Source organism: Hippoglossus hippoglossus, chromosome 15 (assembly GCF_009819705.1).
Source record: "Hippoglossus hippoglossus isolate fHipHip1 chromosome 15, fHipHip1.pri, whole genome shotgun sequence".
NCBI lineage: Eukaryota > Metazoa > Chordata > Actinopteri > Pleuronectiformes > Pleuronectidae > Hippoglossus > Hippoglossus hippoglossus.
Genome location: NC_047165.1, coordinates 23613589 through 23757767, shown reverse-complemented (window position 1 = coordinate 23757767; position 144179 = coordinate 23613589). Strand labels below are relative to the sequence as shown.

Here is a 144179-nt window from a genome sequence, read left to right as displayed (position 1 = left end):
TTCTCACCGGGTAAATGTCGATGATTTCATACGGTTTGATTCAGATCAGTGAACATTGTCTCCATCACCATGTGAGCGCAGCAGCCTCCACATTCACTGAACAGTTTCTAAACAGAAACCTCATGAAGTAGTTCTCTGTAAAACCTGATCTCAGCTGTAGGTGTCCACTGCTCGTACAAGGGGATGAGCACAGCTTGTGTGTGCAGGAGAACATCTCATCACTAACCTCAGCTCTAGCTGTGCTGCTACTCATAGAAATAGATAGAAGTATAGAGTTGGATCAAAATGCAGTGTATTTTTACTATTGTACTTAGAAATACTGCATATTTGTGTGATCACAATCTGCTTACATGTGTCATCATTCCACTTCATCTTATGTGAGTTACTTAACATGTTTATTGCTTAACATAAACATCTGTGGCTTTGCATTGTACTCTGATACTCTTAATACACATCATTTGTATACGTTAATCATGAGCTATCTCTTTTTCTCATTATTGGCTGTAGAGTTTTAATCATGGGTTTGTTAAGTCAAATAACTGTGAGGTGACAAAGCTGCAGACCTGTTCCTCAAAGAGGAACAAAATATATAATAAATTTAGCAAGAAAGGAACACATATCTGTCCAGGGAACGGAGGGGTAAGACTGGACTGCATATAGATGGCAAACCTCACACAGAAAAAGAAATCTACATCTTAAATCCAGACTTCTTTCCATGATCAGGTCTTTGTCAGACTCTGTCAGTCTCTTTGTAGCCCATGATCAGTTTAATTTTAGAAGCAGGTCCACATGTACTGAATATGCATTGTACAATGATAGACGGTAATAATAAACGATTCAAGTCAGGTTTTATCAGATGTTTGATATTTTTTAAACAGGGGAAGATGCTGGAAGATTATCCATCAAACTATATTTTCCACTCGCTGCATTCACTCAATTTAAAGTAAATCTAACAGTCGCTGGATAAGATATAATTCCAGATCCAAATGGCAGTTGCTTGCTCTCAGGAATGGTCTTAATGTTATATGTTATTAACAATGAGCTTTGTATCTTAGTATGTTGCTGTTTCTTTCACAGGTTCTGTGTTACTCAGAGCTGCAGCTGAAGATGGGAATCTCTGGTCTACTACAGTTCATCAAAGATGCATCTGAGCCCATCAGTGTGAAAAAATACAGAGGCCAGACAGTGGCTGTGGACACGTACTGCTGGCTGCACAAAGGAGCGTTTTCATGTGCTGAGAAGCTGGCTAAAGGAGAACCCACTGACCAGTGAGCATTTTCATTATTTTACATGAGTGAATGTTTTCTCAAGCATCAGTATTTACCCTGCAATCTACCTGTAACAAGGTAACTGATATTTGCAATTTCATTTTCCCCAAACCTAGATATGTGTGGTACTGCATGAAATTTGTGGACATGTTGTTGACCTTTGGTGTCAAACCAGTGCTGGTGTTTGATGGACGCAATCTGCCTTCCAAACAAGGAGTGGACAAGGCTCGCAGAGAGTGAGTATTTACCTCGGCTGTGGATGAGTGTGAGGATGCAGAACCCTCTGGACATGTGACCTAACAAATATTTGTCTTTTTTTGTTTTTACACTTTAGTTTAAATGTGTGAACTTGAGCAAATTGTCTCGTTGCTCAGCTGCTCTGTAGAAAGTGTGTACTGGAGTCCCCCCCAAATTAAACTTTGTTGGCCCACATCTTCAGTTTCAGTTTTGAAATGTTTATCAGATAAATCAATTGAATATAGATACAATAAGATAGATCATTTGAAGACTAATCTAAGAAATAACTGACAGATTAATCAAAAATGACTTATTTGCTGCTTTAGATCAGATATCGGCAAATGCTCGGCCAACATTTTGAAAAGGAGATGTGTCAGATAGGAATTAGGTCTTCACTAAAACAGGAATAAACTCAATGGAGAATGCTGCACCGACAACAAATGTGCATCTACATTATCATGTGTTTCTGAGAAATACTCTGGTCCTACACCAAACACAATAATCCAGTGTTTCTCATACCTGGTAACAAACTGGCTGAGACAATGCTTGGTTTGTTTGAAAGACTGCATTTCAAAATAGCAACAGAACCACAGTGTTTGTGTAAAGTTGCTGAGAGGAATGTACATACTTGCAGACAGGTGAGACCAAACACCCTCCCACAAACGTGTTGAAACATCAAGAATCCAAAGGCGTCCAAAAGTCCATGACAAGAAACCTGATTTGTATTTGTCACTTTCCTAATTTTCTCTTTGCAGCAACTTATAAGCGAGACCACAACATTAAACCTTCATCTGCGTCTGAAGATACCTTCAACAAAACAATAATCTTACAGTAATTTACCCAGACAGCTGTCTTTTTGTAGGTTTGCATCATTGTCCAGAATCAGACTTCAGCTTTAGGTTTTTTACAATGTGAGAGTGTTTCATATAGTAATCCTCTTTCATTCATGTACCTTTCAGGCGCAGACAAGCTAACCTTCAAAAGGGCAGACAGCTCCTCCGTGAAGGTAAATTGTCCGAGGCCAGGGACTGTTTTACCCGCTGCGTTAACATCACACCAGCCATGGCTCATAATCTTATTAAGGTGAGCCTTAACGCTATTGATGCTATCTTCACAAATGCACTATGGTGATTTGAGAGGGGGAAATATTCTTAAAACAATCATCAGTAAATTAAATCTCTCAGAAGACAGGACAAATGTTGTGACAGTAACAGGAGGTGTTCCTCGATATGCATCATGCACATGTGCAGGAGGTTGAGACCTAGTACTGAAAAAGCCATGTGTGACCTGGGCAACATCGGAATCCTGATGCACGAGCCTGACACCCAGCCGACGTCCCTTACAGAATCTACCGTACTGGATTCAAAAGTGACGTGAACAATGTTAGAGAGCCAGTATTCACAGGACCCCGTTACATTTGTTACTCTCATTCTGTTTCATTCTTCCTGACCAGCAGACTGTGTGTAATACCCGGATGAGCCATCAGCCATGGGCCTGTTCAGCATGTGTGCCAAGCTAATGAAGGGACTCTGAGTGCAGCCTGGAGGGTGAAGAGTTCTAGTGTGTTAACTCAGGATATTTCTCAGACCCCTATAACTTTTAGAAACTGTCAACTTATACGAGCTGCACTCAGAAGTATGGTCAAACATAGCCTTTTCTGTATCACACAATTTAACAGAAAGTGGAGAATAACAAATCTGACATATGAAGCATCTGGATGCAGCACAGGTGTAATTCCCGGCAGACTCAATTAAACTACCACAATGCCTCCTACACTATGCTCCTCCTCAAGCGATGAAAGGTTGCTGATATGTCAATATCTAGTATCCACACAAGGGGCTCTCTGATTGGTCTAAAAGCAATAGCATGCAGTGCATCAATATAGACATTACTCAGAAAACACACACATCTTCCAGTACTAGGATGAACTTGTCTCGGCTCTCTACCGTTCCCTTGAGATATCTGCAGGTCCAGATGACTTCCTTCTCCTTGCAGGGCACAGTTATATAAATATATCAGGATGTTTTTGGTTATATCAGTAATGTCTACTGTATTGATTACACCAAGTTTGCACACTTAATGATGCCTTAACCTATTTGCATTTAAAACCATGTAACATGATTTCCTTCAACAGTCAGTCAGTCAGTCTGGTTTTAAATGCAAATAAGTTAAGGCATCATCAAATTAGCAAAAGATGAGTTTGAATGTGCTTACAAGACATTATAACATTCTAAATGTGATAACAAGCTGTCATTTATCTTCATGAACCCCAGAGATATGTGTGTTTCCAGGCACAGTGTTTGTTTCTCTTATTTCATTTCAGGCTTTATGGTTTTGTGCCATAATGTTGCTTGTTGTTATAACAGGATTTTCTGTGTGTGACTTTTTTCCCCCCACCAGGTTGCAAGGGCAAGAGGGGTGGACTGTGTGGTGGCTCCATATGAAGCTGATGCTCAGTTAGCTTACCTCACTAAATCCGGTTTTGCCCAGGCTGTCATCACTGAAGACTCTGACCTGCTGGCATTCGGCTGTAAAAAGGTATGAAGAGCTACCAGGGACTGCATTCCCATACACAGTAGTGTATATATGGACAAGGCACATTTTTTTCTTCATGCTCCAAATTTAAGAACATTCAATTGAACATAAAACAATGGACATTACATTGAAGTGTCACATTTATTTTGGGTAGGTTGACATTTATATGAAAGAACAGTGTATGAGATATATCCCTTTAACTCACAATGTTGTTTACATTTATATGAAAGAACAGTGCATGAGATATATCCCTTTTAACTCACAATACCAACTTGCAGTGGTTCAACAGTAACTGGTCATTTGGTGGCTAAATATCTCTTGGGCAGGTGTTTGTTTTTTCAATGTTAATTTATTCTCAAAGTTCACAATGGCTCAGAGTCAAAATTATGGAAAAAGGAAAATGAGAAAAACGTAATGGCTCATGACACAAAGCCACCACCTCATCTGGGTGCTGGTTCTGTAATGCCCTAGGAATGTATGGCTGCCAATGGAGTTGACGCACTGGTACATTCATTCATTCATGATTGAATGCAAGAAGATTTCATGCAAATTGCAGATATACAGGAGTATTTTTTGTGTTCAGATTCGGTCAAATGCATCATAAGTTGTTACTTGGTGAAGAGCAGACTAAAGGCACAGAGAACCCACAACAAATAAGAGCAGAAGGTGGCTGCTGTGAACCTGTGAGAGAGAATCACCAGAGAAGATACAAAGAGTCTTTGGGTCAAAGATTTCACACTGTCACTCTCAGTACATTTCATTTTTTTAGCTGACGCTTTTATCCAAAGCGACTTACAATAAGTGCATTCAACCATGAGGGTACAAACCCAGAACAACAAGAATCAAGAAAGTACAATTTCTTCAAAAAAGCAGAACTACAGTAAAGGAGTTTACACTAAATATTACGTATGATGATGTTGTTTTACTTCGTACCCACTTAATTTTAAACCGCTAAAATTTGGGCACTGTACATTTGGTGTAGAACTACTAAATCAAAGCTGTAATTTGGTACTTTAATATAGTTTCCATTATTTTATTTAAAATTGAATGTGCTAAAGCTCAAAGCCTGAGGGAGAGAGGATGTGAAACTGTAGAGGAGCCCTGATGTTTTTGTAGTGAAGGGTGAGGTTACTGGCTGTTTATTCAAACAAAGCCAAATGGGTGGAGAAAGGCACTAGTGCTTACTTTGTGTACTATATTAAGAACAACGATTTGATTGGTTTCTCATGCGAAGAGAAACGGTGAATCATATTATGGACGGTTGTGCAGTGTCTGTTTTACAGCAACTAAAAGTTCAACAAAAACAGACATTACCCAAACAAAAATCAATTACCCCACTCATCAGTCGTCTTTCACAATCATTTAGGTGATTCTAAAAATGGACAAGCAGGGCAACGGTCTGGAGATAGACCAAAGTAACCTGGGCCGATGTCGCAGCTTGGGGAACGTTTTCACAGAGGAGAAGTTTCGGTACATGTGCATCCTCTCTGGCTGCGACTATCTGGCCTCCCTGCATGGCATTGGCCTGGGCAAAGCCTGCAAGCTGCTACGGCTGGCCCAAGACCCAGATATCCTAAAGGTAAGACCAGTTGAAGTGGATAAAGCTTTTGGCAATGTAACCCCTGTTTGAACTTGGGACTCCACAGCTGCTTCTGAAGACAGAGCTGTATGTTCAGGTCATCAGACTCAAACCAAGACAAAGATGTCTGCTGTCTTACCAATCAGCTGACTGAAAAATGTGACATCACCATTTTTAGAGGGTCTGACAGTTTTCAAGTGAGATGCATGAAAGAAGATGCCATATTCTGTGCCCACAAATGCGACAGTTATCAACATATGTTACATTGGATTATATTAAATGATATCCACAGAATCCAAATGAATTAGGTAAGTACAAAAGATTGGTTACATTTTTACCAATGAGAAAATACTATAACTAATAATGATAAAAGTGATTACAGATTAAGGAATGATATTCACAATTGAATACAAAATAACTTTTAGACAAGTGGTATTACACATCATAAAGGATATCATTTTATTCTTGGATTGTAAAAATATATATTGTATGTATGCATTTACACATATTTTCTTTATCAGGTGATCAGAAAGATGGGCCAGTACCTGAAATCTAATCTAGTGGTTCCTGAGGATTACATCGAGGGGTTCATCAGAGCCAACAACACCTTCCTTCACCAGCTCGTCTTCGATCCCATCAAGAGGAAGGTTGTACCTCTCAACCCATACCCTGAGCATATTGACCCAGACACGCTCAGCTACGCTGGAACGTATCCTGGATCGAATTACACCTGAGTCACATCTCTGTATTTGCTTTCAAAATAGATACTGTTAAGTTCAATCTACCACTGTTGTGCCCTTGACAATGTTGAATCCAGAAACGTAGGAGATGAGAAAGGCTTGCAAATGGCCTTAGGAAACGTGGACATCCACACAATGGCGAGGATAGATGACTTCAACCCAGACAAACCCACTTCACAGGTATCACATCATGATCAGTTAAATAAGACCTGATTATCAAAATGAAGAGTTGCATTTAATTTATAACAACTTCTCTAATGTTTTGTCAGAAGCCTAAACGCCATAGTCGGCACTGGAAGGAATCACCAGCTCCCACTGGGCCTAGTATCTGGAGTGTAGGCTTCAAGCCAACCTCTGCTGCCCCGCCCTGTTCTGCTGAGTCTCCAGACAGGACTTCCTCCACCAGGGGGAAGGAGAGAGTCATCGGCTTACAAGGTCTGAGGCTGCCCTGCAGAGAGCTGCAGGTGAAGAGACCAAGAGAAGGTGAGCTGGTAACTCTGTTTTCACTGCAACATGCCATTTGTTGCAATATACCTTCTTAGTAGAGCTACAGCTCGAAATCCATTTAGCTTGACAATCATTGTTGAAACCCAATCATTTGTATCTACACATAAAAAGTCGAAAATATGGTTTCTATGTACCTAGTTTGCTTTGTTTTTAGAGAATTGATTCACCCAACTCAGCAGGTATAGACTAGCAGTATAGAGCCTATTATGACAGAGAAAATAAATTAGTATTAGTAGTATAACTGATTTTAATATCAGGATTGTACTTTTTTCCCCCCCTTAGACTCTGGAGTATCAGACCAGGACGTGCTGCAGCAGTACTCCTCCTCCAGTCAGAAACGATCCAAGACAGACCAACAGCCTGACAAGCCCAAATTAACAAGTCAGTCAAGACCACGCAACCGCTTCGCCACGCTGCTGCAGAGGAGGAACCAGGAAGCTGAGGAGGATGGCCAGGCCACATGCAGCAGGTGAAATCATATGGCCTTAACCACATCTAATCATCTCTTTTCTTGAGACAAAAGTTTGCAACAGAGAAAGTTAGTGTAAACAACACAAACAGTTTAACTATACAGCTGTGTGCATAAACACTGCAGTGATATGTGGCCTCTAAATACATTTGAATCTACGTGGTTGTAAAACAGGTACAACTATTACTCCTTTTTCTCGCAGCACTTTAAATTCCGGCAGAGTGCAGTTATTTAATAATATTAAAAGAAAGTTAAAATATATATAGGTGCTTCAAAATGCTGCTTTGGGGTGACTTCACACTACTTTTGTAACTTTTGCCATCACCTGTAGCCAGAGATGCAGCCCGGCAGTATTGTGTGATTAGTTCCAGCATTTAATTCCCCATGAAAGCACAAGTTACTGTTTTTACATTTCTTTGTGTACAGATTAAACAAACGAGATTGTTAATTATACGATAGAGATGTGTAATTTTACAGATTTAGAAGTGGTGTTTATTTGGAGCCGTGTTTATTTTTGTAATGCTGATTTCCAGCCGGTATCTCACCTGTTGATGGTTTTACATACCTCTGTCATTTTTAGGGATTTTCATACTTTTGTGTGGACTGTAATTTCCTGTTTCATTTTGACTTGATTCCTTTAAGCAAGTAGCTGTACATGTGATTACAATACATGCTGCTACAATAAGAACTGTATATTTTTTTTCATAGTCACACAGCTTTAGCGTGCATTAAGTCTAACACTGAATATTATCATGATGTTGCGTTTATTCCCACACGCAGATTCTTCAGCAGTTCCAGCTCCACAGTCAGTCTCAGCACCAGGGAGTCTGCTCAGGAGGATTTACCTCATGGTGTGGAGCCCACAGCTGTAACTCCCACTGAGGACAAGTCCTCTCCCAGCGACCAGACCAATGACAGCGATGGTCCCGATGTTCCATCTGTGGAGACCCCGAGCCCACCTCCATCACCAGGCACTACACCCCCCAGTCCAGCCAGTCAAGGCCTCAGGCTGTTTAACTGGTCGGGCAGCTCCTCTTCCATGGAAAAATCAAAAAGCCCTAAGTCCACCTCGGGCCTGGCTGCCCTTCAGCAATTTCAGTTTAAGAGGGAGAGTTTTTCCTCCTCTCCAAAGACCCACAATCCCTGTAAAGACACGTCATCCTTGTGTCCGTCCTCCACTGACGGAAACTCAGAGGACAACCCCCCAGACTCCCCTCCGTCCCAGGACAGTGCCTACTTCTCCCAGTCTCAGCCTTACCACACACCCTGCCATAAAGAGGAAGTCCCCACCCACAGCCTCCCCTCCTTCGACCAGAATGATGCCACATCTGTATGTTCATACAAATCTCCATTATACTTATAAACCTAAATATATCCCAGCCTTCACAAATACATTATCATCATCATAGATTGATGAGTGGGTGTGCAGAAAACTATTTTGGCAGCTTTGTATTGTGTTCTTACGTGTGTTTTTCACGTGCTTCCTCAGGAAATGAATCTGCACAGAGATTCAGAGGTCGAGCAGAGTCCAACATACTCAAATAAGAAGTCTGGCATTCTGGGGTCAAAGGTGGGTTTGAGCATCCAGCATCCACTTTTGGTTCTATCTTAGTTTTAAGTCTTGTGTATTTAGAAATAATATAATAATTATGATACATTTCCAGACAAATGTGTAACTGTGAATAATGAAATGATGACATTTCATATCCATAAGGTCAAAGGCCAACTTCACTGTGACATAATGTTCTGCAATAACACTGATCCTGCTGTTATTTAACAGCATAAGTCTTGATGACCACTCAATTCACTTGACAGTACAGTTTATTCAACCACTCACACACATTCATACAGTGCATATATGTGACCTATGACCCACTCTATCACCTGAGCCACAGCCGCCCTTAACTCCCTAACAGAGGAGGGTTCCTATTTCCTGCAACTTTATCATAACTTACAAGCTGCTGAAAATCAGGTGTTCACAAGTGTGAAATCAACACCAGTTATAAATGGTCAATTCATTCTCAATCGTTCAGATTTAACATGATTTAATAAGTGATATCTAGTTGTAAATTTACACATAAATATCTATTAAATTTACATCAACATGAGTGCAGATGACATCAGTTTTCTGCATGTAAAAGCTTTAATAACACCAAACTTATGAGAAACGTGAACCACAAACTCGGTGTAATAAGAAGTACATAAAATGACAGAAACTATCTTATCTAATATTTATTTAATGTGTACTTTGAGTTGTTACTTTGCTCCTTGTCCCATCCACTAACATGAGGGAGGCAGGGTTTATGACCGATACTACAGCCAGCCACCAGTGGGAGATCCAGAGGATTTTGCTTAACTTTTGGTATCAATCAATCAGATATATATTTGTATAGCCCATATTCACAAATCACCATTTGTATCATAGGGCTTAACAAGGTCTGTCCTTAACCCTCAACAAGAGTAAGGAAAAACTAACAAAAAAACTATTAAAAGGGGGAAAAAGAACATAGAAAGCTCAGAGAGAGCCACATGTGAGGATCCCTCTCCCAGGACGGACAGAAGTGCAATAGATGCTGTAATTTTTTTAAGTCAATGATGTGTATACTGTCCAACGGTAGTGATCAGAGAGCTTTTAGAGATCGATAACATAATCCAAACAAATGTCTCTTTATCTGAAGCACCTACAAGACACAGCAGATTATTAAATTCACGATTTAAAAGTAATAACATTTAAGACATTTCTGTTACAGTTCAGTTCAACACAGTTTTTTTTCTTTGTGTTTAATCTTGTCTTTATGCCTGTAGATTTCAGGTCTGTCAAAACTGAAGTCCATCAACCACAGTCAAGCAGTGAAAGTGCCAACGTTGGGCCCAGCCAGGGCCAGTGGGCTGAGGAAGAAGTCTGTGGGATCTGGGAAGAAAGTCTCCTCCGCCAATAATGAGAACAGCCCTGGAGTCCAGGCCACCATCAGCAGCCTGTGGAAGAACTTCAGCTTCAAAAAGTAAATGAGGGATACTCAATTACTTTGTAGCTCATCAGAATATTTGGGGTCAGTAATTAGTTCAGTTTACAAGACCATATCCAACAGTATTGGCTCTTTGCTCATCACAGTAGATTGTTTAAAACACATTGCCATTGAGGGAAAGAGTAAGTGTTTTGAGGCATGGACTCAGACATGTTATGTAAACTAACTGGCATTGTTGAATCATGGCTGTTAAGCCAGAATGTTTTATCAGTAGTTAGTTTATATAGTTCCTAATGGAAGAGCTCTGAGACCATGCTGCTTTGTTTTACAGAGATACCCAGAAGCTGACTTCCTGTATGGAGGGAAAGCCAAAGCCCATGTCTCCAGTCAAAGACAACGTGCTGACCAGCTCGTCTCACACAGACATCGGCTTAATCACCAGCTTCTGAAAGATGCTTCGAATGTTTCACACAACTCTGTGTGGGAGTGACGTTTTTAAACATACCATGTATGTCAATTCTATTCTCACCAACTTGTATTTCTTAATGTAGTTTTAAATAAAGCAACTCTCTTATGATCAAAGTGTATCCTTGGTTAAGTTTTGAGTAAACTCTATATTGAAATTACTATATTATACTCAAGAGTGTTTGCGTAACGTCTTTCAGGAACTGTGTGTTTTGCTTCAGCACAGCAGTCAAAGAATGTGTCATGTAGTAAGGTGGCTCTAAGAATGCACACTTGAGTTTTTACTGAAAACGTCCTACCTGCATGCAAGCCAAAGAATGTGTCATGTAGTAAGGTGGCTCTAAGAATGCACACTTGAGTTTTTACTGAAAACGTCCTACCTGCATGCAAGCCAAAGAATGTGGCGAGAAGACTGCTGGCTTGTTATGTCTTCGAAAGCGTGTTGAGTATCTGCACTTGTCAGACTGAGCCGGGACTTTTCTGTTGACTGTTAAGAATTGTATGAGCTCTGTTAAATAATAATAATAATGATGATGGTGTCAAAGGCTCTTACGTGCATCTATAGTTGTGTCACTTGACAGAATAAAACCCCTGATAAGGTTGGTTCTTGTAATCCTGCTTGCACTTTTCATTTCTGACAAAGTGCAACTACTTCTGAGGAGGATATAATGGCTCTAAAACCAAACTGACGAGGGAATGGCTCATTTATACGTTCTGTGTCTATAGATGATCAGATTTACATGTACCACCCAGTTTATTCAGGAAATCCTGAATTGAAACGTCCCCCGGGCTGATTAAGGGTAACAATTCTACCCCCCCATTAATTGTCCCTACAGTCTCGCCTTGAGGCATCCTGACCCCAAGTAATTCACTTTTAATTGACAATTTTACAGATTTGTTTTATAATTTATAAGACATGTTACAGTTACCAGTTCAAACTTGAAAGCAGTTGTGTACACACACATATACTTTATAAACTATATATGTATAAAGTTTTCCAAAACACAAGACGGTTCAGTTCACCTAATCCCAAAGTGGATTTGCTGACACCTGTTGATGCATCACTTTACTGATGTCTACACAGGCTGCCCTCCACAAAAAGGGATTCTTATTGTATCACCATGGTCAATGAAGACTTGGACCTAGGTTTCTTACATCTGGTGACATTCCTGTTTTATACTCATTATTCATACAGTATATGATGAAATATAAATTCTACCCACAACATATTATTGTAACTTCAGTACATTTGTAATATTACATGTATGTCCTCTAGGACATTTTTAGTTCAAGATTTTCTCTGTGCCCACAGCTATTTTTATATATACATATGACTTATATAAAATGAAAAACAGACTTACATTGAAGAAAACACTCGTATTCAACTTCCCTTGTTCATTTTAGATTAGCCAGATCTAGCTTCTGGCCCCTGCACATAGGAAGCAGAGCAGTGGTGTTTGTATGAAGCAAAGTGACGCACACGTTCTATTCTTGTCCTGATTAGTATTATCACTTTACTTTTAGTGACTAAAACCTTTCCAGTGTATAGTCGGGGCCCCTCGTCACAGTTCAAGTTGGAGTTAAGTTGGGAGTTATTAGCAGCTCAATTAAAGGACGATTCCCCTCCAGCGGGGAACCACTGGACCCAAGTCCTAAATAAAGTAGTCAAAAGTAGCTCCACCTTGAGCAGCTACAACAATAAAATGCTGTAACAGTATGTCTGATAATACTTTTGTACTTACTCAATCAGTATATAAGTCAGTAAGTGGTGTGAATAGTTCTTCCATGACTGAGGCGGGAGACATTCCCATCTCTATGAGCTTTATCTGTCATAGTTGTCATAGTCTACCTCCTGTGTTGTCACAGGAGGTGAGTGTGTATGAAGGGAAGTTTATTACTTTGATCATTGCTCAATGTTGCTGTGGGCCAGAATACCAGAGCTAATCCAGATACCAGGCATACTTCAGTCGCTTTTCAACCAGCCTGACTTATTGTTGCTCAGGGGCCAGTGGAATCAATGACTGCTTTAGCCTTGACTCAAGTGTGTCCTAGTTACAGGACAGCTAAAGAGACAACAACAGCTTATTTGATGTAATTGTCTGTATCCCACTTATTTGAACTCTTTTTTTGAAGTGTGATCTTGTATATCTTGTTGTTTATTTTTGCCTTTTCCCAATCTTGTGAAAAGAAATTGTGTAACAAAGGGAAATGGGACAAATTAAAAAAAATGAGGAGCAAAGGGACATTTAACACGGTTAATGAAACTATACGAAGCTGCTGGACCAGTTGAAAAGAGATTTTGAATACTTGAAGACTCAACTGTTAGTTTTGGCAGAATGCTACCAGCTGGGCTCCACCTTGTTCTGCTGCAATTAAAGCAGGAGTTGCCCAATATGGGAATGAGAAGTCATCAAACCACAGGAGTAAGGTGCATCACTCAGGTCACATGTATCCCAATCACCAAACCACAGTTAAGAGTTTGTGTTATTTACAGGTGTTTAGATATTATGCAGGATCCCTCATGTGCATGGTGACATGGCTACTTTCCAAGTATTCATTTCATAACACAGGGTTAGTTAGGTAATATTACCTGTACAAGCTTGTGCAGATGTTGATGTAGCATTATCCTGCTTTGGTGGAATGCTCATGGAAGTAAACCTGCAGAATGTTTGGAATGTCTGTGGTACTGGATACCAGCAGAGAAGATGTAATTGTTTCACTCATCACCTGTACCTATAGGTTATAACGTTATTTACCTACAATGAATACATGTGGATGTGTGGTTGACGCTTTCAAGAGTAAGAAATGAAATATGTGCTCTGCACAACACAGTGCCAGGAATGCAGTCTCACAGCATTCCCCTCTGAACACATGACACGAGCAGGTCCCTGTGAAAGATGCTTTTTTGTTAAAACAAATCTAAATCAATTAAACACAGTGAAGGTCATTATATTTCACCTCGTGGCTCAACAATACAAGGGGCTGCACATACAGTCATTGGGACTGAATTGTTTGAAAATCGATACGACTTGGCTCAGGGAGCACAGAACTATTCGATTAGAGGCAGGACACTCGCAAAGGAAACTGCTTCTCTGATGAGTTTAAAGTGAAGCAAACAAAGTGTCACAGTCAATCAAATTGTATTAATATAGCCCAAATTTACAAATCACAATTTGCCTCATGGGGCTTAACAGGTGCAACATCCTCCTCCCTTAACCCTCAACAAGAGTCAGGACAAACTACCCAACAAACCCTTTTGAAAAAGGGGTGACAACCCCCCAGAAACCTTAGAGAGCCTCATGTGAGGAATCCCTCTGCCAGGACGGACAGAAGATCAATGTCACAGGTGTGAGTGAGTGTAACATTCAAGATGAGTAGATGAGTGCATACCACAGCTTCTTCAAACCCATAGTTAATGCATTTCACATACAGTATATTGTCAGTATTAGCACTATGTCAGGGACCGATACCATGGAAACCTGTTGCTATGACAGCTTGATCACGTTCACAGGTTTGTAATGGGAGGCTATAATAAAAAAATTCAGGCCTGTCTCAACACATTCCTTTCACATATGATCACGTTTAGCTGTGTATGAAACATTTATCTGTGTAGACACCACACGTGCTCTCTTGAACACTCGACAGCGTCCAGCACCTGTTGTCTTCTGTGTACGTGGTAAGCTTACGTGTTAGTCTGGAGCTTTAGTGTCGACACAGTGTTGGACCAGAGTTGGCTCATTAAACTAACAATGGTTTAAAGAGTGTAACTGTGAAGCCTATTTCCTTTCCTTCAGCTGACCATGGGTGATTAATCAGTACAAGTTTAAAATAAAACATATACTTATGTTGGGCCATGGTTTTGTGTGAAACCACACTTCGGCCTACATGTGCCATCAAAGCCGGAAGCAGCATGTCCCTCCAGGACTCCGTCTCCCAGGGGCCATTAAAAACCAGAGCAAGGAACTCAATGTCCCAGAGGGCATCAACTTCACACAGAGGGGTGGAACCCCCCCCCAGGGACACAGGTTTCAACTCCCATTGGTCACTCTGGACCCCATGACCTGTGAGGTCACCGGGCCAATATAAGCTAAGTTCTCCAGCTTCTCGCGCTCGATCTCTCTCTTTCTAAACTCCCTCAACGGAGAGAAGGCTGTCGAGCCTCTCCTGCCTCTTCCTACGATCCTTCCACAGGAGGGAAGGCTGTGGAGCCTCTTCTCCAGCTCACATCTTCTCTTCCCATCCAACTCTTCGAGAGGAGCACAAAGGTGCAGCTTCCAGCTCATCTCAGCAAGGAAACCTCCTCGCCCTCCAAGCTCTACCAACGTCCTAGCAGCGATGCGATGTCCTGCAGGAAAACTTCAGCCAGCAACTGAGCTATACCGCTCAACCGAAACCAGCAAGACGACACAAAACTGCGAACTGCACAGCAACTTCCTTTTTCCCCTTTCCACGGACTGGTAACACAACTGGGCTTAATAATTATACTAGGCTAAGCAAGACTGTTTATTCGATTCTGTGTGAGGTTTATAAGTTTGATTTGTGGTGTTGTGATATTTTGGGTACAAGTTATTGAGAAAGTAATGTTAGTCTGTTATGCTCTTCACAGTCTTTCGTTGCATCCAATCTAGTAACTTCCTCTAACTTGGCACACACACAGACACACGCATAACTCTTCACCTCATTATCTCTACAGGTCGTAAACATTCCAATAGGTGGGGGACGGGTGTTATCTCTTTGGCCAGCCACCATCTTGAAAGCACGCTGACTCACACAGACACACACACATGTATACACACATACCTATCTTTGTTTAGCAATTAGACCGTTAGTAATTTGTGTTTTTATACTTTATTATATTCATAATAAATGTTTTTCTTTCACAAATGTTTTTTTATTAATGTTGCATAAGTGAATTTCGCCAACCTCTACACTGTCAAGAACCCCATATCTTTCAACTTAGCTAACTATCTATATGGTAATTTTGGTTATAGTTATTAATTTAATTGTTAATCAGAGTTCCAAAATTTGTAGTTAGAACCTTAATCTATGAGACTTAATCAATAAATTGGCTATCTTTTCCCTTCCTTTGAAGGGTGGTGCCCCGAGGTAACTTTAATCAATTAAAGCTATTATTTAATATTAATAATAAAATATTAATATCTAATATTTTATTTTGATAACCAAATTTATTGAATGCCGAAAGGCACACCATTTTATGGTATCACGTTTGATGCATTATGGCACAACACTTAAGAATACATGACATCATTTGACCATGATAGTTCAAACACGTAGCATTCTTTCCATCTTCTAATGATGTCTTGTGAGGATGGAACAGTTCTTACCACCTATTAACCACATCCTCAGACAGAGCGGGGGAGGGGAGGCACTAACTTATTGTATCTTTACCCACTGTTATGTTTGTGATGGAGTGTATGCACAAGCTCTACTACTTTATAGTGTACTACTTTTACTTCATATCGTGTAAATTGAAAAATGTTACATATTAAATACAATTTAAAGATTTGTGTTACTGTTTTTAAAATTTAGAAATCATTGAATCAAATTAGTTGAAGGAAACAAGCGATTTCCATAATCTGGAAACGGTGGTGACCACGACATCCGGCATCCATATCTGCCAGTGTCACCAAGCAGTTGAAGAACTGATTGAGGATATTAAAGAAATAACTTTAACATTTACCAGCCTGGTAAACACCACTGTTACACCGGGACCAGTCTATAACTGTATTTTATTTTATCAATTTTTTTTTAAATTTAACAATGTATGACAAGAAACAAGACATTGACAGGAAGACAAGAACAGTGAGTACAGACCAGTTAACAGATTGGGATGACAAAGCAGATAGCAGTGTGTGTGTGTGTGTGTGTGTGTGTGTGTGTGGTTTTCTATATTAAAAAGGACAATAATAATAACAATAATAATAGTGGACCTATTCAATTACAAATATAATATAATATAATATAATAATGTTGGTATAGTATTTGACCTATTTTTGTTTATTTAATTATTTCTGTTTGTTTGCTTTGTGTTATTTTGCCCTTGGCCATAGCTGTATTTACTGTTGCTATAACTCCATATGCATGAGCTTCACATACAGCTGATGTTGTGTAGTAAGTTTACATGAATATAAATATGTGACATCGTCAAGATCATATTTCTGGAGGCAAACCTAACCCATCTAATTATACAAAAACCCCAGAAGAATATGTCTCAGATCGTGCACCTCTTCTTTGAATTGATTGAGCCCTTATGCAGCAGAGCCGTCTACGCCTGAACCTTAGGATCCAATGCCCACGTGGAGAACTGAGGGTCCTGAGAGCCCTGCTACACTTGATCTCAACTAGACATTTACACGTGCATGTTGCCGACCCCTGAACGAGGCCCAGTGACGATACTGAGAGAAGAACAGTCCCTGGCTCCACAACCTACGATCACAGTGTGAAGCGGCTGTTCAGGAAGTTGCAAATGGATGGAGAGAGATTACCCATAATCCAACATCAGGGGAGGCAGGTACTTGTCCAATCACCAAGCACCTCTAACGGAGCATAAAACCAATTTATGTAGCTGGGTTGGCAAATGTGTGTTTCTTAACATTTTACTATGTTTGACCCCGCAACACAATACAGACGTTACACAGCTGTATGTTGTTGTTCCAAGAAGAAGTTATTCTGTTCAAAACAAAAAGAATGAAACAAAATTAATCTTTAATGAATTCTATGAATATGAACCATATTTAGTTTTACTTTCTGGAATGCTCAAAGGTGTCATTTTGTTGTCCTAAAACTAATATTTTCAAACAGGCAGGTTTACAAGGGCCACTGCACTCGTCTACTTTAATGAATAATAATTAGCAATCGTTGCAGTTACACTTTAATGGAGTAATTATGAACTAATATCTTGGCGATGGCTGGGACCTGCTGAAGAATCGGGCCCGGCACTAAACTGATGGATGCCCTACACTATGAGGAGTCAAGCTTTTTTATCAGCTATTTGAAACTGATGGCTCAGGTTAAACAGGATGTCTCTGCTGCAGAGGACAAAAAGATTTGACTCCCCCTCCCCCCTCTGCTGTTCTGTATAACAGCTTCCAGTAATTTTCTAAGAAGGAAATTGGTCGCAATAGCTTCTACTGTCATCTGCACTTTCCAACCTCTCCTCCCTATATATCCACGTTTGTTGCCTGTCCCGCTGCAGCCATGTCTGAACTGGTAGCTACTGGTCTTTTCTGTCGAGCTGGTGACATTTACAGCTGCTCTGGGAAAAAGTGTTTGATAGGGAAGATAAAGTCAACAATGAATACAAGATATCTATGCACATAACTAGAACTGCCACCTCGCACTCGTTTGCCTCCACCGATCAGTCAAGTTGCAGGACAATCTGTGTTGAATAAGGGCTGAACAGTGGGAAGCTGTGGCTCAGGGGGAGAGCGGTCGTCCTCGGGCAAGTTACTGAACCCCAAATTGCCCGTTCTCATAGAGAAAGTGCTGCAACTAGATGCACTGCAAAGTGCTTTGAGTGGTCATCAAGACTGAAAAAGCAGACTATAAATGCAGACAGTATTACAGTGAGGCTGACCTTTGACCTTTGTGAGGCAAATTGTCATCACATCGTCATTTTATCCAACCAGACATTTGACTTGTGGTCAAAAACACGAGGTCACAGTGAGCTTTGACCACCAAACTCTAATCTGTTCATCCTCTGAGAAGTGCACGTTGTGGAAAATATGGAAATATCCTCCAAGTGTTCCTGAGACATCATATTCATGGGACTGACGGAGGCCACAGCAACATTACTTTTGAAAAGAGCATTTTCATTATGTATGTGTCTTGATGAAACAAAGCATTGATTCTGGGTTAGCCCCTGGCTCTCTGTGTGCGTTGCAGTGACGCTGAAACATCTTGCAAGTGTCTTCCGGGTGAATGACACCGTGTAAGATGCAACAAGTCTTTCTGCTCGCTGGTTTCCGAACGAGCTGCTAGCGACCTAAACATGAGGTATGTAACCCTTGGCACACTTCAGGGGCGGAATGAATGAGCTTGTGTCAGTTTCAGTGTTAACTTGTAGCGCTGCAGTAAGTTCACTTTCCTCCACATGCTCCACATGCCTTTCCCCACTGCGGCTACCACTGCTACGCAATAACCGGAATGACAATGTCTGTGCACTCACCCATCAACAACAGAGACAAGTGCACATGTCGGCACTGCAAGTGTACAGCTAACGAGAGGCTGTCGGGCTGAAGCAAAGAATTTTACTTTGCCTTTGCTGTGAGGAGGCTGCTGCTCAATAGCTGGACAAAGAAATCAAACCTCTGCTGCAGAACCCACCACCTACCAGTTAGTGTGACTCATGCAAACAACGGTTGTGCTGTTGTACCAGTGTGTGTTTGTGTGTATGTCTGTGTTTGTGTGTGCATCTTTGTTCCACAGAACTCGATGCTCTTCCACAGGTATTCATTAAAAGGAGCAAGTTTAGACCTGAAGTGGAGACAGTGAATGAAACATGAATCGAGGAGCCTTTTTTTTTTCTTTCTTCACCTCTCTCTCTCTCTCTCGCTCTCTGATTCTAGAAGAAGCAGCCCTCGGCTAAGAGACATGTATGAACAAAATCAGCTGCAACCTCTCACTCACAGTGTGAACACCTGGTTGATATCAAGGTACTGTTGCCTTCTGGTCATTCACAGGGACGCCACACACACACAGAGCCACGCAGATGGTCTGTGTGGGGTGTCTTCAGCAGTCGAAAGACAGACTCACAGCCCCTCCTACTTCATCAGCTATCATCATGCATTTATTTACACTAACAGGCTGCACTCTCAGCTGCTTTCAGGCAGACATTCTGCATTGGGGCTGTATGTGAGAACGCAAATGTCCGAGTGAGAGGCTCCAGACTTTCTTTGGAGTTTCTCCAGCCAGCCCCCTTGTAAAAACCCCGGAGAATATCGGAGTGAGAGCACAGCAGGAGATCCTCTGCAGGATTCACCGTGAGCCAGTGGAGGTGTTGATAATGTTTCAACAGAAGCCAAATTGAAAAGACAAAAAAAATATATAAATATATATCTTTGGATAAAAAGTGGAGGCACAAATGTAGAAGACACAGAGGACGGTGTTAGGAGAGTTTTGGGTGGTCAGGGCCGACACTAGTGTCGATGTGCTGTAGACAAAAACACGTGATCTCCGCAGCAGAGTTGATATGTTATGTCCTGTCTCTGCCGGTTGCTCCACCCCTCACCTGAATCCAGATTTCTGTGTTGTTGTGAACGCGTCTGAGCGGAGAATCTCGTTGTTCAGCCACTTCACTGACAAGTTCATGTCTGAGAGCGGCTTCAGTGCCTTCATATTGGGATTGGTGAACAGTACTCCTGTGGGCGGTTTAGTGAAATCACATACAGACATCCCTTTGAAAATATAATTAATTCAGAAATGAAAGGAAACGTCCAGCTGTTTTAAGGGTTACATTTCCCTCTACTGATTCCTCCCTTTATTTCTCACCCTTCTGTCACTCTAATTTTAAACACTTCGGCTAGTTTAGTAATGAGAGATCTTTGTGATCAAATGAAATTAAAAATTGAAACTAATATACAATAGGGTCTAAAAATCTGATGGGAAAGTGGTCTCCTACTAATGGTTAAAGTGTGGGTGGGGTTTAATAAACAACTAATATAGCACGTCTTTGCTCCCCCCCCCCCCCCCCCCCCCCCCCAGGCGACTTGAGGAGCCGTTTTTAACCAACTGTCATTTATGTATCACCTCCAATACAACCACTCAGACCAAGCCAGTCTCATTTCAAGGCCAGACAACTGGGAAGCCTCTCCCTACATTGACTGAAGTGCACTCCCTCCCTGTTCCTTCACACTCATGGCTCTGCCTGTGGCCTCCCAGCTACGTCTCCACATCCTGTTCAAAGCCCTGGTAAAAGTGAAGGGAGGATTTAGACGCTTTACTTCATATAAAAGGTGGACTAACCTAAGTGCAAAATCTTACAGATGACAACTAATTCATTATTTTTGAGGAGGTGAAAAAAAATACTTAAAATTCAATGATTTAAAATTCAGTCTTGTGCTGCCCTCAGTGTATAGGCTAAGTGCTGGTACTGTCAACTACATTGGGTTCAGTTTTGGGGTCAGTGTTTTGACAATCTTTGCCAGACTCAACTTTCACCATTTAATTTCTACTGTACGCTTGAGACACGTTTGAGATGTGAAGGGTGCACTGGACACCACCCTGGTGTCACAACAAAGATCGGATGTCAAAATTGCTTGAATTGGTGTCTGTGGCTGCCTGGGTTCTGAAGAAGGGTGTGGGAATGCAACAGATGCATAGGGACCATATTCTGGTGCGATGCCCCTGGGTGTGGCCGCAATTTTGGCAAATTAAAAGGAAAAAGACAAATGTATAGTTGGGTTATCAAAAAAAAACATGCAGGCAAAAAATGTGACATAATCACACCTTGCGAGTCCTCTGGGAGCTTCCTCAGAGGTTTCCCATCCGGAGCAGTACAGTGTATGTCACAGATCCCTTCCCTACGTACATCCTCACAATCTGCATGCTGAGCTGTGGTGTTCAGCATGCGATGGTACATTCCTCCCACCTGTACTACAGCCATCTGCCTGGGGCACTGGGAGGACAGAAACTGAAACCCACAAATAGCTGAAATTCATTTCCGTATCAAAGGTCATGTGGACATATGCATACAAATAGGAGTCTCACAGAGTTCGGACTGTGCTGCGGGGGTGGGAGCAGGCTAGAGGATGGGGGTTGGTCTGGGGTGCAGGTTGCACTTTGTCAGCTTCAGACGAGATTCAGCAGCTTTACCTCCGAATTTATAATCATCTTTTTGTCAGATGATTTTATCCAAAGCAACTTACAACTGAAGGACTTACTACAGGTGTGAACGCATTTAGATCGGATAGCAATCCAATCACACCTGACAACATTCGGAGGTGGTCTGGGCCACATGTGTCCACATTCTTTGAGCAGTGGGAATGTGAATGCGTCCTGGGTCACATATGAAGGACCGTCAGCTGACATCCTCTGACCTGCAACAGTTTCAGTATGAACTGAACCTAGTTTTTCTCTTATCTGTCCCCATACACCGATTTGTCTATTGCCATCGGCAAAATATCAACACTGACCACGACATCTTGACTGATACTTTTCTTAAATTGGTGAAATCTTTCTTCACTGCAGCTGCACAAGATTCATTCAGTGCCTCCGGACTGTTCTCTCTCTCTCTCACGCCGACACACAAACAGGGACATCGGCCACATCTTTGAACTCAGGCTGTGACGAAACAACATATGGTTCTTGTGGAGTAATGAGTTCTGAATGACTGGTTGTTCACTGGTTGCATTCAGTTTTTACAGAATACAACTTCACGATAACTGTAGTAACTAAATGAGAGAAAGTGTCAGCTTCATGGTCTTTCTATTTGAGGTAGAAACTGTGATGAAGAACTATTAAGGCAGTTATACAGTGCTGTTTCCTAATAGTCTGTGACTCACTCCTCTTCTCCTAATTAACAGTACTTAGGTCTAGTTCATTCTCGAGCTATTGTCTTGCACTGGCAACACCCATCTAAATCTCTCCCATATACAACCATCGCATTGTATTAATTTGACGGATGGGTTGGGTAGTGAGTCATTGGTTGGTATGCTACTTGGTAAGGACAATGTTCAAACGAAAATACCCTCCAAAAAAATACTGAAATGCCTGATAACTGAAGGCAAAAATCCAGTTCACAAACAAATTATAGCCTTGAAATGTACTACAGGGTTAAACCAACACGTCTTCCGTATTTATTGCATTACTGGCATATTGGAATCCATTTCATATTTTATCCCCCATATATATTCCTGTGTATGTGAAAATGAAACAGTGACCACACAACACAGACATCACACATTGTAATCAGTAAGAATGAGAGTGCAGAAGTATCAAGTTGTGGCTGGTGGAGCTCTGTATAACAACAGGTTGTACGTTTTATTCTTTACTTCATCTTAACCTGTAAAACAACGTGTAAGTGCAACTGCCAGATGAATGTAGCTGGAATAGAAAGTCTCAAAATACTACAGTACTAGTGGTAGATGTGCTTAGTTTCCACCACTGCAAATGTAAATATAATAATAATAAGTAATTGATAATGCATCAAGGTGTCCATTATACAGTAGCTCTTATACCACAGCTACGTCCCAAATTCAAGAAGAGAGCCAGTGTTTAAACCTTCATCCATTTCCAAGTGTTGGGAACTCAGACTTCATCACTGACCCTGGAACGAGTCGTGTTGTTCAACCTTTAGACTTGGCTTCTGCTTCTAGGCAGTTAACTGTCTGTTTCTCGTGCAGGGTGAATTTGGGTAATCTGGGACATTGTGTAATCTGGGAAATCAAAAGTATGGACATCATCTGACTGAAATCACATGACTTCATTGGGATGATGTCACAGAAAGGGGCGAGGCAAATGTGAATCAGAAGCCCGCTCCTCTGGAATTGCATGCCAAGATCACGGGCATAGGTCTCTGACCAGATGTGAAGGATATAAACCTGTGATAAATTAGACAATCTGCCTAATTGTTATCAAATTATGTTTCTGGTGTATTCAAGCAACAAAATGTGCAATAAGTCGTTGAAAATGAGTTTGTCCCACTTTATCAAACATGATTGATCATTTGGGACAGCATACTTTGGGTAATCTGGGATAGTCATTTAAGTTCTCTAAATGGGGAAATATGCATTAATGGACTTCCTGAAGTAAAACAATGATAAACTAAAGAGAGGTAGCATGATGTCTGGAGTCGTCAGACAGGAGTTAAGGTTAAATACAGTCTGTCCCTGTCTGTTTAAACTGATGTCTGGTTAGTTAACCTGCTAATAATCCGTTTGCTCTCTAGGACAGAGATGATCCAGAAAGAGTCTGTCCTGTGGTCTGCAGCCACTGGTTTCATGAAACATGTGGAGAAGACTCATCGATGATGATGATGGTCTCTCACCTGTACGGACTGTTTGTTTCCTGAGTAGCCCCAATAGAATTACTGAATGAATAAACATTTATTGTTATTTTTGCTTGCTGTTGATTGAATTTTAATAGATTTTTTTTTTAATGTGATGTACCTTTGTTTTAAATACATTTTATGGTTTCTTTATTTAGGCTAGGGTTCTTTATTAAATAAATATGACATTTACATGTTAATATAACTTTATGAATAATATACATTTTGTTGTTCATTTTCTTATACATTTTTTCATAATGCTTTTTTAAAAAAAAGGTTCTATTGAGCTTGACATGCATAAAGCAAGGTGATTCAGGCTTTTTTTTTTAATACAAGTGTCCCAGATTACAAAGTGACCTGTCCCAGATGATCAAACTCACAAAGAACTAAAAGCTGTGCTGGGTCTCCTCTGAGTATGTTATCTCCATTCTTTCTTCTGGTGCAGTTGCAAAACTTCTTAAGGATTACAGAAAGTTATAATATGTTGATCCAATATGTAAAACAGATATCGGAAAGGTCATAGAAGTCAAAATTGCAAAAATATTTCCCAGATTCCCTGAATTCAGAAAGAAAGAAGGTATGAGTTTGTTCCCAAAAATGTTGAACTACAGATGTTATGAATCCTTAATTTAAAAAAATGTTTGCCCAAAATTGCAGTCATACTGACACATCACATAACCCCTACCTTGAATGAGCCAATCGCCTGCTTTATAACAAACAGGAAACAGGAAACCAACTGTGTTGTTGCATTTATGCAAGTGACACCTTGGGCATGTGTAGTAAAAGTATAACCTCTACGTTTAAAACCTCGACTTGGGGCAAAGTCACCAAAAGGGACATTTAGCAGATATGACTGTCTATTCTATACATGCCGTTTCTATTTGCCACTGACCTTTGGAAGTGCAGTTGTGTTCCATTCATATAGACAGGAGCCTGGTCTCATTAGTCTAAAATAAAAACCAAGATGGCTGCTGAGCATTGAGACTTGCTTATAAGGACCTTAAAAAACAGTTTGGCTTTAACTTATGTCTAGTTTGTTTTCACTGGTGAGCACCTGCTTTGCTATTGGTAACTGCAGCTTGCTTGTATTAAAGTGTTGGTTTATCACTCGATTAGAAACTAGAGTCTGAGTTAGATATGAAAGTGACACTACAATGTGCTGTTGGTTGGTCCTCTATCTATAACCTGCACTGCTTAGAAAGAGAAAGGGAGCATCTGTGGAATTAGACAGGCACTATTCTCCTGTACAGATATAATGTAATATACAATATATACAGAATATATAGTGGCATATACACTGATGTGTGAGGATGGTCAAAAATTCCGCAACAATATTTATTTTTGAGAAACACCAATTTCTTTGCAGGACGGAGACTTGGTTTTCACACCTCTGTTTGTTAAAGTGTGACACTGACTACATTTTCATATGGTCTTGAACGCTACCCTCCTGACAGCCGTTGATTGACACCTGTGGTATGAAAATGTCGGGGTAGAGACACAGAGCCTTTTCACGTCAGCTTTTATTGCTGTTATCTAAGTGTGGTGTTGACTGATTTGCAAAGTCTGTACACAACAATAACAGTGAAAGCTATAAAAGCAGTCCGGAAGCACTACACATTGATTGGAATCATGTGCTCATATGAATAAAAACTAGTGAGACCAGGAATGTAGAAAACACACATCAAGAAATCACTTCCAGGAATTTATAAATGTCTTAAATAGGCAAACCAAGCAAAAACTATTGTAATCCAGCAACGGTGACAAAATGACTCGAAGTTTGTGTTCTGTGGCCTGTCATATGAAGACGATGTACAAAATGTGTGTGCAAGTGAAGTGTATTTGTGTGCGACAGTGTTGCTACGTATTTGTTTCTTTGTAAACCTGGTTAGTCCTGTTAAGAAGGAGTGGTGTGGATCTCGCTGCTATGTCTCTCTCTCCTGTGCTTTCTAGTCAGGTTTCGGCTGCTCTGCTCTGTGACACATTTCGAAGTCAAGGTGTGTGCATGTGTGGTGTGTGTGTGTGTGTGTGTGTGTGTGTGTGTGTGTGTGTGTGTGTGTGTGTGTGTGTGTGTGTGTGTGTGTGTGTGTGTGTGTGTGTATGTGGGAGTGTGTGTTCTGAGGCGGTTCTGAGGTGGCCTAACCTGTTCTCCTGGCTGGCTGGAAGCTTATAGGCATTTAACAGGCAGATCCATCTCATCCTACCTGACAGAGCAGAAGTGATTCACTGAGGAGGAGACATCTCTCCCTGGGCTTTCCTTGCAGGCGTCTTTGGCAGCACCACACGGTGAGACCATCAAAATTGATGTCTATGGCCTCTTGTTGCTTGATATGAGATAACTAATAACATCCTGTATTGTGTTAAATGTAATTGAGCATAGAAAAGAATATAGTACTAAGCAGATTAAGATTTTAACTCCTTGTTCTTCAGTTATATTGAATTGTAAGGAGAAGATTTGATTTGAATATGAAGCTTCAAATTAAACCTTTTCCCAGTTCTGGTGATGGAATATGCACAGACAGCTTTTTCAACAGCTGTTTGAAACTTTGGGTGCATATTCTTGACATTCACTGGAATTAGATCATCCCATAATATATTCTGCTTTTATTTACAAGTCAAGGTTTTTACAATGCATTTTGAATACGTCACGACCCAGCTGCATGACCCAGACATATGTGACAAGTGATGCTTCAAAATAAAATAATTAAACTGTAGATAAAAATATATATCGTTTCTAATTTAACATACGCTAATTGCTAGTGAATAGTGCCGCCTGTGCGACATACTGCTTTCCTAACTGGGCCATGCCCAAACAGTCATCAGACTCACACCCTGCTGTTTTGCTCAGTGGTTGGTATCCGTATTGATGTTGACACCCTGTTTAAAAGGACACACCTATTAACTGCAAAGCTCTAATCATTTTTTGGGGAAATCGCTTGTGACTTCACTGCCTTTCCTATTTTCCTGGACTCAATGCTAGTTTCTGGTTTGCTGTCGCACGCACAGAGCCTAAAGCCACCACGCAGTTATGTCATATGTCATTATTTCTATCTCTTATTTCTTTGAGAATCAAGGATGCATGTGCAAGAACAGTGACATCAGCTACTCTTAACAGTGTTGATAGCTTTCACTTTATATATTCTTTAAAAATGTATTACACACACATTTCTTTCCATGTGGCGTCTCATTGCATTCTCATTGTTTGCTTTGTTGTTCATCCACTTGAAGACATAATTACTTTTAGGAGTCTGTTCAGGACTGTTGCCTTAACACAGATGAGGTGTGGACTGATTCACATTAGGTTTGTTTTGTAGCATCAGGACACAGTTTGATTCTTAGTGGAAGAAGACATCCTTTATTCATTTCTTTCTCCTGCTGTTTTTCACAACCCAGCACTGAGCAGCTTAAAGTCTGCTCTGTCTTAGTCTTTATGCGACTATGTTACAAGTGGAATACATTAGCATTTACATGTGAAGATGTTGGGGTGTGGCTGCAGGCTGGGCTGCGTGGGTTTTCAGAATGCACCCAATCTGACTGGTTTGGATGCCTACATTCCCCTGAACAAACCTAGCAGAAGTTTTAGATTCCTGAAGTGTGAGATAATATGTGTGTGGGCGTCGTTGTTTCTCTGTCAGCTAGGGTCAGAAAATCAGGGAGCAGGTGAGCACAGACAGTGATGTGCAGACAGAGTAATGAGTGACAGCTACACAGTGTTGGTTTGAAGGATTCCTAGAATCTATATAAAAGAAAGGTCATGCTCTTTTCAAGAATTGACTTTTGACAGTCCTGTTGTATTGCCATCTTCTCCTCTGCCCAGGTCATATCTCGTATTCTACGTTATGTTATCATCTGGGATGAAATATCAGGAATAGCCAGACTTTAGGTGCAGTAACTTATTTGGCATTACAGGTTACATTAGACATCAAAACAACCGGAAGAGTCACGTACATAGTAAAGGGTTTTTTGGGCAGTGGTTCAATACTTAATAACACCACAGACTAAATCAGGACCTGTCAACATTCACCACAGTCATATCCACTTTGGACATTTTTAAAATTCATAACATACCGTGCTTTATTGGAATGAAGATCATGCTGCTGGCAGTATTCGTGTTGAGGACGTAGGCAGGTCTTCATCTTGCTCGAGGTACAGCACATTGTATTGTCATGTCTCTGATCAAACTTACATTAACATAATCCTAAACCAATGTTACTTTTCTCTGGTGTTTACAGGAAGCCTTGCAGTCGTTGTGAGTTTCCATGGTTTCTTGTACTTCAATATAAATTCCATGATATGTGGATATAAACACCCACAAAATGATGGTGAGTAAGGCAAAGAAATAGTTCAGAAATATACTGTGCATTTATGTGATAAGAACTTTCATAGTGGATTCTTGATTCTAATGGGCAATAGATGAACCATAATTTATGAAAATATGGGTGATCACAAAACTCATGTTGTAAATGTGTGAAAATGTTTCTGACCTGTCTTATTTTGTGTATAACCACTTTTAATTACAGAGCGGGGACAGCAAGAGTACTAGTTTTTTAGAAAACCTGGTCCTAGATGACTCAGACAAAGGAGTCATCGTTACAGGAATCAGAGATGAATCAATCGCTACAAAGAGTGGCCTGAAAGCAGGTAAGACACAACCCGGTGATTCTTTTACAGCAGTTTTAAGACAGTTCAACCAGCAGCTGCAGATAAAGGATTTGAGGAAAAGACATTGATTTGCTGGAATGATTTTGGTGAATTGTTTCTGTATGTTGCAGGGGATGAGATTGTTGCAGCCACTATCCACCTGGACCACCTCAACAAAGACGAAGTGCTTGCCATCCTGAAGGTCTTGGAGCCGTATGATAACAACATGAAGGTTCTGACAAAGAAGGAGCTGAGTGCAACTGCTGGGCTTGGCTCCTTGGGATTCGGTCTCAAGGACTCTGCAAAGGTAGATGTCACTGTTATGGCAAAAATTATATGTAATCAGTTGATTCCCCCAAAGTTTGGTCTTGTTTGGCAACATTTTGGATGCCAACCCACTGCAAATTGGTGAATTGGACTGCATTGCAGTGCTCATAGCAGTCAGAAAACTTAGATCTGTAATGTTTTGTTTAAGCAGCAGAACATAGTTAGAGTTTGGAGTAAATATATATATATATATATCTTTAACTCCCTGTTGGAGATTACAGGCGGTTGCTGGGGTGGTGGAGGGGCTGTATTCACAGGCAGCAGAGGCATTGACAAGCAATGCGAGAGATGGGAAATCTTACAGTTTGAAGCGACCACCAAATTGGGACGAGTGTGTATTATGAAGGGTTGTGTAGAGTGAAGAATGTCACATAATTAGAGCAGCGCCGCTCAGGTTGGCTGCCTGAACTAGCTGATAAGCGTCACTCCAATTGTCGTTCTGATAACGTTTTTTATGTCTAACATTGGGCATATGGTTTCCAGTAAGATTATCGCTAAATTACACAGGACTGTCTTAAAATATCTTTTTTGTTATGTTAAAGTGTGTATATTAACCTGCTTTGCTTATCACTTCCTTCCCAACAGATTGCCAACCTAAACAAGGATCTGTCATTGGATGCATCTGCTAAGGCACCAGTTCTTTCCCTTGATGGCCTGAGGGGAAAGCTAAATGCTTCACAAGGGTTGGGGGGGGGATTAAGGGGTCCCACTCTGAATGGAGACCTTCCCAGTCTCAGTCTAAATAAGCCTTCAGCTGATGCTGGCACCAAGTTCACAATGCCCTCTCTAGGACTGACTGGACCAGATGTAAATGGAGATCTAGATGGCACCCTCAAAGCACCCAATGTCAGTGTCTCGACTCCCAATGTTGATGTTACGAAACCACAGATCAAGACAGGCAACTTAAAATACAATTCCCCAAAATTCTCAATGCCCCATTTCGATCTACCTCAGCTCAGTCCACCACATGCAAATGTGGGTGCGTCTGGAGACATAGATGTACCTGCCTTTGGAACACCAGACCCAAAGTTAAATCTTAAAAGTCCAAATATGGATCTGAATGGGCCAAAATTGAATCTGAATGGACCAGATGTAAATTTAGGAAAAACTGACATTGAGCCACCCTCAGGCAATATTAAATGGCCCCATCTAAAATGGAAAGGTGCCAAGGTCAAAGGGCCAGATGGTGACTTAAATGCTGACTTGTCTGCACCTGGTGTCAGCCTCTCCACACCAAAGTTTGATGGGGATCTAGAAGCACCAGATGTTGATATTAACTTACCCAAAGCTGGGATCGAAGCCCCTGGGGTAGGTGCTCAGATCCCAAATATTGACATTGATGCCCCATCTGGTAAAATCAACTGGCCTCACAAGAAGTGGAAGAAACCAAATTTTCATGGCTCAAAGGGTGATCTGGACCTAGATGCAGACCTGAACACACCAGATGTTGATCTCTCTCTTCCAAAAGTGGGAGGTGGGATAAATACCCCAGATGTTGACCTTAATTTGACAAAGGCAGACTTTGAAGTCCCTAATTTAGATGCAGATGTATCTAGTGGTAAAATCAACTGGCCTCATCGGAAATGGAAGAAACCCAAAGTTCAAGGCCCAAAAGCAGACTTAGACATAGATGCCGACCTAAACACACCTGATGTACGACTCTCATCTCCAAACATTACTCTACCAAATGCTGAGCTGAATGCCCCAGACATTAATGCCCCAGATGTTGACTTTGATGCTCCATCAGGGAAAATCAACTGGCCTCATTTGAAGTGGAAAAAACCCAAACTTCATGCCCCCAAAGCTGACATGGACCTTAATGCAGGTCTGAACACCCCAGATGTCGGTCTGTCAGTTCCAAATTTTGAGAGTGACATAAGTACACCAGATATTGATCTGAATTTACCCAAAGCAGATGTCGACATTGACCAACCCTCTGGCAAAGTCAAGTTCCCAACACTCAAAAAGCCCAAGTTCATGCTTTCTGGACCAAAGGTGAAATCACCAGATGTCGACATTCATGCTGATACACCTGGCCTCAATCTGGATCCTGATATTGATTTGAATTTACCCAATGTTAAAGCACCAGACACAAACATTGAAGGTCCATCTGGGAAGATCAAGTGGCCAACTCTTAAGAAACCCAAATTTGGCACACTAAAGGGTCCAAAGGCTGACCTTAACGCAGATTTGAGTGCACCAGATGTTCATCTTTCTGCACCAAACATTGAGGGTGGGCTAGATACTCCAGATCTAGATTTTAGCCTGCCTAATGCTGATGTCAAAGGTCTGGATGTGGATCTTAATGGTCAAGATCTCGACACACCTGATGGAAAACTGAAGTTTCCAACATTTAAACTGCCAAAATTTAAAGGGCTAAATGCCAAGGGTCCCGAATTGGATACTGATTTAAAAGCACCGGTCATTGAAGCACACGATCTCTCTTTGTCTGCACCAAAAATTGAAGGGGGTATTGATGCACTAGATTGTGACATTAGTTTACCAAAAGCTGATCTCAAAGGTCCTGATGTAGACCTTCAAGCTCCAGAGTTTGGTGCCTCAGCTGGAAAACTCAAGATACCAAAATTAAAATTTCCAAATTTTGGCTTATCTGGGCCAAGGGTTAAAGGACCTAACATTGATGTTGATGCTGACCTCAGAAGTCCAGATCTGGATGTGTCTCTTCCTGATGTAGATGCTGAGCTACCTAAAGCAGATCTAACAGACCCAGACTTCAATCTTGAAGCCCCCAAAATCAAAGGTGGCATTGCTGCCCCAGATTGGAACCTGAAAGCACCAGATGTAGACGTTAAAACACCAGATGTTGACATTGATGCTCCTGGAAAATTTAAAATGCCTTCATTCAACCTGCCAAAATGGAGTATCGGAGGACCAAAGGCTCAGTTGCCTGATGCAGAGCTAACGACTCCAGGTGTCTCTGTTCCTGATGTAGATGTTAATTTGCCAGCAGCTGATGTCAACGCACCAAAGTGGAAACTTTCTGCCCCCACATTTAAAGGAGATCTGGATGCTGATCTTAAGACAGATTTACCAGATTTAAAGCTTTCTACCCCGAACATTAATGCAAAGGGAGACCTTGGTTTGCCCAAAGCTGGACCAAGTCTAGGTCTCCAGGCACCTGATCTCAACTTGAAAGTACCAGATCTCAGCCTTTCTTCACCAAACATTGATGGAAATTTCTCAGCACCAAACATAAACACCAAGTTACCAAAAGCGCAACTGGAAGCACCTGATGTGGATATCAACCTACCCGAAGCGAACCTCAATGGGCCTGATGCACAGTTCAATAAGCCAGCTTTTAATTCTAATTTGGGTGACTTTAAATTGCCTTTCAAGATTCCAAAATTTGGCCTTTCAAAATCTGAAGTAGAAGTTCCCAGTTTTCATCCTTCAGCTGAGGCTGGGATAGATGCACCCAAGGTGAACATAGGCAACATTACAGCGGATGCCAACATGTCTGCTCCAAAGTTAGACACAAGCCTTGACACCGAAACTGATGGGTCAAGTGATGAGATGGAGATTCCTGCATTCCGATCCCACAGACTACCAAGACACAGCATTGACGGCAGTGAATCCATTGATACCTTTGGCTTATCAAAACCTGTCACAGAGGATAAGGATTATGTTGTCAGCAAAGGGATCCGCTTGCCAATATTAAATACAAAACCTGCAGGGGGAGAGAAGATTGACATTATGGAGAGATTGAAGATGGCAATGCAAAAACCCTCAACTAATGTCACACCAACTGAAGTGAAAACGGATATTGATCTGAAGCTTGCCGCCCCAAGTCTTAATGCCAGTGCATCTACAGAAGCAGGGGATTCCTCCTTGGTGAGAGGAGGTACCTTTAAAGTAGAAAAGCTAGAGTCTGCACTGGGCGGAGTGGCCCCTGAAATTTTGAAATCAGATGAAAATGACAAAATGTCATTGAGCCTCTCCAATATGCTCGGCCTTAATGTCAAGAATTAGGCTGACTAATTCCTGCTGCATTAACCTGATACATAAAGCTTCAATTTGGTAACATTGTAAATACATACAAATAAATAACTTTAACTCACTCTTACCACAGTTTTCACCAGATAAAGCCGGCTGCAGTATCTCTCTTGTGTAACAAATGCCCGGTTGCCAAAGGATTGAGCTTGTTTTTATAAACTATGTGTATATTCCTGTTATTTATATGAGCTTTGTTTTCTAAACATTTTTGATTTGGAAATATGTTACTTATTATTATTCAATATCTCCCTCAGCATTGCATGTGATCACATTTAGTTGTTAAGGTTTTTGATAATTGCATTACTTAACCATAACATTTTAAAAGCTTAGTCAATTGTGTGAGTGAAAGTAATTGTTGATTTTTTTGTTCATTAAATAACTCAAAATATTCATTATGCTTGTGAGCCTTTCCTAATATACAAAAGGAAAATAATGAAACTGATGCCTTGTTGGTTTGTATCTGAAGTAAATAGATGTATGAAAATGAATAAGGAGCTTTACAACACTTCATTGTAAATATCTGTAATTTCCCAATACATTCCTAAACATGTCCTTCGACAAAATATGGAATAATTAGGAAATCTTGTTGAATAAAAGCTCAATTCAAAGCCAAGCAGGTATCCTTTTCTTCACTTGACATAACGGGAATTCTACCATTCCGCCTATAATTGTTGTGATGCCTTGGGCAGTTGAACATGTGTACTAAGTGAACACTCACTGTTGTCGCTATAATTCTAGAATTGAAGTTTCTCTAAGACCTTCCTGGGAATTATTAAGTGAAGCTGATAACAAAAGATTAAAGTTTTATCAGATTCCATCTGAAAAAGATGTCTGTGTATATGAAAAGTATTTCACAGAAATGTTCCTTTAAGTTTGATGTTGCAGCTTAATTTGTTTTTAAAGATGATAAAGGCATTCACAGAATTTTGACATTTATTTCATAGTGAAAGAACAAGTACAATACAGACATTTTATTTCTTCAAAATAAAAAAGAGCAATAAAAGTTCGAACTGTAGTTTTTGTTTTATCAAATTCAACAAAAATTATATTTTTTGTAGATTATTTTCAAGATTCTGAGATCTATGAAAGAAATATTACACTTCCTGATCTATCATATGTTCTCCATCCCACTGGAGACAATAATAGCACAACAGTAAATGAGACAAAACCAGAGCAGTTATTAGTCGTGGTTGTGAAGAACATCCTGCTGACACGGGGTGTAGGTTGTATGGGTGTATCACAAAATATTCCATAAAAAATAAATACTCTGCCATTGTTTTGAGCTTTGTTTGTTATACACACAGATGCACATTAAAAAGACTAAGGGCCCGATGTTACCCATACAAGGGCCACCAGCACAGGGCAGTAAGTCTTGGGCACACAAACTCTGCAGACGTCCCTCTCTAAGTGCACCTGCAATGTAGGTTCAGCAGCGCAGAGTAAAAGGGCTGCTTGAAGTGAAGTACACTGCAAATCAGAAGATTTGGTGTTTAATAAAAACAGCTCTTGGCCAGTCACAATGTGAACAGGCAACAGCTACAATCTGCAGTGGCAGTTGGTTTGGATTTTAATCTATACAATGATGATATAAATAAATAATAAACGATGAAACTGATTCTATCGGACATTGTTTCATTGGGCTACAATGATTTTGAAAGTGAGTCTGAATCTGTGATACAAACGTACAGCAGCCTGTTGCCCCTCATTATTTTACAAATGTAACAAAAATCCTTTTTCATTTCCCAATTAACATTAAATCCCCAAAGTTTGTTTCAATATTTTTACTATCTAAGGTAAGGGCTGGAATTTGTTTTACACAATACATGCATGTGTCATATGATTCTTTTGGTCCAATCTTTTGGTCTGTCTGCTTTACTGCCTCATTAGACAGCTGAAATTCACCATGGATATCAGTACAAAGCGTGACGACACTATTCACTAGTGGAAACATGTCAGTCGGACAGACAGGCTGTGCAAGCCGTGCAACTTGAGGTCAGGTGCTATACTTTCTACTGAGATTTTCAGTTTCCAGTTGAGGATCCAAGTTTCCACTTTTTTCTTTCGACCACAAGCCAAATTGACAAAAAATGGGGAAACATGTATCAAAGCTGGTGAAGAAGAAATTCCTAAATACAACCCTGACAGAAGAAAAAACAGAGACAGCACAAATAAACAGAGTCAAACTGGTTAATGAGTCTGTTGCCACCGTGACGGCCAGTCCTTCTCTATCCAGCTCTGCAGCAGTCGCAGTACATCATTGCGCTGGTAGATGCGGCAAAGTTCAGTGAGCTCAGTGACTGTTTTCTGGTTGTAGCGCAGCAGGAACTCCTGGGTGGGGCTGTGGGACAAGGAGCCCTGGGTCCGGTGCTCCAGTAGGGTCAGTTCATCGTAGCTCATTCCCCAGCGACTGGCAAAGTTTTTCCAGTTTTTGATGGTGCAGTGGTTTGGATCCAGTTTGAGCCGCAGCAAGTCCAGGAGGTCTTTGTCATTCATGAGGTCACTGATCTTGGGAGGAGGTGCTGGGCAGCAGCACTTTTCACAGTGGCTGTTTAGCAACTGCAGTTCTTTGGGGTAGTCTGAGCTCAGATGGACAAAGACGGGGGAGTCAGCGTAAGACATTTTTTAATCACCAACGACAGTATACAAAATATAAATTTAAAAGGGGGTAAATATGAATGGAGTTCATTTCACCATTCATTCATTCATTCAGTTACTTAGACTATCTAAGGCCACATTACATGTCCCTGTGGACTAATGGTCAATGGAACAACTTCCCCCTTTCCTGTCTGTGTCCACTGCAGGAGCTGTCACATCAATAACACTATGTTCCTGTTGCTGTGACACAATAATTTCTTCAAAATAAATCTTGTGTTGCCTTAACAAGGCCAATATTTGGGGGAAATATTTCACCTAAACAATCCAGAAGCTATGTGCCCTTCATGCAGTGTAAGAATTGATTTACCTGGTGAAGTAGATGTTGGGCAAGAGCATTCTTCAACATCTTCAACTGGCTGCAACACAGAAAAAAAACGCAAAACAGTTACCCCTCTTAGCTACATCACATCCATTGTACTGCAAATGTTCTTTCAACCACCCAAACTCAAGTACAAACATGCCTGAAATATGAAAAAAACACAGTCCCCAGCCTCACGTTTCACAGTAAAAATAAGTATTTCCAACATCAGCAAATTACATGTCATTTTAACCAATGATACACGATATATATCATGTTACAGCAAATTTTCTGGAAAATGAATTTGAAATGTAAATCAATTTCAAAATAGACACAGAACAACACTTTGTTATTAGATAACAAGCCAACAAGTTTGTTTTTAGAGATAACTGAACGATAAACACAAAGTTCAGCTGACTATGATGATAGTTTTGGGTATTTGGCCATAAAGCAAAGCGCTGACCAAAATTTGTATTGAATTTGACAATGCCACTTTTATTCATTAATTATTAGTTATTTATGATCCTAGTTAGTAAACAAATGATATGACGATATTATAAGGGGGCTCTGAGCACGCATTCCTCTGCCAAGGCTAATGCTATATTTCACCATGTCACAGCACTGTTTCCCATTAATTATCTAGACTGTATTCTAATTTGTCTAAGACTAATGTCTAATGAACCAAATTTGTTTTAGACTTTTCATAATAACAGAGATCTCTAACTTGGGGTGTTTGCTCTGTTGCTGCATTGTATTATTTGTTACTTATCAGCAAGTTGCCTGCAATGTAGCTCATCTTTCACTCTTTGGTCTTTTTACCTGTTACTTGGAATCTGTCATGCACATGCAAGTGCAGCCCCACTGCAAACATAGATTGAATTAGTTCTGTGGGAAATACCGCAGAGAAAGTGAATCAGAATTCCTGGATGCCCTATTTATTCAGATCTGCTCCAAAATGTAATGTGTTCTCTCCCGACCCATACCTCCCACCAAGTTCAGTCCGTCAGTCCTGCTAACTGACAAACATCTGTCATTGTCAACAAACGACACGGCCCATTCAGTCATTATTAGGGATGCACCGATATGGAAATTCTTGGCCGATACCGATATTTAAAACAACAATCTAGCCGATAGCCGATACCGATACCGATATTTGTTTATTACTTGCATGTGGCCTTCTTGGTGTGTAACGCCGGGTTTACACCGGGCGCTGAAGCGCTGCCCCGCGCCGCGCAGCGTTATTCTCAAGCGCGCAGCCGCCTGGCTGTTCACACCGGACCCGCATTTCTCCGCGCCGGTCAGCCCGCGGTTCTCCGCTTGTTGTTGTATGTAACCCGTTCAATGTCGGGTGTCGGGGGTAAATGACGTATTCTCCAAGCAAGCCTTTAGCCCCCCCCTCTCTCTCTTTTTATCTATATGACTGCTTGTGTGGCTGTAGTGGATGGGCAGAGGGGGACATTTAATTATGTGATTGGGAAAATTGGGAAAATTAAAACTCCAGGACAACAGAAGGGGAATACAAAGTATGGGATGCATATTTGATCATTTATATCATATCAAATATGTAATTTATATCGTTTAAAATCATTTTTCAGTCTGTTTCCTGGCGCGATACGCTCGCTCGCACGCCGAAACCATCGGTGAAGGGCGCTGGCGCGGCGCATCGCAGCCCATGTGAACAGCACAAAGGTTTAACAGGGGGGTGGATGGGAGGCGCCTGGCTTTCCTTGGCGCTGCGCTTCAGCGCCCGGTGTAAACCCGGCGTCAGTGTACCATAATCTGGATGCCAGATTGGCAGGCTGCAGAAAACATACCAATGAATATCGGCCAATGTTATCGGTGAAAGTCAAGTTTATTACCGATACGCCGATAGCAGTAAACGAGGCGAATATCGGCCGCTACCGATATACGGCCGATACATCGGTGCACCACTAGTCATTATCCATATTAACTAAGCAAAACGTGTGACTGCTTATGACACAACTTGTATACACAGACAGTATTTTGGGGTAAAAAACGGTGGCGAGCGAACAAACGATATGAATCATAAGCTTCATAATAAAATCAGAGTGAAAACAGGATGGGACATGAAAATGCTAAAGGATCTTCAGCCTTGAGCGGACAGGATTTGTGTCTTTACAACTTGCCATATGCACAATTAATCATGTGATCACATGGATTCAACTCAATCTGTGGGTAGAATCATGATTCAGACCATGAATCATGATTCTACCCAAAACGATTGTAATAGGATCATTAGGCCAGATCACCCTCCCCTCTCCTACACACTGGTGCATTCTGAGGACAGTGTGTTCAATCCATTCAGGAGTTTGTCAAACCTTTTACTACAAACTACAAAGTGAACCTCATAGTGACACTAGAGGGAAATCATAGAGTTCATCCTCTGTGGACCATAAATGTCTTTAATAAATGGTATGGCAAACCAGCTCATAGCTGTTGACATATTAGAGACATTTGTTCACTGGGACAGCTCTTCCTTTCAGTTCTCCAGCCGAATCAATGGTTGTTGCAGTTGTGCTGAACAAGCAGTTGTCATGATTGCGTTGTTGTCTTGGTCAGCACTTTCAGTTATGTTGATGATTCCCAGCCTCCGTTGCTACAGAGCGCTGGTCGCCTGTTTATTTCAAAGTGTATTAATATTGAACGTATCTTGTGTATAAATCACATGCCCAGTGTGAAGCCGACAGGATGAATGGCTCTCAAGATACGTGAACCACATTCAGACAGTCAGAGATTTTTTGAGTTATTAGATAGATAAATTCATTTATATGTTTAAATAAAACTAGGACGAGATTTTTTTTAAATCTTCCACTTTGCTGTAAAAATGTAGCTACTCCTCCATGTTCTGACTTAGTGCTGAACTAGCAGCTCCTAAATGTTATATCAAACTGGTGGTGGTGGTGGACCATGATCGAGGGGGCAGCGGATGGTGGACTATGATTACAACAAGACTGCTTGATATACAATATGTCTACTCAGATACTACCATTACTGACAATAATTCCTCAATCCATTTACCTTCCATTATGCTACAAACTGTTTATTCTAATCAATGTTGTAAATATTCGTATTTGTCTGATGTTCTCCTTTACACGTGACATCTATTGCACTTCTGTCCGTCCTGGGAGAGGGAGCCCTCACATGTGGCTCTCTCTGAGGTTTCTACCTTCTTTTTTAACAGACTCTTGTTGAGGGTTAAGGACAGAGGATGTCACACCTTGTTAAAGCCCTATGAGACAAACTGTGATTTGTGAATACGGCCTATACAAATAAAATGTGTTAAATTAAAGACTTGATTTGATAGATGTTAAAGGTCAATCTGCTGGATAAATTCATTGCTGCCCGTCCTACTGATAATGACCAGGCTTGATAAGTTCTCTTTCCCTACATGTGTGAAGCACAATCCAGATTTATGCTAATGTGACAGTAGTTGGCTGCAGTGACATTATATTGTACATACCCTGAACCTCAGCTGTGCCTTTCTCTGGTTTGTTTTTCAGTAGTTTGCCTGTGGCAGGTGCAGTCTCCTCTTATGCGTCTCACACTGTGTGATGTTGTTTTGCTGCTGCATGTGAAACGTGTCTCAGCAAAAACTGCTTTAAATACAGAAGATCAAGACCAGACAGATAATCCAGTAAGTCGCCCTGCAGGGATGTATACATTCTACTGGTGGTGATGACCCAGACTGCCATCTTCCTCCTCAGTTCCAAACCCTTTATTCTTCTACAGTGTTGTCTTTTAGAACGCTGCATCACGTTTACACACTTTCTACCCCTGCGTGCCTGCTCTGTTATTAGCAACGCTCACAGCTGTGCCTTCCAGTTCAGTGGGATGGGACCACATCCTGTACGCTCACTGCTCAAATTAGAAAGCACTCAGAGTGTGTACCTCTGCCAAGGTAGATTATAATTCTGTACATTTGCCAGTTTTCATAATAGAAAATGCTGAGGAGTTTGAATCTGCATCTAGGCCCAAATCAAGCATCAAGACACTCAACACTGATGGTGAGTGTTTGATTGTTTGATGCTGGAGAGTTCGGTCCATAAACATTTTCATTTTCAAATGATTGTTTAAATTCATGATGTTGCTGCTTCATCTCTGGATAAAAGGCCATAAATGTTTGATTGATTTCTTTTTTTGACCATGGCAGTTTATGAAAAACAGGCCAAGACTGGCAACTAATTATATGTGGAGGATAAAAGGTCAATTCAATTTAACATGAAAGATTTGGACCAATTTTTCCCTTTCCCTGACTGTTCCACACCAGAACAAACATGAGAACAGCAATGCAACCTGAGCCGTAAAAAAATGTGGAAAATAGTAACAGCACAAGAAGGAAATAAACAATAAATATAAAAAACATTTATTGGTTCCTCCGTGATTCTTCAGAAAGACATTTATTTCTATCCAGAATGTCACTCAGCGCATACCTCCACCAAGGTCCAATAGTCCCCTTAAACTGCATCAAGTCACACCACCTGGCACACACTCATAGATATCATTCTCCTGAATATGTCCGATTTGTTTCATCAAGACCCATGACTCTCTGGGAAATCTGTACAAATGTCAAAAACCACCTGTGCAACATGTTGCAATGTTAAAGTGAGACAATTCCTGGGTCTGTCCCTTTGTCCAGGTCTGCGTTAGAATGTTATGGGTTCTTTGCCCATGTTCAATCCATCGTCTTAAGCAAAACTACCTCGAACCTTTATTGCCAAGACCTTTTTCAAGAAACTAAAAAGGTTCCTGCAGACTATTGTTCACCTGCATTTCAAACACAGTGATTAAATGAGCCTGAATGACATATGAACAACCGGCCGCTACAAAACTATACAACAACGATGATGCTTTATGAATCAATCAACACTAAACACTAAACGTGGAGATCTAAATCGACTTGAAAAGTTGAAGTTAAAGCTGTGGGCTGTGACGGTGGAAATAAGTGAGGGGTCCCCTTTCTACACTGTAGTCACTTTACAACAACACTTTAAGAGCCATTGCCGATTTATAAAATATACATATTGGCTGACATATTTTCTCTCTCTCCCTCTCCTGGCTGTCAGTGCTTTATTCCAGTGTTTTCAATTTGGATCTTTGTTCCTTACTTGACGTCCTCTCAGATCATATTCTTCAAGTATATTTAAAAACTAGCAATCATTTTGCCATCCTGATTGTCCATCCTGTACATTTCTGAACGCACATTCATTCCACGTCTGTCTTGGAAAAGGGAACCCTCCTCAGTTGCTCTTCCTAAAGTTTCTTCAATTTCTTCCATTTGTCTCAATTCAAGGGTCTAAAGACAGAGTGGTTTGTGCTGTAGGAGTATAAGGCCTTCTAAGGCAAATTTGAAATATTGGGATATAGAAAAAATTATCTTGATTCTTATTCTTATCTTGACTGTTTTTTTTTATTGTCAATAATTTTGGTATAACGTACAGATTCCAGTGAGCAGTGACAGAGGTGACTGTCAGACTGGTTTGGAGGTGTATACCAGTCCAGACACAGCTGTGTGGCTGTTGGGGGAAGGTCTACATGGTGCTCACATCCTGCAGGTGACACTCTTGATTTGTCCTGTACACCAACCATGCACAGTATGACGTGCAGTGAAATACTTTTCTAAGACTCTCGTTGTCATAAAGACAAGATAAAAACAAATTGACTATTTTAGAGAGAAAATATGCAGTAGTATGAGGAAGGAAGACATGAATACAAATATATATAAAGTGCAGGCTTGCGCTGTTTATGTGCAAACATCAGCTGTGCAACATCCAACTGAGGTAGTTGTGGTGTTCAGCAGGTGATAAATATGATAGAAAGAAGATGAGAGAGAAGGAAATCAGCGGGCACCAGCTGGCAAGTGAGAAAGTGTGGAAAGACTTGAATCTGAAACTAACCTTTATTTGGTGCTTATGTGTAAATCTTCAGTGATGATGACTACAACAGGCTAATGTTTCAAACAAGGGTAGTGCATGGACAGAGGTGGTAATACTGACCTGTCTTATTCTGTCTGAGGAGGGACCCAGGTATCCAGAGGGCATTGAGCTCAGGTGCAGTGTCACAGCATCTGCTGAGACATATTATTGTGTCATTGTACTTTGATTTAAAAAGAAACTGCAGATACACATTTATCACTGTAAATAGTCGGGCCTTATGACAATGTACCGTTTGCCTGTTGTTTGGATATAATCGAGCTAAAATCCAAGCTGCATGGAAGGGGGTCCCTGGGATATGTTTCTGTGCAGCTTTCTTGTGGGTTGTATGTTTATATTAGTTTTCCTCTCTGTTTGAATCAACCAATCATCTTGCTTGATGTGCAGTTCATGTCGGCTCCTCCATGAGCGTCTGCCGCCTACAGGCCACCCACAATACCCTTCTCCGTGTCATCAATCTACTTATCAGTCTGTACTTTTATTTTTAATTTCGATTTTAGTCATTTTATCCGACTCATTTCATCTGGTTGCAAAACTTCCATCTTTAGTTCATTTTGCTTCCATTCAGCCAGTTTTTTAGTTTGCCGTGAGGCTATAGTCAATAAAACAACACTTCCTTCACAAATGTTTCACAGTAAAAGCCTTTGGAGAATCACAAAACCCCCTCCTGATGCCTGTGCTACAAAACAGGATTTGTCATTATCGAGGTAACTTCTTGTCTAACTCTGGTTTTTCAGTCCTACAAAGCTGCTTCACTTCTTACCGGATGAGACTTCTTTTCAGGATCCTGTTGATCGATGACTCTGGTTTTCCAGTAATGTGACTGATACGTAGTTTAGTCGTTGACAGATTTTGATCTCTCATCTCTCCTGCATAAGCTACCGGGGTGATTTACTCTGGTAAGAACTGATTCAACCTTGTAGGGCTGTAAACGCTGAGTTAAACCTGTTGTCAGACTGTCAAGATTGTCAGACTTTGGGCACAGAACCAGGTGATGAGTGGTGTCTGGTGTTTAGCAGGGTTCAGTTTTTGTCAGAAGTCGGACCAAGAGTTCCTTGGACTTCATGGATTGACTTTGTGGTGTAAAGGTGTGTGCCGCTCTAAACTGTGTCCAGTCTATTCAGTTTGCTGCAGGTGGACATCTTGAGAAAAGTTAAAGGAAACAAGAGGCTCGTGACCACAGAGTGAAGCGTCACAGTAAATGATCTGAATGCTCCGGTGAACGAAAGATTCTTGCAAAAAGGAAAACTACTGAAGCTACTGTAGGTTGGTTGATTGGTTGATTGATTATTGATCCACGCTGGCCACTATACCATTATTATTAATATTATGTAATATTTGAAAAAGGATAGAAAGAGTTGGAGGTTCACATGTGTTTTGTAAAATTGTATATGGATTACCATGAGGATCTGTCACTTGAACTGGATAATTGGCCTCCAATGACTGTGGGAAAGACAAGGGCAGACATGATAACATTAGAAAGTCAAATGAATAAAAGTAAAAAGAGAAACTTGAGAAAGAAAAGCTTGTCTTCTCTGTGAGCCTTCTTTGTGGGAGCTTTACATTCGGTCTGTTCCTGAGACTGAGTGTGTAATCGTGGAGGAAAATGACTCCCTTGTGTGCATAGACAGGGAGCAGCCTGCTGCAACTTGTCCCTCAATAAGCCCCCAGGCTCTAGGAATCACAGCACAGTGTGTTCAGTTATGCTACATTTCTTAGCAGATTACTGCTGAGACTCTTTCTAAAGACAAACAATGAGAAATCAACACTCAGCGAACAGGGTAGAAAGGTCAAGATAATGAGAAGAAGACAACATGCGACTGGACGTAAGAATAAATGAAAAGTGCTCACAAATTCCGCCACGAAGCAGGTGGTGTCCGTGTCCTCCACAGGTTCAGAGCTGCTTCTGTCTGTTACAGACAAAAAGGAAGAGGCTTTAGTGCGCTGAGCAAGTCGTCACCTCTACTCATTTCATCCACTTCCCACTTTCACAGAAATTTACTGAAGGGATAAACAGAAAAGCCACATCCTCCAGACAGCGTGCACTTACTGGTGAGTATGACGTATCTGAACTGTGTATTCCACGGGATACCTTTAAAGGTCAAGCCTGCTTATATGTATTTTATGCTTCAGCGGTTGCCATGGTAATCAATGTCCAAATAGTCCACAAAATAAGGGAAATTAATCCAACATTATTCAATAATAATAAAGACAAGGAAATTCAATCTTAGTGACAGTTGTGTGTGCTGGTCATCTTGTGTGCTGGTCATGTCACATCACGTTAATATAAAATCACAAATTTGCAGTATGACCCCCAAAAGACAAGTGGCTGATAAGCCTGAGGAAATAGACATGTCACAAATCTATGACGAGCTTTGACAAATAACCTGAGAACTGTAAGTAATGGCTAAGAGGTATTGCAACTGCTACTGATATTAGCATGGCCTGCAAGTTTAACTTGGAAGTCCCAATTTTTGTTCACAGATATAAACAGTTGTCGGATAAGTCAAAAACAAAAACTTGACATTTTTATAGAAGAAACTAAAATCCTTAAACCCTTTGTTTTAGTCAACAAATGCAGATGCACCATGGCAAACAGGCAAACATTATCAAACAATCCTTATCAAACTATCAGCTGCGTTTCCCTGGTTAGAGATGACTCATGTTCTACCCAAGTGCACCTGAATCCACCTTTATCACCTAAACAGTTAAAGGTCAAAATGTGAAGGTTATCATTATCATTATAAAGCATATCTTTTTTCAGAGTTTCCAGAGACGCCTACATCAGCACCTGACGTGACTGAGACACTGAACTGTGTCTCTCTCTCGAACATGCACACACGCACAAACACAAAAACACACAAACACACAAACACACAAACAAACACAAACACAAACACAAACACACACACACACACACACACACACACACACACAAACACACACACAAACACATAAACAAACACAAACACAAACACATAAACAAACACAAACACACACAAACACACAAACAAACACAAACACAAACACACACACACACACACACACACACACACACACACACACACACACACACACACACGCACAAACACACAAACACACAAACACAAACACACACACACACACACACAAACACATAAACAAACACAAACACATTAACAAACACAAACACACACAAACACATAAACAAACACAAACACACACACACACTTTAAAAAAAAAAAGAGGTGACAGACAGTGATGATCCATTTGAGAAGAAATGAATGGTAAACCCCCTTTACCACAGCTTCTGGAAACCAGCCCACACAACACTAATAGGAAATGTTGACATGTTGCACTTTGACCCCTTTTTGTGTTCGGTTATTTTCTTTCAAGAAACCAAGTAGTTATTCAGTGTTTGAGCATAGAATCAATAATTCACGTGTAAAAAAGCCACGCTGAACATCTTGCAAGCCTGCCAACAACTTCCAATGTTTGTTTAATCCTGCTAAAGCTTTCATTTAAACCAACAACATTTTGTCTGTCTGTCTGTCTGTCTGTCTGTCTGTCTGTCTGTCTGTCTGTCTGTATCTGGAACACCTGTGTCATGAACCATTGATCTTATCTGCTTCACACTTGCCATGTCTATTGTAAATGAGCCGAGAAAGAGCAGTGCTGATTTTGGTGAGATTTGGACACGGGATACCTTCAATATTATTAATATTTTGAAAAGTCAGTGGGGGCTGGGCAGTGTGCCTTCAGTCTGTGGACCGGGTGGAACATGTTTTCTTCTCCCAGCAAACAGTTGGGGTCAAATTGCATGTCCATATCTCTGAATATTTATATTTCACCATATTAGACTGAGAAATAGACACTCACGGGGACAGATCTCCGTTTTTTCCAGAGGAGGTGCATGTGTGAACCAAAATGTCAGAGTGAGACGCTCAACAGTTTCCACAGACTTAATCCACCTGGCCTTCTAGTACAATGTCTAGAAATCCAGAAGTCAATGTGTGAACACAGCAGGGGAGCCCCTGCTGGATAAAAAGCGAGTGAGTGGGGGGATTGATGAAGCTTCTAACAAATATCTCCTGGGGAAAAATGTTATGATTAATTACTTGGTCATTGCAGTTGTATTAAACATCAAACATTTTTGAAAATATTCATACTGTAGCATCCTAGAGCTCAAGGTAATGTTTGGAAATCTTTTGCTTTGTCTGAACAGTGTATTTTGTGCAGTGAAAAGCAGCCAGACTAAAGCTTGCAAATCTACGACCACATCTCAAAAATGTCGAGGCAAGTAGGCATGCTTGGGTTACCTCTATCATACTATTGAAATGAATGCAAAGTAAAGGCTGGCCTGGAAGGTAGAAATCTACCTGAAAAACCTACAGTTTTGTATAATATAGATAAGTTTCTAATCACAGTTAATCTGCTCAAACACGAAAAACTACCAGTACATAAGTTCACAATGCAACCCTGGGTGGTATTCCCCTTTAAATACGGTGCATTAAGTATTTGGACTAACAGCCAGTCACCCAATTATGAAGCGTAAGTCGAACCCCAGATCAGTTGAGCATTGTTTCTCCCTCTCTGGGAATGCAGGGACATGTAACTGCATGCTCTGGATAAAGTTCAAGAGATGAAATGTAAACCACATCATAATACACTGCTTAGGGCCATAATTCCATGCAGGTGAACCCAGCTTTTCTCCATTTTGACCACCCATGAAAAGATAAAGCACAGTTTCTCAGCAGCCTGTTTAGCAGCGTGTTTGCTTTGTCATGGGTTTGTTTCTACACATGAATGGAGGTGAATGGCATGTCAATACCTGACTCAGGCCACAATGAAGTCTAGACTGAGAGCAGCCACATACACACACCTTTAACAATATCTCTACTACACGTGTATCAAATGTGTGTCTTTCACAGCGTGCGTGCGTATTCACGAGCTGCACAGGATTCATCTGATGTATTAATGCTTATACTGCCTCTTTATTGACACATCACCCAATTAGATCACATGCTTCTCCCTGATCAAAGTCACATAAAGCCATTGTGTTTATTTGAACAGTTTATTGAATCGTAAGATCTCAGATTGTCTTAAGTACTGAATACCAGTGAAACTTGTTCTTAAAGATCTCCCATGCTTTCTTTCTAAGAGCTAGATAAGAAGTGTGATACCAATCTTATCTCTGTGTGTAACGTTTGGAGCAGCAGGCTCGATGCGGTGAGCCTCGCATTGAGACTGGAAGCACAGCTAGCCAAAATATGCTCAACAACAACACATCTAAAGCATCTTTATTAATACAGTGCAGTTGGTTTGTTCAACCTTTACTTGAACCAAAATATAACACAATGGTTTGTGGTTTTAGTGACAGCTAAATGCTGGAAGTATTTCTTGGCAAACAGGAGCTAGGTGCAGTAACTAGGTTGAAGTTTCCAAACCTGTGTTCCTGGCAACCTTTGCTATTGGTGAATATGGTCACGCTGGTGCATTGCAGGTCAGTGTGTGTGTGTGTGTGTGTGTGTGTGTGTTTGTGTGTGTACGTGTGTCTACATGTGTGTTTTGTTTGATATGGCGTGGGCGTACTGTGTATGTGTGAAACCGTACTACTCCTTGAGTGGCATCACACCCTTAAAATATATGGGTGGTTCAAAATGAAGACAATTCATTTATTTGTCCGTAAAGACGTGTGTCACTGTTACACCTGCCCTTGGCCCTGAAAGGCCCAGCCCACATCTAACCCTAACCCTAACCCTAACCCCCTAACCCTAACCCTAACCCATCTGCAGAAGTAACTGTCCCCCCACCTGTCTCTGGTAAGATCAGTGGTGGAAGACGTCATCAAATCCTTTGCTAAAGTTCAAGTACCAACACAATACTTTAAAAGCACTCCACTAAAAGTCCTAAAAATCTGACTTAAGTACAAGTGGAGGTTTTAGCAGTGAGATGTAATTAAAGTACTAAAGTAAAAGTACAGTGATTGATGACTGGTTTATCTTTAACGGTGTGTTGTATTTAAAAAAACATGGTATCCACTGTGTAAAATGTTTGCCTTAAAAGTAAATAGTAACTAAAGCAGGCAAATAAATACATAAAGAGTTGAAAGTACAATATTTCCCTCTCATGTAGCGGGGTGGAAATATTAAGTAGCATTACATGGAAATACCCAAAGCTCAAGTATCAGATCTTAAATGCCACAAATGAAATTCCACTTCCTTCCACTGTATTGGGATGGAGACAGAAATGTGAACGAACAATTTCTCAAAACCAGTTCTTTTATTTGCGTGTCATTTGAGTGAACAGATGCGCCTGCAGAAACATGAGGTCTTCACCAAACACATCTCTACCATTATCTTCTCAATTTTTTGACACTGACCTGTGACTGACACAGTTGCAAACTGATATGTGAAAACGTCAGTGTGTGTTATGACTAATATCCATATCCGTGGTCTCATGCAGTTCTGACATTGCTAATCTTTGGTACAGAAGAAAAACGTATATAAATGATTACAATCCACCACAAGGACAGAGTCTGTCTGGCTGCATTCAGCTTGTCATGCTTTCTGAAAAAAAACATTGGCAAGTTACAGCTGAAGCATTTTGACCGTTGTTATTCACCAACTGAAGGAAACCTTCACATCCTGCCTTAGCTTACAGACTTACTCAAGATCTGCCATAAATTACAGTTTAGTGATGGTAAAGGGAACTACACTGTATTCTTGGATCACATAGGATTGCAGACAAACAGCCATTAACCTACAGTGTGACTAAACACATGTTCATTATCCTGTGTCAAACACTGTGTGTGTGAAAGTGGTTCAGGCAGGAAACACAAAGCTGGTTCCACCTAAATGCAAAGGAAATGAAAGGCAACAGAAGGGTGATGCGCAACCTGCACACTCGCTATATACACATCACAATCAGTCAAATTGTCACAATGATGTCATTTTTTTTCACATGAAGACAAACAACTGGTTACACTAAAGCCGTTCTCAGACATGACCTCCAGAGGATGTGCGGAGAAATGGCTCTGGACTTTCTACAGAGGTTTCCTTTCACACATGTACAGCGCAGTCGGAGATTCTCCATTTAGAAGCATTCACAACAACACAGCAATCTCAGTGGCGTTCAGGTGAGAGGTGGTGCAGCAGGCAGAGGAGGTAGCATATTCATTCTGCTGTGATCATGTGTTTTTGTTTGTAGTATATTCTTTTCCTTTTTGCGTGTGTCGCATGCAAGAAACGTCACCAACACGACCACTCCCTCAATGTGAATGCTGTGGGGGATCTCCTGCTGTTTTCTCACATCGGCCCCTGGAACTGTCCGGAGACTCTCACTTGGACATTTGCGTTCACACATGCAGCCCCTGTTGAGTGCTGAGGATCTCTGGAGTTTAATGCATGTCTGAAAGCAGCTTAAATCAGTTGCATTTTTTGCCCCTAATCTTACTGGTTGCAAAAGTCAATGCATCAGTACACTACATGACATCATTTTCTGACTTCCTTGTGATGTCATGATGATATCATTCCTTCCAAATTCTTATTAATAGTTTTTTGGATCTATTTAAGTCCTCCCGACCTTTGACGAATCAGCTCCATAACGCTCCAAAAGGGAAAGATATACGCTCTCAAGTAATGGTCCCAGCAAGTTTGGTGAAATCGGTCCATGTTTTGTTGAGCTATTTTGTTCATAGTTGTACAGGGGGGGGGGGACACATGTTGGTCTCTCTTTCTCCTCCTCCTCTACACTGACTCTCACTTTGTATCTATATCTTTTTTTATAACTTTCCCCCCCAAGATACCTTCAACATCTTACTAAATTAATGTTCTTACAGCACAAAATGTCATTTTCCACCACACAAGCATTCTTTTTAATAACTGAGTGGAAAGAATAGAGGTTAATTAACCATCAATAAGCCCATTAGTTACAGCTTCTAGAGGCTGAGGAATGATGATGTGTTGTATTAAACCGTTCAGAGGTTGTTTTATAGGTGGTTGAAAGTAAAAGGGCAGTTATAACTCTAACACTATGACTACTAAAGAAACAGTCTAATGCAAACTGCTGCAGACGTGAATGAGCCAAAAGACAAGGTCACTGTATTTCACTGTTGATAGTAATTTCCAGGACATGAAGGACACACAGTTTAAGGTATTCTGGACATTAAACATCACTGGATCTAACCAGGAAACTCTTTATGTTTTTTCCTCCAAACTAACAGTGCAGAACTGATTTTAAACAAATGTCAGTGAAACGCTCTATTTAACTAAATCCCAGTTGGTTAAACATTTGAATTGTAAAACGTGTGTTTGGCTTTAGGAGATGCCAGAGTTATATTCAGTGTTAATTAACAGCTCAATAAAACCCATTCATACTACTGCACTACTACACAGACACAAGCATGACAGGAACAGGACTCTTCACTCACCAAATGTTTCCTTACACGTCCGCAGACTGCTCATGTTGGAGGCTGTGACGTCTCCCATACTGAGAAATGATCCGATCGGACTGAAACAGAGGGTAGGAGTCCACAGTGAGGAGAGAGGGAGCTGATCGCAGCCCACTGAGCCCAGCGGCGGCCACACACCAATGAGACACCTCACACATCAGGGACAGGTCCATGGAGCTGTGCTGCCTTCACGTGCCACGCGTAAAGTCAAGCTTCCACGAACTCACTCGTGGGTGACACACTGGGTGTGATTGAGATGAGATTGAGTTCAGATTAAATTCTATTAGTCATTGACAGCAGCACAGGGGATATTAAGATTAAGACTAGTCAAATCAAATTTAAGTCAAAATACATTAAGTTGAGTTAAGATTATATTATATTAGTCCCACAAGGATATTAAGATTAAGAAGTTAATTTAGTTAATTTAGTTAAATTAATTTAAATTAATTTACCTTAGGTCAAATTAAATTGAGTTGAGTTAAGATTATATTCTATTTGTCCCACAACAGAGACATTTACAGCAGCACAGAGGGTATTAAGATTAATGAATTAATTTAGTCAAGTTAGGTTAAGTTAAGTTAAGTTAAGTTGAGTTAAGTTAAGATCATATGTTATTAGCCCCACAACAGGGAGATTTACAGGCAGCACAGATGATATTAAGATTGAGAAGTTAATTTAGTTAAGTTAATTTACCTTAGGCCAAGTTAAATTGAGTTGAGTTAAGATTATATTATATTAGTCCCACGTCAGGGAGATTTACAGGCAGCACAGAGGATATTAAGATTAAAAAGTTAATTAAGTTAAATTGAGTTACGATTATATTCTATTAGTCCCACAAGGATATTAAGATGAAGAAGTTAATTTAGTTAAATTAATTTACCTTACCTAATTTAATTAATTTACCTTACCTAAATTGCCTTAAATTAAGTTTAGTTAAGTTAAGTTGAGTTGAGTTGAGTTAAGATTATATTTTATTAGTCAGACAACAGGGAAATGTACAGCAGCAGAGTATACTAAGATTAAGAAGCATTAGTAAAAATAATAATAAGTCAATATAAATATGACAGCAAAAATATAAAATAGCAACGATGTAATGTAAACAGGACATTTACAATGTAAACAGGATTGCATATAAAAAGGTATCGAAGTTGGAAATGAGCACTAAAGGCTACTTTCTATCAGTTTATAAAGATATAATGTGACAATAAGTTATTTTGATTGAATGGTGTGAGCATGTTCTGATGGATCCAAACAGAAAGTTAACAAAATGGTGGTTGCAATTCTGCGTAACCAACCACACTGCTGTGCAGTCACTGTGTGGTTTCCTTTATCATCATACGTCAGAAATGGCAGACTGGAACAAATATTTTGAACCAGCAGGTGTTTGTTCGCTGTTATCTTTTCCTTTTAAACTAAGTCTTTCCACTTATTTTGAAGCCATAATCACTGAACTGACGAAATGAGAGAACTTATAGAGCAATATGTCTGTGGTAAGATGGTAAACCCCCAAATGTTCGGTTTCTACTGTTTGGGTTGTAGACTTAGATTATTCACTCCCTGTTGGTGAGGCTTTACAAGTGACCAGAAAGCAGTTAACTGTAGATTGAGATTTTCTCCTACTAGATTAAATTGCTAAGAGTATTCTAAAGCCAAATTGGTTTTTAAGTTGTTCGACTGTGAACACACTCATATTAATCATATATATCGATGAACTACTTTGAGAAAGAATCATTAAATTGCTTTTCATTCCATGTTCTAAAATATGAGGATATCGTGCTTTTCTTAACATTTATTTATATGTGAATCTACTGTGTTTGGGTTCTGGACTGGTTAATTGATGACAGCACATTGTACTTTAGGACAGACATATCAACTGATGCCTTATGTTTTATAGAGCAAACCAGCAATTGGTAGAATTATCTACAGATTAAATGATGAAGAAAATGTATCGCTGCATCTCAAATATTGGGATATTTGTGTCCGGTGATAGTCTTTACATTACGTACGGCCAACAAAGCCCATGAGTCCACCATCCTACATACTACACTGTGTTTCCCCATCAGTGAGTCACAAAGTTGCACTGGGTGACATGTGTTCTGTTGACACACACTGTGTAGTGGAATTTAACTCTGTCCCACACACACTGTCACTAGAGTACTCACCAGAGCACCAAATAAGGATTAATCCGCCACTGACCATAGTCCATTACAAATGCACTGTTACCTCTTTTTTTTAAATAACCTACAAACTACTGTATGTAAAACAAAAAACACAAAACAAAACAAAAAACGGATTTTAGATCAAAATCTCACCTTTAGATAAATCTATGTCCAAAGAACTGAATCTACCATCACTGGAAATGTGTTTTAGTTTGCCTATTGGCTCACCTGATACACAGTACATTCAAGCAAAAATATATAAGTGGAAGAGATAAGGAGAGACAGGGAGGAAAACGATGTGATATGTAAGGGACAAGATGGTGTGTGTGGGGACACCCAGTTGAACTAAGACCAAGTCTTAACCCTCAAACACTGCTTAGAAGGAGTGAGGATAAAGACAAGGGTGAAAGATATATATAAAAACAAGAAATGAATTGAGATAAATTAAATGGTAAATAATGTTATCATAAAGAAAGTGAATAAATGTTTAATTTTGTTTTAATTTGTAAAACACAACTGTTTTCTCTTTTGAAAGCTTCACCCATAATGCTATAGAAAGGCTCAGGTGCCTTCATGAACCACCATGCTCAGTGGCAACATCTGTCTGCCTTGTTAAACATAATGAAGCCCTGGAGCCACATCCAGGCCTTCTGCTGTATTAAGGATCTGAGAGGTGCAGCTGCTGAAACAGAACTAAAGCAGACTGATGTGTTTGCACTGAGCAGGGACCTCTGGGGAAACTTGCTGAAACTTGCAGACACATCAAAAAGATGTGCTCAGGCTCCAGGAAACCATCAAACGGTGAAGGACAAGGAGCAACAGTAGGAGAGGGGGAACTGAAACAAGGTCTAATAGATACAACCTCTGGAAACATGGGATCCTCATTTCAGATGTCAGCATGTAAGTGTTACAGACGGATATGTTTACCTTCAGAGGGTCAGATTCAGACCTGGATAGCAAAATAACATCTTGGTATTGTCCTCTATAAGCAGACAGATTATTACCTTCAAACATGGAGGCAACAGAGTCAGCATTTCTATCTGCAGTTCTCTAAACAGGCATGAAACAGAGCAACACAATGCTTTCACAACTTACCCGAGAGAATTGATTATTCAGAGGGTGAGACAAGGGGCCTCAGCATCAAGACGGGAACACAGGACTAAACTGGGGACCTCTGCTGGACTGCCAAGGTACCACAAGACCACAGAAAATGGTTGAGGCCAGAGAACAGCTGCAGCCAGGTCCCCCGGATGAATCGGTCATGATCACTATGAATGCTGGGACTAATTATTATCATACTATAATTCTGATGATCACACCAGAGAGGCACCTGTGGAGCGTGAGTGCTCATCTCTCACCTCCAGTCGCTTATGTGAAATAGCTGCGTCTTTTCATATTTGCCCGTCCCTTAAAAAGTCTGTGTCTGTCACTGCTTCCAGATACAGTAGACTGGTAGAACTTCCCTCTGCCCTGTTCTACTTGTGACTGGAAACATGCTACCTGTGTAATGCTCTTGCACAACATCTCTGCAGTAAGAGTGGTAATTATATTGTCACACTTACCTTTTGACTTTTGACGGCAAAATTCAAGCAGAAAACGAGGTGTAATTTTCCTTTAAGGTGACCGACATCCAGGCCTCAAGCTTCAGGCCTGCGGTGGTTAGTATCTCCTGGTACATGCTGGATCAGAGGTGTCATTTAGCACCAGACGGGGTGTGAGGTGACGTGACGTCTGCACAGGGCCCAGCATGGTGTGACCTGGCCTGTTAAATGTATTACTGCATGTCGGTGTTGTGCAGGGACACCGGAACCCACTCAAAGCAATTCCCTGCAAATAAATAACCTATTAATAATGTAAACTCAGCAGTACTTTGCTACATGGGATGTTTAAAATATTTTATTCAGATTTATAAAAGGATAAATTCAATGCCTTAAACATCCCTTATACATGACAAGTTAGGATCAAATGTAATATCATGTAATACATGGTGTAAATAACTTTAGATTGCAAATCAAGTGAGTCTGGTTGTAAACATTGAATGCAGCCTCTAATTGCTGCTTTCATTTAAAGTTATATGATAACAACATCAAAACCTGAGGCAGTAAATTCTGAAAAATAAGATATAGGATCCTTAATTCATGTTAAGATATTTGTATGTTGGATAAGGGGCATTTTGACATCTTTTGTGTTGGAAAGTAATCACATGAACATTTTGTAATTTTTTTTGTGTTGCCTTTTTCGATGACAAGAAAAAACATGTGGTGACTAGAATTCAGATTTACTTGGTCATAAACAAGTGACTTAGACTGGGTGTTTAACACCACAACACGAATAGTAATCATATTTTGTGTCTTAACACACTTCATCACTTCAGTACTGGTGCTAAAAGACAGTGAGGCCTTGGATTTAATAAATGCAGCAGTAACCTGGATCAGACAATGACAATGTTCAGGAGAAAACTTGGACATCTCTTTCTACAGAGGCTCTTCAGCTCAGGCCTTTTTCTCCGGATGTCTGGTATGAATGGCTCCAAAAGAGAGACACCAACTTCAACTCTTTTGCGTATTTCACCAGTGGCAAGACGTAAAGGACACAATGTGATGGGAGACATCTTCAGACTGCTGGTCTCCTTGATGCATCAAGTCTACATTAAAACCTTCTGCATAAGACATCAGCTGCTGCCTGAGTTCTCCTTTCACCAGCTCCTACAACAACAACACAATGATCTGTGGGTAATTAGTTTAACTAGATGGTATTGGTCCATTGTTGTTTCTCACATGGAGTGCAAGACACATTCAACATACATTGTTATTGATCTCAAGCTTTTTAATGTAGCTACACAATATTATTTCATTCAAACTTTTAACATTTAACTAAACTTGTTTAGGTTTCCTCCATCACATTAGAATGGGACAACTCCAGAGTGTCAATACCACCAGCATATCTGTCTCTATGTATGCAGACAGGTGACAAGTAAAAGGAGAAACCAACATAACGTGTGTTTGGTGTTTGGCCACCATGTGCTGCACCGTGACACAGATTCCATCTCCACATCTCTGTAGACCAGTGTCTGTGGTTTGTGCACCACTGAACTCTCCGATGTGCGTTCATGTTTGCGATGAAAGCTTTATGCACTACAGCCCTCTGTACCATCACTCAATGTTACTGTGGACAGACTGCTCTCTCTAACACAGTCTGACCACCTGAATTGCTTTTTTCACTAATGCAAGAGCTTCTCTGTCATTGAATATGCACTGTTAACCATAATGTCCGACTCTGTTTACTGACATCTTTGTTTTTTTTTCATAGATTACAGATGTCACTTTTAGTCACTGTTCCTACTGGAACACTAGAATGGCCAGAGGAGCTTCTTGAATAAAGCTCTGTCATTCATTGCCCCAACGATGATCCCTCTTTTAAAGTCACTTCGATCTTCTCTTTTTCCATCTTGATACTAGCACTGTTCAATCCACAGAGCGTGATCACATGTTCATAGCTTTATTGTACCAGTGCACCTGAGTGGAAGCGTCTACATTCATCTTGGTTCTCCACTCATTTATTCAGGTTTCCCATTTAATGTAATTTTCTATTGAAGGCTCTTGATAGGTCACACGTGTTTACCCAATATTTCTTGTAAAAATGGCAGCTGTGAACATGTTAAAGCTTATATATGTGAGTGTCTCCTGTTGAAGCACTGTGTGGTTCTTCTCTCCATGTTGACTTACACAGAGCACTGTGGTACATGAAGGCACCTGAGCCTTTCCAAAGCATTTTGGATGAAGATCAGAGAAAAGAGTTATGCTTCTCCTGCACTCTAATTCATATGGCTCCTCCTCCTGCATTGTTTGTTTATCTATAACAATTTAAGAAAACAGACACAATCATGAAAAATGTTTACATATATCATTTTGTATATTTTAGGATTTATTCACTTACTTTATAATAAAACAGTTGTAACTTACGGTTGTTTCTTCTGTTGTTTCAATGAGACGTTTTTGAGTTGTTGACAACTTGTTCATTGGTATTGCATAACGCTGACCTCTTATATAACAAGATATAATGATATGTTGCTGGATAAAAGACAAAGAGTTTCGAATTAAAATGGGAAAACAGTCATTATAACGTGAAAATAACTTATATGATGAAAGACATAAGTAAAACTGCAGGTTATTGATAAAGGAGCTGGTGTTTACAGTATGGTGTAAACCTGCTGCCAGGTTCATGTGCTCAGGTCTCTAATCAAAGAAAAACCGAAGGTCCGACACACATGAAGTCTTTTACCTGAGGTGACATCCGGTTTTGATTGGGCACATTAAAGCGAATCTGTTGCCGATGCCCACACTGGTCGTCAGACGCTGTTCAGTGGTCAACAGCAGTTTCACATTGGGGCAAAGCGGCAAATCCGCCATAACTTGAACGCATCGAAAGAAACACACTGAGGCTGCGTCATTGCGCGCACGCCGCACGGACGTAAGCGGCTCGTCCAATCAGGTGCGGAGAGTGAGGCTCAGGGAAGAAGCAGATGATATGGCAGCTTTGAGTGTGACCAGGTGGAACTTGCTTTGTTCATGCGACTAAACCTCAGGACATGAACACACCGTGACTCCGACACGGCGTCGGGGCAGCTGCTCGAGATGATTTACCTGATCCTCATTTCCGTGTTCTCCGGAGCGGTCGCCACGTTGATAGTTCAGTTCTTGCTGATCTACCGGAGGAGCCCGGAGCCCGCAGGCAGGACGGTGCAGTATGTGAAAGTGGTGCCTGAAAACGCACTGAAGGATTACTTTAATACCCAGCATGCCGAGGCAGGGCAGCAGCAGCAGGACAACACGGCAGCTGCTGGCGCCGCCGCCGCACACAGGCAGCAGGAGGCCGCCTCGGCGCGGCAGCAGGAAGCGGCTGTCACCGGCGGCAGCCCCAAACAGCCGCCGACACACAGCGAGCCCGGGGACGCCAACAAACCCGAGACGTGCAATTTCCTCAACGCGATATTCATGTTCCTGTTCAGGGAGCTGCGCGACACCCCGGTGATCCGACACTGGCTCACCAAGAAGATCAAGGTGGAGTTTGAGGAGCTGCTGCAGACCAAGACGGCGGGTCGCCTCCTGGAGGGGCTCAGCCTCAGAGACATCTCCCTGGGCAATTCTCTGCCCGTCTTCAAAACCGCCACACTCATGAAGCCGGTGCACCTGAACGAGGACGGCATGCCGGAGGAGCTCAACTTCGAGGTGGACATCGAGTACAATGGCGGCTTCCACCTCGCCATCGACGTGGAGCTGGTGTTTGGGAAGTCTGCCTACCTGTTCGTCAAGATGCGGCGCGTGGTGGGCAGGCTGAGGCTGCAGTTCACGCGCATGCCCTTCTCCCACTGGTCCTTCTCCTTCCTGGAGGACCCGCTCGTGGACTTCGAGGTGAAGTCTCAGTTCGAGGGGAGACCGCTGCCCCAGCTCACCTCCATCATCGTCAACCAGCTGAAGAGGGTGATCAAAAAGAAACACACGCTGCCCAACTACAAAATCAGGTGGGTCCCTGAAAGCCGAACACTGCTCCCCACGCCAAGCCACAGCGAGCAGCAGCTGAAGGAAAGTCCACAACACTAACCAAGCTACAACATGCATGTTGAAAATTACACTACACAAGAACATCGAACCACATATAACACATGATCTACACCAACGTCTAATGCACAACATTCCACTGCTGATGTTGTGTCATACAGCAAAACTGAGCGAATTAACAGAATACACTTCATCCGTCCATTCATGCATTTAAGATCTACTCTGTTTATCCTCTGAGGGTTGCAGGGGGAGCTAGAGCCAATCCCAGCTGGTATTGGGAGAGCGGCAGGGTTTACAAATAATACATGCTCAATTTTTACAGTACTGATTATGTGTCATACAGCAAACTGAGTGTATTAACAGAACAGACTACTATCCATCCATCCGGGCGGATGATTGTGAAGTACTCTTCTATAAAAAACATACCACTAGCTCTATCAACAACAAAAACAACAACGTTATTATTATAGCATGTGTCCAAATTTACAGAATGAGGGGAACGAGCTGGAGGTCATCATTTGGAAAACATTCTTCCAAAACAAAAATCTAGAAATGTTCATTACTACAATAGCCTACAAGTGCTTGAAATGTTTTATCATCATTCACTTTTGTCTCACTGGTAGTTAATCCAGAGAGAGCAGCTCAAATTATATGACCAATGATCGCCTCAAGAATCTGAACTACTGCCAAAGTTGAATATTAAAAAAATGGCCAAGCAAGCTATCACTAGAGATGCTGCTCTGCCTCCTAAATTATTTTCCATCCCTTCCAGGAGTTCAAGAACAGGATGTTAGGGTGGCTTCCTCAACACAAAGCTATGGAGGGAATTGTAATGGTTATTGATTGGCATTTACAGTAGCCAGTAGCGTTTGATATGCGGCAAACTACTGAACCTAGCAGCCCAACATTAACAACAACAAAGTAATGGCGAAAACCTGCTCTCTGTTGAGGACTTCGCCTACGAAGATGAACTGGTCAGCGTAGTTCCCTGTACGAACGTCGCTAACTAGCAGAGTTTTTAAGTTGCAGGGAGGGAGCTGAAATTCCAATAAAGAATCAGCAGTAAACGTGCTTAGGTGCAGGATGAGCAACTTTAGAGTAAAAACTGTTTTACAGGAAGAGAAAAGACAGATATTTAGATGTTAAAATACTATGATATTGTTTTTTTGATATATATCTGGCAAGTAACAAGAGTTGAATTAACAATTAACACATTATTTCGTGTTCTTTTATCGCTCCTTCATTTCCATTTGAGCTCAGTTGTAGAGCAGTTGGTTCTTATCAATATCAGATCAACAAAAATCCGAAATTTAGTTTCAGTGACGGTACATGCAAGTATTTAATTTATCCTTTGAAATGTTTCCTCTGCATGTCCCTCACACTTTTTAATTCATAATTAGTTGATTATCAGTGGATTCACTTGAATTAGCTACTCTTCTGTAAGGATAATGACCTGGGTAATGGAATCAGTTCGTGATCTAACGTGATGTGTCTTGAAAAAAACACTTTCACTATAATGCCCACTCAGTGGCTCTCTGGGAGCACAACAATCTTCCACAGCACATGAGTTTGCACTGTTGTTATGGAAATTGATGTCCAATATTCCCAGAGCCTTTTAAGGACATCTTGTCTACGTTGTCTCTAAAATATATAACTGAGTGTTCATTGTTGTTCACAAGTTTGTTCCATTTATTGCCTATTTTTATATATATTTTCATTTTTATATGACTTTCCACCACATCCCACATGCAGTCATTGGTAGATGTAGTTTTCTCAGTTGTCATGGAGATAGTCTTTTTGCTTCATTGTTGTCTCCATGACAACTAAGAAAACACTTGAAGACTGCGAGATGCAGTTGAAAGCTCTGGAAAGAAGCCAGCAAGGCCCTTAAGTTAAAATCTGTTTGTCATTTAAAAAGAAAAACTGATTATAGTTCCATTAGTTGTGTCAGATGGTCATGTTACCTTTTTTCTGTAGCGTCCCTATCTTTACAAATATGAGATACGGAAGCTCGTCTTTACACAACATACAATCAGCTAGGTTTTTGGCTGGACTGAAACAGTAAGGCCAGCCCTTTATAAGTGAATGCCACGTACTCAGTTTTTAGAACCCTTTAATTATTTAAAAAAAAAAAAACTGTAAACAGTCCAGTGTCTTTTGGACAAACCGTAGTTACTTTCTGTAGAAGAGAGTCACCAGTACAGCCCTGTGAGCTTTGTCTTTTATTTGCGCAAGCACCCTGTGTGTGTCATTCAATTGACCGCATGGCAGCTGACACAGATGTGAATGAACTTTCTCTCTGAGGAATGAATATATCTGAAATCACAGCACAGCCATTGTCTTGAACTTAGGCATGTGGAGATTTTGTCAGATGATGTTGTGGTTTTAGCCGATCAGCAGTTTGGAAATGACTTGTGAGTGATTCCTGTGTAACATGCTTCTGTCACAGTTTCATACTCTGTCACACACAAACGTGAATGAGAGCAACTTTATATCGGACACATCTGTATTCAAATATATGAGCAGGAGAGAATCAGACAGATGAAGGGCTGAAACCAACTGGCGGAATGTAAATGTGATTAAACAATGTCATGAATATGATCATTAGCGTATTTTATGAGTTTTTAAAAACTGAAGCTACTTGTCATTGAAAGTAGTTCAAGCGGTGCGACAACATGAATAACAACTACATCCTCAGTTTGGCACATTGACTGCACACACTAGTATGGCCAACCTTGTAACCTGCTGTTTGGGAAACTACATTCTTCCCAACTCGTCTAATGTAACATCTGCTTCATGAGTCAGAAGACTTCAGATTCTAGCTCAGTTGTCTTTTAATTTGTCCCACCACAGTTTCATAATGAACCCAAATATTTTTTACACTTCTCATAAAAACATAAATTGCTTCATTGTGGATCTATTTGCAGCACATGGATTCAGTATGACCTTCCGATCCCCGCTGTAGCTCACTTTCACTCTGTCACTCTGTCTGTGTCTCTCTCCTCTCTCACAAACATATTTTCAATGGGCCCGTCGGTCAAAGTCAGACTGCCCATCTGGACTATCACTGAAACTGTGAACTCATAAACTGTCAGAAATTCCCCAAAGGCTTACCGTCCTCGGCAGGACGGCAGGTGCCCTGGACAAATCACTGGCCCTCTCTGTGTACCTGTCTTTCAGTGTGCGCATGAGAGTGTGTGTGTGATCATGTGATCCTAAAAACAAGCTCCTACGGTTGCTGAATTTCACTTAAGTAGCTGAGTAACCTTCCAGCCCTCCATCCCTTCAAAGAGAGTGCTTTCACAGTTGCCTATTAAACTTCCAAACCAGTGTGTATGAACCAAAAGGGGCTTCTACGTGCAAGTAGCGTTCAGCTCACTGTGTATCTAAAAAGTAACAGCCTAACTCTGAGATCTCACTTCACCGTCCACATATACGTCTTTGATGTAGATTCTGTTCACTGTCAGTCCCCCTTTTATGAATTGTTTCAGCTCTATAATAGTGTATTTTGTGCTGGTACATGCTGGTCGACTTCTGCCAAACAGCATTGAGTGCAAGGACTTAAAAGCTCTCAGCAGAGCCTCCTTCCACTTTAATTCAGAGTTTCCCATATGCCTTCCAGCAATAGTCCAAATGTCATGCTAGAGTTTTTTTCAACAGTGGTTTCTGCCATAAAGCTGCGACTGGTGAAGCACCCAGGCAACAGTTGCTCACACTAAACACTTTAGACACACACTAAAGCTGCTTTCAGACATGCACTGGACTCCACAGTTCCTCCGTATTTTTTCTAGAAGAGGTGCCTGTGTGAAAGCAAATGTCAGAGTGAGACGCTCTGCAGTTTCTACGGACTTTATCCGCCTGGCCTCCTAGTATAATCTCGGTAGAAATCCAGGAGAAGTCGATGTGTGAGGGGATTCACCGCGAGCGAGTGGGGGGGGTGATGACGCTTCTAATGCTTCTAAACAAAAACAAATCTCATGTTGGAAAAGTAACGTCATACACGTAAAAGACACTGACGATGTCAAGAGAGTTTGTGGTGATAAGAGCTGACAACGGTGTCGGGGGGGGGGGGGCTGGAAACAATATCACTTGATCTCCTCAGCAGAGTTAATACGTCACTTCCTGTCTCTGTCTGCTGCATCCGGCTGCTCCATCTGTCGCCTGAATAATGTGGAGGATTTGTTGCTGATGTGACGCGTCTTTGCAGAAAACCTCACGTTGCGTTGGGCGTGTGTAAAAGTCAAACTCTGGGTAAACTCCGTAGCCAATTCTCCGGATTTTACCCGGAGGTCATGTCTGAAAATGGCTTAACACACAACGTGGTTCAGCCAGGAAGGCTGCTGTTGCAGTTTTACAGCTGTACTGTATTCTTTCTATATTTTCATGATTAGCCATACTGTACTATAATTCAGTACCTTGGAAATGTTTTTGTATCTTTGCTTTGATAACCACTGTGTCACTGCACCCTCCTCTTTCAGGCATAGCTAACACACAGCTGACAGTAAATTCCATTCAGTTTTATTTTTATAATGCCAAATCACAACATACATTATCTCAAGGCACTTTACATAGCAAGGTCAAGACCTAAAAAAACGTTGCCTGTTTACTTCCCGTAACTGACTTTATAGGCATCTGTCTCTTTTTTTACTTAATGTTTTGGTTAGAGAATAAAATACATCCACTATGATTCAGAGTTACAGCACAAAAAAATATGAAAATGTCCAAATGGGACAAATCAGCTCTGTAGCAAGCTGAGTGTGGGAAAGGGAATTTAGTTTGAAGAAGTGCGAGAAATGGAAAGAGAAAAAAAAGGAAGTAGAAAGTGCGCATGAGAGAGAGAGGGCAAATCTAAAAAAAATAAATAGAGAAACTTGTATTATTAGGTTTATATTTCACTATGTCTTACTTAAATAAAAGAAGGTACAGATGGAACTAAGTAGCAGTCGGGTAGTCGAAATATAGTGGTGACAGACACAGCTGAAATTCCATTGGCCAGAGTAACAGGAACGTGAGGCATCTTCCATAAGAGCATGTCTTTTAAAGACAGTCCTCACTCATGTCTCAGCTGTCCTCTGGAGAACAGTAGTGGTTTTCTCACAGCAGCATGCCAACAAGACCGACGTGCTATTCCGAATTGAGTCAACAGTGGTTTCTGAACCAGAATTGAGCCAGTACTGTCAGTTGTTAGGGGGAACACTGGCTGATTATGTCATTTCCTGTCAGTTATCACAGTGCAGTATTTCCTGCCTGCTCTCATGCACAGTGTTTCACCCCTGTCTTTGTCCAAAACTTCAAGACTTGTCGGTCCTGTTCAGACCTGGTTCTAACATGCAACTTGGATGATCTGATCACATGTGGTCATCTCGGAGTGTGTGTCCTGAATGTGTCTCCAGTGACCACTGGGATCGGATCTAACTTCCCTGCTCTAAATGCAAATTCACATGTAAATCATTTCTGTTCACAAAGACCAAATTATGTTGTTTTTAGTCAGTCTGACTATATGACAAAGGGGTCCATTGTCAGTGTGTGTGTGTTTCAGAGAGAGAGCGAGAGAGAGAGAGAGCTGTGCAAGATGCTGAGTGTCAATGCACTGGTATTGTGGTGGTGGTGGCCACACATTCAATGTTTTTTTGGTTCATAATGACATTGTAGCAGGTCAGAGGGAGTCAGCTGAGTAGGTGGTCCGTCCTGCACATATTTGTGTCCTCACAGGCAAAAGAAGGTGGCCTCATCCGTCACAGACCACCACTAAATGTGGTCTGAGTGATGGGAACTCAATGCGTTTTGGGTTTGTTCCCACTGAGCAGTCCACTTGTGATCGGCTCACTCAGGACGGATGTTAATACCAGGTCTGAACAGAGCCTTGGCAACATTCACAGGGTGGTGATTCTATCATGGCATGTAGGAGTCAAATATGACTGTGCAGATATGAATTGCCAACTCTACAGTATTATATTTATTTTGAATTATTTATATACTGGGATCTGCCAATTTTTTGTAAATCTCAGATTCATATTGATACTACAGAATTGTATTGTTATTGATGACAAAATAGAGAAAACTACTCTATACTTTGCATTGTTTTAGCATTTTTAGCTAAGAGATTTGACTTTGAATGTTAAGCTGATTTTAGCTTCTTAATTGTGAGGATTTTATTCTTTTATTATTACGATTGGAAACCAAATTGGGCCTCCAACTAGTGATCATTTTCATTATGGATTATTCTGCATTATTTTGTCTGTTCATCACCCAGTTACTTATAGATATTCAGTTGAAACTGATTTAAATAAGAAAAAAGCATTATATTGTCACAATTGAGAAACTGTAATTTCTCAAATTATATTAATTTCATCTAAAAAACTAACTTCACTAATGAATGGCTTTGGGTGGTGAGCTGCTGGTCAGACAATTTAAGAGGACAGTACTGCCACAGACTCAGGGCCTATAGTCGTGTGGGGGAGCACTGCAGCAAACAGAAGAACTCTGAACATGCGTGTGAATGTGTATCACCCACGATCATGCAGAGCGAGCGAATGTGATGAGATGATGTAATGAAGAGCCGCCTGAGAGAATACAAGCTGGACTGTGGGATTTGGCACAGATGGTAGTTCTGTGAAAGGGGAGGGGCTGGGACCACGGCCCACTGGAGGTAATCCAGGCATTACAGCACCCATGTAGACTCTCAGCTATGGGGGAATACTGTGTTCAAAGCCAAATCTAAAATAAAGGTCACTGTTTTTGTTTTGTGGACAACACCTGGTCAATGTACTGCCCGGTTCTAGAGATTTGCATCATATCACATCATCTTCAGAGGATGGAGCAGCCACGGAGATGGATCAGTTAACATGTAGGTTTAATAGCTGATATGTTGGAACGAGTTGGCTGTCGTTCTTTGAAAGAATAGTCTTAGAGTTATTTTAACTGCAAAGACTAGTGATACAGACATCAATTTAGATCAACCCGCATGTGTAAGTAGCTTAAGAAATTTATGAGGTCAACATTCTTCATCATAATCCGAGCTTCTGAAAGTTTTGAAGGTCCTTCAGTACTTTGTGCAAACCCATAGTCAGATCACAGAACCCCTTAATGAGTGAAAGAGAGACAAGATGCCGTCTAAATTAGAAACCAAGTCTACAGATTAGAGAAGTGATTGATAATATTTTGTTAGATTGGCCTCCAGGTATTAAAGTAAAGTTTTGTTTCACTGCCCTCTGCAAAGAAGTCATTTTTACCTCACATTTTATCTATCTTAATATCAGGAATGTGGATCTAATACAGCACTGGACTTCTGAATGCTAAATGAAAAGATTCTCATTCACAGAAGAATATAATAACCGCAGTAGCTTTGTTAACTTAGTACTGATTTAAACTAGTAAAGCATTTTCATATTCAACTTGTCATGTATTGAAAGTGTTGATTATTGCCAGGTTACCCTAATGTAGATAGGATATACATACAGTAACTGTTGACACCCTCACTGCCTCATTGTTTTTCTTTTTGAGGGGAATTATTTATTAATGTCTTGATAAATATATTTCAATCAAACAACAAATTTTATTTGTATAGCCCATATTCAAAAATCACAATTTGTCTCATAGGGCTTTAACAAGGTGTAACATCCTCTGTTCTTAACCCTCAACAAGAGTAAGGAAAAACTACTAAAAACCCTTTTAACAGGGAAAAGAAGGTAGAAACCTCAGAGAGAGCCACATGTGAGGGATCCCTCTCCCAGGACGGACAGAGGTGCAATAGATGCCTCATGTAACTGAGAACATCAGAAAAATAAGAGTATTTACAACATTAAATAGAAGAAACAATTTGTAACGTAATGGAAAGTAAATGAATCGATGAGATATTGTCAGTAATGGTAGAGTATGTGAGTAGACATATTGTTTATCAAGCAGTCTTTTTGAAAATAATAGTCCACGATCAGCTGCCACCACAATCAGATGCCACCATAATCCACAATCCATCACCATGATCCATCAGGATATTTGAAAAAGAGTTGATGAGCGTTTGTGTATATATGTTAAGCTCCTCTTCAGGCCAAATGTCAACATGTGGCTAAAGTCAATGTCTGCATGCCTATTTAAATAGAGGGACTGTAGAGTGGAAGGATAATGTGTTTGAATTGGCCCTGAGCTCCTGATCACTCATCTTTTTTATGTTCAGTGGTCAGTCAAAGCATTGGAATCTAAAAGACAATTGAAAGTGTATGTCAAGTACTTAAATGTTCTTTTCATTTTTGTTTCTTTGTAAGCTTCATGCCGACTGGTGAAGATTAAATACTGAAATGTGTAATAGTTAATAATTATAATAATACATTTTATTTATAGGCGCCTTTCACAGCACTCAAGGTCACCTTACAAGGCAGAGATCAAAACAGAACAAAAAACAATGCAACCAAAAAATGAACAGTGAATAAAACATTATGTAGGTTGGCCAAATGGAAAACAGTCAACCTGATAATGCCAAAAAAATGGGTTTTGAGACAGATTTGTAAATGGAGAGAGGGTCAATGTTACGGATGTTCTGGAAATTATGTGAGCAGCAGACTTGAAAATATTCATACACACACACACACACAAATAGTTGGCATGGCAAAAAACATGTGTTTTAAATTGTTGTGTGATGAGAGGAGGTGTAAAACTACAACTGGGCTTGACAGGAACAATCACACATACATAATTGGTGTCCAGCTTCCGTGGTTGTTTGTTGTGTAGTTGTGCTGTAGATTTCTGTTGTTCCTCTTTGACCTCTTTCCTCCTGTCATTTCCTGTCCGACGGGATAGATGATAGCACTACTGCAAGGAGTGGGCCATTTTAAGAGAGGGAGCCCAGTTCCTTTTTAGCTCAGCCTCCTCTCAGTTTGTGGACAGGAGGAGACATAAGCATTGATTGCACCGTCACTGCAGTTTAGCTGTTGTCTTGTTGGCTGAGGGTCTGTAAAGCAAAACAACTGCGCACGCCTACAGAGGAAGTGTCACTGAAATAGTCATGTTGCAATTGTCCAAAGAAATGGGCATTAGACATTTTGTTTGCAAATTAATTTATTAATCTATAAATAAATGGACTACATTTCAAAGTAAGCGATTGTTATGATAATGGACTATAAAAATAATTACAAAAAATATTTTAAATCAAATGTTAATCAGTTACAAAAGCTACATACAACTATGAAAAAGTACTTCAGAAATAGAAATAATTCATCAATAATTAGGTAAACAAAATAAATAAAAAGCTTTAGGAAATGCAGTTTTGCAAGAGGAATAAATTACTATTTTCACAATGTCACAGCAAATAAATGGTGCAGCAGTGTCTGTCTTTTTACGAAAATGTACCCCAGTAATATTGATTACTGATTATTGGATTGGGGCTTATGGTAAAAGATTAACGGATAATGTGTAAGACGATGCATGTTGATGTGTAAAGTCTAATGGTGACTGGAATATTGAGCCAATGAATAAAAGGGTACAATATGTGATTTTTGGAAAATTGATAGATCAGGACAAAATGATAGCAGGTTACTTTTGGACCAACAGAGGACACATTGTCCTTCATGACACATCACACCCCAATGCATTTAAACAAGACGATACACCAGTGGTGCTCTTAGTATGTCTCACTGTCTCAAAAAGAATACAAGAAGTATACATACCTCTGTTGGTAAAGATAAACTACCGAATTCACATGTGGTATATTTTATGCTATCTCACAAACTCTGATTTATTATGGGATGATGATTATTGATGATACTTTAGCTGCTGAGCCAATCATATAGTTTTAGAGACTGATAGACATTAAAGTGATTAGTCTGAAATATTGATGTGATGTGCATAGCTGAACGTTCCAGTGGGAGATGCTGACTGCTGTTAGCCAGCTAATAACCCTTCTTTGGATCCATGCAGTGGGTAAATCAGTTGTGAACTGGGCTACCTAGCAAGCTGCTAACAATACTGTTCAATATTGGTGTCTTATAATGAGTGCACGTAACAGACACCACGCGAGCTGAGAGAGTTTAATGTTACCAAGATCCATTTTGTAGTTTGGATAGTTTACCACATCAATTTATTTATTAGCTACAGCTCATAAAGTGTGACATCAGTCATGTCAGCTTTAAAGGCTTAAACTGAAGAGGCCGATGATGTGACCCTTCTTATGTTAAACTGCTCTTAGGAACATAACACCACAGGTAGATTAAGGATAAAGCTGATGGATATTTGTAGATAAACAGTGGATGGATTAACAATGTGTAGTATGAAGTGAATTGCTTGTCATGGTGAACCCACAGAGAAGTATCACCCTTAGCTCTGCAGGGTTTTCTTAGTTCGCAGATATTTAGAGACCACCTCCAATGAAAATCAATGTTCAACCTTGTTAAAATGCCTGTGTGGTGTTTACATGATACATGATATATCATGAGTGAAATAATCATTCAACTTCATCGCTGAGTGTTTTCACCTGGGAACTGCAGGAACCTGTTAACAGATTCAGACATCAGGGTTATCATAGCCGTTTTCCGACATGACCTCCGGGTAAAATCCGGAGAACTGGGTCCGGAGTTTACCCAGAGTCTGTCTTTCACACGTACACATCACAGTGGAGGTTCTCTGCTCAGAAGCGTTCACAACAGCAACAAATCCTCCGCATTATCTAGTCGAGGGGTGAATTCAAGAAATAGGAGACATTGTCAGTGTTCTCTGCATGATCCACAGTCGGGCTCAGACCAATTAGCTATCATCTAATGACGAATTAGTCTTTGGGGGCAACGGCCAATATTTTGGGGCTTCCGGTGTTGCCCAAGACTCGCTGAATACTTTCTCTTATTAAACGAGTTGAACATTTCTCCAGACAAAACACAAACAGTGATAATTTTGTTGGTATTTTAGGTCTAGGCGACATTTTGGCAAATCTTTATTAACAGCTATCTGCGTATGAATAGGAATAAATTATTAAGCCAACAGCCGATAAGCTTCGGTCAATGTGTTTTACGTCTTTTGCTCTTTACATGGACTGTTTACCTGCGGGCAACCCAGTCCTGCTCAAAATGTGATTGGTCAATACACGAGTGTCAAATTACTTTTGGTTCAATACACAAAGTGTATAATGATGGATGACATGACTGCTCTACAAAAGTGAACCCAATGTGTCTTGATGTCCCCTGGAGGATGGCTGTAGTATAGGTTGTACACCCCACCTCATCCATGTTAGTGGATGGGACGTGGACCAAACTAAAAATTCTAAGTACTTACACATCATAAGTAGTTCTTATTACAGTGATATATGTCTAAGTGCACATTTTTCTGGCAAGTTAGGTTTAAAGTGGTTATTTGATGCTATAAAAACGGTGTCAAACGGCATGATTATGAGCTGAGATTGACTCGCAACTCACTGTCATCGCCACAAGACAGCTGCTTTCCCATCCAGGATAATTTGGATTCAGTTCTGGTTAGAAGGAGGAATGAAACTCAAGCATGTAAGAGGACGACAGCTGAGCAGGTGGTCCTTCGAGGTTAACCAGGAGACATTTGTGTTCATGCAGCTAAAAGAGTGTGACCCCATGACTCAGACCACCTCAAATGTGATCTCAGTGACCGGACCGTACTAAGAGCTGTCCAAGGGATCGCTATGGACGTAAATATCAGGTTTGAACAGCGCCTCTGAATCGCAGCTAATAACAAAATGCTGTTTACCAGCTGTTGTCAGGGGCCAAAGGCGCTGTGATCTGACTGGAGGCCTGCCTGCCCACTCTGCTGCCGCCAAATGGTGTTTTATTATAGGAGTTTCAGTTTCAATGCCATTTGTAGTATCCTGGCAGCTTCACTAATGAATTGGGAAAAGGGGCCAACAGACTGGACTTTAAAGTTCTCTGACTTGTTATGTATCTTCACTCTAGCACCCAACAAAGAATTGACCTCCTTTCCAGTGCACTCGATCAGTGCCAGTTCAACACATGCTTGTTACTTCATTAATAGTGTAGTATTGTATTCAATCAGCCAATCATCATTATCTAATTTCCATTAATATCATGGCTGTGCTATGATATTAATAATAATTATAGACCCTCTTTATCAGATCATAAGATGCAAATTCAAAAGGATTGCTGTGACACATACACTCCCCTGCCACAGATGAAACTGATGGAGTTCAACACAACTGTGAGGCCTGTAATGCCTTTGCTTCAAGTGACCTTGCATAGTTCTTGTACTGCTGTGATAAGCCATTTCCAATTTGCAGAGCTTAGGCCTAAAATACACACACACTCCAGAGGTTTTGTAGCTGCAGCTTGCTTTGAGCAGTCACAGCCATCTTTGGGACGTGCTGCTGTAATCGATGATGTCATTTAGGTGGATGCGTCGCCCCAGCCCTAACCGCATATCATTTAATGTTTCTTTTTTTATAATTTGAGACAACCGTTCCTCCAAAGAACTTCACCATCCACACTGCTCTTCCTTACTTCCGATTCCTCGAGTCGATCATGTGAGCGGCTGTCAAGAAGATCGGAGGGCAGAATGAAAGAAAGAGACAGATTTTAGTAGGACGAAGGCATGAATCACATCAGCAGTCTGAGCTACTAATGCTCACACATTCATAAACTCACAGGCCTGTCCTAATCTCCAGTCCACTTCCTACAAGGGACCAACTGTTATTGTGAACACTCAGTTGTACTTGTACCTACTCTTTTGTAATGTGTAAATGTCTTTCACGTCCTTAACTTCCAGTGAAAAGATACCATAACCCCAAATAATCAATTTTCAATGAGCCCAAAACCATTAACCCACAGTGCTGGCTCCACTTACACACACTTGGCCTAGACTCATCTGCCCAGGAAGCTGTCTCCTTCTGCCACCTTGCCTCCTCTTGCAACTCCAATAACCTGAGTCACACACAAACTAACCTTGAGCATGCATGCCTCGCTAAGAAGTCACTTTTTAATGGCCATCATTTAAGTTATTTTTTATTATTGTTTTATCCCTTAGGGTTTATTCTGTTTAGCTTTTTTCTAGTTCACTTGGATTGTATTAAGACTGTGTGACCATTTAGCAGCTCCTTATTTTAAGGAGTAAAATCAATCAATCAAACTTTATTTGTATAGCCCATATTCACAAATCACAGTTTGTCTCATAGGGCTTTAACAAGGTGTGACATCCTCTGTCCTAAACCCTCAACAAGAGTAAGGGAAAAACTACAAAAAATACTTTGAACAGGGTAAAAAGAACGTAGAAACCTCAGAGAGAGCCACATGTGAGGGATCCCTCTCCCAGGACAGACAGAAGTCCAATAGATGTCAAGTGTAATGGAGAACATCAGAAAATTAAGTAGTAGTAGTAAATTAATTGATGGATTATTTTCAGAAAGGCAAAGTCCAGTGCTCATAAACCACAATTCTGGCTTTTATTAGTGAACTAATTGACATTGTGTTATTAATTCTTCACGTTTTATTCCTGAAGGGATATTGATAATATACAATTTGTTGTCATCAAAATCTTTCTGAGCTTGATTATCATAGTCATTATTAGAATAAGTATTGTTTGTCAGGTTATGGACATGAAGGATACTCCCTAAACAAAACTTCAACACTGTTCAAGCTACAGTTTTCCTGGACCTTTTATTGTGAAAATTGACCGTTCACAAAATCCTGACTGTCACTTGGAACTGTATGTAAGTGACGGTTTCATCAGTAAAGTGTGAGACTTGTCTGAACATAGTCCACTATTTAGAGCAGCTGGAGCCTCAGGCTAATCACACCAGGAGCCCAAAATAGAAAAGGACGGGTGTGTGTTCTCGTGCTTTAACATTACAATGATTGTTTTTATGAAGACTCAGTGCTGCGGTTCTCAAGGAGCCACTTCTCCAAGCACCGCACCCAAGAGAAGTCATGGCACTGACTGTGGCTCTGACTACTTCTGGTTACATTCTTCACACCATGTGTCAGTTCATTCCTTTTAAAGCTGGTGGACAGGTTCTAATCGGACTATCTCTTGTTTTGTCAACAGTTGTCTTTAAAGGTACACCGCAAGATTTAGGTGAAAGGGATCTACTGCCAGAAATTAAATATAAAATAATCCTAGTGATGTTTTCACTAGTGTGTTTCATCTAAATTGTACTTATTGTTGTTTTCTTTACCCTAAAATGGATCCTTTATATTTAGATCCTTTATATTAACGTCACAAGTGGCTCCTCTCTACGGAGGCCTCCGTGTGTTAGTCGTCCAAACCAGACAAACTAAACACCTTTTGATTTGTTATGACAACTACCGCAGGTTCTCTTTCATGTTTGGAAGGAGAGGGTGAGGTGAGGGGGTATTCAGCTGCAGCTTGACACGTCACCACTAGATGTCTAAATTCGACACACTGAACCTATGTGTATTTCTGTCATGTAATAGTCTGTTTATTAAGGTTTGGCTGCATACCTTTGGCACTGAGTTTGGATGTTTCTTGTTTTCCTTTCTCCAGATACAAGCCCTTCTTCCCGTTCCAAGTGCAGCCTTCGCTGGGTTCGGCCTGTGATCTGGACCTGTTGGTGCAGGAGAGCAAGCTGGGGGAAGGCCGACTCAAAGTCACCCTCATTGAATGTAGCAGGTGAAACACTTTAAACATTGAATTCAAAGTATTATGATGATTATTATCAAGCAAGGTATTTGTGTGTGACTATGACATCTGATTGTATCTTCAGATTATTTACTTTTGGAGCTGATCAGACTAAGATCAAGTCAAAAAACATACCGTCCCAAAAACACAAGTGTCCAAGACTTCTCTGCAAATAAGAGAGAGATAATCTAAAGTTTACACTGATCAGAAAATGATTCCCTATTAGATGATGCCAGCCTCTCGCCCAGCTGATTGGCTCCAGCCCCCTGCAACCCTCAAAGAATAAACGATAAAGATAAGGGATGGAATATGATCCCATATGATAAGTGAAGTGATGATCTACATTTTATATAGATTAACTCAAAAATCATTTGTCATCATTTGGTATGAATGATGTCGTCATTATGAAATGGCATTATTGCAGATTACTTATTGGGATTTATACAGTGTGCAGGCTATGCATCACCCCTCTGGTGTTTTCCAGTGAAATTGTGTTAAGCCTCTGAGCTTCACGATGCATGCAATGCTGCCTCTCGGGAACTTATCCAGTTTATATGTCATGAATGACTCCTAACCTTCTAAACCTAATGACATTAAGTTGTGTCCTAGTCAACAGGTACAGTTTTTTTTGGGATCCAAATTATGCCATTTTATGTGCAAGTTTTGAACAGAATTCAAAACTTCAGCTAATTTTTAAGGAATCGCCAGCAGGTCGCCGAGAATTCCTTATTTATGCAACTCATTTTGCAGTAGGTGATGAACCTTGGCTTCATTGCAGTGTAGTAAATTATGAATGCCACAATTTGCAAGATCAAGTAGCTCTCACAAACGTGATTCACAAATTGTTTAGACTCTGAAGTCAAAATGTTCTAAAAAGTCTAGCATCTTCCATTTTTGACATGCATACGCATAGACACACTAGTTGACTTTTGTCTTTTTATTGTGTGTATGTCAAAGAATGTGTCGGATGTTTGATCTCTGTCCACATCCTCTTGTGTATCTTTGTTGTGGGGTTGGGGTGCTGGTTTTCTTTGTTCCTTTTGGAAGCTTAGTTAAACTTTCCTTCCAGTGCCACTGTAGGGCTTTCTTAAAATGGCCCTTTGTACATATTTTCATCTGCTCATTGTGATCAGCTTTGACACTAAGACCTGTCACTTCCATCTATACAAACTGACTATTTAACTTTTGCTTATATATTGGATCTTTGTAAAGCAGCTTATATTTGTTTTTACTGCTCAAACAAAGAACAGAGTTTTTCTTCAGCTAAGATTCACAAGTACATTTAGTATAATTAAACATTCCTTCCAATAAAAACATTGGACATTCTACTCGCTGTGTTTCACTATATACTGTATGCTTCAGTACACGGTTTTATAAACGGAATTCTTTGGTTTCCTGAACCAACTGACTGTCAGTTTAAAGAACATGAAGCAGTGTTTCCCTCCTGCTCAGACTGCTACACTCAAGATAACAACTTGGGAAGTAATTTGATAATTTTTTGCTGTAGTGGCAGAATGTATCTACCTACTAATTCCACAAACATCTGTCTATCTTTATGTAGAACATATGCCTCTCAAACCGTTCATCTAATCGGCTTCACACTTGACATGCATTTTCCCAGTGGCCCAGGGAAGTGCAGTGTCAAATGTGGTGCGATTTGGACCCACGATACATTTAATTTGAATACAAATTGAATAAAGAGGCAAACAGTACTCTGGACTGAGTTGAACATGTGTTCTTCTAAGTCTTCAGATAAACTAGAGTAGTGATCGACAATTGGATCAAACCACGTTATGGATCAAAACCTCAACCCACCACTAGATTATTTAGATTAATTGATTTCTTTCTCCATATCGCACTGACTCAGAGACACAGCACCGGTACTGAGTCCTGTCATGGCAACAACATTCAAAGGATCATCAAAGTAAAAGCATAACAATAATTTGATGTTGCAATGCTTTATATGAACATTGTGGGGATTGCAGGGGAACACACCTTTTGAAATAGCCGACATGTAATGTAAAAAAAAAACTGCATATGGGTTAGCCCTATAAACCCTATAAACCATACAGATGAACAGTTATAAAGTAAATTCAGTTTTATTTTATGAAAAGGATTGACTATAAAAGTTAAATCGGATAAACCAGGTAGGATGAACAAATTGTTTTCTGACTTCACTCTGCAACATAAACGTCCAGCACACAAAAAATAAAAAGTGACAGCATATTGTAGAACTGTTTGAGGAGGAATAATGACAAGGAATAATTCAGAAGTAGCTCCAGCGCATTAACACAATCCTTTCCAAACGGCCATTTTACAACAGGCACTGCACTAGTATTTTACTAAGATAAAACTAGTGCTTATAAATAAGCAGTATCTAATAGAACTGGTCACCAATATGCATATTGAATGTGAAGGAAACACTGATCGTGTTGGAAATATTAACCTTAACTTGAACTGTTTCTCATCACCTCTGTGACTCTGGCAGCTGCTATTACATAACATCTTCAAACCTTTAGCATCTATAAAGCCCCTTTACAATGGACGGTGCACTCTCCTTCTCTGAAGTCTCCTCTTTCTGAGACAAACACCCTCCCTCTTTGTCCAAACCTGGCTATGTTTAAATTTTAATTGGCCAATGAGTCAAATCAATTAGCCCAGGGTCTTCCCGGTGGAGAGGCCTATCCTTTGTTGCCTTGGAGACCGGTTGTGTGTGTTTTGAAACATTGCTTTGATGTGGGTAGACCACAAGATGATCAGATCAGGCTCATCGATGAATAATTCATGTCCTGCCCATTATAATCATAGTCTCTCCTCTTCCTCTCCCCTCTTACATCACCTTGTTCTATACAGGCAGGTTTGGAGGCTGCCCTCCCAGTCCTACTAATTTAATCGTTAAACTAGATCGTATCACAGGCTCACTTCTTTAAAACTGCTTGTTAGACGTTTGCTGTGTTACAGATAGCAGGTGTAGTGTGCTGAAAGTGTCCAGCAGAGGGATCTGTCCACCCATTTAACATTTTCTGTGGAATCTGAGAGGAAAGCAGTTAAAACGTATTCTTTGACAACATGCATCTCAACATGACCATGCTGGTCATGTTATTCCTGAAATGTTTAGTTACACATAGTTTCAGTGACTATAAGATAAAATCAGGGAATATCTGCTCATCAGTGTTACAGTAGGAAAGTAGCCTCATGCATTTATCTCCTCAGCACAGTAGGGGGCAGCATTCACCCCCCCCAAAAAGTACACAGTACCATTTTCAGTGGTGGACGATGGAAGAGAGTGATACATGATATAGAATTGGATATGTTTGAGTTTTGAATAGTTTTGAACAATTTTCAGGCTATGTGGGAACTCAAGATTTAAACGTTCACCATTTTCTGAAAGTATCTATAGTAAAACTGACCCTTAGCTGAACTGGACAAAAATCTTTGCTGACAGAAAGTTAAAGGAAAAAGTTTGGCTTACACCTGTTAGTTTAGAAACTAGAAAACAATTTTTGACCATAAAATATTTGTATCATCTGCTAATGCCCCATGTACAGATGCCTGAGTCATTTTGCAGTGGTCACATGTTCAGTTCCAGCCCCTGTTGCTGCGTACTCTCTTACACACACTCCCCGAATGAATAAAGGCTAACTGACCCCAAAATATATTTAAATAAACAAAAAATCACAATGAAATCACCAAAACAAGGTCATTTCTGAAATGAAGACTTACTCATAAAGAATATTCTTTGTTCTCTGACATCATGGTGAGAAGAAATCCTTCACCACAGTAAGAGGACCTACTGCATGTCTTTGTGTTCAGAGAAACCCAGGCATTATCACAGCAGTGTTCACAGTATACTTGGAAGATCATCAGATGAATACACAAATGCATTTTTACAAACAATTTAAAAGGGCAAATTTGAGCCATTATTGTTCCAAAAGATATATTATAGTAGTTCAATTTAAAATGAGAGAAAAATGACATTGGCCCTCAGTGACCCCTGAGGTGAGTTGCAGCAGCATTGGTTGTTGCAGGTCAATTTTTTACAGCCTCACAGAAAACATGCTCAGTGGAGTTTTCCTCAAGTTGCTCTGTTGGATAATTGATAATTGTGGTTTTCATCAGGAGTGTGTGGTTGTGATTCGGTCAGATTTGACGACCCAAGAAGTTGATCCTAATGTTTCCGAATCATGATTGGTCCACAGCAATGACAGTTTTATGAGAACCCCTTTAAATTCAATGATGGTCACAATGATCAGAAACCACAAGGCCCCATGCCACTAGTTTCCTGACAAAAGCTTAAATGTGTGTGTATACTACATTATCTATGTGTGTACACTTAGTTTACAATTGTAGTTTGGATCATAAAGGATCTTTTGAACCGTTCAGTTCAATATAGCGCCCCCTACCAAGTCCATTTTGCCACGGCCCCCTCAAAGTCCCTCGAAATGCTCCTGTGTGCAATATGATGTTTTTTTTTTTTAAATATCGAAACTGTTCCCGCTTTGAGAAAACCTTTTATGGGTCAATTGGGATGTCATAACTGTGCATGTGCCTGATAGAGAGAAATAGGTTTTCAGGCTTTAAATTTTGTTACATTGTGAATCTCACACTTCTAGTTCATGTAGTTCTAATGTGTCTTTTGTCATGACCCTACAGACTGTTCATCCTGGGCTCCTATGATAGAGAAACCTATGTTCACTGCACTCTGGAGCTGAGCAGCCACCAGTGGAAGGAGAAGACTCGCAGCTCCATCAAACAGGTGGGTTTCCCTCTCTTTTAACTTCTGAACTTAATCTGGTTTACTAATGCAATGCATCATGCCTTAAGAGAGAGAAAACTAAAAGGTATCTTGTAGTTATATTTGATGTGCTATGTAAAGCATGTACAATTACACAGAAATTCAGTTAAATTAGGTCGTTACAAATCACCAATATCTACTTTCTGGTAAAGGTGTGTTGATAAAAATTAGGACAGCACAAATGCAGGTGGCTTGAGGCCACATTTTGGTTGTTGCATCCCATTGAATTGTAAAGCACAGTAGAAATCCACATCTGGAACCCAGAACACAAGTCAAAATCTGTCCTGTCCTCCTGTAAATCTGTGTGGTAACATTTTCCCCAGTCCGCATTTCTTATAATAATGGAAGTCAATGAAAGGTGTCGAGTGTTTGCTCACATCAATACACAGATGAAAATTGGATTCAATGTTAAAATCGATCCAAAAAAACATTTTTTTAATTTATCGGGAGACTGGGCAGATATGAAGTGTGTTAATGAGTTACTGGTTTCCATTGAAACCAGCATTGCAGTCTTTACTGTGGAGTTTTAGAACTGTTAAAACAGAGAAAGCTGGAAACCCTGCTGGCACTGTTTTAGTTTGAAACCTTAAACTGCATTTTAGTATAGATGGGCAGAAACGGAGATATTTGGAAACGATGACATAGACAAACACAACAGCTCACAACTTGCTGATTCGTCAGGCTCCTATCTGGACCCTCTTCAGAAGTAAACCAGTGCCATCAGCCTTGGCTACTTGTGTAGTACCGTTGCTGTGCAGTTGTATTCTGCATTTTACAATGATACAACTGTTTACGTGCATAGGAGACAAACTATTATTCAAGCAATCTTGAACAACACTCAAGTGATATGCATTTTCCGGCGTGTTAGTATGGACTGGGATTAAAACTGATATTGAGCCAAAATGTGCAGACAGACTAACTAATGATATCGTTTTATAATAGGAAACAAGTCTGATCCCAAACCCTATTTCTTTTTAATATCATAACTTCTATCTGCATCATCACACACAATAAAATTAAATTAAATTTTAACAGGCTTCAAACACAAAAACAGAATTACTGTCACATCCCATATTAAATGATCTAATATACCTGCAGCCCTGCTTATATTGTTATTAGGCTGAAATTATTGTTGCAATTGGCGAAATATTTAATCCACTTTCATATTTATCGAGCATAACCTTTATTGTAGTTTACTGCGATATATATGGAGTTTGGTTTGGGAGTATCTTAGAGAGTTAGAGTGATCTGTGAGACGATGATGACAGAGAATCAGATTAAATATGTTTAACAGTAGATGGAAGTTATTGCTGGAAAAAAAAAAAATTTAGATATCCCTGCACCCAAAATTTACAATGAAAGAAAACCATTAAACAGTGACCCTGCTGAAAAAGGCACATCCTCTAGTGAAGCTACGTCCTGGGTCTTATTGACACATTAATACAAGCTTATTTTCATCTTCCCAGCACTGATGAGATTTCCCATCGCTGACATTTTGAGAGGCCAGAAAATTTTCAGGCCCCTTCGGCAAACCTTTTTTAATTGCCGCAATTTCGAGATATTACAGTTATCACATCAGGCCTGTTTGGAAGTGAATAATGACCGTTTTAGAGTGAAATGTCAGGCCTAATGACTGGCTCTGCTGCGGCTGTTCCTGCCACACACTTCTAAATGACATTTACACTGGCTCAGATTCTGTTGAACAGTAATTGCCCTGTACTGTTTTCTGATGTTGTGTTTAATGACTTTGGACGATTTGAGTCCTCCACCAGCAGGTGGCAGTGAAACATCAAGTCTTTAGTTTAGATCTAAGCACATTATTTTCATGTTATTTCTCTCCCTCAGAAGCAGCAGGTTATTGTACTGTAATAAAAAAGATCATTCAATGATTCAGTTTTATGTGCAGACTCAACATTTACTTTGAAAATAAAAAAAAGAAAGAAAATTGAGTGTATGAATTGAAGTTGTTGGAAATCAACTGAGACTTTAAAATGTGTGATGGTGCGTTTCTTCCTTTCCGAACATCACTGGAGTATATAATGGCATTTATGAAAAGAATAAATATATAAAATAAATGAATGAATCAGATACATGAGATTAAGCACAAACATTTGCATAGGATGTTGGACGAACACTTTCTATTTATACAACACAATAGAACAATATTAAAAGAACAATTTCAAATTAAAATCTGAATACAACATTGATGAGATGTTAAAAGATTAGATAAGATTTAGATGACGGACTCTGTTTAAATCAGCACTAACGTTACAGATCAGACGCTCATGTTTCATGAGATCTGCGGACCTGCTTGCTTTTCCATGGTGTCTCATTGTCCTGGTAAAACCATCTTATCTCAGCAAGCCACTGGCTCTTGCTGTTGTGCAGGATCCTGAGAAATATAATGAGTGCACAGGAAGAGAAATATGCAGCACAGCCAGATGGAAAGGTAATAACACTTAAAAAAAACGTTGTTATTTTGTCACTTTTTTTTTTAATCAATGAAAATATGGATTTTGGTTAAGTTACAATTTTTAGACTACATTTTCTCCTCGTCTTTAATCGACACCGAATGCAGGCATGCCCTTGGTGCGTTTGTTACAGTCTGAAATAAAAGCCACTATAGTGCTAAAATATGTGCCAGGACAACAGCAAACGGCATTTAATGACAACATGTTGTCGACACATGTGACACAAACACATTTGCAGACCTTCCTCCAGGACTGATTGAACACCATGGTCAGTTAGAGGTGCAGCCAGCAATCCAATAAGTAATGAATATGTGAACTGATCCACCCCAACACTTGACCAGTGCAGCCATCCGCACAGCCCCCTCCAAGTGGACCCACTTCAAAGCACTTGTTTCCCTTTTTAGTTAATATAGGCATAGAGATGCAGATTCACGGTGGCATTTGAGCCTTATTTATCAGACTTCCTCAGTCTGCATGTCCCCAGCAGGACTCCGTAGTCAGGATTAAAGGCTATAGCATCTGGTAAAGGTCAATTCGCCATTAACTTCCCCCCCTGATGATTGCAAGATATGAGCTTCCCTCGGCTCCCTTATGTAAACAGCCGCTTGTCTCGTGTATGTTAATGCTTTTCATGCCATTTGAATATTCTCTCATTTTAACCAGTGTGAGCCACTTGCTGCTGCTTTTCACTGCACCATGTGTCTTTATTCCCAAGGGGGGAGCCGCTCTCATCAGGAGGGGTCCAACATGGCTTTCAGGGCTCGGTTCAAATTTTTATCTTCCAGCTGCATATCACTGTTTAGTTTCTGCTTGCACACACAATAGAGAGTCACAATACCAGTTATGAATGGGCCTGAGAGACACTGGCTGGTTTTTAATGAGCTATTCACAGGCAATCTGCTGCTCTGTTGTTTTCAGCTGCCAAATATTATTTCTCCACCTTACGTATTATTAACTGCTGCTGATATGTTTGACTTTATCCAGCTCTGGTTTTGTCATCGTCATTGCTTTACCAACAGGGTTATGAACAGTAGCTCTTCGTTCACACAGTAATCCTACTAGTCATGTCTTAAATGTGTGTCAGTGGAGCTTTGTTTTGTATTTGGGGTGTAGTTGTTGGCAGTTAATCATTTTATTCTGTCATTTATTTAGCAAATTACTAAATATTTGCCATCTACAGGTTTGTAGGTTATTTCAGCATTCATGCTCATCCATATCACTTTATACCAAACACCCTTTGAATAGTTGTGAATTGCGAAAACAAAACAAGTGATTTGAAGGTGTAATTCTAAAGTTTCAGCCCTGAAAATACCAAATCATTTAAGTACTGTGGACTATTTCTGAAATTAGCAATTCGTACTAGTATAGGCATCAATGTGGACATGATGTAAAAGGTCTGTATTTTTAAGAATATATGTTTGAGAATAGCTATTTTAAAAAGGTATTTTATATTATCAGTGCTCATACATTTCTAGTCTGGCCCTTGGTTATTTGGGGTTTTGAGGTGACAATAAAGCCTAGTAATTCTGAATGGATTCTATTTGTATAGAGAAAGAAGTAACGCTGCTTCCCATTGGTCCATGCATCTGCACAACAGGGTAAATGAAAGCCAGTGTGATTGCAGCGTGAGGCTGGGTGGCTGTTTTTGTTTTTTATTACTCGTTTATGGTGTGTTGAGGGTGGGGGGAGGGGGTGGGGATCTGTCAGGCGTGTTTGCACATCTGCCCAGTCAATTCCATCGTCTGCACTGAGAGCTGATGCTTGCTGACAGCTTGACCGAAGGGACTTTCAATGTGTGTGTTTGTGTGTTTGTGTGCACAAACACTACAGCTCCATGCCTTGTTGTGTAAAGGTGGTTACACTTGTGGGTGGTTTTGTCTTGTGTAAAAAGATGTGTGTGTGTGTGTGTGTGTGTCATACGGCTGTGTTCCACTGGATGTTGTGTGTGTGTGTGTGGTCAGGGTCGTGGCCCAGGGCCCAAAATGATCCAGTTTCCCAGACTTGAAGCCACTGTAATTTATTATCAGTGAACATGGCACATCTGTGATTAGAAGTCAGATTAGAGGAAATATGTCCGGCTTCTCATCACACATAAATTTAGGCTTAGAACAATTTAACAGCCACTCATTTCCCTTCAGGTCATGTACATCTGATTAACATGCTTCAGTTTGATGAGTTTCTTACTGCTGTTGTCACCTTTTAACCTTTTTCTAAATCAGGGGCCTTCTTTACTGTTAGCTCTATAGCTCTGAGCAAAGCCAGACATCATTGAATATATTCTGAAAATGGTCCCCTATTCAAGCACACTGTGTATCCTGGCCCCGCCCCTGCCTTCAAGTAAACCTAATTAAATTAGATTATAATTTCTTTAACCTTTATTCATTTAAAATGGAATTCATTTATTTATTTGCAGAAATGTCTTTGTATTATATTAGTTTTATATTTTACAACTTGTTTTGTATTTTACAACTGCACTGGCCCAGTTTCAATTTGAAGAACTATTAAAACAATTATAGCTGTCATCAGGTAATATGATAAAAATTGTGGGGAACGAGTGAAACAATTCCTATTGACGTACCTACTAGAGAGAATGGTTTTCTTTATCTTTAATTTAAATGGTAATGAACCATCAATGGACTCTTTGGGGCATCACAAACAGTGAGTGGACAGAATCATCAAGTGTCTCTAGCTTGTTGGTCCCCAGTCTGCTGCAGTTTTGTTGATTTGTCTTTTAACCTTCAGAAGAGCAAATGTATCATGCTAAGTTGTACCTGAATTTTAGGTAGAGACTTTCTGATACCAGCACCAGAAATACCTCTGATACTGCCGAAAATGTGTGGTCAGGCATCAGTGAGTACACACATCTATCCCGTTCCGATTCCACCTTCTTGAAAAGCTAAACTGTCAGCAGCTGGGAATATTTCACGCTGGAATGTCCCATAAGTAAAAAGGCAACAAGAACTATTTGCAGGTGTAATCGTTGCCATTTACAACAGTAGTAATTTCATAATGCTTTTGAAGAACCATAGCATGAAAGAGAATGAGGACTTCATATTCATTTTTAAAGTAATTAAAGCTGTCAGGTAATAGATTAGAAAATACAATGATTCCCTCTGAAATGTATCAGAGTGGAAGTATGTAGTAGCACAAAATGGAGATACTAAAGTACAGGTACTTGCACATTATGAAAAGAAGAAATATTTGAGATTGTAAAAATATGAATTTATTAGTTTACTTTGTTCTGTATCCACCACAGTGTTTATATTCAAGTCACCAAATTTTATACATTTCACTTATAATCTAAACTATTTTAAGTTACAGTAAAACTGTAGTGTTGCATATTTCATTGAATACTATGAGCATTCTGAGAATACAATGCAGTGTTTTGCACGTTATGTGTAAGGACAGTGTTTTGTGGTGTTTTTGTTCAGTCATATAATGAAAACATACGAGAGTCTGGTCCACAGCTGTTACCCAAGATCAGCCAGGCCACTATTTCTTATTCCTCACTTCGCGCACACACACGCGCACGCACGCAGAGCCACACCAGTCATCAGGCTTGAAGAGGGAGAACAGGGAATTTTATGCAGGTGATTTTAGCGTCTCTGACGCACCCCCTACACAAACTCATAGACACGTACACAACCCTCCCCATCACAGTGATTGTTTGATGTTCCACTCAGGGTGTCTTTGTGTCTTTAATCAGACCCGGACCCGATGAAAGACAGTTGGTTGATGAGACAACACACTTGTGCACGCACACACGCACGTGTGACACACACACACACACACACACACACACACACACACACACACACACACACACACACACACACACACACACACACACACACACACACACACACACACACACTATGTAACAATGAGTCATCTAGTGCTGGAAGCACCAGACAGACCACCGTTAGATATCCCTGCACCCGACCACTTTCCAATCTGGATTTTTGGGGAGTGAAGAATATAGGTAAAATAATCGATCCTAGTATTTGCAGCTTTATAGCAACATATTTTTACCATGTAGAAGGATTTCAGGGAAATAATTGATAAACTGCTAATGGATAAAAACAAGATACACAAGAACGCGGGCTGGGTGTTGTAATGATCTCTTTACAATACCTTACCTTGGAGATGGTAAACATGTTTTGACTCTCAGTCAAAACACATGTCTCCTGACACTTTAAGCGCGTGATAGTGTCTGTCCTTAAATGTGCAAACTACACAGTGTGATCACTCTTGGTGTTTGTTAGTAGCAAAAGGAGCATATCACCTTTGTCATTTTTCGTAACGCATACATTGACTCGGAGGGAGTGACGCATTCATCATCTGCTTCTGCCTTGCTATGGCCCGTTCTAATTCTGTTTGACAACCGCTGTCCGTGTGGCGGAAAGCAGATTAAAGACATGAGAGGTTGGTCCTACAAGCTGTTTGTTTCTAATCGCTTCTTCCACTGATCAATTCACTTCAGGGGAAACTCAATATACAGGCCGCTATGTGCATGACAGACGGAGCCAAAGCTTTATTACAGATTTCTTGCTATTTTCATTTGAAATGTTTTTTTCAAATTCTGTAGACTTTGTTCACTCATTCGAACAGACATGACCTGTCGCAGCTGAGTGTCAAAATTAGTTCTCACAACTCCAAATAATGCTGATTTGTAATTAACCAGATTAAAGCCTTGATCAATGAAGCTATCACATTCCAGTGTTGCCCACTATCTGTAAATAATATATTAACATAAATCTGCTCTCTGAATGTGGTCCCTGTTATTTGTATTTTGGAACGTATGAGGTACATTCATGTCACAGCCATGACATTAAACTAGAATAGAATAACATGTACTGAATATTATCCTCTAAACATTGCTTTTTTAAAATTATGAGTCTATAATTTCCACAAATTATTGCTAAAAAATAAATGGGAAATTATCAGCTCCAAAAACATAAATATTTCGGTGTCGCATAGGTTTTGATTAGATTGTGGTTCCTCTTTGTGATTATGTTGCTTGGATCACATCCGGCAGCGTAGGCAACAAGTTGATGTTGGTTTACTAACTCCCTCTAATCTTTAAGTAACGCTGAGATAATACAGACTCTTGATTTATAAAATTACTCTGAATGGCCTTTCTTTCCATCTACAAGGATCTGACAACTGACATGACGTAGGCCAGTCTGTTTTTCTTCTTCTGTGTCAGTTTTATTTAGAGTGATGGTAACCACAGAGTATATTTGCTGTTTCTACTTCTGCTTAACAAAAATGATATTATATCCGACGTATTGTGCAGCAGCAGAGCCAAATGAAATAAAAGCATTTATTTTTGTTGCTCTCTTCCTCCCAGACTCGGAGAGGAATGACTTGTGCGAATCGGCTATTTGTTATAGTTGTGTTTTGAATAGGAGATCAAAGGGCCAGCTGAGATCAGATGCTAATAACTGGTAGCCTGTTTACGTATAGGCTGGAATTAGGTGTGAAACCGTGCAAATGTTAAATGAATGATAAGTAAATGTCTTGTGGTCAAGTGGTCACATCGTTTCTTAAATTCTCCCGAAAGCAAAAAGACACTTTGGCAATCCCAGCATCTAAAGCAGCTGGTGAGCTCACTGAGGGAGATACGCCGAGTGCTTGCATGACAGGCGAGCACTGGTGTTCAAAGAACTGAAATGCCAACTTGATAACGAGGGAAATGGTGTCTTCCTCCTTTCTGAACCAGTGCTAGTTCTTCAGAATGTAGTTGTCATTTAATGAACTAGAATGATGTAACAGTCATGACAGATCATTATTTTTCAATGGCAGGACAATGACAGTGCTACAGAAAGGGACTGTGTGGGCGACCGAACCACCGCTGCTGTCGATACAAGTGCAAATTAGGCAGGGCACCTTTTTTGTTGGTCCATGTCTCCATAACAACTCCTTTGTTCTTAACGCTTTTGAAACCTGCTCGCCATGATACAAAAAGGCAGCTTGAAAATTCAGATAAAGCCACACGGTAAACAAGTGTGAAGCTAAACTTCATGGCGGTTTTGCCCAAGAAAGACGCGTCAGCCACTGCTTAATTGTACGTGATTGTGTTGAATTAGGTCGTGAGTCATTAATATCTGCCCATTATTCTGTGTGTGTGTCCAGATCATAATCTTTTTTTATATTGACATTTGTTTACAAGTGGTCTGTGGTCAGTGTATGTGAAAATCATATTAATCATAAATGAAGAAAGGAACATCTGTGAGTTATGATAGTGTCATTCACGGATGGCTTCACACTGACTTAAAACTAACCTACTCAATGTAGGTTAGTTTCCTGTATCTTTAAAAGAGACAGTGAAGTGCAACGATGACCAATGGTTGTAATTGTCCCCATAAAAATCTAGGTCAAAATCAATTCTTTTAGCAGGTTTCTTCTTCTTTATCATTTATCGATGGAGCCTAAATCCAGTAAAACCCAACATGAACAAATATGGACACGTGTTAGTTAATGGGAAAAAAAGAGAGCTAGAGAAAGTAGGACAGATTCTGGCTCTTGTCTCACCTCCGCACAGCTACACAATCACACCGTGAAGGGGGCTTGGAAGTCAGTTTTTACACGTTATGGTCGGATACAGGACCCTCTATCCAGTGTTGGGTAGGTGTAAGTTAGTTTCTGTCTCTATCTGACCATTTGACATGGAGATTGGTAGGAATTGAAATATTACTGAAGGGATATATTGTTTTTATGACTTATTTTTTCCATTTGTATATTTATTTATCACTATCACATCTTCAATACGAATTTATGTATCATTTCATATTATTCTCTAGCTCTTACTATATGTAAAATTGTTCTATTATAGTTTATTGCCTCCCTTTGGCTGGAGCAGTGACGTTTGGAAATAAACTAATTAGTTCAGTTGAACGTATCAAGAGGATAGTGACCCAAACACTGTTGTGATAACATCATATTCCATGGAAACATTCAGTTGATATCTTAACAACACTGCTCTGGGATAGCGTAATAAATAGAATGGAAATGTTCCAATGCAGATTTCATACTGTAATTCAACACGCGTCTGTGATATTGTGTCTCAGAACATGGAGCACACAATATGCGTCACTGTTAACCCGCCTAATAAGTACCTACGTAAACACCCAGGCAGTCACTGGCCATGCACACCACCCCTTAGCCCGCTCCACCCCCATCACTACCGGGGCTACTAATTGGATGTGGCAGGGAATTGCGGCGCACTTGCCTCGCAGCGACTTGTACCCTATAACCATACACAAATCGATCTGACATGTGGTATTAGATTAAATTACCAAGCAGCGCAGTGACAAGGAAAAGGATTTGTTCAACCCTCACCTCTCCATCTCACACGCACCCTCCCAGACCTGCTGCAGAACAGAGGGATGTTCAGCCAAGCAACAGCAGACGCTGCTCTGTCCAAGATATCCATCAAACCAGGGTTTCAGGCCAACCTGCAGCCAGCCACCTCTCCCTGCAGACCTTTATTAGTATACTCATAATCTCCTCATAACTCATTCAATGGTGTCCAGTAAAAAACATTTTACACAAATGGTAAATGGTCTGTATTTTTATTGAGCTTTCCTAGTCTTGATGACCACTCAAAGCGCTTTACATTACAGTTTTCACCCATTCACACAGTGCATCTATGGGCAGCACTTTTTCTATGAGCAATCTACATGTATAACTGAATCAAATGCCTTAAAATCTGATAAAAGTCAAATAAGAACAAGAGTCTGTTGTTCAATAGTAAATATAACTATCTTTAATAATTTACTGCTCAGATATCAGTCGTACATTTCATTTCAGTCGAATTAGGATTTTTGACCTTTGATGCATTTGACTAAATCTTAGCTCAGAAAGCTCCTGTATAACTCTGCATTCATCCTCAAGACTGTATATAAAACCCCCGACATGACAACCCCCCGCAAGTGAAGCCGAAGCATTTCGATTGCCCCCGATGGCTGACTGCAGTATAGCCTCCTTCATGTTAGTAGATGGGATATGGCTAAAAAGTACACATCAAATATTTTTTCTCAAGGATGGTTTCTGTTATTGTAGCTAGTCCTTATCACACTGATGCATGTTCTCGTTCCTATTGAAGTTTGGTTTTAATTAGTTATTTTATGCCATTAAAACTGGTTCAGCATGTATATTTTGGCGATACCATGACTCCCTCCTCCGATTGCTACTGCATAGACTCTGGCTTCAAAATACGCAAGATGGTAGCGTTTGAATATTGTTTTATTCAAATATTATTAATATTATTTGATATTTTGGCTTGATTTCTGGATAGTGGCAGAAATTGAAGATGCTTTGTCCATCTGGATACACAGTGTATGATTTATGCTTTTACTTGTGGTGGAATCATCAATAAATACCAGTGTCAGTTCCAATTGGGTCTTACATGCCAAAACGATAATTGAACCAAAACCAAATGAGCTGGTGACTTTGATTCCAATTAAAAACCAAATAAATACAGTCTCATAGAGCAAAGACTCTGGCAGGTATGGCCGTAGACATCATGCCATCATGAGTTTTTAAAAGTCTATTCTTATCGTCAGAAAATCTCATGAAAATTGTATTCAATACAATAGCTGGCAAATAAATTCCATGTTACAAAGGCTCAGTAATTTCCTAAAATAGCTTGTCTCAGCAGGTTTTTAGCAAATGTTTGTTGAACAGGATTTGTAAAGGACTCTATTTAGTTGAGGATTAGTCCACTGTTTGTGCTGTACTAATTATTTCTGGCTGGTGGATTGGGTCAAAATGCTAATAAAGGAAATGTCATCCAGTGCTGATGTGTTTTGAATATGTTTTTGGACAACAATGGAGCGGTATGGCACAGAGATTTCAGATGCATCAGCTATTGTTGGTTTACGTCTGAAAAATATACAATATCACCATAGTGAACATTTTACAGACTGTCATTCCTAATTATTTCTTCTTATTCCAACACACCAACTCATATTTTATATTGGGATCAATCCACATTCACAAGAAAATGTAACATTAGATGGACAGATAAAAAGTGTAAACTGAGGAGTGACTGGATTTTGCATATATGACGAAAAAGCATTAGGTTTAGTTTTGTGAGGTGGTGACTCACTTTTTGTGGGAGCAAGCCCTTGATATGTCTGAGTGTATGAGAAGGTGTAACAGAGGTCTTTTATCACACTGATTGTTTGTTTCCTGGGATCAAAAGAGAACTTTTCCGGATGTCTGTCCTGGAGCAACATATTAACCTTTCTTTTGTTCTCCGTGGCAGTGCAGATAAAAGTGAGGCTGGCTTTGCTGAAATAGATGGTAAATTGCTCCATTTACATCTGGCCAGTTTGGGCTTGCTATGTTCTTTGTTTGTCGACTGCTCAGAGAAAAGGAGCCAAGAGCTGCTTGTTGTCTTAGTCGATGTTAACAAGGTTAGTGCAGCCACTGCTGCTCAGCCCCAAGAGAAAGCTGCACTGCGCGACAATTAAACTTCACATTTAGAGAAGCACCAAACAGCACCCAACAAGTCGTTGGAGAAAGGATTTATATTCATTACATTTTTTATTGAAACGTCATTATAAACAATAGCTGCAGTGAGAGGAGTATTTCATCCACTCCTACAACCCGTTTAGCAAATACTTACTGTTAGAGACAATTAAAACAAACAACTGTATTCTGTTTTGAGAAGTGATTCACTGGCTCACATCCAGTTTGACTCTAGTGGGCTCTTTAATTCTGGAGCGATTATGATGTTGCCGTGTATGAAACCTATTAAAATGATGAAGTGTTTTACAATGTGTTGAATGTTTCTGAGAGCAGAACTTTCCTAGATTTAAGCTGACGCAGAAACTAGATTGTTCTGACACAGTCATCAATATTTTCTCTAATAGAAATGATGTCCAAAAGTATGTATATAAAACCAAGGTTCTTTTTACAAAGAATATTCCTAAGTGGTGTCAGAGTAATTCTGTACAATTGGATACAACTATATTTCTTATGCTCTATTTAGGCTTGGGCAAGTGTGTAATCATTGTCCAACTAAGAGCGTACCCTGGAAGTAGAAGCCTCCATCTTTAGATCTGCTGCTGCAGAGCAGTGGTCTTATCACTGGAGTTTTGTGTGCTGTGCTACATTATTAGGTACATATGAGGGTCTGTGACTGTGCATATACTGGTGCTGTAAGTGTGTGTAAAAGGGAGATTGCAGCTATTTGCACTTCAGCAGAATAGACTCATATGATCTCCTTTGTAAATCTATTGAAGGCACAATGGCTGCACTGCAGCCAGTGGTGCAGCTGTACACACACAGCTACAGAGCTCCTTCAATTCGTGATACTCGGCACCTTTCAGTGGTTTTTACCTGAAATATCATTGTCCTGAATGTCTCTGTGTGAATCGTAAATAAATGGTTTGTATTTTTATCGAGCTTTCCTGGTCTTGATGACCACTCAAAGCACTTTACAGTACAGCTTTTGCCATTCACCCATCCACACACATTCATACAGAGCATCTACTGTATGTGCAACACCTTTCTCTATGAGAAGGGGCAGTTTTGGGCTTCAGCATCTTGCCCAAGGACACTTCGGCATGGGGAAGACTGGGATTGAAACCGTTGACCTTCTGGTCAGAGGACAACAGCTCTACCCCCCCTTCAGCCACAGCCGCCTCACTCAGCACTGGCATCAGCTGCCAAATGTCTGGATAAAAAACTAGACCTCACCATCAGGCACTTTGTTTAACAACAGTAGCATAGGAGTTTTTTTTTAATTATTTGATTTCCTCCATGCTATTGAAAATAGAATGCAAAAATTCTTCCATTCCTAAATTTAAATGACAACATGACAGTATGGCAAATGTTTTTTTTTTACTATAGTCTTTATAGGTTATATGTCTAAAATAATGGTAAACTCTTCACTCCTCAACTCTTTAAAGCTGAGACTTTTTCCCCCTCAACCATCAGAAATAAAGTATTTATATTAAAACTTTCTATTAAACTATGAAAAGTATTTAATTTTGAATGTCTGTGTGTGGCCACATAACTGTGATCAGATCGGATGCTTCACAGGACTGATAACCCTGTGAGATGGACTGGACTGTCAGTTGCGTATTGTGGATACATGTGCTTTTCCACTTCCATTACTTTGGTGTATGTTGCAGTGATTTTCTCCTTTTTATTGTTAACAACTTTAAGTCTCAGAGCGTTTGCCCACAGAGCCGAGCTGCTCACTAACTAATGGTCATTGTGTGATGTGAAGCCGAATAGGCCTTTAGAGTCCACATTCTCCCTACAGCAACGTGCCTTTCTCTGCAACGTCGTTAGCCTTCATGGAAGAGCTGTAACATGGCCTGATCAGATTAAAGTCAGACACACACACTCGTACACACACGTTGTCATCGGTCACCTTTGGGGACTTTAAATAGATTTTACATAAATTTCCCGAATGACTTATTCTAACCATAAACACTATTTCTCTAACCCTAAACTTAATCAAAAACACTTTATTGACTCTTTACACTTGATCAAAACATCTGCTTTTTCCCCAGTTAGACAAGCTTTCCCCAGTACCCTGGATTTTAGTCTGAAATTTGTCCCCAAAGGTAGCCTATGGCAGAAATGGGCACACACACTCACAAACATACATCAATGGTGAATCAGAGGCTCTTAGTAAGAAAAGAGTATTCACTTTTACAAGTCTTTAAACAATGTGTCTAGTCACCGGGTTGAAAGACCTACTCATAACAGATTGGCAAATATGAGTGATTTAATAAAACAATTCACTCTAACCAATTTTCTTGTATTTAGAGATTTCTCTTATTTTTAAAGAGCTATGAATAGTTCCTCCATGGGAAAGACTTAACTTACCTTTACTTAAGAATCATGATGCATTAATCTGAAGGACTGGAAGCACTATGGTATAACATTCCTTTTACTCTGTTAACATTTCTGTGTTTGAAACTTGCCAACAAATGGAGGAGAGCAGGTTCTTTAGCAATTTGGTTGTGTCAGTTATGATAATGATCCAGCTTTTCCATCTTGTATAGATCATCTGTTTATTCGAGGCCAGCCCTAACTCAATCACTGCCTTCTACCAGAACCCGTAACAAATGACAGCAAGGGAAATTACAGTCATTCATCTCCGTCAACCCACATCATGTCTGCCCCTCTTCTCTCTCTGTTGAATCAGGACACTCGTACCATCTTCTCCTCCACCTCATTTAGCTGTTTCCCTGTACCTGGAAAGATTCCACCATAGGTCTCCAGTACGCTGACAGTCTCCACCAATCACTGCTAAAATTACATGGAACACAAACCCAGATGATCATCAGCATAGGAGTTGCAAATGTCACCATACTGTACAGTCATTTGACAAACGGCCTGTCAGGCATGAAGCAGGTCACCTCCGCATCACAACAGGTGTGTTGTGGGATATGTGACTTGGACTGTGTGCAGTGGCTGTTATTAAGGCAGCCGGGGGTGGAGGTTTAATTGCAGCTCTCTCCTCTCCTACAGAATTGCCACCCTCAGTTTGAGTCTCCCGTTAAAGTGCTGGAGGCAGATGTCAGTGAAGCTGTTGAAGCATTTGTCAGTTTTCTTTTCATTCTTTTGCATTTAGACAAAAAAAAATGCAGTCCCTGTTATTTACAGATGTTCAACATTCTAAATATAAACAGCAGTGAACACATTGGTTATTTATTCACCTTTTGTTGTTTTCTTGTAAACATGATATGTTTACATTCAGTGCTACTCACCAAAATGCATTGTATGTAAAAGGAATGCAAACTGTGTATGTTCTGGAATGGAGCTCACTTTACTGAGATTAGGGTAAATGAGAACAATTATTTATGCTATGATACACTGCTCCTCCAGGTAGCCGCCCACGCCACAAGTGCATTATACAAATACAGTATTAACAAACAAACACAACTTTCTTCAGCACAGCATGCTTTATTCACCAAACATATGTGACAATACCCTGTTTTTTACAAAATGAAGTTTCTTACTCTTATACTCCAAAAAATAGCCATAAGTATAAGTCATACATTATCATTTCCCTTCTAAGTACAATTTAATTCTATGATCTAATAAGGTTGTTCATCAATATAGTATTTTGTACTTACCACCTATTTTTTCAAAATGATGTTTCAAAACACAGTATATTAAAAATTCTTCCAAATCAATATGTATGATTAAAAACCAGGGTTATCCATAAATATTGAAAGATATTTTAAAAGTTTTAAAAAATTGGTTTAAAAGAAAGTTTCTGTTTGATTACCTACACTGTCTGAGTTTATTTGTTTGTTGTCAGGATTAAATACAAACTACTAAAATCGATTTCCATGAACTTTTGTGGCTGGGTGGGGCATGACCCCCAAGGAAGATCACATAACATTTTGGTGCAGCTCCAGATCAGGGGTCGGACCCAGGAGTATATATTTTTTTATTTTCTTTAACATTGCAAGACATTTTTCACCAAATTGCACTGACTCATAAATATCAGTCCCCTAAACATACCTGATTTTTCTCATCGAGACCCATGATTTATAATTATAAATCAATGAAAATGTTGCAAAATGTGACCCAGATCAAATGCAGAAGAAAACATAGCCTCTTTGGTGGATGTCTTATTCTTGCACAAAACAATACTACCAGCTGTTACATAAAATAGATGCATATGTTGACTATAACCTCCATTACAAATGCTAGTGTTTATTGCTCAGTTTTTGTCTTATCACCTGTATACATCAGACGGAGGTTTTCAAGGGGCTATGTGGCAGCGTGGGGATGACCTTCAGGCATGTTCCTGCCACTGAGGGGGACGCAGTCCACGTCAGCATTGAGACGGTCACACCCAACTCTCCTGCAGCCATGGCAGATCTGCAGCGGGGCGATCGCCTCATTGCCATTGGAGGTATGACATGTCAATGCACACATCAATAATAAGTTGATATCATAATCTTTTTTTTGTTAGTATACATAGTTAGTACAACATATCTTTAAGACCACCAGATGTGGTTATAAATATCTTTTTACATTGTATAAATACTTTTTAACACTGTCATTTATTTCTTTATGCTATTGACTGAAAACCCTCTCACTGTTGTTTCTGTTGACAGGTGTCAAAGTGACATCCTCAGTTCAAGTACCCAAACTTTTGAAGCAGGCTGGAGAAAGGGTAGTGGTCCGTTATGAGAGACCGGTTCGTCACCAGACTTCCTCTTTGGGAAGCTTAGGAACTCTTCAGGAAGGCTTTGGACAGCTTGAGGAAACCGGTTTTATCCCTCAGCCAGGTGGCTATGAGGAAGACCCAGCCCCCATCACCACCCTTTCTGACATATCCGATGGCAAAGACATGGACTCTGAGTTTGAAGAGTTGATTGTGGACTCCAAACCTAGTCAGACTGGTAGCCCTAGTAACAGTACCACAAATACCAGTGAAACTAAGGAGGATTTCTTACTTACAGTAAACCAAAGCCCCAAAAGGACTGTGGCCAACTTGGCCTCCAAGCCCCTTGGTACCATATCACCCATTCTAAACCGCAAGTTAAACCTGGTGGGTCTTCAGTCACCATTAAAGCCTCATCCCAAAGAATCACCAAAGCCCTCACCACATAAGACCAGTAGTGATCCAAGTGAGGGTCTGCAGCGCCCCACCGTTCCTCCCCCACCTCCTCCCTCTCGCCCCCCAGTGCCACCAAGACCTCAGATAAGGTTGACAACAGCCTCTTCAGAAACCAGTCTTTTTGAAAGTGGCGATTCTGTTACAACTTCTAATGCAACTGTTGCTCCTATAGTGACTGCCGCCACTAGTGCTTCTGAAAAATCTCCAGAAAAGGTTCCTCTCACTGGAGCCAATGAGGAGAAGGCTGGCACAGAGAAAATGTGTGTCAAACAGGCTGACACAAAGCAGTCCACTAAGCCAAATGAGTCCACTGATGAGCTGCCAGCCCTTCCCACTGCAACCAGCAGTAGCAAGGCTGATCAAGCAAAGGACAAACCTTCAGAGAGCTCGTGCAGCACACGAGACAGTCTAGAGGACCACTCCATTTGGGAATCTCCAGAAACCATGTTTCGTAATCAGACAGCACGCTGGCCCAAAGCCTCAATGGTGTTTGATGTGGAGAGCAATCACAAGTACCTTAATGTGGCCCTGTGGTGCAAAGATCCCTTTAAGCTGGGTAGTTTGTTGTGTCTGGGTCATGTGAGTCTCCAACTGGAGCATGTAGCCCTGGAATGTATGGCCACATCTTCAGCAGAGTACCAGAGCACCTTTAGGCTAGGGCCTCCAGAGCCCAAAGCCAATGTCAGCCGCACTGCACTACGGAGTCTCGGCACCCACAAGGGCTTCAATGAGAAGCTGTGTTATGGAGATGTGACCCTGAACTTCTGCTATTTAGCTGAGGGTGACTTTGAGTTTCCAGGGGGGCTGGTAGAAAGAGAGCGAGAGGGAAGTCTGCTTGATGAAGATCTAAAGGAGAGGGAGAGGGAACATATCCCCTCAGCACCACGGGATGACTTGGCCTTTGGCACCATGCAGTTGGTAGAGGTTCGTCACAACTTCCAGGACACACAGTTCCAGAACCCCACCTGGTGTGAATACTGCAAGAAGAAGGTTTGGACCAAGGCAGCCTCTCAGTGTATGATCTGCGCCTATGTTTGCCACAAGAAGTGCCAGGACAAGTGCCTCTCTGAAAATCCCTTCTGTGTGGCAGCAACTGAACGTCGTGGAGCTGACCCTGAAGCCAAATCCACCATTACCCGGGCGACTGGACTAACGCGCCATATCATCAACACCAGCTCCCGCCTGCTTAATCTGCGGCAGGTACCTAAGACTCGGCTAATTGAGCAGGTGGTTGATGTGGTGCCTGGAGCGGTGGAACCCTCACCCAAGCATACACCCAACACTTCAGACAATGAGAGCAGTGATACAGAGACCTACACCAGTGGTGCCAGCCCCTCAAAGCAGCCCGTCAGCTGTGGTGGCAGCAGTAAACTTGTACGCAAGGAAGGTGGGCTGGATGACAGTGTGTTCATTGCTGTGAAGGAGATAGGGCGTGACCTGTACCGGGGGCTGCCCACAGATGAGCGCTCCCAGAAGCTTGAGTTGATGCTGGATAAGCTGCAGCAGGAAATTGACCAGGAGCTGGAGCACAATAACGCCCTTGTGCTAGAGGACAAGGAGGCCACAGATGCCCGTCGCAAAGCCCTTATTGGTACTGCCCTGGCCAAATCTGGGGAGAGACTGCAGGCCCTTACCTTGCTAATGATCCATTACCGGGCTGGGATTGAAGACCTAGAGTCGGTGGAGAGCACCTCTCCTTCAGAGCAGCAAGGTTTTAAAGGAAAAGGAGAAGGCCTAGAAGACGATGCCTTGATGGGGACAGAGGTCTATGACAGTGACATCTGCAGCCCAGTGGAGGTGCAACTGCTAGATGACATTACCGAGGAGCAGATCTGTGTGGAAGCACTCCACTAAATAAGACTAGAGAAATAAGTAAGAGGAACATGCTCTGTGCACCTTTCTCCCTATCAAACAGTATCCTTTTGGACCGGAATTGCAGCAGTCCGTTTTAAATATTGGGGTTGTTGAGGTCCAGTTTTTGATCCACTTCATTTTTACATGAAAGAAATGATGGGAAAAGGAATTTCCTCCCTAATAATTCATGGTAATCCTGTCATTGATGTTTTGATTTGCACAGTGTGGTGCCGTCCCCATGCTTTCCATGTGTCTCTGGGGTTTAAAAGGGAAACTTGAAAGCTACACTTATCTGCCCTCAGTAGTGCTGCACATTCATCCTTCAGTTTAGTTTTTCTCTTCAAAAGGTCATTGTAAGAATTTGATTTGGTTTGCTTTCTTGTCTGTAACTGCTTTGGCATAAGGACTTGGGACTATGTGCACATTTATGTGCTGCTAATTAATTATGAATTATCTTAATTTTGGAGAAATAGTATGTATTTAATATTTGTTTGTATGAAGGTGAAATATTGGAGTCAATATCAATGTGAACACTACTAAGGGAAAGTAGGTTTACACATCCACCTCTGTGTTTGTCTAATGACCCTGCAAGCAGTCATACATATCTTTTGCTTTGAGCACTGTTTACCGTAATATATTTGGATTTTAGAAGTGACTTTCCCTGCTCAAAAACTCTTTGTGATTTCAGCATGATTATAAGTAAAACCTAATATATAATTTGCCTCTTTCTGTTGGTTTATTTGTTTGTCTTAGTCAGGCCAAACATGTTGTTACCCATAGTTCCTTCCTTCATAGTTTTCTTTGAAGGATGTGGAAATGTTATTTTTTGGGGTTCTATTTCTTTTCTAATATGTATGTGCGGTAACCCAAGTTACATTCTGTTCAGATTACCCATTCAACTTCTAAAACTCTACGAAGGCACATAGCAGACTGTCATGATGAGATGAGAAAGGCACATAATTGCCTCTTTTTCATTGATCGTTACCAAGGATCTCTCATGCTGTTGAAATTCTCCAACATTTGTTTATTTATCTGGTTAAATGTGTTTTTTTTTCTATGATTGTGTGAACAAATGTTGATCTGAAACCCTTGTTGTGGTAAAATTTTGCTTTGTCCTCACAGCTGCAATTGGGTTTACATTGGGGCTAAGGGTTGGGGTCAGGCATTTACTTGTGATGGTTAGGTTAAGGGGCTACTTCAAGGAGCTGGGGTGTGATTAAGTGCCGCTCTTTTGGCTTTGTGAGTTGTTTTCATACCCAAATGAATGTATGTTCGGATGTTTCTGTTTTGTTTCTATACAACTGTTTGCCACCACCTTCCCTTGTTTCCCAGCAAAACCATCAATCAAGCATTGATGTAGCCTATTACAATGATTCTATCAACACTATCTACTGCTCCCAAAATGCCTTGCTGTTCATCTTTTACCCCCTTACAGAGCCTCTGGAAAACAATTGCTTGTCAAGAGGGCATATGTTACTTTTGTGTATCTCAAGGAAACATCTACCCTAAAACCACTGAGAAATTGCTGAATCTATTCTGTCAACGATGTCCTTTTCTTTCTTTCTTTAATCTGATGGTTATCTTGCCAATCAGTGCCACATCAGATATTTCCAGCACAGCAAACACAATTGAGTTTGATTGTGTTTAAATAAAGAGGTTAAGTTTAGTAGCTTTCTCTAAATATTAACACCAGTCTGCAGGTTTTCGGATCAGCACATCAGAATTGTGGCATTCAACAAATTGTCAGGGAGAACTCAGAGTAGACAGAAGTGTAGTGCCAATGTTTGATTGAACGAGATTTGCTGTTCAGAACAAAAACAGCCAGTTATATAAAACAGATTGATTAGCTTGAAGGCTGACCATAATCTCAAACACTGCATAACAGTAAATATTACAAGAATGCATAGAAAATCATAAAGCATTTATCATTGCAGCAGCCTATGCCCTGGGAGTTGGGGAAACACTATTAGGATTGTCTTGGGATAAATTTAGATTTCAGCTAATGAGCCAGACTTGAGCCTTGATCATACTTGGTGGACTTCACTCCAGTGGCGGTCATGCAGAAGTGGACACGTTTCACAAATGTACACAAGAAAACATGATTTTAACCTCTTGACAGTGAGAAGATGAGCTGCTTTGTTCGGCCAAACAACATGAAAAATTCCCCAAAAAAAGGATGTGGAATACAGTACAAACATCATGACATGCATACATTGCACTACACGATTATCCAATTCACTTTTCTGGCGCATGCACAGTCTGCGTGCTTGCTGTGTGAACAGTCTGTGTAGTGTCATATTTTGGGTCGCATGCAGATCACATAGGGCACACGCGAACCTTAGCTGACTCGGGCAGATTACAAATCTTTTTGTGGACACCCAGATACAGAAAGCATGAATTGGCCTTTAGTGGAAGCAAAGGACTATTTCATGTGATTTTTAGTATATTCGATATGTTGCTCATGTAGATATTGGCTTTTTGGCTGCTATTGTCAATCTCTCTCTGTCACTGTATATTCAGATTTTTGTGCAATATTTTTGTAGGAAATGAAACAGGTAATCTGCAATGAATCCCAATGTCTGTGATTTTTCTTCTTTTTTCTCAAAGTGTGTAGTTGATGTGCCCATCTTCCTCAACCTGAGGGGCTTTGGAGCCCAATGGCAACCTGAGAGGAGTTCACGCTGTAAACCCCTCTTAGCCTGAGAAGCACTGCTTTTGCTGCTGCTGTTGTTACAATGTGCTCTTCCACTGAACTCATAATCATATGCTTCTGCCACCCCTCCCCCAGCCCTAACCTTTGAAACTGCACCCGCTGTACGATTGTCCACCACAGCTTTCAGCAGGTCGACATGGTGTTTGTTTCTTTTTGTGTACGTGAGGGATGTAGTACAGCTTTCAAGGAGGCTCATGTGATGAAGCTTTATTGTCCATAACCCAAATAAACAAGCTCAAAATGGTTGCTATTGCTCTGCTTTGTGGTTTAATCAGTTCACACAGAAGAACTTCAAAGGCACAATCTGTGATCCAAATGTAAACCGCGGTCACATCACCAGCAAATATCAAAGCACAAGATTCCCACCTTCTGTTGCATCCAGACTGAATGATGGAACAATTAACACTAACACAAGACCAGCACGGAAGTTAAAGGTTTATTTAAACAAACCAATGCCAGCCTGTATTTTAAATTGAAATTCAAATCATATATGTTATCATACATCTCATGACTGTGGAAAGGTTACTGAGTTGATGAAAGATAGTTTAAACAGTTTAAACCCGTCCAAGGTCTTTCTCAGCAGAAATCTGCAAACCAACAGAGCATTTATTTATTAATTTACTTAGAGTTTTTTTGTATCGCATGAGTTGTGTTCCTGCCCATGAGGAAGCAGTAATTGCTCTCCGATACTTTCGGGGCTGGTTTGGACGATTTGAAATGTTTTAAAATTTGAGTTGGGCTTTGTACCCAATTTAATATTTGGGCATGTATTTGTGAAAACTACCTTGACAACCATGCAGCTGACAACTTATGCCTCATTTGCGCATTTCTGTGGGTGTATGCGGAAGTCCATTCAATTCTATGGGAATACTATGTGTTAGTGAGTCCATTGGTTTCAACTGAGGATGTGAATCTTTAGAGGTAAACTCTGCTGAAGTGGACATGTGTTTCCAAGTGTTGCACAGTCAGAGATGTGAGACCCTATGAACACAACATGTAGTCTCACCTCCACAGCACGGTCAGTGCTGGAGGATGATCGCACTGCACCTACGATCATTCTGCTGCACGTGAAAAAAAACTGAAAAAATTCACAAGAGCTGACCAGTATTATAGGAGAGCAATAGTAAATCTGTGGAGGACCTTACAGTGAGAAAAATATAAAAAGATATACCAGAGATTTTATGAACAATTAGGTTTAATTTGGTATGAATATTGAACATTATTATTTTAATTACTCGTGTCAAAATGGGCTACTATCACTCACACAGCTAAGAAAAATAGGAAAATGACCAAACTCTTTCTAATATCTGAGCACATTGGATTTGAAGAACCCAGAAGAGCAACATGACAATAGAAGATGTGTCTGTACCAACATTGCTGTAAGAAGCAGTGTTGTCTGGGTTTTTACTGAAGAGGGAAAGGATGGAAGGTATTGTGTGATCATCCGCAAAAGTAATTGAAGCCCAGTGTTGAGATGGACAGGCTGATTACAGTGTGTCTGCTCCCACATTTCCCCTTCATGGTAACTCATTCTGCTGTCTTCCACCACCCAGTATACAGACAATCAATGTGAGTATTTCTGTTACCAAACTGAGAAGAATGCTCGCTCCTCGCTGTTTGACGTTTTCACACTTACCTACGTATACAGTACATGTTACTGCTCTGCTCACTGCACGCCAATAATGGGAAACAAAATTTAGAATAACACAGGCATCTAAATGCACCATAGGGTAATGGTGCTGAAAATCCATCTGTCTCTATAATCAGTTTCGATGTAGTCATTTCTGAGAAGAAGAAAAAAACATTTTCAGAGCGTACCACATTTAATAGATGATATGGCATTCTCACAAGTAAGGAGAAAATAAACAGTAACATCCAATTAATGACAAACATGTAGTTACATGGACACACATACGTCCATTACCCAGCAACACAAAAAAGAATTCTCCATATATAAATCCAAAAAAGAGGATTTGGATGTGTGAGTACCTGTTCAAAGGTTCAAATCAATGCAGGAGCCATTACAGTATGATCATGATTATTATTTCACCACTTCAGATCCATTACAGTCAAGTACAGTGTTTCACAGCCCATCAGCAGGTTTATGAGGACACAACAATCTGAACATTGAAGTATATTATAAACACAAGGGACATCAAGAGTCTTTGAAAATTGTCCTTTAAAGTACAATAAATCAGTTTGGTGAGTAGACATTTGTTAAAAGCATGTCTGAGAAGCAGAGCTGCACCAGAGGCTGAAATTATATTCCATCTATCCATCAAAGGTTGTCAGGGAGAAATCTCATCGGCTGACATTAGATCGGGCGTTGGTACAGCAACGTGCCTTACAACTGGACTTTCAGCCATTTGCTTACAAGTTGTGGTTTAACTTTAACTGAGTAGTTATCTGAAAAATAAATTTTGGTTTACATTTCATTTTCTCACCTCTCTCTTGTGTTGTTGCCCAACTAGAATGTATAGGCAGGTATAAAACTAATACAATTTGACTTGACTTCAAAATACAGGAACACCAGTCACCCTGTTTCCTTTTACTGTCCATTTGAGAATGAAAAAAGCAGTTAACTGTCCAGTTATTCAGGAGACTTTCCTCATTGTACAAGAACTGCAACAACATAAATATTTAAGGCATGATGAATATATATATATATATATATATATATTTAGTGCTTCAGAAAAAGCTGTTGATTAACATATATTTTGATATACTTCCTTATGTCGACTCATTTGTCACAAGAGAGAAAATGATTTGCAAATAGTGTTATTTTCCCAAATCCATGACAGACAGGAGTAGTTCGACTGAAGGACACGATCAACACCTGTGGCCTTGACAGAACAGGAGGCAACCAATGGCATCAACTGTGCTCAACTGATCTATAAGGTGGATATTAGTCTTTCAGTAAACATCCGGTCAGAAATCAGTCACATCTAATATGATAGAAAACATAGAATACAATGTGCTTAAATCATTATTGATTCCAGTGTGACATTTTCAAAAGAGCAACAATTAGGAAGATAATGAGGATTAGAATACTGGTGTTGTGTGAGAGGCTGTGCCTCACCACCAACAAGAACACAACTGTGGTGGAAACCATGAATCATTTTCTTATTCATTATTTTCATTATTTATTTGACGTTAAGATTGATACGTCTCTGGTTTACAGCATGTAGCTTAGCATAAAGACTGCAGGGAAGGAGCGAGCTCTGTCCAGCGGTGGACCCTCTGTCCTCAGGTTTTCACACCTTGGTTTTTCAACAGATGAAATGAGAGAGATATAATGTGTTAATTAGGGAGCTTTGGATGTGCATGGAGGTCAATTGTGTCTATCAGTTGTTCCCCCGGCTTCCAGTCTTTATGTTAAGCTAGGCTCAGCTGAGCAGCTGCTACATCCAGCTAGATATTTTACCATAGAGGTCGCGTATAATTGCTGAATGGACTCTATGTATAGCCATCAGTATGCATATACAGTAGAATACTTGTATAATAGCATTAATGATGACTCCGGGTGGAAACCCCAGGAAACGCCTCCCCCACTCAGTCATTGGTGGGTATATCCATCGAGCTGTCAATCAAATGTAGCTCAGGGATGCACGGACAGAGTTAAAGTGGATTACACTGCAGGAGAAGTTTCTATGAATGTTTATAGACCTTTTTTGTGTCATGACTCTCGGTATTTAAATCCATTCACAACCACGCTGAATTCAAGCTGACTACAGATGCTGTCATCCATGACAGAGCAAGCTACATACTTTTCAGAGACATAAGGTGAGGACAGAGGTTTTATTCCACTGTATGTAATCAACCAATTCATTCATTAATCAACCAAATCAATTACTTGTAAATCCCGATGGGAGAACTTTGGCACACAGGCTCACTTAATTGACAATTAGCACAGCAATGGAGAGCAGTAGTATACAGAGACATGGTTTGTAGACAGCTGTGAACCGAGTGTGCATCCACACATAATGATCGTGTATTTTGATATCAATGAGAGGCCTGCAGCAAAGATGGAGCTGTGGGGGAAACTATCAGTTTCTTTGAATCAGCCACGTACGAACTTAATACTGACAACAGGCCTGCAATACTAAAATGTTAAAGTAGGAGAGCGGTGGGAAACGTGTCCGGGTACAATGGGAAACTTTTAGGAAACAGGGTGTAGAGTTTTCACAGCTGTGTCCAATGGAAATGTGACAGATGTGCTGTGAATGATACTCCAGCCGAACATACATGCAAATTCTCAAAGCTGGTGTTCAAACAATCCCCTCATCCCAGCAGTTAATACTGTGGCTGTGACTGGGACACCACACACAGGCTGGTCAATAGTAAAGGCTTTAGAAGGTAAAAAGAAGAGAGACACTCATCAGCCTTCTACAACACACATAATAAATCCATTTGTACAGCAGTCATGTCATACTCACCACTATGCTGCTCTCATTTTTTCTTTGTCTCTATTTCTTTTCATAATCATCTATTAATTCTAGTCTTCCCACTTCTTCCGCACTAATGCCTAAATTTTGTTTTTCACATTGTCCATGTTACGATAAGGTGAATAAAAGAAACGGGAACAATTCTCTGAAGCTTAACGTCGACTGAGAAAACACTGAAGTGGAAATGAATGGAATCAGTGGGTGGATATAAACAGTATTTTTTATTTTTTCAGAACACAGAGAGACACTGAGACAAGCGAGCATGACATGACGGGTGTTGCACTGATGAATTGATGAACGCTGTGGACATTGTCATGATAACATGAATATGTCGGTGCACATTATGAACAGTGGCTTAAAATGATCTTTCTGTCAGAGCTTCTCTTTTATTAAAATGATATCATCTCTCTCTGCTTGTATTCTTTTTTTTCAGGATGTATTTCTCATCTTTTTCTTAAGCAGCTGAAATGTGTTGACTTCCCAACACAGCTGGCTCCGAGGAGTCTTAAGCATCACAATGCAAACAAGGACCATAGACCGGGCCAACACATCTCTATGGAGGTTACACAAACAGTTTGTTGACATACCACACAATTACCCAAAATACCACCAAACTGCACACCACACTCTTGTTGCTCAGCACCCTCCTACTGTCTAAAAAGTGCTTTATGACACATGTCTCTATTGAATAAGGCTGTTGGCTAAAAAAATATCTCTCACACAATGCACTTGCAACCACAGATCAAGAACAACTTTGGTTTGCTCCAGTACGACTGCTAAGAAGACACTAAACAGTGAAGACTGAACGCAGGACATTCACATGGAAATATCTTGGCTGTTGTTTCATTGCTATTTTTTTTTTTTTCTTCTGTGTTCCCTTTTTTTTGTACAACAAAATAGATCCTCTGAAGGATTAACCTGCATCGCTGGTGTCGCTGTTAATCATAATCGTCATATTCTGGATCCATGTTTTCACCCTGAACGTGTGTCCCTTGTGTGGAGTAGGACATCGTCTTCATGGAACAGTTGGTGTCCGACAAAATTGCCTGAAAAGAAAGTTATTGGAATGTGTCACAACATGAGTCCAAGTTCCTTTTGTACAGTTGTTGTTACTGAGTTAAACCCAGACCTGACATTTTTTATTTTTAACTACAGTTAATGTTCTCGATTTGAGGAGCGTCTGAGTTTTTGGTTCAGTTATTCAAATACTCCTATGATCTTACTGTATAGGTCAAGTTGAAACATTTGATCAAGTCATGTTTGGTTTCATTAAACCAAGAATTCAGATGGGGAACACTGAGAGTAAATAAACTAAAGGTGTAATATGGTGCAGACAGCTTGTAAGAGTTGATGTTACAAATGTTACATATAAAGCTTAAGGAAGCTGTTTTCTTGCATTGCCTTTCAGATTCCAGTATCAGGAGTTCCAACAGCGCAGGCGTTTTTTTGGCATTTTGCTTTACTTTTGGTACTTTGGTACAGTGAAGGAGAATGAGTGAAGGAGGTAGAGGGAGAGAGGGAAGTAAATGTTCTGGTTGTCTGGGAGTCCTGTGGACCTGCTCCTAAAGGTGTATGCACCCATGTAACCAAGATGCTAATTTTATTTGTACATTTTGGTCAAGCCAGAGTCTCTCGTCTTAATTCAGGACATGTTGGTGCCCTTTGTGCAGTATAGAGGTGTAAATGACTACACAGCGTAAAGGTCTCTGTTGTCATGGATGTGGTATTTGCTCCACACTGTATGACTGAATGTAGGATTTCTCGTGCATCTGTTGTAGAATTGAAGGAACCAAATGTCGGAGCATTATCATTCAGACTTGAAGGCAAAACACGAAATCCCAGAGATCGGAGTTATATATCTAACTATCCAAACACTAGCTAACACTAGATAATTCTTAAAATGATGTTTGTTGAGCATTGTTCTCTCCAGGGATTCCATATGTGTGTGTGTATTTGTGTGTTTTGAATCTTACAATTTTCTCTTCTTGTCCCGGTGGATTCCTGAGAAAGATGCAAAATGGAGCAAAGAATATATCCACTACTCCAATTATGGTCATCAGCCAGGGGAAGCCGATGCTCTCAGCAATGGATCCTCCAATAGATGGACCTGCATCATTAGAGGACACATCACAGACTGGTTTAGTTTGCAATGTTTGACTGAGGGTAATACGATTATCAAAATGTCATTTTCATTCATTTGCAATTGGATAGCAGGATTTGGCGTAACTTGGAGGGAGGTTATATTTTTCTAAAAGAGAATAACAGTAGGGTCATGATAAGATATTTCACTACAAGGAAATTGCTGTAATGAAAAAATGTATGAAACACGCTGTGTGACCAGTCAGAGCTGGAAGATGCATATCCACATGTTGCTGGTTAGTCATATTATGTACCCTTGATACCTCATAAGGAACATGAGGACGAAATAATAGCACACATGTGGCATGTTAAAGTATAAAATCAGGACATAACATAAACACAAAGGACAGAGATATTTGTGTCTATTACGCATTTTAATGGATGTGTTAAAATTAAGATCAGCGATGAGGAACCAATATCTTGAAACAGAGGTGTTGATTTAAATTCTGTTATTTCCTGCTTTCTAATATCTTTCAATATTTCTTAATCTCATATGGTGCTGTTGTTTTTACTTCCTGCCAATGTCTTTTTCCCCATCACCTTTCTGTGTCCGTGTGTGCCTTGTTAGTCACAACTGTCTGTATGTATTTAGACGTGTCTTTCCTCCTCTCCGCTGCTAAAACACGATGTTCTCTTCCTGAGTGTGTGTCGGCTTGTTCCCTGCTCCCGTGTGTTCGACCTGTGTCTGGACACTGGATTCATTTGGACTTCTCTCTTTGACCTTTTGCATCAATGAACTTTGTGAAGTCTGCCCCTGCTGTCTCAGTCCTGTGTGTTTCTGTTACCTCACTGGCACCAGTATTGACAGTATGTAGGGAGGCTATTTCAACTAAACAAGAAAAGAAACAACCTTCTGTGTAATAACCATGAATTCTGGTGCCACAATGACATCATTTCATTTGTACAAACATGAGTCAAATATTTAGGGAATGGACCCTCTGTTACAGCTCAGATCCACGAGGTCTGTCACAACCTGTGGTGTATTAGTCTGTAAATACTTTGTGCTCACCTAAAGCAAATCCCATGCAGAACGCAACATCAGCAATGGCATACACACTTCCATACACCGACACATGGCGCAGGTCCACCAGGTAACCCATTATAGGCATCATAGAGGAGTCCACCATGCCTGGAACAGCACAGACAATATAGGTGAATGCACTGGTTCTGTTTGATTGGTACACTATTAAATTAGCTGACTTACCAATAGCAAAGCCAACACCAAAGTTAGGAAGAATCAGACCGTAGATGTCATTGGCAAATGGAACCTACAGCAGACAGACACATTCCAGCGGTTTATTGAATTGAAAGTTTTCCATATGAATACAGTATGCATATATGGGCCCATCAAAAAAGAATACACCTGTAAAAGAATAAAGGTGGAAAGTATAGAAAGGAATAAATATTACAAAATGTGGACATTTAATGACAAATCAGATATTAAATTCCTAAATAATTAAATGAAATTAAATTCATTTTAACGTTTATCTCTCTATTTATTCTTTTGCATTGAAATAATTCCTTTTCTATATATTTTCTATTATATTTTTAATTATTTTGCATAATGTTAATGTTAATGTAAATATAAATGTCTATCCTTTTATTTTCACCCAGTGTCAGCTGTGATTGGCTCAAAATGGCACGCGGCAAAACAAAGCTCTTGAGTGGCCTATCAGCACTAATCCAGTACTGAAGAGGTCCTATCTGACTCCACACTGATGCTGTTGTTGTCTCCTTCATACTTACACATATTACACTGATTCCAACCACCACCATTCCAATGAGAGCACACAGCCATCTGCAAGGGAGCGAGAATGTGATGTCATCTCATGTAAAACACTTCACACTCAATCAACCACGTTATTAAGTTAGAAGATGTAAGTTGGTTTAAAATGTGTAAAACATATAATATATACAGAATGGCTCCAGAAACTTGTCATCCCTCTTCATTTATGCACCCTTCATTGTTGTAGATTCAATTCTAATGGGTAATGGGCAACCATAATGACAAAGTGAAAGTAAAGAAATATTATTTATTAAGAATCAAAAACTCATTTTTAGTATTCAGACCTAACTGTGTTTTTCACATTCCCTTTGGCAGCATGTACAGCCTCAGGTTTTACTGTGTAAGTCTCTGCACACCTGGATTTCTTCACTTTATCCTCTCAGATCACATTGGATGAGAAGTATCTGACCTGACATCTTCAGGTCTCTACACATATTCTCTGGACACTTGAGGACAGTCAGAGACTTGTCCAGAAGACACTCCGGTGTTGTCTTGGCTGCTTGCTTCTGGTTATTGCCATATTGGAAGATGAACTGTCTTTTCTTCTCAATATGGCTCCTTTCCTCAGTTCTGACCAGTATCCCAGTCCCTGCTGCTTAGAATCACGTTCCCTCATCTCTGCAGAACTTCTGAGGCTCTAACTGAGCGTTGGGGTCTCATTCACTTCCCTGACCAAGATCCTTCTTCCCCAGTTACTTTGGCTCTAGAGAAGGTTTTTCTCAATTTCTTCTGTATCACAGATACTGGTGTCACTGTGTTCCTGGGAAATTGTTTTACATCCTCACCCAGAGAGTTCTGTGGACTTTATGACTTGGGCTTTGTCCAGACATGTGGTGTGAACTGTGCAGTTATACACAGTTGTGTGCCTTTCTGAACTATAACACATAAAAAGCTAATTCAAGCAAACCTAACCACAATGTGGAGTGCCACAGGAAAGAGTCTGAATACTAACCAATAGTTTTTGATTGTTGATAAATCAGCAGAAATGAAGATTATTGTCATGATGTTTTATTGAATATATGTCGTATGTTGATAAGGCAAAAGTGGCTATTTTATCCATATAAAATAAAATCTATACCTGGGTATTTTTTCAAATAAAAAATGGGGTCAATATCATGTAATTTTGAAAATCACCAAAATAAAAAATCATAATAATAAATAATTCTCCCCTCACCATTCCAAACATTCTCTCTTTTCTTTCAGGTAATCAGCCAGAATTTGATTTTAGATGTTACAGGGAAATGCGCAGTTATTTTTGTGTGATAACCACGAATTAGAATATTTAAGTCCCATGTTTGTCTCACAATTTCATACATTTTCTGAATGCTGTTTTTATGTTACTGAATTGCCCATAATAGAAAAAGTGCTGCCCATAGATGCCCTGTATGAATGGCACTAAACTGCACTGTAAAGCACTTATAAAGCTCTATATAAATACAAACCAATTTTTCTCAAAGTGCTTTACAGTACAGTTTTGCCTTTCACACATTCACACACATTCATACAGTGCATCTATGTGTAGCTTTCTCTATCACACATCATTCATACATCGAACCACCAACCTTCTGGTTAGTGGACGACCCGCTCTCCCCCCTCAGCCACAGCCGCCACACTTTCCTTTATATTTATATATATATATAAAGTAACACTAAGTCCTTTTGCAGAAAGTAGAATTACGTGCTGTAATTCCAAAAGACTTTGAACAAAGGACTAAACTCTACTTGTTACATTAGTGGCTGCCATTTATCACCATAAGGTGGTTGAAACCTGATCCTGCAACATACAACATTTGGTTGGGAAAAATATAGGGACATTTGAAGATGGAGCAAATCACATATTCATTAAGGCTCCAAAACACAAATATGTTATGAGTTGCAGCCCTGTAAATCTACCTGTAAAAAAAATCTAATCTGTAAAAACCTGTGTTGTGATCTGTGAAACGCTCCATACTGTCTCTAACATCCTGTTCCATTAAATCCACATATATACTGCAAACAGCATCAATAGAACTGTTGACATTAACAGTAATAAGATGTAACCGTGGCTCTAACAGTAGGAACAGACACAGCAGAAGCAGCATTAGTCATGATATAACATTTACAATGATTTAACAGTTTTGCTCAATGGTAATACTTAACAATAGAGGAACATTCTGAATCAACAAACCCAAATATCAAAATTACCATTCAAAGAGGAGATGTGCACACACAGAAATTATGGATGCTCTGTATCATCAAGGCTTCAATAAAGCCAGCCTCACAAACACTGAAAACTCATTTAGAGGAGCGGAAACAGATGTCACATCCACAGAGGGAGACAGAGCTCGAGAGAAGAAGAAGAAGAGGAGAGAGAGAGACAGGGGGAAGATAAGGATAATTTCCCTCCTTACCTCCCCATCTTGTGCGCCAACGTGCCGAAGATGTTGGTTCCAATAAGATAGGAGATGGACGCTGGTAAGAAAGCGACGCCTGGGCCGTGGAGAGACACACACACAGAGAGAGAATGAAGGTGTGGGTGGGATTTCAAAGATAAGCAGAGCTCTATCGGTGCCTCATCGCTGAGCTGCTGTACATCTCCCATTGTCTGTAATGAAGACTTATGCTTTCCACCTGCCAGTATATGACACCCTAATATCCTGTTCCCCACGCACCCTTTTCTATCTGACCTAGACTTCATATACAACAGACTGGAGGAACAAACTAATAACCCCACAGCCTGGAGGCAGCGTCTGTATAGAGGAGATCTGGCAGGATGGATGAGTGACACTGCAGCACTAAGTAAGACATGTAAGTGTAATATGTAAATAAGATCAGAGAAAATGTCATTAACTAAAGATCATAACTAATAACACAATTTTAAAAAAACACAATGAATTTGTGACCAGAGAACCATATTTTTTTCAAATCAAAATTTCACTTAGGGATTTCTGTCGACATTATAAAGTCAATGTGTATGTAGTGTTATTATTTCTAGTGAATTCTAAGCATCTTGTCAAAAAATATGAGTTATTTAGTTTGATTGACCTCAGTTTCTATGGCCGGGCTCCAGAAGAGTGTGAGAAGCTCCTGGAATCTGACAGTAAGGCCTTTGTGTGTAGAGGATGTTTGATACCATGAGGACTATGTTCTGTCAGTGGACAGGGGGATGGAAAGACTGGTGCCAGACTGTTGAACCTCAGATTCAGGAGGAGTAATTCAGATTGCATCCCATGCTCTGTTTCCAAGTATAACTGAGTTTGCTTGATTCGATTTTTGGTGAAGCCTGGATTTTTCACTTCCTTGAAAGTGATTTAAAATGTATCCAGAACTGGTGTCAGAGCAACAACTCATTAAGCTCAAGCCTGCACTATTGTAGGTTTGTATAGAGTTCTATAGGATGGATGGTAGGGGTGGGAAAGGTTGAGGACTGCAGCTGAAATGAGCAACACCCTGCTTCTTCTGATACCACTCGTAATGCTACAGCCAAGTGAGGGCTACCAGAGGTTTACTATGTGTTGCTTTCGTTTAAAAGGAAACCTCTGGAGAATGTCTGGACCCAATGCTCCATAGCTCCTCTGGAGGTCATGCCTAAAGTAGGCTATGTATTACACCCTGGCTGTCTGAATCTGTCAAGGGTTCACTGCAGTTGCAAGGTGGAAATACATTGACATGGTGTTAACTGGTTATTTCACTCATAATATGTCTCATATAAGAAAACACCACATGTTGAACAGTTTAAACACTAGATCTTGACACAAATGAGACATTATTTTAATATTTCATAAGCATTAAAGGTTTTATGAACATGTATGTGCTGTAACAACATTGTATGTGTATGCATAATGTGTAATTTTGTAAATACCTAGCTGCCATTTCCTGGCACACATGGTCTCCATCATCCAGATTGGCAGTGTTGGCTCCATCATGGCTATGGCCATATTTCCAAAACAAATGGCACCTAGGGATGAAAATAGATGACAAGTTGACGCAGTGTCAGTTATCGTCTACCTTTTTTTTCTCTTTGGTCCTTGTGTGCTATTCTTCCAGCTCCCTACACATAGACATGCAAACAAATACATCCTACTGTTTAGAAGAAATGCTCTCTCCCTCTCAGATGCCTTTTATCTGCCGTGCACATTTGTTTCACACTTCTGAGGACTAATAACCACAGTAATTCCATTATCCATAGCCATATCCTGAAAATACTATGTTTAAATGTCGGAGTTCTCTCCCACTGGCTATCTCAGACTTTAACACAGCATTTGTTGCATGTCCTCTGCAGGGAGAGTTGAAAGCATGTTTAGCTGTGAAAAGACTCAACTAATGGAAGCTAGGTACTGAAGAGTGATATATATGATTTGATAACGGCACATGCCTCTGACTTCAAGACTGCTGATATTTCTTGAACCTCTGTTCTCTGCTGGATAGTCAAGTTCTGCTCCATTAGGACATGAGGTTTGTTCATATTTATCTGGCTGCTGTTAGTTTCTTACCAGCTGCGATTACAATGTATGGATCCTTCATCAGTGTCAGCAGCGGGGTCCCCTTCTGACTCTGTGAAGGAAAAAGGCACAGTGATAAAATTGTCTGTCAAATGCTGAAAGCCAAAACCCCCTACTTGTAAGGACCCAGGTTACATTCAGTACTTTCTTCATGTATGTTTGCTTTCAGTGCCAACATAAGCATGAAGATAACCACACCTTTCCAGTGAACTCCTCAAGTGACTTAGTCTACTGCTACATGTAAATACAGACTATTTACATGTAGCAGTAGACTAAGCCAGGTAAGGCATGGTTACCAACCACACCCGTTAAACTCCCTTTATTTACAGAAGATATAAAAAAACAATTGCTATGAATTAATACAACTTTTTCTGTAGACAGACCCTTAACACATGTTAGAGTTGAGGTTTCTTTTTCAAATACACTAAATTAAATGATTCTGATAAAAAATCACAGCAGGTCAAATGGGTAAGATGTCACCAACAACAACAAACATGTCCATCAGTCACTGATCACAGTCATCAGCAGTGTTCCTCATTCATTCAAATAGAAGGGGTATTTGCTCATATGTTGATTTGTTGAATGAATGCAGTGACAACTAACACAAAGTTACTTCAGCTGCCCTCAATAGTACACTGTTTTACTCCATTTCACCTCCAAGCAAGGAAAGAGAAGCGGGTAGAGGTGCAGTGTGCTTCCCAACTCATGCACTTTGTTATCAGAGCATTTCCACAGAGTAATACTCATTTCCTGAGACTTATTTGAAATAACCTTCAAATTGACTTGTGTCTGCTGCCTCTTGATAGCCAGAGATAACGATACCTATCAACTCCACCAACAGAGAAAAGAACAAGTCACCCGTCAGACGAAGGAATAGAGAAGGTGGATTGAATGTAACACGACATTCAGCCCTCAGCTCTGCATTGCCGACATGAGCCCTCTCAATCAGAATTATAGCAACAGAGGCTGCATTGCAATTCATTGGAGGTAATGATTTGTCTGACCAGTGACTTGTTTCTGAGGAAGAGAGAAGGTGGATGACCTCCAACATCACAATGGTAAATAAATTGCAGAGCTAGTTTGGATCCTGAATGTTAAATTCTCCCTGAATGTTTTTCTATCCTGGGACAATGTCAGGTCCTGTAAAGTATTGTGTACTAGTGCCCTGTTAAAGTGCTTGTATACAGTAAGTGCTGTTTACCATCTACCCAAAGCTGTGGATGTTGTGTTGTGTGCCATCCACCTTCTCTATTTCTATCCACACTTCCTGCATTTACTATCAAATAAAGAAACAATGCCACAGAGCAAGTATATAAAACAGTGTGTAGCTATAAAGGTCATCTTAATGAAGTGAGCCTTCAGGAAATGAATGTTCAAGTCAAACACACTCACCTCTGGTTCCACCTTGGTGGGCTGAAGAACAAAGAGCTGCAGAGCTGTAAAGACACAGTGTCAGTTTCATTCTCTGATATAACATGAATGCATCTTCTTTCATGATGGAATCATGCTGAACATTTCATTGCTTCCATAAAGACTAAGTCTTGATTTGGGTGTAAGAAACATTGTAACGTACCTCCATCAAACAAAGCCAGGAAAGCCAGAATAAGGAAAGGAGCAGTCTTCCCAACAAACTCGTACATCACACTGCCGAATGGGGGTCCCACTGTGGAGGCAGACTCGATGGTCACTGCATTGATTTTTACCCACACAATAAAAGCTCAGGGAGCAACAAGTTCGACAGGTTAGCGCTGAAAATGTTGCAAGTACAACCTGTTTCAAAATGAAATATTTGCATACAATATATTCTACACTTTGGAATATGTGTACCAAATCATTTTTTCTTATAGTTTACACTTGCTGGTCGTAGAGTGGAGAGCTTGAAAGTCTTGGATCACAACTTCACAGTTAATTTAAGTTTGGATTAGATACAGTGTTTATGCAAATGGATCAAACTACAGAAGTTAAAACACACAAGACTGGACAGTTTCTCTCTGTTCTGAGCAGATGTGATTTCCTAATTTACAACAGAAATTATAGAAACTGTCACTGACGATTGTTAATAAATGTATAATGGTTCAAATAAGGGAAGTTGCTGTTTAATCATTATATTCCAAATCTGCCAGGTAACCTTTACAGACGCATGTGGTGGTTGGACTATGTACATATACATACCTAACACTCCCAGTGCCAGCCCTCCCAAAGCGACGCCAATGGCATGACCTCGCTCCTCATCATTTGTGTAAACACTAGCAAGCATTCCCATCCCTGAAAACACACAGACACAAGCAACACTTCTTCAGATGTTTAATGTCACACAGTGGCTCCAAACCGTTTCGAGTCGTCACTTGGGAACATCCGTTCTGAAACAGATCTCCACACTGACATAGACCATTTCACGTAAAAACAATTCCAAGTATAAATATTTCATTTTATTTTGAATATAAAACAACGGTTTTTTTCTCCTCAACTACCTGTTGCCCCCAGAAATGATCTTCCGACTCCCGCTAGGGGGAATGGAGGCTGGGCAGCAACATTGGCTTTATTGATACTGACTGCTGTGGTAGCTAAGTTCATGATGATAATGACTGTCATATTTGAAAATGTAAGTGTAGACACTCACACTTGATGAAATTACATTTGGATTTAAGATAACAAAAGGTAAGATAAGATAAGATAAGATAAGGTACCTTTATTGATCTCCCATAGAGGTAATTCACAATCGCGTCAATTTAGCCTATTATTTCTTCATAAACCCATTATTTAGTCTTACACGTATTGATATAGAATTGTTTAACTAATGCTATAACTGCCCCCATGTCTTGTTAGCATTGCAAAGCCATCTTCTTTGGTAGCCAACACAAACCTCTACCTGCAGCTCAGAGGATTTCCTCAGGGCCTATTTTACACGTACAGTGGGAGCAGTCAGGTCGCAGCTCGACCATAAGATAAGACATATAAATCCTCAGCCTTGGCTTTACATCAAAGACAAATTACTCATGTACAGTGAGTTGGAATTTAACAATTTACTCGTTTCTAAAAATTAAAGTGTATACCCAGATTTAGACAAAAAATTGAATGCAAGTCGACTGCCCTACTTTAGCTAGAACATAATTAGCATGAGCCAATTCAGTATTTCTTCAACACTACTTTACAACTTATAATCTATACCCAGTATGACAAATAGTCCAAACATCAGATTTAAGTTTTTTATATTTTTGTGGCATCAAAGAAGACAACTCGCTTCTTTCCTGGAAACCCTGTGTCTCGCTTAGCAAAGCCCCATTTAGACAACAAACAACCCATAATACAGCACTAATTTAAATTGCATACGTTCAGCTGAATTGATGTTAATGCATTCAGATATGGTGAATATGAGTAGGAGCAGGTCTTACCTGCTACAGAGGAGCAGGAGGAGCCCACACCTTGAAGCGATCTGGCCAGAAACAGCAGAGCGTAGCTCGATGAGAAGGCAAACACTTCACAACAGTGAGAACAACAGAAATATAGACAAAGAATCATCAGATATGTTGCAATCACTCAGATTTTCTGATAATAGTGAACATGTTGGCTGGAAACTTACTGATAGTGGAGAGGAACATGATACAGAAACCAATGAATATTGGAAGTTGGTATCCTATTCTAAAGGGACAGAGGATAAAAAAGGGCATGAAATCAAATTTGCACAACATCATTTGTTTGATTTCTTCACAAATATACATATAATGTATAAAAAAATATATTTAAAATGTAGAGAACTGCTGATGTGCTTGAGGAATCAAGAAACTAAACACAAAAATAAGGGTCTTGTGACAACACCGACACAAAGCATTTGGAGAAATTCTGCATCTGCATGACATTCTTTCCAGACACAATTGTTGGCCCGACACAAAACAATTGGGGAGGATGATAACATCTTTGTTTTCAATAAAAGGCTAAAAGCTGCCAGCCACATCAGAGCTGTAGTAATCCCACGTAGATACCTGACATGCTTCACTTGCCTTGTATTGTCCTCTGTCAGGGGGGAAGGTGACTAAGAACCAGTAATGGGACTGTGTTCTTTGTCTCAATTACAGCATATCTGAGTGCCCATCTGAGACACTCCATACTGGCTTTGAGGTGAACGCCAGCTGCTGGATTTGTTTAGGTTGGCTCTTTTGTGCTCCATTCAATATACATGTTAAAGCTTCCTGGTTACTGTGCTTTTATTATAATGACCTTTAGTATCAGATCAAGAAATCATTGCTGTGCAGTGTGTATACGATTTGAATCAGTCAGTAACAGATTGAATAAAACCTGCCTTCATCTGCCTTCTGCTGCTGAACCAATCCATTACAATTAAAATAGATTGACCGAAGTAGCTGGACTTTAGGTGCAGGTGGGTCATTATGGTAAAAACACTGTTTTATGGTCTTTCAAGAACAAAGGTGTAGTGATGCTCACATGTAGGTATAAAGCCTCTGCCAACTGCTGGGCAGTGGAATGTCCATATACCAATAAGAATAGATAGACTCTGTTGCAATGCCCAGTACAGGTAATCATATATTTTCTGTATTGAGACTAATTGTTAGAATTATTTACATTATTATTTTGGCCACTTAATATTTCTCATTATCTAGGAACAAGCTGTAAACACAAAATCTGACATATCGTTATCAAGTTATTATGACTAACAAGTTGCACATCTGCTGGCTCCAACAGGCTAAAATGACAAAAGTGTGTCCCTCATGTTATTACCATCTGAACACCTAATTCCATTTCAGCTTGCCTTGAGAATTGCTTTTCCCTAAATGACGTGTAAAACCACTGTAGGACAAGCATGTTGTTCTGGAAGATGTTTAGTTTGTTGACAATCACACTCGAATGTGTTGGTTGAAATTTGAGTTCCTCATCATTTACTATCCATGCATGAAAACAGACACAATCAGGAATTCTGCTCCGTTTGAGACAGTTAGATTAGACCTTGTGGCTGAGATGACCTCAGAACCACATGAAGCTCACATGTTTAACACGTTGTATGCAGGTCTCTCCATTGGACTTGAAAATGCAGTTTCTTGTTGCTCTTTCTCTTCAATGTATTTGAAATATTCTTAATTCTAACCTGGTTTGCATTTTCTGAATAGCAGAAATGATATCTGCTGATAATTTCCTGTGTGGAATATATGTTTCTTTCTTCTGAGCTATAAAAGCTGTATTCCTGACCCATCAAGGTAACATCATCCCTTCACCAAGGTTAGCTGACAACAGTGTGTCCTTGTTAGAATTTTAGCATGATGCTACAACTATGACGTTTAGTTCTGGACAACCAGAGCAATGACATAAAGGAGAATAAAATACTGTGGAGCTGAATGGAGGAGGTAGAAGTGATCCTCTCTGAAAGCGTTGGAACACCACCTTTAATCATTATGCTTTAATCCATTGCCAGTTAAAAGCATATTGACTAGTTCCTGTATCTTTTAAGTATATTTGAATGCGATGCCATTTTTATGCAGTTTTGATTTTCAATCTTCTCCTCGGATATTCCATCTATTGAGTGAGTAGCTTGGCTCTCTCCCTCCATAAATGAAGACATCCCTGTAAAGATATGTTGTGTTGTTATTTGTCCAGTGAACTTTGAGTGGATGTACATTGAGCCACACAGTAGCAGCGGAGTCAAAGAAAACAAAAAAATGTTTCATACATTTTGCAGACTAATAAGCAAATAATCAGAAAATGAATTGATAATTAAAATCATGGTCCATTGCAGCCCTAACAATACTGACCTCTGTATAGTAGGTGACTGATTAATGTGCTTGAATTAATGGCAACTTGTGTTTTATGATAAGAATGCATGGTGGTGACACAAATTCCCTGACTGCTATCCCACAGGAAATATGAATAATGCCTTTGAAGAAACCAGCTAAAGAGGTTGCAAATGCTACATTCTAATGTCCTCACAGGGACACAAAGAGATGACGCACACCTACCTGTTAGTGAGAGGCCCTATGAAGGGGTTGGTGATGAGCTGTACGGTGGCCTTGGAGGCGAACAGCATTCCCACTTTGACATTCTCATTGAGCAGCCTGCTGTTGGCCTGGGGGCAGTCGGAGGAGTTCTGTGGCAGCGCTGGAGCCGCGGGGGTCGTAGGGATCAGACCAGCGGACCTGGCTGTGGTGTTGGAGCCAGGCAACCTCACGGTGTTGTCATATAAGGACACAATACTGTGGAAGGCTCCCTGAGGATCCTGCTGTAACGTGGTGTTGTTCTTCGACACCACGTCTGTCATCTCATCCAGGTTGTAGAGGTAGCTGGGAATGATGGGAACTGGCAGGCATAAAGAGGGGAGAGAAGACTGATGCAATGAAATATGACTCGACCACTGACTGATGCTCACTGGCGTGACACTAATCCAGATGTCACTGCAACATATGTCAGAAAAGAACAAGGAGGGTTCCTCGAGGGGGAAAGAAAAAAAAGATTTAACCATTTAATGCTGGTTGATCACATCACTAGTGAATAAATAAATGAAATTATTCTCAGTTTTTTCTTTAAAGGGTCCATATTGTGTAAATACATTTTCTGGGCTTTTACTATCCGTAGTGACTTGAAGGGGGTCAGTAGGGAACCTCAAAGTATGAAAACAGTCACTCCGCTGACTTTTTCACTCAGTCCATTCTAAGAAATATGTTATCGAAACGTCTTGTTTCGTGCTTCCTCCCCTGTATGAGTCATACAGGATCGCACTCGTCTCTCAGCCCCACCCAGCCGCTACCAGTCCAGCCTCTGAACCCACCACCCCCGCTCCCCACTCCCCGTCACCTACACCACCACCACCCCTCCACACCGAACGCGACACCAAGCAGACATGTTGCTGAGCTAGCAGCTCGTTAGCTACCACAGGCTAACAACAACAAACAACACTGAAGAAACACTGCAGCGTGGAGGGATGCAAGGAAGAGAATGTGTCCGTGCACATTCCTCCTAAGAACGATAGTGTTCGAGACCAGCGGTTACGCTTTATTTCTTCTGACGTGCCGTATCACTGTGCTCACTACGGAGTAAAGTCTACGTTACTCCGCATTGAAACTCCATTGTGAAACTCTATACTGTAACTCGGGACGTTTCTCCTACATTGGCCGACTGTCCTGCTAAAACTTGAACAAAAATGAGGACGGTGTAACTTATCATTCAGAAACATCCTGTTGTAACCGACTGTAAATATGTGGCTGGTTCTTCTATAGCTACAAAGTCATTCAGCTCTGTTTACTAGAGTGAATGCGCCAGAATGAGACCAGTGATAGGCCTGGTCGCGTGTTACTCAAAGTGCAGTCAGCCAATCAGAGGAGGGGCTCAAGAGGCAGGTGAAAATATCCTGTTATGTCTGCAGCTCCAGAGAGAGGCAGAAGAGAGGACATGGAAATACACATTGCAGCAGTTTTTTCGAGTTTAAACCACTGATATATCATCTTAGGGGTACCAATACCTCAAATTAAATCCCAGAAAGGGGGAAAATATGGGCCCTTTAATATAGTGGTCGTGCAAATGGTTTCAGATATGAGCCTTTGAAACTTTTGCCATCGCACGATATATTGGAATTTGGGGCATCTGGCATGAGTTTATTTCTCTGGTAAATGGCAAAAACAAGTGTTCTAGGACATTTTACAGTGTAAAATGTCTGTGTGAGGCTGCAGCACAGCTACGTGTGCTTCTGTGACAACACTGTTTTAGTGTGTGTTTGCAATGTGTCTCAGTCTTGGCTCTGCTGTAAAGATCAGTGTAAATAAAGATCAGTCGTTCATTTGTTTATTGATAAAACTCATACATGTGTGTGTTTTCTGCAGCAGTCAATCGAATGACGATGTCTGTGTCGTCAATGTAACTCTGAATTTTTCAAAAATCAGTCAAGCACCGGACACGACTGTGTCTCTTGTCGACAGCACACAAACACAGCTGGGCACACACACATTCATGTAGCGCATGTGGGGGCGGGACTCATACAGACAGACAGGCACCTTTCTCCATCATCGTGCTCATCTCAAGGCTAGTGGTGGTAACATGTACAAACAGAGTGAATTACAACTTCTAATTAAAAATTACATTATTGGAACCAACAGTTATAATGAAGTAGCTGCGGGACTTAAATGCGTAAGTGCTTTTAGAAAGCTCAGCAGTCCCTGTCTGTAGGTTTGTATTTAAAGAAGCAGGAGACAGCTGAGAAGAAAGCTATGTGCGGCTACACACCTTTTAGCCAATATGAATATATGTGTTTGGGTTACTAACTTTTTGTAAAACCTTTCAGATAACCTACATTCTACATTTCACACTTCATACAGATTTCAGGCTCAAAGTCCCTCCCCATCTCCACTCGCCCATTACCCTCCTTCAGGTCTACACTCATGACAAAGTGACAAACATGTTTGGGACCATGACCATGATCTTTTTTCATCTTTTCTGTGCATTTCATGGCTTTATTGGAGATGTGGGTCTGGCAGATATGCTCATGGGTGAATGATGCTGCTGCGGGTAACAGAAAATAAAGAGGGGGATGCATCCAGAGGTTTGTATAGCAAGATATTGCAGAGTGATTTATTCTGACATAATAAGTAGAGAAAGATGACCTGATACCTAAAACCTGTTTCACTTTCTTTCACAAAGAAACTGGGTATTACATATTTTATGAAACCATATTCATGTCCAAAAATGATAAAGTTTTGTTCTAGAAACAGGTTCCAAAACATGTGCGTTGATTAACTTTTTGATAGTGTTTGCATTGTGTCAGCATTGTGCTCTTTTACAAAACTAGACTTTGACGAGATTCAACCTCTCATAAACCAATATTTGATGTTTCAGTCAATCAACACAATCAATCAACACAACTCTACCATGTATTACACTGTGTCATCTGTTGCTAATCATGCTGTGGTGATCGCCTTCTTAAAATATGATAAAGTAACAACCACACTGTCGGTATTGACAGTGGACGTAAAGATAGTAGAAGTAGAAGATGATATGAAACACACGGTGAACTAAACTATACATTATTGTTACAGTTATGTTTGTGTGTGACAGAATGAACTGGACATTTCAATTATGGTGTTATATTGATGACACTAAATAACTAATGTCTTGAAGGAGATAGAATTGCCTGTTGATGCTGGTCTCAGACATTAAAGAGGACCTATCATGATTGTCCTTATTTCCTGTCATATATGTGATGTTACAGTGTGGACGTCCATATTAAACATGGCCAAAGTTTCCAATAATGCTGCAAATATATGTACAACCTAATTCTGTGCGACAGAAACTCAGATGTCAGCTCTTAAGGCTCCAGGGGTTTTTTCTACTTCCAGTACGAGTTCATGTCAGCTCGTCACAGATTTCTTTGTACGATCATCTGCTCCAAGCACAGCTCGTTCTCCCATAACAGTCTACTGGAATTGTATTACAGACATTTAATGCATTCAAGCAGAAAAATAACTGCCAGTGCAGCTTTACCACAGAGCAGAATAACATTTTAGTAGAAAAATTAGCTTTAATATTTCCTGACAGCAGACGTTCTCTATTAACAGAGTCATATGCAGACAAATGTTTCGGTCCAGTACGAATAGTGATTGAAAGACTATATTCACTGTTGTGTTCCACAATAAGCAAGTAAAAAATGTTATTCACGGAACTGAGACATCCTGCTGTAATCTTTGTTTCTGTGATCTTGTTCACTCTCATATTCAGGATCAGATTCACACTGGAACCTGTACACATGTTGGGTGCGCTGGCTAAGGTTGTTCAGCCATTCAGCAAAAGCTATCAAGGACCCAGAGACCCCCCACTCCCATCAACACCTCTTGTCAAAGTGACGTCACCAAAACACATGAACACACACTGACAGACTACTGTCTGCTAGAAGACGACTTTTCCGTGACATACTCGCTAACTTGTGATTATCGCCTCTGCTTCAGCGAGAGACCCTGGTCATGTGCAGTGAGAGCACTGGCAGGCTGGAAGCAGGCAGGTCGGTTAATGACAGCGAATCATTTCAGTCCAAATGAAATTATCGGTTGTGAATATTTCAGTCCTGCGAGGGCCACAAACACTGGCTTTTATTTCATATTTTACAGACGACTTTATTTGTTGATGCTATCGTGACATAAAGAGGATGTTTATTCATTTATGTTAAGGTATTTCAATGTATTAAAAATATTTGAAGGGGAAAACCTGTTAAAATGGTCAAACTAACAGTAAAGCCCCAAAAAATCTGTTACAACTTGCAGATAATCAAAAATCCTCCAATTTAAGTGATCAGTTATTTGTTCCAACGCACAGGAGCGTACCAGCAGCAGGGGCACTGGATCTTCGTTCGATCATCGTTATGGTAACAATAGGAACTTTAGCAGCATACCAGCATCAGAGCTAACCATGGAAACAGTAATAAACACATGGTTAAGGTTGTGGAACCGTCACAGTTAATTGAAGTTTAGCCACAAAAACTACTTGGCTAGTTTGAGGAAAAGATCATTATTGAATTACATTAAAGGGGCTAGAGGTTCGTTGTCATGGACAAAAGAAATAACTTTTGTAATCTGTGTTACGCAGGAATCGAACATGACTCATCCGAGTATAGACTTTGTCGCTCTGTCTGCTACGTCACCTGACTTCCTCCTCCATCATATTCACTAAAGCTGCTACAGGCCATTTAACAATAAAACAGAACCGTGGTTAATATAACAAGCTGCTTACGCAGGCGACCTGTGTGGTAGTTTTTCATCGCTAGTCTGAAAATCCTTTAAATGCACTGAGCACTTTATTAGGAACACCACAGTTCCTCCCTCTGATCTCAAACAGCCTCAGTTTTTCGTGTCATTGATTCCTCAAGATGCTGGAAACGTTCCTCTGAGATTCTGCTCCATGTTGAGGTGACTGCATCACATCATACTTGCTGATTTAGCCTCTGCACATTCATCCTGCCAATCTCCTGTTCCGCCACATCACAGAGGAGGTCAGTGAAGTTAAATGAACTCACTGTCATGTTCACGAAACTGTGGCCATAAAGGGAAGAACATGATCAACACTCAGATAGACTGTGACATTCAAACCAGGGCTGCTTGGTACTGAGGTCCCAAAATATATCAAGAAAAACTTCAGATTGGGACTCTACCCCTGCAGCCTCTGCGACAATCCACAGTCATCAGACCAGGCTACTTTACAACTGTCCAGTATCTTCAACTGTCCAGTGTTGGTGAGTCTGTGTCACTGCAGCCTCACATTTCTGTTCCTGGCTGACAGGAGTGGAACCTGACGTGGTCTCTGATGTTGGAGATCATCCACCTCAAGGTTGCTGTTCCTTCGGATGCTTCTCTGTTCACCACAGGTCTTAAGGTTATCTGAGTTTCTTTCTGTCAGCGCCAACCAGTCTGACCATTCTCCTCTGACCTCTCTCATCAACGCAGAACTGCTGCTCACCCATTGTTTTTGGTTTCTGAGTAAAAACTCGACAGACTGTTGTGTGTGAAAATATCAAGAGAGATCACCAGTTTCAGAAACATTCAAACCAACAATCACGTCACACTGGGATCACACTTTTTCTCCATTCTGATATTTGATGTGAGCTCCTGGTCATTTAATGGTTTCTTAAATCAAGGGGTCAGCATTACAAAACCTTAATTTATGTGGTGCTGGCGTGTTATCACAGGTAAATAAACACAGCATCAAAAACATTAACAGGGTTTGTTTTGTGGATTCAGAAATGATATGGCGGGATGATGAATGATATTTTTGCTATTTATTATTAGATAGTAAGAAAAGTTCATTTAAAGCCATATGAGTCAGCTGGTCTAGGCTACTATCAACTGGGTTGTCTTACATGTACTAGAGAGAGAGAGAGAGAGAGTATCTATATCATATTACATGTTACTTATCTGCCAGTGTTGGTTGGGGAGGGTTAAATCTGATCTGGTAATGTGCATCCATTCTAAAGGAGAGCAGATGTCAAGTGGGTATAATTGGATTATGACATTTAAGTCATCCTCATTGTTTGGTAACCTATGCTTTCACTACGTGGTATCTATAGCCGCAGGACGCAGCACATCATTATATCTGATCACTTTACTTGATGTGGTTTGGAACTGAATGCGGGGAAAGTCCAGATTTTAGTCTTCACCATTCTCGGACTCGGAGCGCATCCTGCAGTCCAGACGGACTTGGTGAAAATGACTACCTGTTGCGCATGGGGGGGGGGTTGTTGTTTTAAAGACAACAAAACAAACATACAGGAAATAAATAAAGTGAGAGGTGTGTGCACTTACCGACCACAGTGAGCAGCATGTTGTCCAGCAGCAGGGCGACGAAGACAATGAAGAGAATCAGTTTCCTCGACTGCCTCTCCTCTCTGAGCCATGTGAGCAAGTTAAACTGCCGGAGCGCATCCAATCCCCCCATGATGTTAGTCCCGAAAGGAGCCGGACAAGAGGAGACCAGTCCACCTGTGGAGCGACAAGTGGCGCCGACCCGTCACACACTTTAACATATATCTGTACCAGTCTACAGGAAACAGTGGATTCGTCAGAAATAAGAAGCAACAGTGAGCGCTGCGGTGTGGAGGTCTTACCTGAGACGATCAAGTGTCACAAGCAGCAGCAGCAGCATCAGAGGAGGAGCAGGAGCAGGAGCAGCAGGAGGAGGAGGAGGAGGAGGAGGAGGAGAGGATGCTCTCTTTCTACTGACTGGAGCCGCTGCTGACGTCATGCAGCCTTCATGTGTAGCTCCCTGTCAGAGCTGACTTCAAACATACACAACTACAGCTGAGATATTACACAGACAACTCACTGGAAACACAACACTGTGATGCTGTGGGGATCCACACTGACCTCAACACTTTAATATCAGTTATTCACAATATTTCATAAATATATAACAAGAAAAACGTTTATTTCTGTCGAGTTCATACAATTCAAGAAAAATCCCATTATTATCTCATGGTCAATAATGGGATTAGGTTAGAATAAGTCTCCTGCAGATGAAATTCAATGTAATGGTCTCTAAAGTCAATGAGTCACGGCTGTGTGTGTGTGTGTGTGTGTGTGTGTGTGTGTGTGTGTGTGTGTGTGTGTGTGTGTGTGTGTGTGTGTGTGTGTGTGTGTGTGTGTGTGTGTGTGTGTGTGTGTGTGTGTGTGTGTTTGGTCCAGGTATTGAGTTTAGGTTAAGATTAGGTTAAGGTAAGGGTTTAGCAAGTAGTGACTATGGTTAAGGTTAGAATAAGTCTCCTGCAGATGAATGTAATTTAATGTAATGGTCTCTGAAGTCAAGGAGACACGGCTGTGTGTGTGTGTGTGTGTGTGTGTGTGTGTGTGTGTGTGTGTGTGTGTGTGTGTGTGTGTGTGTGTGTGTGTGTGTGTATAGGGGGCGGTGGCAAACAGAGAAGCATTCATTTACCTTCTCTGCTCACCTCTCTTCTGGTGCCTATTCTGAGCACTCCTCTCCTGTTTGTAATTGTTTTTCTATTTGATAAACTTCCAGATAATGTTGCCTTGTTGAAATATTTGATATAATGATGTGCACACCCAGTGTCCTGGCCTGTGACACCATCTTCACCTGTGAGCTGTGGTTTTTTACCTGATGAGGACTGTGACCTGAAACACATCAGTCCCTTGTATTGCAGACTTTTTAAGCAGTGGGCGAGACCTGGTGTTTTTTGATGATGACAAACTGATCACAAAGTTAAACAAAGCAACATTTTGACCCTCTCTCATTCTTACAGAATCATGATATCCCCTTGGATCCAAAGACCTGCACCGGTGTTTTCATACCTGGATCAGTGAAGCACCCATTCAGCTGGCATCTCCTCCGCAGAGCAATACATGTACCGGCAGTAAGTAGCAGATTGGAAGAAAATATATTTAAGAGCAGAGAGAATTTCAGTTTCATCACTTTTGTGTTTGATTTCAAGGTTTTCCTTTTTACTTATTTCCCCCCCCAGTGAAACTGAAGGGGAGAAAGGGAGACAGTGAGATACTTTTTTCTTGAACAAACATGAAAAACCTGTCAGGGTTGGAATCACGAGAAATCCAGACTGACAGTGACATCATGTTTTACAACAGCGCCATCTTGTGCTCTGTAAACACTACTGCAACAGGTCTTTCACTGAACGGCTCCAATTTAATTTTAATAAACATTTTTAGAGTTCATTTAAATTACTATTGTTTTTAAATATTTATATTTGTGATTCCTTAATTTTTGGTGTGCTCATGATTTTATGACCTGTCTGTTTTATTTTGCTGCCCTCATAAAGCACTTTGTAACTTAGATTTTGAAAAGTGCTCTATAAATAAATCTATTATTATTATAATATGGGTCATACATTATCACACATCATCATGTCACACTTGTGAGTTAGCAGCTGAATAACACAACCGGTTGAATGTAGTAAAGTGTGCCTCTAAATAAGTGGGTGACACATTAAATGAAAATACCTATTTACTCAGTTCAACTGTATTAACAAACATTTCTTTCAAAGGACTGGGAACTGCTTTAACAATAGAAACTACGGGTCCTTGGTATTACTGAGCTAGAGAGGAACGAAGTACTCAGGTATTAGGTACAATTGTAAGGTACTGGTGTTTTATTCAAGCTCAGTATATTCAAATTCTGATGTCACACTGTTGTTATACAAAAACTCCAAACTTTACTGAGATGCAAGCAATTTAAATGACTTTTATTAAAATCAGACCACACTATAATAATACAGCATATCGATATTCACCAATAATCAATATCAATTATGATTTATAAATGTGTGTGCACATCAAAGTTACTAAGAAATGCAAATGACAAAATAGATCTTTTCATATGATTCAAAGAAAGATTTTGAGACATGCTCAGTAACAGCTCATAGACAGCATACAGTTGCAAAAACAAAAATATAATCAGATTTTAGAGAAAGAGTACAACATGTATATGACCATGTGAACTTTGACAAATAAAACTGTGTGCATGTCCTCATACTTCAGCTTCGTGTGGCCTAGTGAATGTGGCAACTCAAGAAAGGTGATTCAGCACAAAGCAAAGTTTGGCCCTGCTCTCAGGGCCCATATCCTCCATTCTCCTCAATGTAAGCTTTGCAGGCCTGATAAGGATGCCCTTGCTTTTTGTCTCCACTCTATACATGCTATAATTTTAATATTTGTCGAATTATTTGCTTATGAGTTATTAACATAACCATGAAATATTGAGAAACTACTCTGAGGGCACCACAGCCTCTTTAGCTTTGTCAGGACCATTATGTAAATCTGTATGAACAACTCAAGTGTTTGGTTTCACCCTCATTGTTCTCACAGTGTCACTTTTCATTGAGTTGTGCTATCAGCAGCTATTACAGCATATCGATCTCATAGACTGATAATGTCATCACTGTCAGATTTGCTTCCACTGCCCCCAAGTGACCAAAAACCACGTTACCTTCAGTTGGGTTCAATATTTGAATTACTTCTATTTTTGTTCGCATTATTCTGGTGCAGCTCTTTTTTGTTTGTTTGTTTGTTTGTTTTCCTAACTTTGCAGCTTTTTCCTCTAAATGCTGTGAATGCGCTTTTGTATATTTGCATGTGTTTTATGTGTTTGTTGCCCTCTCAGGTCCACTCCACAAAACTGTGAATAGTGCTCAGCGGTCTGCAATATAAATATTATATTATCATATACTTTATATACACCTAAAAGCTATATACTATTTTGTTGGAAGAAATCTAATTAAAGTATCAGCTGCTCAACACAATACTGATAAAATCTGCTGCAGCCTCCTCTACTGTAAACACAAGTGTAAGCTCATTCATTAACCATACGTGTGCACAGTTTTATATTCAAACCTTTGTAAACATTCGTTTCATATTGTTTGAGGATGTTCATATATTTAGGACCCCTGCTGACTTTGTGGATGTGTAACAGTGGGCAACCCGAACAACTAACAGCTAACCCGAATAGCTGTAAAGTAAGTAACTTTCTTTACTGAAGATATGGATATACATTTCTATTGTTTTAATAATCATGTCTTCAGGATGGAAACTGCATCAAAATGTGTCTGGTTTCTCTCATCCCTGATCACTGAGCATGTGCTGTGCTCTAGACCAGTGGTTCTCAACCTTTTTTCAGTGATGTTCCCCCTGTGAAATATTTTTTCAGCCAAGTACCCCCTAACCAGCGCAAAGTATTTTTGGTTGAAAAAAAGATGTAACACACAGCGCTGTGCCATCAGTGTCTGATTTATTAAACACTTATATTTTATTGAATATTTATTAAATAACAATTTTGAAAGGATTTTTGAATGGATGCTAGTTTTAAATATATTTAAAAAAAATCTCACGTACCCCCTGGAGTACCTTCACATACCCCCAGGGGTACACGTACCCCCATTTGAGAACCACTGCTCTAGACGATGTGTTACTGACGATGACGAGTCCGCATTGTTATTGTTTTGTATCGCTTATGTTATCAACCCACTTAAAATAAGTATAAATACTGTTAGCACAAATCCAAAATCATTGTCTTGGCAGAAACATCCCATCCCTTGTCTGCAAATAATGAACCTGCCACCAGAGGCCTGAGTCTGATATATGACACACCTCTCTCTTGGAAATCAAATCACAAACAATTCACAGTTCAGTAATTTTTTCTAAAGTTGATCGAGGAACATCTGCCATGCTTTCATTTCATCCAAACTAGATTACTGCAATTCATTGTTTTCAGGGCTTAGCCGTAAAAGTATAACATCTTCAGCTGCTCAGCTACAAAACAAGACCACATCACCCGAGTTCAAGCCTCTCTCACCGCTTACCTGTCAGTTTTACAACGGATTTTAACGTTTTACTAATCTCGTATCCAGCAATTCATGGCTCAGCCTCCAGATGCATGGCTGAATGGCTGCTCTGCTATTAGTGGAGCAGAGCCTCAGATCCTCCGGCAGGGCTCTGCTGGCTGCTCTAACCTCTTGGCTCAAGACTAAAGGTGAACAGGCTTTTGCAGTCAAGACTCAGCTCTGGTACTCCCTGCCCGAGGATCTGAGGCTTTTAGTGTGACACTTTTTAAATCATTTCATAAAACACATCTTTTAAAAATGCCTTTTATAAATCCTAGTACTCCCTTTTATTACCTACATGTCTGATTTATTATTTTATTATCGTTTTAATGCTGTATTAAAAATCTTTTACTACATTTCTTATTGCCTAATTGTATTTGCCTTAGTTCTAAAATATTTGAGCCCTGTTTCAACATGTAAAGCATTTTTAACTGTACTTTGAAAAGTGCTGTACAAATTAATTTGATCATATTATTATAAAGTAGCAAATGAAAACCAATTGTACTCTTTTAATAGTACTGAATTAAATGTTTATGTTTTTACACAGCATCATTTCGTTTCATTTCAGACATCGTATCTGAACCTCCCGGTCTGTGATATGTTTTTTCTTTATCTTTCTTGTGTGATACCACATGTAAGTAATTACATTCAAACTTTGGGAACTTTCAGTGGGAGGCACACGACCATAAATGGCTCAGGCCTGTGTGTAAATGATGAGAAGCATAAGGGTAAGAAGGAATAATAACTCATTCTGTAACGTATGGACAGTTCCTACACACAGATTTAGAATATGGAAAACCTTCCAGCCAATGCCAATGCACCTAGAATTGATTGGGTTTTTTTACACCAAAAATGCAGTGTAAAAAAAAAGTGTCAAATACACCTGAAAAGCAGGCTCCAACATAATACATCAACAAAGGCCGGCCTTCCAACTCCACATACTTCTTTCCAGAATCAGATGTGATGTCTCTTGTATGAGAAGCTCCTACTATTTACCACTTAGTTAAAAAGCTTTTTAATCTTTTATATTTCTGTTTTATAGTCATTGCAGTAAATGCATCATTGCCGAGAATGAACTCAAATGCAAGGAAGAAATATGATTTAGAAAATGTACCATTAGCCGACTGTGTGGGGAGCCAAGTTAATTTGACATCATGTTATAAAGTGAAGTTTAACAGAACAAACAAAACTGAACTAAATTTTCCTGACACAGTGTTCCAGGATTCCGAGTCCGACTACTAAGCAAACCCACTAATGTGTCCTTCCTCTGTAGCAGTTTTAACAGCATTAACGCAGTGCAACTAAAGTGATTCCTTGGCACGATGCTGTATCTATGTAGATATGCAGAGTTTGAAGTTTCTCTTATTGGAATCATTTTGAATATCACCCTCCTTCACTGGGAAAAAGCGTTTGGCACATGCACATTTTAGATTTTGCTCATGCTTCTAGCCAAACAACCAGCACAACAAATTCATTCACTGCACGCCTTCCCAAAGGAGTCCCGTTTAGTTTCAAAGCCAGGACTGTGAGCCTGTTCAACTCATGGACATGAGGCAGATATTCTCATGATGACTTAGTCATTCTCTTTATCTCTGAAAGTCTCCACATTTCCCCTGCTGATGAACTTTATGCACTGGCGGTAGCAGCTTACAATTCGTGTTTGGCCCAGCTTAAAAGCCATGGACATGATGGCCATGCCGGCAATGATGAAGAGTGAGGTAAGCATAAAGTACTTGGGGTGATGGGGTACAATGTCGCCAAAACCTATGGTTGTGAGTGTGATAAAGCAGAAGTAGTAGGGGTCAAAGCCCTTGAATTGAGTTTCCCAATACGGCAGGATCCAACCTACAAAGGAAATGTAGGCAAACACAACTAAAAGAATCAGCACAAAGGGAACATCCAGCATTTCCATCCCATCCCCTAACCCTGAGAAGTCCCATATGACATATCCTTTGGGTGGTGGTGGCAGCCGGTTCAGCTCTGGACAGGAGAAGGTCCTGAGCAGTGGGCCCTTTCTGAGTAAATTATCCCTGGCAAGAATCTTCTCGAAGATCTCTTTGTTGTTTTGGAGCTGGATTGACTTATGCCGCACGTCTTCCTGGCTGCGCAGCACCTCCCGGATGTCAAGGGGTTCACGGATAACAACGTCGTGGCTAAAAACGAAGGTACCATCATTCAGGGCCCAGTGCTTGGACTCCGCTGCCCTCTTACGAGACTTCAGCGGCGACCAGGTGTGGGAGAAGAGCATTTTGCAGAGACTGTGAATGCGTACGTAGGCTCTGGACATAAGCATGGCAAGGAAGTCTCCCACATCGAGGATGACCAGGAGCATAAGAGGGATGCCCACCATGGCATACAAAATGCATACCACCTTACCAGACAGGGTAACTGGATAGATCTCCCCATACCCTGCAACAATATAGAGAAAATGGACACATTAGTAATGTCAAGTAACAGTAGAATTTAAAGATCTCTGACCCTAATCAAATCAAGTAAGGGATTAGAAACTCTACTCATAACCACATTAATCACATTCAAGTCAACCTGACTACTACTTTTAATGTTATCAATAAAAATTGTGACAAATTCATTCGTCATTGACCCATTTTTTCCCCATGAATAAAAGATGATGAGGAAACCGACGCCTTTGAACCATACCTGTGATTAAATTCCTAAACAATATCATTGAATCTTGTTAGAGAAGCCCAAGTCCTGTATTGGTGATTGATTGCGTGAAATACACAGAATATTTTGTAGAGCTTTGGCTTCTTACCCTGATACCCCTACATTCTCAGTGAACACACACTGTGTGCTCGAATGTGTAATTTTATGAAATAAAAATTAAAGTATGAATGTCAACATCTCAGAAAATGATCACTACCTAACACACCATTTGAGGTTGACACCACATCCATCACCCAAACTGAGCTGTTTAGAATGGCGTTGAAGTCACTGAGGAGATCTGGATAGTAGATTCTGATAGTACTGATATTTAAGCGGTTACAGGAGATAGCATCCACGTGTGTTTGCTAGAGGACGACACTGAAATTTGCTGGTTTCAATAAAGTTGACAGTGATGTCACTTCCAAACCGAAGATCAGCCCCATGTACAGGAGCAAAGAAAGAGAAAGCCATTCTCATTTAGTTCCCTAACATAACTCATATGTCTCCAACTCCCAATAACAAACATGGGAGTTTGTATGAGGGCTTTGTGACTCAGCTGTGTCACAAGTGCAGAGATGTTTTCTTCAGTTGGAATCTGACGGCAATCATGGGAATCTAAAACATCATTGAGGGCTGGCGTGTGAACACAGAGACATCAAAGGGGACTTGAGCCCCTGCCCTTTTTCTTCCTCACAGAAAGTGCTCTTTTTCTGGGGTGGTATTTAAAAAATTAAATAAAAATGAATATTATATTCCTGTTTGCACACAGCTTCCCTGTCAATCAAATATAGATTGAATAAAAAATCTAATTATCAGGTCGGGAGGTGAGACTTTGTCCGATGGCCTCTCTACCCGCCCTCCCTCCCCATCTCCTGCACAGTGGTGAGCACACAGTCGGCACCTCCCACCTCCAGCTCCTGTCCCAGCTGGTTTTTCTCCGCTTGTGTGGAGCTGAGTGGTGATGAACAAAGGACTCAACTACCAGTGCCTCCAGTTTACAGTTAATTAGCCAAAAGACAAAAACAAATATAGTTAACATGTATCTTGCTAATGTACACGCAGGAGCTACTAGCTAATGTAATGTAATGAGTTAGGGCAGTGGTTCTCAACTGGTTTGGCTCCAGGACCCACCATCACCCCTTAATGACAAGCCGCGACCCAAATCGAGGAAAATGTTCAACTTCTCAAATTTATTTAATGAAAAGATGGTGCAGTTTGAACCTGAGATAGTAATATTCCCTTTTACACTCAATTAGCTGCATTTGAATTAAAAACCAAAAAGTGCATCTTAAGGACACAAGGTAAAACAACATACATAACAATTCAGTAACTTCAGCCTTTTTTAACAGACTCAACAGTGCTTTCATGCACAAACTTGAAATACTACTGAGAAGTAGTTTCAAAAAGACTCAAATTATGTAGCTTTAGCTAAGAATACTCACTCACTGAATCTATGACAACCATTACTGCACTATGGAAAAAATTCAGTGTCTTGAGTAGCATTTATCCACAAACTCAAAATAAATTAAACAAAAAGTGCAATTCAAAAAGATTCAAGTAAACAAAATTAACGTTTCTTCTGATTACCTTATCAGTAGTAAATACTGAAAAACAATGTGCTTTGAAGAAAATTAAGCAGCACTCACTTCAAGTTAAGGAGTGTGAATAGACAGAACTCCGCTGCATAAAAAAATCCCCTTCAAATTAAAAGCAAAGGATTTTTTTCTTATAATTTTTTTGCAAAGGCCCGCGACCCACTGAAAACGGGTCCGCCACCCATTTTGAGAATCACTGAGTTAGGGCCTACAGGCTAATGTTCTGTACTGAAGTGGAGACACTACAGGTGAATACAGTCAAATTTGTATCTAATGATGTCATCACAATCGCCAACCTGATATGCAAATTAGACGTTAGCTAAAATGCCAATTGGCACTGCTGGTGAATAACATGAACAAATTTACCAAAGCACATCACCACAGAACTTCCCCAGTTAATGACTTATATATCAAGACTGTGTTTTCCCCTGAAATGTTGTTTAAATATGCAGATTAGCTTGTTGGTGAATTTAGGAGAAATCTACTGATGCAGGCAGACGGAGGGTAGGAGCAAACACCATCTAAATGTGTATTCTTGTAAGTTTTCTTTCCATTAGAGTTAAAGAAGACATGGAAGCAAAAAAAGTCCTTGTCACCAGTTATTGTGTGTGTGTGTGTGTGTGTGTGTGTGTGGTAAGTGTAATAATAAGGATAATGTATTGGATTATTAATGTATTCAGGCAATTCAGTTTTGTTGCTTGGCTACAGAAGCTGAAGGCTACCTTACTTGTGAAACAAAAAGTAATTAACCAATTAATTTGAATCATGCATGCAGCACAATGCCAATGATTTATTATTTATAATAATACTTCATAATACTCATTATCCCTTGTGTTGTTCCTGGGTCGAATTGACCCAGAGTGTGTGTGTGTCTGTGTGTGTGTGTGTGTGTGTGTGTGTGCGTGCGTGAGTGCGTGCGTGTGATCATACGCAAGCCCTGGCCGGTCAGGGTTAGGGTTAGGGTGACCCAAGGATTGTCATTATCCAATTCTCCTGGGGTAATTGAGACCAATGGATTGTCATTCTCGATTGTCATGGGAGGGGTCATTTAGACCCCCAGAGAGGGCGCTGTGGTGCTCTGTGGGGTCATTTAGACCCACACCTGATTCCAATTGAAATCAAGGGGGGGGTACATTAGACCCACATATAAGTCTCAGTGTGCCACTCTCTCACGGACCATGGCACGATGTCGCGTCAGGAGCGTTTCACCAGAGAACAGGTTCTCCAACAGCTATTCTCCCAGCAACCATCCTCTGAACCCGAAGAGGACGCGAAAGAGCCAGACCGAGAAGCGGACGGACAAGGAGATGGAGAAGCAGACCGAGAAGCAGACAGAAAAGCAGACCGAGAAGAAGACAGAGAGGACGGAGACGGAGACAGAGACGGAGACAACGACGATAGTGAAGAAGACGAAGACGACGACGGTGACTACGAAGACGACGACGGTGACGAAGACTACGACCCAGTGGGTGATGCTTCTGCAGATTCTTCATCCTTGGAAGAAGAAGAAGAAGGAGGACAAGGCCACGGCGACACCACCACCAGCACCACCACCGGACTCGTGGAAAGAGAGACCTTCCCCTCAAGAAACGGGGAAATAACATGGTCCTCGAGGGCGTACGGCCGAGAGGAGGGCCACTGCTCCTCCTCCTCCTCCTCCTCCTCCTCTTCCTCCTCCTCTGCTGGCGACCGTGCGAGAGGTCTGGGACGCGTGGGTGTCGCGGCTACCGCACCTCTACAACCCGGGGCCCGAAGTGACCGTGGACGAGCAACTGGTTCCGTTCAGAGGTTAGTCTTTTTTTTTTAATATTATTATGTTATGTTATGTTATGTTATGTTATGTTATGTTATGTTATGTTAGTTATGTTATGTTATGTAGATAGCGGCTGCTAGTCCTCGTCCTCATCTCATCTCCTCTCATCTCTTCTCCTCCTGTTTTTCTCCCTAGGCCGGTGTCCGTTCCGTCAGTACATGCCCAGCAAGCCGGCGAAATACGGGATCAAGTCGTGGGTGGCCTGCGATGCGAAATCAAGCTACGCTTGGAAGATGCAAGTGTACACCGGAAAGCCAATCGGCGGACGCCCAGAACGGAACCAGGGGTTGCGGGTAGTGCTCAATGTAACGGAGGGACTGCACGGTCGTAACGTCACGTGCGACAATTACTTCACCTCCTACGAACTCGCGCGGCAGCTCCTGGAGAGGAAGCTCACCGTGGTCAGCACTGTTCGGAAGAACAAGCCCGAGCTCCCAACCAGGCTGCTCGCGGTCAAGGGAAGAGAGGTGTTCTCATCCAAGTTCGCATTCACGCCCACTGCCACTCTGGTGTCCTACATCCCAAAGAAAAACAGGAATGTGGTGCTCCTGAGCACGCGGCACGCCGAGGCCGACATCAGCGACCACGAGGACGGGAAACCGGTCATCGTCCTGGACTACAACCGCAACAAAGGTGGCGTGGACAACCTAGACAAGGTGATCGGAACGTACAGCTGCAGGAGGATGACTGCTCGCTGGCCCCTGGTCGTCTTTCACAACATTCTCGACGTCTCTTCCTACAACGCCTTCGTGATATGGAGAGAGATCAACCCCGACTGGATGCCGGGCAAGCGGAACAAGCGGAGGGTGTTCCTAGAGCAGCTGGGAAAGGCTCTTGTGACTCCGTTCATCGCACGAAGGGAGCGCATCCCCCGCACGGACGCGTCCGCCGCGGTTGTGAAGGCTGTTAAAGCCGCCGCCGCCGCACAGAGAGCTGTTGACTACGACGTTCGACCCGAGTGTCCGGCCTCCTCCATAGCCCTAGCAGCAGCCCCGCTCGGGGCGAGTAAGAGGAAGAGGTGTCAGATATGCCCCAGGAAAAAGGACTGTAAAACTCACACCATGTGCCGCGGGTGTAACAAATACATCTGCAAGGGCTGCTCACTTGTCTATTGCCCTACGTGTGCGTCCTAATATGGGGTGGGCTATGTGAGGGAGCCAACAGCCGGGGGAAGCAGGGACAACACAAGGGTTAAAAGTTCACAAACGTTTTTGTAATGATTTCAATGAAGTGTTTTTTTCAGTATTTTTGCAGTGTGAGTAGGAGACGAGAGCAGGACTCACTAAGCCTAATTGTTGCAACTAAACATAGGTCAACTTTGTAGTTTGGAGGGTAGGTTGGTTTGCTTATTTATGTAGAGAGCAGCTTTTTCAGTTTTGTCTGAAGATTTTTGTTGATTTTGAAGTGTCATTTATTGAACAAAAGAATTCAAATGATTTATTGTCATGGGCAAAAATGAAGTTTTGAAAATTCTTACTTCACTATGTTCCTCTCCCTGGTGTAGTGACTTATTCTAAATATATACTAGAAACTAGTAGCATAGAAAACATGTAGATTGTGGCTTAGTTGTTTCCTGTCCTTGTGATACACCTGAAGTGAATACTAAAAAAGACCATTGTCTCTGTGTGAACTGTTAAGTATTTAACAATTATGTGACTGTGAGGGTATTAAAATAAATTGGTAAGCAAGTCAGAGAAGTGCATTTTTTAAAATAAATTATAATGAGAAGTTCCCTTTTCTCATTTGAGCCCCTGCCCCCCAAAATGTCCTGAATGAGGGTGGCCTGATCAACAGATCCAAGATAGTGTGCGGTACGTTCTCGGGGATTTCCCTCTCTGATTTGGATATGTAGGACAAGAAAGATTCTTTGATACTGCTGAAGGTGACACCATTATCAGGGTTTCCTCCAAGAATGGAAGTGGAAAGTGTATGGGGAAATATCCAACTGCTAGCCAGCCTTTTTGTCGAATACTCTTCCAATGGCTTGCCCTCGGTCTCACCCAGCTCTCCTCTTTTCCCCATTTCTCACTGCTCACCCCAGCCGGTCGAAGCAGATGGAGTCTGGTTCTAGAGGTTTCTCTCAATTAATGAGGGAGTTTTTTTCTCTCCACAGTCGCCAAAGTGCTGCTCATTGTAGAGAACGGTTTCTCTATCATTTTTAAGGGCTCGACCTTAACATGTAAAGTACCTTGAGATAATGTTTGTTATTATTTGGTGCTATACAAATAAAATTGAATTGAATTGTCTATATTACTGTTCACGTCTTTCGGTTATATTAAGCTTGAATGATTTAAATAAATGGTTTAAAACACTGCAGCAATGAAACAAACATTATCATTTTACTTTGAACATAACTTGCTAAGGAGGAAGTGATTCTATTAATGTTGCTGCCATGATGGAGATCAGCACCCCTGTCTGTTTCCGGCCAAATAAAAAATAATCACATTATCAAAATGACCTGGAGGGCATTTGCAATGGCAAACTTGATTAAATAATTGTATAAATACAACAATAATTTGACACAACTATTTGCCATTGGGACCTTTTCAAATAATCACTTTCACTTCCCAACAACAGGGGATTAGTGTTATGATCTCCGTTCACTTAAGCCTTGCTTTAAAACCATAATATGCTGGTTGTGGAGAGATGAATGACGTTCCAAACTGCACAGAGAACAGAGGCTCTAACCTCTAACAATCTCTAATAAGCTTTTTGTGGTGAAGAAAACATTGTCCTACTCCGAAAGTGCCTTTTCCTCACTGAGTCGTGGACTTCCTGTTGCTGCAAAGCCATTAGCCATTAGCCATTAGCCATTAGCCATTAGCCATTAGCTGGCTTCCCTTAACCACTTATCATGTATATGAAAGTAACAGACTTACTAATGTATCTTCACGAGGCTCTTACACATCGAATCATGTCAAGACAAAAAACAAACTGCAAATACTAGATGTAAATGATGTGAAGATAGAGACATATTATTTACGAACTGACCACTAATACGTGAAAAATCACTGGAAATTGAAACGTAATCAAAAAACCACACTAGGTCATTGATTGATTTTAAATATGTGAGGATAAAACGTTTGAGAGAAAATATTTTATGGCAACCAAGTCTGTACTAACTGAGATTTCCACTTCTTAAACAAAGAGACAGACAACAGTGCCATAGAAAGCCAATTGACATAGGACCAGTAGGCTATGCATGACTCAGTGGCAGCATGTTGTTAAGTTGTAGATTGCAATAAACAAAAAATCCTTTGTTTCCCACTTCCCTTCCAAGTGTACAGGAGAATGGATTATGACCTTCATGTAACATAAAACATGAACATCTCTCTCCTCTGTGGAGCCGGTTGTTTCGTCTGGTCTGGGCTATTTCAAGAATCAATCAGTAGATCATCACCCTGCAGTGAATCACGTCTCAACGAACTGCAAACCTGCTAAACATATATTTGCCCTTGGACTCAAATTCACTTCATGGAAAATTTTTGATTTTAGCTTCACTTAGTTAGCTTTCGGTAAATCTTAAAATTGATTACAGGATTTTATTGTTGACTTTTAGGGCCAGTTCTGGACTTTCGTCTTCGTACATATCAGCTCTTTTGATTCGGCCAAGGTCTTAGTGGCCATTCCACTGTCCCAGTCGAGGTCTAAGGGTGGCCGGGCCCTTTCTGTCAGGGCTCCCACTCTTTGGAACAATCTCTCTGAGGAGATCCATCTGGCAAACAACTTATCCTCTTTTAAATCTTTCTTACAGACACAGTTTTGTGAGTGTGCTTACTTAGGGTCTGAATTGAACGGATTCACATGTAATTCTGCAGTCACACACATTTTCAAAAAAGTTGTGCCGTTTGGTTATTTTCTTGATAAAAATGCAAAAAGACAATTTAGCTGCGAAATTGCTACAATCACAATCATCCTCTGAAGCCCCCTGATGGGCCACAGTCTGCTGACAGCACATGCACATTCAAAGAAACGTTCACATGCTTTCAAACAGACACAGCTCGCTCAGACCATGGTTCACTGGCTTATGTGCGTCACAGCTGTGGAGGTAAGTACAGGCCACTTAAGATCCGCCCTGCTGGAAGATTTGTGGGCTGTTTCTCATTGTGTCGACACAAGCACATCATGTATACAACCGTAGCACTCAGATGACGCCTGACTTCAGTGAGTGCATAAACTAATTGCAGCTGAATGGCAGTGGATCTATGATTATTTTATAGGTTATGCCAATCACTTAAATACGTGAGCATTTTCAAACGAGGCCAAGAAGATACAAAAAAGACTATCAAGAATAGGAACATCTGTAATACACATATCAAAACTCCAAGAAAACTCCAAGGTACTTCCTTTTTAAAAGCAATAAAAATGCCTTTATCATATGCCATGATTTAAAGCATTACAATCTATTTTTACACCAGCAAGATGTGTCCTCTGATAAACTGTAAATGGAGCATTGGCGGCACAGGGACTAACACACAGCGTCCACGGGCCTCAATTATTGCAACCATCCAAAAACAGCTGCCATCTGCCCCTGAGACACACTCAAGCCTCATAAGGAAGAAAGAGAGCCTGAAACTTTTTTAGGATCTCAGCTTCTCAGTCTGCTGCTTGGTCAGCAATGCAGTGTATGTTAGCGCTGTATACAACATTATGTTCAAGGTCTATAGAAGACTGTATCTCAACAACAATTGCCATTCAATTGTTACAGATTATTCCTAAGGACTTTGTTGACCTGGTGATCACCATCAGATACCCTTGGCCCACACACTGGTCCTCTTTAGGATATTGTACAATCTAAAGGCTGTTTAACCTGAGAATTATCTGTGAACACATGGGATCTTTCCTCTACAAGCACCTGAGGTACCCCAAAATCTATATTTACTAGTATTTATTTACTACTAGGATCAATTAAACAGAGGATGAAACAAATCAAATTATTTACACATCCTTGAGTTTTTGGCTGTAATTCCTTGTTTTGAATTTAGAGATAGGTGAATGAATTTCTGCTGCAGACACAATTAATGACCAAGGGTTTGAATAAACTGTGTGTACATGAACAAATCTTTTAAGGTAAATGAATTTAACTGGATCACTTTTTGTGATTATTTTTTGAGCAAAGGCGAAGGGACACACTCAGTCACTGGGTGAGGGATTGAAGTCACTGATTTGTTCAGCTCAGAGAAACAAGTGGCAATAGAAAACTAGAATTACTGCATTGCGGATCTATGCCTCTGCCAACCAGTGCACATATTCGGTCACTGTTACCTGTAACTAAAGAAATTCCCTCAAGGCAGTCTTGAGATATCACATTCAAGAGGTCAAAAACATTTTTTGTGAGGCCACTGTGATTGTGACCTTTGACTATAAAAATCAGACCAGTTAATAAATGAGTCAAAGTGAACATGTGAGCCAAGTTTGAAAGAATTCCCTTGTGGAGTTTCTGAGATATTAAATTCACAAGGTAAAACAGGTCCCAGTGACCTTTACCATTGACTAGTAACTTCTAATCCAGTCATCAGTGAGTCAAAGTGAATTGAGCCAGATGTAATGAAATTCAGTATAGACAGTCCTGAAATATCACATCCTCAGGAAAGTGAGGTCATGGTGACACTGACCTTAGACCTCCAGCCATCAAAATCTAATAAATGAATCCTTGAGTCCAAGTGAATGACATTCTTAAGATACAGCGTTACTGAGAATGGGACATTGAATAATGGCTCCAGCCACTGATTGTCACCGGCGCAGAGGCATGAAAATAATGATTGTGGCAAAAAATGATGGCAGACAAAAAATTGTGTAAATGTAAAAAAAGGGATTACATTAAATTATGTTAATTAAATCCATAAATATATAAATGACAACAACATATACATGTCAGCAGAATATACACATATGACAAATACACACAACTTTCTGAATAGCTGAGGAAAAAAAAAAAAGTACATAAACTGGAAAATAACATCAGGTGCAAAATAATTGTTCAACTTGCTACGAATTCTATATCATGCAAATCTGTCTGAAGACTTTGTCAGAGGGAACAGTGCATGTTCATGTTCATTCAAAGGGCTGGATTCAGATCCATAAAGATCAACAGTAACTTTAGATCAGTTGAAAAGACTTTAAGAACAAGTGTTAATCTCAGATATTCAGCAATAAAAAACATTTAACATATTATAACTAGAGCTTATAATCAACAGAGACTGGTGTATTTCACAAAGTGACACACGTCCGGTCCCTGGGATCATGAGAAACATTCATTGTTTCGCCTTGACACAATGATGGTGAGGACTACAACTCCCATGATCCCACCAAAACCTGACTTTTCTTATTGTTTTGATTGAGGGACCAGCAAACTATGCATTTAACATTTCAATGAAGTGAATGAATGAGAATGTTTTTGTCTAATGTTTGCTGCATCTATTTGCCCTTTCTAACTAAGAGAACGTGCATGTCCAGCGAGCCAGCAGCACTACACATGAAAGCAGCTCCTAGGTAAGCAGAGCGACATCTTGAGCTGTGTGAACACTGCAAAGGAACTCAAAGGCTGTAAAACATTTAGGTGCAGTGTTGTTGATGTTTGACGAGTTTGTTCTCTAAGCTACAAGTGCAAATTGAGCAGCACTGTATTACTCATTTGTTGAAAGGGTTAAAAATTGCACCCCCTTGAGACTCTGCTTATTGATGCCAAGAGCTTCTGCATCTGGAGTCAGGTTTCTGACCACCTGATGAATATCCCCTCTCTTCTAACTCTGTTGTTCTACCAGCTCCCGAGAAAAACATCTTGCTCTCAGCTGCTAAATGCTTGTCTCTAAATTGTCATTTCTTGCGGAGCAGGTAGAGCACAGTGGATTGATCAGAGCGTTCTCTCTCTGAAACAGCTGCTGCTGCTGCTGCTGCAGGTTCAGAGGGATGAGAGTGAACCAAAAGTCTTCACAGAGCTGATAAGAACGGCATAACTGGTCATAGTCCACTACATAACAATACTGAGTAGTGCAACAGTGAAATTCATTGGCACAATCTCTGTCCAGGCTCCTCTTCACCTCGACTGCAGCAGAGATTGATCGATCCGGCAATTAGATATATCGTCCAATGATTTCCAGTGATGCCCAGAATGAAAGCTGCCTCAACTCCCTTCACCTCCCTCCAATCAAACGACTCTAACGGTTGGATCTGTGTTCATTGGAGAGTAAGCAAGGCTTCCAGTGGCTGCTGTGTGAAGTACAGTATCACTGTGAGGAAAAAGCAGATCTCCTGACATGTATACACCAGGCGGACCATTTAGTACGCATTGACTCAGCCACAGTTATATGCAGCTAGCATTTTAAATGTGTGGTAACAAGGAGCTGAGCACAGTCATTAGTACCAAAGTGCGGCAAACCACATAAAACAGACCACAGTGGAGAAAACTTTTAAGAGATGAGACCGGCTAGTGAATAATGGCACAGCGCCGCAGTGGGCAGTTTATAAAGGCGGAGCAAGTGCTGACCATTTTAGTGCAGTTCTGACATGTGTTTCACAGAGGGAGAAGAGCAAATCAGCCAAGTTTATAATGTGTTCACTTCTTGTAAAAAATCAAATCAAACAACAACATACATGACTGATGAAGCCAATAATAAATCCTGAACTGTTATGGGAATGCACTTAATCCTCTTGTGAGATACACAGTCTCTCAGCCACCATGTGCAAGATTAAGAGCATATAACCATCTCGTTACTGGCCTACGTTTCTTTGCATAATATGTCACACAGCTTTTATAATGCATCGAAGAATATTCCCCAAAGCTCTAAGTCAAAGTGGGTGTTTATTATTATTTTTAAAAATCATTATTCCCAGAGGATCAGTATCAGTGACCCATCCGTCGATGGGTTGTGGAATATCTTCAGAACTACTAAATGAATTACCAGCACATGTTGTACAGGCCACACAGAAAGAATAAACAAATACTTCATCTTCCACTTGTATTAAACAGTTAAATAATTCAATGTTTACTCAAAACGATTTGGTTACTAGATGATGTATGACCATTTTTGGTGAGGATTACATATCCCATGATCCATCCCATTTCATTTAGCACTATTGTCAGATTTAAATTCTTATAAACTGTTGTGTTTTTGTTGAAAATGAAAGAAAAGTGCTCATCACATGTATGTCACACATCTCATCACAACATTGTTGGAATTGAAAATGCAATCATTCACAGACACATTGAATGTTTTCATTTGTAAGAGCATGCTGCACAGGCTGGTTTCTGATATATTTGTATATATGATAACTTACCAACCGTGGTGAATACAGTGCAGCAGAAGAACAGGGAGCCAAAGAAGTTCCACCTGTCAGGTCTCTGGAGCCATATGGACTGGAAATCATCTCTCATCTTACGCTCTACTTTCCACAGTATGTCTTTATCAGTGTAAGAGTAGTTGCCTGTAAATAAAAATGATGTAGAGCACATGAAATAGGGCTTAGTGAGTAATGAGCCATGACTGGTATTCGCGCTTTGTTTGGTAAACTGGCTGTGGCAGTTCGCGCGCCATGGTCCAAATGAATCAATGCGCCAACGATTTAACCAGCAACCATTACAAGTCCACTCATGTGGATAGAGAGGAGCAGTGGCGACAGGAGATGGTGACTGAGCAGAAATGTGTGGTCATTTACCGGTGAGGTTCTGCACGGTGGTGATAATCTGACCCAGGAACTCATGGTACTTCTTCTGGTTGCTGGGCTCGCTTTTTCCTTCTAAGTACTGGAAGATGAGCGCACCCAGCGCAGCGTAGGCGACCAGAGACAGACATAGCAGCAGGTGAGGAAAGAGCCTCCAGAGACGTCCAGCGCATTTCCTGGACTCGGCTGTAGCGCTTATTGCTTTCTTCTCTGCCACTGACATCTTCTTCTTCTTCCTCTTCTTCTTCTCCCAGCCCCTACAGTGTGTGTGCAGAGCGGCTGGATGCGCCCCTCAGCTCAGCGCCGTGCGTTACGCTCCAGCAGAGTGCAGGGGCAAGTGCCTGAGGCATTGAACGCACCACATCATCCTCACACACATTACACACACTGGGATGAGGCCTCTGGGGAGATCCGTATTGACTCAGTAGCCTGTTACTCCACTCTCCGTCTTCCTTGGTTCCTGAGGGTCCTGACTGAGGCTCTGACTGTACAGAGGAAGTCAATCATCAGACCAAGACGGATGAGACAAGCTGTATCCCAGCTATCCACACAGACTGAGACTAGGATGGGGTATACCTCAGTATACCTCTGCCAAGGCCCAACAGTCCCCTTAATCTCAATCTAGCTGCACCAAGTTTTACAAACTCACAGAATTCCCTTAATGTGCCTGTTTTTAATTTATTAAGATCCATGAAATATTCTCTAGGAAAACGCTGGGAAAATCTCACAATGTTATAGAAAGTAAAAAAGATTTCCTGGATTCGCCCCCCGGATGTGGATCAGCCCCGAAATTTTGGGTTCTTCCCTCATCCATCCTTCCTCCAAGTTTTGTGGAAATCTGTTTTTCTTGTTTTGAGTTATCTTCCTTACAAACAAACAGACAAACAAACAAACAAACAAACAAACAGATAGGGATGAAAACACAACCTCATTGCAAAGATA

General features: G+C 40.5%; 6 protein-coding genes and 1 long non-coding RNA gene across 11 annotated transcripts in view; 3 read left to right on the top strand and 4 right to left on the bottom strand.

Moving 5' to 3' along the window:
• The window catches only part of exo1 (exonuclease 1), an 11481-nt gene extending 595 nt beyond the window's left edge, over positions 1-10886 (top strand). Inside the window, exons 2-14 of one of the 2 annotated variants that reach the window (XM_034609406.1) lie at positions 1078-1268; positions 1385-1504; positions 2465-2588; positions 3906-4043; positions 5407-5619; positions 6141-6328; positions 6437-6539; positions 6629-6842; positions 7149-7335; positions 8116-8665; positions 8825-8905; positions 10141-10337; positions 10633-10886. In XM_034609406.1, the coding sequence (XP_034465297.1) occupies positions 1108-1268; positions 1385-1504; positions 2465-2588; positions 3906-4043; positions 5407-5619; positions 6141-6328; positions 6437-6539; positions 6629-6842; positions 7149-7335; positions 8116-8665; positions 8825-8905; positions 10141-10337; positions 10633-10750 (2394 nt within the window). In that variant the 5' untranslated portion in view covers positions 1078-1107 and the 3' untranslated portion in view covers positions 10751-10886. Of the gene's footprint in view, positions 1-1073; positions 1269-1384; positions 1505-2464; positions 2589-3905; positions 4044-5406; positions 5620-6140; positions 6329-6436; positions 6540-6628; positions 6843-7148; positions 7336-8115; positions 8666-8824; positions 8906-10140; positions 10338-10632 lie in introns of both variants that reach the window. The other variant, XM_034609407.1, reaches the window with a different exon arrangement.
• Positions 10887-25872: 14986 nt separating this feature from the next.
• si:ch211-125o16.4 (neuroblast differentiation-associated protein AHNAK) lies at positions 25873-33359 on the top strand. Its single transcript, XM_034608002.1, has 6 exons — positions 25873-26055; positions 28002-28091; positions 28290-28410; positions 28542-28717; positions 29323-31855; positions 31889-33359. The coding sequence occupies exons 2-6, from the start codon at positions 28086-28088 to the stop codon at positions 32725-32727; spliced, it is 3675 nt and encodes a 1224-aa protein (XP_034463893.1). The 5' UTR covers positions 25873-26055; positions 28002-28085; the 3' UTR covers positions 32728-33359.
• Positions 33360-33671: 312 nt separating this feature from the next.
• Positions 33672-50406, bottom strand: edaradd (EDAR-associated death domain). Of its 4 annotated transcripts, none has more exons than XM_034608004.1 (6): positions 50066-50406; positions 43507-43568; positions 43056-43098; positions 41719-41792; positions 35714-35762; positions 33672-35327 (listed from the first exon to the last, which is right to left on the bottom strand). In XM_034608004.1, the coding sequence occupies exons 1-6, from the start codon at positions 50121-50123 to the stop codon at positions 34939-34941; spliced, it is 675 nt and encodes a 224-aa protein (XP_034463895.1). In that variant the 5' UTR covers positions 50124-50406; the 3' UTR covers positions 33672-34938. The 4 variants fall into 4 exon arrangements, with proteins under 4 accessions (XP_034463895.1, XP_034463897.1, XP_034463896.1 ...); XM_034608006.1 differs by having other exon boundaries at positions 43507-43565; positions 50066-50405; XM_034608005.1 differs by having other exon boundaries at positions 41719-41789; positions 50066-50387.
• A 6201-nt stretch (positions 50407-56607) lies between these two features.
• pdzd8 (PDZ domain containing 8) lies at positions 56608-99087 on the top strand. Its single transcript, XM_034608003.1, has 5 exons — positions 56608-57766; positions 72260-72385; positions 77048-77150; positions 93401-93563; positions 93769-99087. Exons 1-5 carry the CDS (start codon positions 56880-56882, stop codon positions 96126-96128), a joined length of 3639 nt encoding a protein of 1212 aa, XP_034463894.1. The 5' UTR covers positions 56608-56879; the 3' UTR covers positions 96129-99087.
• A 4402-nt stretch (positions 99088-103489) lies between these two features.
• slc18a2 (solute carrier family 18 member 2) lies at positions 103490-124319 on the bottom strand. The gene is made up of 16 exons (XM_034609094.1): positions 124269-124319; positions 123967-124143; positions 117655-117991; positions 115272-115330; positions 115084-115167; positions 113864-113956; positions 113265-113354; positions 113084-113127; positions 111683-111743; positions 111052-111147; positions 109601-109679; positions 107172-107223; positions 106630-106693; positions 106435-106554; positions 105260-105393; positions 103490-104332 (listed from the first exon to the last, which is right to left on the bottom strand). Exons 2-16 carry the CDS (start codon positions 124097-124099, stop codon positions 104225-104227), a joined length of 1554 nt encoding a protein of 517 aa, XP_034464985.1. The 5' UTR covers positions 124100-124143; positions 124269-124319; the 3' UTR covers positions 103490-104224.
• A 2031-nt stretch (positions 124320-126350) lies between these two features.
• LOC117775722 lies at positions 126351-127768 on the bottom strand. Its single transcript, XR_004616310.1, has 2 exons — positions 127000-127768; positions 126351-126913 (listed from the first exon to the last, which is right to left on the bottom strand). It is a non-coding gene; the product is annotated as an uncharacterized LOC117775722 (long non-coding RNA).
• A 1954-nt stretch (positions 127769-129722) lies between these two features.
• On the bottom strand, positions 129723-143829 carry kcnk18 (potassium channel, subfamily K, member 18). Its single transcript, XM_034609095.1, has 3 exons — positions 143232-143829; positions 142854-143000; positions 129723-130913 (listed from the first exon to the last, which is right to left on the bottom strand). Exons 1-3 carry the CDS (start codon positions 143458-143460, stop codon positions 130078-130080), a joined length of 1212 nt encoding a protein of 403 aa, XP_034464986.1. The 5' UTR covers positions 143461-143829; the 3' UTR covers positions 129723-130077.
• Positions 143830-144179: the final 350 nt, after the last annotated feature.

Coding starts and splice junctions, on each gene's coding strand:
- edaradd (XM_034608004.1), bottom strand. CDS start 50,123: ATGGGAGACGTCACAGCCTCCAACATGAGCAGTCTGCGGACGTGTAAG. Junction 43,569..50,065: donor GACGTGTAAGGAAACATTTG/GTGAGTGAAGAG, acceptor TTTTGTCTGTAA/CAGACAGAAGCAGCTCTGAA. Junction 43,099..43,506: donor CCTGCTTCGTGGCGGAATTT/GTGAGCACTTTT, acceptor TCTTTCCCACAG/TCATTGGAGGCCAATTATCC.
- pdzd8 (XM_034608003.1), top strand. CDS start 56,880: ATGATTTACCTGATCCTCATTTCCGTGTTCTCCGGAGCGGTCGCCACG. Junction 57,767..72,259: donor CTGCCCAACTACAAAATCAG/GTGGGTCCCTGA, acceptor TCCTTTCTCCAG/ATACAAGCCCTTCTTCCCGT. Junction 93,564..93,768: donor TCGCCTCATTGCCATTGGAG/GTATGACATGTC, acceptor TTCTGTTGACAG/GTGTCAAAGTGACATCCTCA.
- kcnk18 (XM_034609095.1), bottom strand. CDS start 143,460: ATGTCAGTGGCAGAGAAGAAAGCAATAAGCGCTACAGCCGAGTCCAGG. Junction 143,001..143,231: donor CACCGTGCAGAACCTCACCG/GTAAATGACCAC, acceptor TTTTATTTACAG/GCAACTACTCTTACACTGAT. Junction 130,914..142,853: donor CACTGTATTCACCACGGTTG/GTAAGTTATCAT, acceptor ATATTGTTGCAG/GGTATGGGGAGATCTATCCA.
- si:ch211-125o16.4 (XM_034608002.1), top strand. Junction 28,411..28,541: donor AAAGAGTGGCCTGAAAGCAG/GTAAGACACAAC, acceptor TGTATGTTGCAG/GGGATGAGATTGTTGCAGCC. Junction 31,856..31,888: donor TGGTTTGCCCAAAGCTGGAC/CAAGTCTAGGTC, acceptor CTGATCTCAACT/TGAAAGTACCAGATCTCAGC.
- slc18a2 (XM_034609094.1), bottom strand. CDS start 124,099: ATGGGGGGATTGGATGCGCTCCGGCAGTTTAACTTGCTCACATGGCTC. Junction 113,355..113,863: donor GCTGGCACTGGGAGTGTTAG/GTATGTATATGT, acceptor CTGCCTCCACAG/TGGGACCCCCATTCGGCAGT. Junction 109,680..111,051: donor TGCCAGGAAATGGCAGCTAG/GTATTTACAAAA, acceptor TCCACGGCCCAG/GCGTCGCTTTCTTACCAGCG.